The sequence below is a fragment of the Tamandua tetradactyla genome, chromosome 5 (assembly GCF_023851605.1).
Source record: "Tamandua tetradactyla isolate mTamTet1 chromosome 5, mTamTet1.pri, whole genome shotgun sequence".
Taxonomy (NCBI): Eukaryota; Metazoa; Chordata; class Mammalia; order Pilosa; family Myrmecophagidae; genus Tamandua; species Tamandua tetradactyla.
This window is the reverse complement of record NC_135331.1, coordinates 53,435,659-53,577,082: the sequence shown is the minus strand read 5'-3', so window position 1 is coordinate 53,577,082 and position 141,424 is coordinate 53,435,659. Positions and strand designations below refer to the sequence as shown.

At 38.4% G+C, this 141,424-nt stretch overlaps 1 long non-coding RNA gene, 1 other non-coding gene and 1 pseudogene across 2 annotated transcripts; all 3 read left to right on the top strand.

Moving 5' to 3' along the window:
* Positions 1–48,151: 48,151 nt before the first annotated feature.
* Positions 48,152–140,708, top strand: LOC143682435 (uncharacterized). Its single transcript, XR_013175130.1, has 3 exons — positions 48,152–48,210; positions 139,474–139,528; positions 140,488–140,708. It is a non-coding gene; the product is annotated as an uncharacterized LOC143682435 (long non-coding RNA).
* On the top strand, positions 121,142–122,755 carry LOC143682167 (dynein light chain 1, cytoplasmic pseudogene; annotated as a pseudogene).
* LOC143685431 (small nucleolar RNA SNORA70) lies at positions 121,674–121,809 on the top strand. The gene has a single exon (XR_013176657.1). It is a non-coding gene; the product is annotated as a small nucleolar RNA SNORA70 (small nucleolar RNA).
* Positions 140,709–141,424: the final 716 nt, after the last annotated feature.

Below are 141,424 nucleotides of genomic sequence, written 5' to 3'. Positions count from 1 at the left end.
AATGATTGACTTTAGTTGGTTTTCCACTTTAGAGTCCGGGTTTGGATTAAAAATTAAATATACTTGAATTCTTCTCATTACACCATTTTGCATACATCCAATTAAATTTTACTAATTAGCTTTCTACCATCATTAATGTTTAAATGCTGTGTTCTCAGGGAAAGTCATTGTTAACTTCCAACTATTCATATTGCCAATTATTTTATTTTACAATCAAGTTCGGTTTGACTATGGAGTTCTTTCAAATAGTGGGTGTGTGTGTGTATAAAATCTTTTTTTAGGTGATGGCTTGTCTCCAGTGTTAATGGAGTGTAGCTCGAGGTTGAAGATATGCTTATAAGATTTATCATTCGATTAGAAATGTTAAAGGGAGAAGGAAAATCTGTTTGCCTTTAACTCTTAAGTGATGAAAATAAATGTTTGTATTCACCATTCAAAAAACTCAGAAATTTTGTCTCAATGATACCTTATGACCTCAAGAGAAATTTTATTTCACTTGCACTAGACTTTTACAAGATCCAGGTAGAATTTCTCTCATTCTAGTATGAAAACCTAACATGCCAAATTTTCTCCCCATCATGGGCTACTTCTCCATGGGATGTTTTTTTTGTTTGTTTGTTTTTTTTGTCTTTTTTTTTTTTAACTTGCTTTCTAATTAAACATTTCACTGAAGCAACAAAGTTTAATCATGATGGGAACTCTTCAAAAATAATTGAAATTCCAGAAATCAAAATAGCTTATATTTTTTGCTGAAAAAAAAACAAAACGAGGGAATGTAAGAAAGTGCTTAGTTGGTATTGGCATGCCTTGTTTTACTAAGACAAAGAAAAGCTGCATAAGTTTTAGTTTTAGTCTTAATAAGCACGTGGGTGATACATCTTTTTTTTGTATGCTGTATGGTGGGGTCACATTTCATTGTTTTTCCATGTGAGTATTCTGTTCTTGCATCACCATTTGCTGATATATTTTTGGAGGGGTGACTGGGAAGTGCATGGGCCAGGAATTGAACCTGGGTCTCCTTATGACAGGTGAAAATTCTACTACTGAGCTACCCTTGCACCCCACACCCTGTTTCTTTGAATAATTGTTATGCAGTGAATACTCATAATGTTGGGACCTTTGAAGTTGCAATGAAATAATAAGCCTTTTGATGGTTCAGACAAAGGGTTCTAGTTTTGCATTTCTTCATCTATAAATAGGTGAGTAGCGCAAATGGTGGCTAACATCTTGCCCATGCCCACTCTTTGGATTCTTAGCCTTGCCCTTCAAAGCCTAATACAAGCTGACTGTCACTAATACATACAGATTTACCGATGAGAATGGTGGTGGTGTATTTCGCTGATTCTAAGTTGGGACATTTTGTTTCACATTTATTTTTTCTTAAATCAGGACGTATTTTACAATCGATGATGTATTAAAGTTCAGTTGGGTTCCTGGTTGTTTTGTTTTTGTTCCTAAGTGGTATATAAAATAATGGTGCATCTTATTATGAAAGGTGAGTTAGAGTCTATGAAAAATGGCATTTATTCCCACTTCTGTCTAAAAAGAATTGGAAGCACTTTACCAAATATAGAAAATAAGGTCAAATAAATAGATATGATTAGGAAAACAAAATGAAACCAAGATAAGGTAAATTTTACAAATTGTATCACAAGGTTTTTTCACTTGGCAGCCGTGTGCTCCAAACTTGTGTCTGGTTTTCTTGGTACCCGAGACAGAATGAAAAATAGGAACAATGCCCTTTTCCTAACAAGTTTGGCGAGGAGGTCTGTGTAAAATATTATTTAGTGTGCAACAGACATGCTCCTCATACATCCAGTTTCCTGTCTCAAGATTTTCTAGGATCTTAGGAACTTCCCTTTCTCATACTTTGACAACTTTATTCTTTCTTCATAAATTTCTTACCCTAAGTACACTATGTTTCATTTTTCACTTCCTATTAATTTTTGCTTATCAAAAAAACCGATATTCAGTGCTTTGCAGTAATGAACTAGTAATTGGAACTGCATGCGATATGAGAGCAAACGTGTCCTTGTCTGTTTTTTTTTCTCAACCTCAAATTGATAAGATTAGGATGATGCTATTTTAGACCTAGAACTCAAACAAATGGTTACTGTTTAGAAATACCTTGAGGTGTTGCATTTGCTGTAGAGATTATCACGGCAGTAAGTCTATTTAGAATTTGTGGTTATTTCATTTTTTTTCCCTTCCATCACAGACTGTATTGATGTATGTGCCTAGATTCCTGTGTTTATCATCACCTTGACACTGCCTATTAGCAGGCTGTGGAGAAAAATATCCATCTGGGTAAAAGTGACAGTATCTGGGCTTGAAGTGTATGACTCAATTTTATGACAGAGCTACTGGGTTGTCCCACTGTTGACACAGTGAAGCGATTACTTTCTTAGTTAAAAATAAATTAGCAATTTTCTGTGCCAAGTCTGATAGAATTATGGACTAATTTCACTCTTCTGCTCATAGTATATATTTATTTGCCTTGAAACGTATCTTTACAATAATAGTAAATGATTTGAAATACTTCTACACAAATTTATCACCATCTTTATTCAGCTTGTTGATCATTTTGTTCTTGGATGTAATGATATCAGATTAAACACTTGACATTTGGAAATGCATTCAACCTTTTTTTGGTAATTATGCTAGCTATATATCATATATATATATCATATATGTAGCTATATATATCATATATATATATATATATATAAAAGTTTTGGGGAAGTTTTATGGGAATGTATGGGAAAATGGTGGTGCTGAGTGGTATTTAATAAAATCTAATACCAAATTGTTAAAACATTTGAAGAGCATTTGTTCCTTTTTCCATATGGCTTGATGTGCAGTCGGAATACAATCCAAATGTAGAAAACTGTTTAACTCATCTCGGTAATAAAAAAACTGAAGATGTGTTCATATAGAACAATTAGTTCTTGGAACAGAAGCATGTGTCAGTTGAAGTGCATGTGGGATGCAACCTCTGCTTCTGCTGAACATAAGGTTATCTCTGTGTTGTTTTAGTTGAACATGAAATGGGACGTCCATGACAATTCAAGGCCAATGGTCCATGTGATTCTATAATTACTTTTGCCACTTGGCTTTTGTGGAGTCATGCATTATGAGACTGGCCTTATCTTGTCATACCTCCGTGCCATTAGCAATGTTTAAATGCATTAGTGACCATATGCAGGTTTAACGTTTGGTGATTAGAGTGAGCCAGCTGCCAGTTAAGTGACTGGGGTTTGAAACCCTGTAATCGTTCAGTGAATTTCTGTCACACTAGAGCAGTAATATCGGAAGCATGAGAAACTGACTTTTCTCCGAAGCATAAGATAGATGAAAATGAAGGTGTCCAAACACAAAAACAAAGCCAGTAGGGTGGCTGGGAAATTTTCCATCATTGTTGCTTTCCAAGTTAAAATAAATTGACAATTCAACTGATTTTTTTTTTCCAATTTTTTTTTATTAATTAAAAAAAGAATTAACAAAACAATTAGAAATCATTCCAATCTACATGTACAATCAGTAATTCTTAATAACATCACATAGTTGCATATTCATCATTTCTTAGTACATTTGCATCGATTTAGAAAAAGAAATAAAAAGACAACAGAATAAGAATTAAAACAATAATAGAAAGAAAAAAAAAACAAAAAAAAACAAAAAACCTATACCTCACATGCAGCTTCATTCAGTGTTTTAACATAATTGCATTACAATTGGGTAGTATTGTGCTGTCCATTTCTGAGTTTTTATATCCAGTCCCGTTGTACAGTCTGTATCCCTTCAGCTCCAATTATCCCTTCTCTTTTTTTTTTTTTTAATTAACGGAAAAAAAGAAATTAACCCAACATTTAGAGATCATACAATTCTACATATGCAATCATTAATTCTTAACATCATCACATAGATGCATGATCATCATTTCTTAGTACATATGCATTGGTTTAGAAGAACTAGCAACATAACCGAAAAAGATATAGAATGTTAATATAGAGAAAAAAATAAAAGTAATAATAGTAAAATCAAAACAAAACAAAAGAAAACCAAACAAAAACCTATAGCTCAGATGCAGCTTCATTCAGTGTTTTAACATGATTACTTTACAATTAGGTATTATTGTGCTGTCCATTTTTGAGTTTTTGTATCTAGTCCTGTTACACCGTCTGTATCCCTTCAACTCCAATTGGCCATTATCTTACCCTGTTTCTACCTCCTGCTGGATTCTGTTATCAAGGACATATTCCAAATTTATTCTCGAATGTCTGTTCACATCAGTGGGACCATACAGTATTTGTCCTTTAGTTTTTGGCTAGACTCACTCAGCATAATGTTCTCTAGATCCATCCATGTTATTACATGCTTCATAAGTTTATCCTGTCTTAAAGCTGCATAGTATTCCATCGTATGTATATACCACAGTTTGTTTAGCCACTCTTCTGTTGATGGAGATTTCGGCTGTTTCCATCTCTTTGCAATTGTAAATAACGCTGCTATAAACATTGGTGTGCAAATGTCCGTTTGTGTCTTTGCCCTTAAGTCCTTTGAGTATATTCCCAGCAATGGTATTGCTGGGTCGTATGGCAATTCTATATTCAGCTTTTTGAGGAACCACCAAACTGCCTTCCACAGTGGTTGCACCATTTGACATTCCCACCAACAGTGGATAAGTGTGCCTCTTTCTCCGCATCCTCTCCAGCACTTGTCATTTTCTGTTTTGTTGATAATGGCCATTCTGGTGGGTGTGAGATGATATCTCATTGTGGTTTTGATTTGCATTTCTCTAATGGCCAGGGACATTGAGCATCTCTTCATGTGCCTTTTGGCCATTTGTATTTCCTCTTCTGATAGGTGTCTGTTTAAGTCTTTTTCCCATTTTGTAATTGGGTTGGCTGTCTTTTTGTTGTTGAGATGAACAATCTCTTTATAAATTCTGGATACTAGACCTTTATCTGATATGTCATTTCCAAATATTGTCTCCCATTGTGTAGGCTGTCTTTCTACTTTCTTGATGAAGTTCTTTGATGCACAAAAGTGTTTAATTTTGAGGAGTTCCCATTTATTTATTTCCTTCTTCAGTGCTCTTGCTTTAGGTTTAAGGTCCATAAAACCGCCTCCAGTTGTAAGATCCATAAGATATCTCCCAACATTTTCCTCTATCTGTTTTATGGTCTTAGACCTAATGTTTAGATCTTTGATCCATTTTGAGTTAACTTTTGTGTAGGGTGTGAGAGATAGGTCTTCTTTCATTCTTTTGCATATGGATATCCAGTTCTCTAGGCACCATTTATTGAAGAGACTGCTCTGTCCCAGGTGAGTTGGCTTGACTGCCTTATCAAAGATCAAATGTCCATAGATGAGAGGGTCTATATCTGAGCACTCTATTCGATTCCATTGGTCGATATATCTATCTTTATGCCAATACCATGCTGTTTTGACTACTGTGGCTTCATAATATGCCTTAAAGTCAGGCAGCGTGAGACCTCCAGCTTTGTTTTTTTCCCTCAAGATGTTTTTAGCAATTCGGGGCACCCTGCCCTTCCAGATAAATTTGCTTATTGGTTTTTCTAATTCTGAAAAATAAGTTGTTGGGATTTTGATTGGTATTGCATTGAATCTGTAAATCGATTTAGGTAGGATTGACATCTTAACTATATTTAGTCTTCCAATCCATGAACACGGTATGCCCTTCCATCTATTTAGGTCTTCTGTGATTTCTTTTAGCAGTTTTTTGTAGTTTTCTTTATATAGGTTTTTTGTCTCTTTAGTTAAATTTATTCCTAGGTATTTTATTCTTTTAGTTGCAATTGTAAATGGGATTCGTTTCTTGATTTCCCCCTCAGCTTGTTCATTACTAGTGTATAGAAATGCTACAGATTTTTGAATGTTGATCTTGTAACCTGCTACTTTGCTGTACTCATTTATTAGCTCTAGTAGTTTTGTTGTGGATTTTTCCGGGTTTTCGACGTATAGTATCATATCGTCTGCAAACAGTGATAGTTTTACTTCTTCCTTTCCAATTTTGATGCCTTGTATTTCTTTTTCTTGTCTAATTGCTCTGGCTAGAACCTCCAACACAATGTTGAATAATAGTGGTGATAGTGGACATCCTTGTCTTGTTCCTGATCTTAGGGGGAAAGTTTTCAATTTTTCCCCATTGAGGATGATATTAGCTGTGGGTTTTTCATATATTCCCTCTATCATTTTAAGGAAGTTCCCTTGTATTCCTATCTTTTGAAGTGTTTTCAGCAGGAAAGGATGTTGAATCTTGTCGAATGCCTTCTCTGCATCAATTGAGATGATCATGTGATTTTTCTGCTTTGATTTGTTGATATGGTGTATTACATTAATCGATTTTCTTATGTTGAACCATCCTTGCATACCTGGGATGAATCCTACTTGGTCATGATGTATAATTCTTTTAATGTGTTGTTGGATACGATTTGCTAGAATTTTATTGAGGATTTTTGCATCTGTATTCATTAGAGAGATTGGTCTGTAGTTTTCTTTTTTTGTAATATCTTTGCCTGGTTTTTGTATGAGGGTGATGTTGGCTTCATAGAATGAATTAGGCAGTTTTCCCTCCACTTCGATTTTTTTGAAGAGTTTGAGGAGAATTGGTACTAATTCTTTCTGGAACGTTTGGTAGAATTCACATGTGAAGCCATCTGGTCCTGGACTTTTCTTTTTAGGAAGCTTTTGAATGACTAATTCAATTTCTTTACTTGTGATTGGTTTGTTGAGGTCATCTATGTCTTCTTGAGTCAAAGTTGGTTGTTCATGTCTTTCCAGGAACCCATCCATTTCATCTAAATTGTTGTATTTATTAGCGTAAAGTTGTTCATAGTATCCTGAACAATTACCTCCTTTATTTCTGTGAGGTCAGTAGTTATGTCTCCTCTTCCATTTCTGATCTTATTTATTTGCATCCTCTCTCTTCTTCTTTTTGTCAATCTTGATAAGGGCCCATCAATCTTATTGATTTTCTCATAGAACCAACTTCTGGTCTTATTGATTTTCTCTACTGTTTTCATATTTTCAATTTCATTTATTTCTGCTCTGATCTTTGTTATTTCTTTCCTTTTGCTTGCTTTGGGATTAGTTTGCTGTTCTTTCTCCAGTTCTTCCAATTGAACAGTTAATTCCTGCATTTTTGCCTTTTCTTCTTTTCTGATATAGGCATTTAGGGCAATAAATTTCCCTCTTAGCACTGCCTTTGCTGCATCCCATAAGTTTTGATATGTTGTGTTTTCATTTTCATTTGCCTCGAGGTATTTACTAATTTCTCTTGCAATTTCTTCTTTGACCCACTTGTTGTTTAAGAGTGTGTTGTTGAGCCTCCAGGTATTTGTGAATTTTCTGGCATTCCGCCTATTATTGATTTCCAACTTCATTCCTTTATGATCTGAGAAAGTGTTGTGTATGATTTCAATCTTTTTAAATTTGTTAAGACTTGCTTTGTGACCCAGCATATGGTCTATCTTTGAGAATGATCCATGAGCACTTGAGAAAAAGGTGTATCCTACTGTTGTGGGATGTAATGTCCTATAAATGTCTGTTAAGTCTAGCTCCTTTATAGTAATATTCAGATTCTCTATTTCTTTATTGATCCTCTGTCTAGATGTTCTGTCCATTGATGAGAGTGGGGAATTGAAGTCTCCAACTATTATGGTATTTGTGTCTATTTCCCTTTTCAGTGTTTGCAGTGTATTCCTCACGTATTTTGGGGCATTCTGGTTCGGTGCATAAATATTTATGATTGTTATGTCTTCTTGTTTAATTGTTCCTTTTATTAGTATATAGTGTCCTTCTTTGTCTCTTTTAACTGTTTTACATTTGAAGTCTAACTTGTTGGATATTAGTATAGCCACTCCTGCTATTTTCTGGTTGTTATTTGCATGAAATATCTTTTCCCAACCTTTCACTTTCAACCTATATTTATCTTTGGGTCTAAGATGTGTTTCCTGTAGACAGCATATAGAAGGATCCTGTTTTTTAATCCATTCTGCCAATCTATGTCTTTTGATTGGGGAATTCATTCCATTAACATTTAGTGTTATTACTGTTTGGATAATATTTTCCTCTGCCGTTTTGCCTTTTGTATTATATATATCATATCTGACTTTCTTTCTTTCTACACTCTTCTCCATACCTCTCTCTTCTGTCTTTTCGGTTCTGACTCTAGTGCTCCCTTTAGTATTTCTTGCAGAGCTGGTCTCTTGGTCACAAATTCTCTCAGTGAATTTTTGTCTGAGAATGTTTTAATTTCTCCCTCATTTTTGAAGGACAATTTTGCTGGATATAGGAGTCTTGGTTAGCAGTTTTTCTCTTTTAGTAATTTAAATATATCATCCCACTGTCTTCTAGCCTCCATGGTTTCTGCTGAGAAATCTACACATAGTCTTATTGTGTTTCCCTTGTATGTGATGGATTGTTTTTCTCTTGCTGCTTTCAAGATCCTCTCTTTCTCTTTGACCTCTGACATTCTAACTAGTAAGTGTCTTGGAGAATGCCTATTTGGGTCTAATCTCTTTGGGGTGCGCTGCACTTCTTGGATCTGTAATTTTAGGTCTTTCATAAGAGTTGGGAAATTTTCAGTGAAAATTTCTTCCATTAGTTTTTCTCCTCCTTTTCCCTTCTCTTCTCCTTCTGGGACACCCACAACACGTATATTTGTGCGGTTCATATTGTCCTTGAGTTCCCTGATACCCTGTTCAAATTTTTCCATTATTTTCCCGATAGTTTCTGTTTGTTTTTGGAATTCAGATGTTCCATCCTCCAAATCACTAATTCTATCTTCTGTCTCTTTGAATCTATCATTGTAGGTATCCATTGTTTTTTCTATCTTTTCTACTTTGTCCTTCACTTCCATAAGTTCTGTGATTTGCTTTTTCAGTTTTTCTATTTCTTCTTTATGTTCAGCCCATGTCTTCTTCATGTCCTCCCTCAATTTATCGATTTCGTTTTTGAAGAGGTTTTCCATTTCTGTTCGTATATTTAGCATTAGTTGTCTCAGCTCCTGTATCTCATTTGAACTATTGGTTTGTTCCTTTGACTGGGCCATATTTTCAATTATTTGAGCGTGATCCGTTATCTTCTGTTGGCGTCTGCGCATTTAGACAGATTTCCCTGGGTATTGGATCCAGAAGTTTGGAAGAATTTTCTGTGAAATCTCTGGGTTCTGTTTTTCTTATCCTGCCCAGTAGGTGGCGCTCGTGGCACACGTTTGTCTGCGGGTCCCACCAGTGAAAGGTGCTGTGGGACCTTGATCTTTGGAAAACTCTCGCCGTCCGGGAGGTTCGCTAGCCGAAGCGGCTTGAACCGGCCCGGGGTCCGAACGCAGGGAGGGTTGCTGGTCGCCGCAGCCCGGGAAAGAGCCCGTCCGAATTTCCTAGTCGGCCCTGGGCAACAAGCGTGGCAGGAGGGCACCAGCGGCAGCGGCCCGCCCGAGAGAGTGCACGTTCCCCGGGAGTCACGGGTTTGGAAGGGGCCTCCCCCACCCGTCACCGTTCTCCGCGGCCTGGGGATTTCCGATCCAATTCTCTCAGTTGGTCCGGGGGGCTGCGCGTGGTGTGGGCGCCAGCCACCTTGGTTTCAGGGGACCGCCTCTCCAATTCTCCCAGCCGGCCCAGGAAGGGGGAAGGGAGTAACTCCGGCCGCTTCCCGCCCCGCCCGGTGAGACCCGCGCGCCTCAGTGATCTCACCCGAGCTGCTTCTCTCAGCCAACCAGCCATTCCAGGATGGGGTACGCTGTCTTTTTTATCTCTGTTGTGGCTTTGGGCGCTTTCTGTATCGTTTCTACTCCCCTAGTAGCTGTCCTGGAGAAGAAACTAAGATCCGTGCATCTTACTAAGCCGCCATCTTCCTCAACTGATTTTTTTAAGTGACAAATCTGAATATAGTGTCATCTTTTGAAGGGAAAAGAAAAGAAAAAGAACCGTGGAACTCAACTCTAAGATGACAATGTAATATGCAATAACCTTCATTCTGGGCACAATCGTTTGGATCTGTGGTTCATTTGTATGCGGTTAGTGTTTTATGCAGGGAACAGTCCTTCGCACTCACCTCTCCCCACTGCCACTGTCCACTGAGCACTTAATTTCTCAGTTGATCTAATGTTTCCTCGTAAAGTGGAGGTGATGGACTGGTCATTGGGTTGAATTTGACTGATGTTGTTATCTGTTACAAAAAAGTGGGGGAGATTCATTTCCGTTTTAAAATACAATTTGCCTTTTTCTGGACAATAATTATATTTACAATCAAATGCAAAATACATAATTTATTTCGTAATGGCTGCAAAATTTTTTAATTAGGGGGCCTCCACAAATGATACTCTTTTTCTTTCATATTCATTTGTTTTTAAAGCTATGGATTGTTTTTGCTTTGTGGTTTGGACTGGAAAATACATAATTAGGTAATTTCATGGTGGCACATATCCAAACTCTTAAAAAATTTATGACAATGTGAGGCTTTTTCGTTTCAAAACAAACTATAAAAGAAATAACCAAAATTGTAGTCGATTAATATGTCAAGAAAAACAAACTTAAATATCCCATGGCAACTTAACAAGATGCTTAAATTGCATGAGTGTAAAATTTGGAGTGTTAGACATGGAAATGTGAACTTTGCCAATCAGCTTAAACAAGATCAACAAGTTACCATTGCAATGAAAACCTTCTCTTTTTTTTTTTTTTTTTTTTTTCTGTGTTGGCATCTATGAAATCAAATGTATTCAGGTCACTGGTAAAAAATGGAAGCATTAAATTGGGGGAAAAGAATTGAGTAGTTCAAATTGAGTCTTGATTAACTTGAAAAGATATGTTAACCCTTTAACCCAGCCCCAGCTGAAGATTACAGCATGACTGGAGATTTGAAAAGCATTTTAAATTGATGAAGGCATTCCATTCCATCTAATAGCAACTATTTTGAAAAAGAGAGAGAGAGAGTTGGTTTAGAATTAAATTTATAATTTTTTTTGGAGGAGAAAATAAAAAACTTAAATCTTACATGAAAGAGGCATAATCAAACAAAAAAACAGTATCTAAACCTTTTAACTAGAAATAAATGAGTGTTTAGATTTTGTCTTTCTTTGTCATGTCCCACAAATAACTATGAGGTTCACATGGGAATTCTGGCCTTAATATAATCTAGAAGGGAAAAGAATTGATTCAAACTAGTCTCCTGCTGAAAGTTAGTTACCCTCCACAAAGGCCATGAGTAAATATATCTTGGGGATTTTTACATGTGCAAAATCTCTTAAAGTAAAATCATGTGTTGCATTAAATTAAATGCATGCTATTTTGATCATTTTTTTACATTGCTGAATTTATGGAAAGGTTTATCATTAAGTGTAATAAATGCAATAAATGTTACATCATTTTTTATAGGAGACATTTCAGAGAAAATTGAGTCCAAATAGTATAATAATAAATCAAAATTGAACAAGAAACACCAAGTTAATCTTATGTGTATAATCAAGATCCAAAAACATGTGTAAGAAGAAAATTGTAAAGACAGTGCAATTGGACCATGTAAATCATTTTTAAAGAATGAAGGTCACAGCTGGCTGTCTGGATTTGAGCCATACTTTATTATTTGAGAATGTACTTTTCTTCTTTCATCAAATTTTGCAAATGTATTATAACATTTCATCTGTCAGTCCTAATGCTGAAAGACCATCTAAGCCTTAAAATTACCCACATTCTGCCTCATAAATAATACGATGTGAGTGGGCAAAAGCCTCTGCCAGCAGGTCCCAAACCATGTGTCAATAAGAGACCAGCCCATTAATAAACTGTAGTTGGTCCACAGGAAGGGTCACATGTATTAAGGAAAATACTTCATGTAGGAAACCCAGCTCTATGTGTCTTTGACTTTTGATGATACATGCTAATGTGCTTGCTTCCATTTAAACAGTAAATAGAACACTATCTAGAATTACATAGCTAGATATGTATTTCTGTTACTGAAAAATGCAAAGGTCTTCTTTTCCAAATTAGGGGATAATGCAATTTTGTTGACTTTCACTGTTCTTTCAAGAGGTTTGCTTAAGATCAGGTATGAATTTGTCTTTAAAGAGCTGTAGATATCTTTAGAGATTGGACAGAAAGTGAAAAGAAATAAAAGGTAAACAAAACTGCTATTTGGACTAACTAGATTAAACAAGTTAAACAAACAGTGACATACAGTGAGTTAAAATGATTGAGAGAAGGTAAAAAAATAACAAGGATGAATTTTTTAAATTAACAGCATCAAAGGCAATATTGAGAAAATTAAATAAAGAAAATTTTTCTTTTCTCATTCAAAAAACATTTACAAGACAATCACGCCTGTATTACAGTACTAAGAAAGTGAACCAGCAACCAAATAGAGATTGAACCTCGTGAATTAATTAATCAATTAATTAATCATTTCATTCGTTAATTCACTGCCTTACTTTTATTAAAACCAAATTGCACTGGAAATAAAAACCTCTGGATGCGATTTTGTTTAAAAATGTCTCAGGGCAGTGCAATGGTGGGTCAGTGGCAGAATTCTCGCCTTCCATGCCAGAGACCCAGTTTCAATTCCCAGAGCCTGCCCATGCCAAAAAAAAAAAAAAAACAAGACTAAAAAATGTTTCATTCAAAAAATAGACTAAAAATATTTCACACACATGCCAAAAAAAAGAAATAAAAAGAGAAAAAATTATAAAATAAAAAAACTGTTTCATGTACAGCAACAATCTTGCATTTATAACATTCCTGAATTGGAGCCAAGTAATTGTATTCAACTTTGAGCAGTTTTCTCCCAAATCAGAGTGAATATGGTGAGCCTTATCAATGTTCTAACATTGTAATGTCCACTGGCGAGGAAAGCTGGCTTCCATATAGAGAAGTTAATGCGCCTATTAATTAAGATTCTAAATCAAACACTTATCTCTGTTTTAGAAGACAAGTGCAAGCTACACTAGCAGTGCTGAAATTTTAGCATGTATACAACTCACCTGTAAGGTTTGTTAAAACACAGGGTCCCATGTCTTTAGTTTTTGATTCAGTAGGTGTAGGGCAGGCCTGAGAACATGCATTTTTAAGAAGTTTTTAGTGCTGCTTGTTTGGGGACTATGGTCAAACCTAATAAAAAGGTGTGTTTTTATCACTGAATTATGTATTTGAAGGTAGTTAAAATGGAAAATTTTAGGTTGCATATATGTTCCTAGAATAACAATTAAAAAATCATAGAACTGTATGTATAACATGGTGAACCCTAATGTAAACTATGGACTGCAGTTAAGAGTATAATTATAATATTTTTCATCAATTATAACAAGGACCACACTAACGTAAGCAGTTAATAATAGGAAAAGCTTTGCATGTGTGTGTGCATATGTGTGTGCGGGTATATAGGAACTCTTTACTTTCTGCATGATTTTTCTATAAACCTACGACTTCTCTAGTAAGCAAAATGTGTGTTTTTGTTTCTTTGCTTATTTTTAAAGCAAAGCCATTATTATTTGAATTGGTCTCTTACGAACCCAGGTAAATGATTGGGACTCAGATTTAGAATTATTGGTGTAATAATCTATTGATATAATCAGGCTTTGCCCGTGGAAAGAGTTCTTTAGAATAGGAAAATTACATGGTAATAATATGTTTTTCATAATGAGTGAGAAGATAATTTCCTCTGGGCGATTAGACATTAAAATATTTTTGTTATTAAGTATTTTATAGTACCTCAGCTAATATTTATCATGCTCGCTTTATGCCACCTGAGCTAAATATTCTGTAAACGTTACTCAACTAATGTTCACAATCCTTCATGAAGTAAGTGCTGAGACTCAGAGGAAGTAAATTAGGGTTAGTAAATGACTGGGAGCTTTCAACCACGGTCTAATATTGTCTCTGTCCCATTATTCTGTCTTGTGAATTCAGGCAAGCATATCTTGGGAAGTTAGTTAAAATGCATCAAGGAAATCTTGTATTGGAGGCAGTGTTTACACATCTAAACTGACTTCCAACTCTTTGCAGCTGTATCCAGAGTAGGACAGGCACTGCTGGGGATGAGCCAGATGAGGCAGTGAGGTATAGGAAGGAAATATTAAGTTATATTCATTTATCAAAAGAAAAAATCAAGATCCATGAATTATCTAAGATACCAATAGCACTGCTAGCAGAAAATCACATGATGCCCCCGGAGGGCTGGGAAGGGGTCACTGGGCTGAGGAAATGGGTGGATGGACTCAAAATCCAACATAGGCCTTTAGATTTTTTGTTTATATGCATCAAGTGTGCTTAGGGATAATGCTGTCTCGTTTAAAATAAAATAAAATTTAAGAAAAAACTTATAAAATAGACAAGTAATTTTAAAAGATTCCTATAAAGAAACAGGGTTGAAAGTAGGAATAACAGTGCAGAGCAACTTGCAAGCAAAGGAAGCAAAGGAAGAACTGATTGTCCACTGCCGAATGGGCTCTTCTTCAGCCACTTCACACAGTCAAATTGATGTTGAGCTAATCATGCTCTGACAAGAAGCACAGCCCAAAATATGAAAAATCGTCAGGAAGGCTATTTGTCGTGTGACCTTACATTCATTATTTTAAAACCACGAACTTTGCCTTAAGCTGATATCTTATCTTGAGATATTAGCTATTGACAGCAATATATATTATACATGATATAATTTATAATAAATTAAGTTTTTTTTTTCTGTTCAACTGATAGCAGTGTGCAATCACAAAAAATATCGGAGAGTGCTAATTTCAAAACTGGATTTTTGCTGCTGATCAGGCAAGATTGTCAAAGGTCTGCTGTTTCTGGGTATCTATTGATCTTGTCATGTGATAGACAAGTCTGTAGTTTATAGTGAAGTCATCCTAAGGTTTGGTCTCTTGTGCGGAAGTCTCCTCTCTTGAGTAAAATGGAGAAATGCATCAGGCTGTTGTGAGGATTAAACACATGAATGCCACATGGTAAAGGTGTAATAATTTTAGCTTCCCTACATCCCCAGGTATATTACTAGCACAAAAACAATATCACTAGAAGAACAAGTTATATTATCAAAACAAGAACCTCTGGTAGACAGGTTAGAGGTTTCGCCACTCAGATATCCTTGGGACGTCCAATTGGATTTTGAGAATGAATGAGCCCTTTAATGACTGAGAAAGCTTTGATATTTTGATGATAGAATTTGTTTCCACTCTCTAATTCTCTTGTTTTTACTTAGAAAAGAAACTCCTGGTATGCTCAGCTTACCCTAACATAAGTTTGTTAGAGAATAATAGAATATGGAGAACTCATTTAAAGTTATAAAATACTTTTAAAAGAAATTGTTGCTAGGAACTTAGAAATATCTGAGGGTTATGATTAAATTTCAAAATGAGTAGTACATTTCTTTTATGGAAGGCATTTGGCACAAGTCTGATTGCTGTCCTTCTTTTAATCAATTTTAGACTCACCTAATCTGAAAAAAGAATCAAGTTCTTGCAAAGTAGGGGAGTTTAACACATTGCTGTCACATTGAAACAAAACCTGTTGGCAAGCCAACTTTGCAAGTATCAGGGAGAGCCAGCTCCACTTGCTGACTTACGTGAGTGGTTTTTACACCTCCGCCAAATAGGTGCCGTGTTTCGCCAATAGCCTTTTGGAATTTTTATGTTTCAAAGCTTGCCTTTCTTTACCAGAGAAATTGTACTTTATTTCCTGTTTCATTCCTTGTCTTTCATACTTGCATCTCTGCCTCCAAACAATGCTGACTATTTGCAAACATAAGAGACATTGAAAAAAAAATAACTTTGGCACATGTCAATATTTGCTTTAAGGGGGGCTGTTTTAGTTTGTTAAAGCTGCTGGAATGTAATATGTCAGAAATGCAATGGCTTTTAAAAATGAAATTTATTAAGTTGTAAGGTTACAATTTTAAGGCCATGAAAATGTCCAAATTAAGGCACCAACAAGAGGTTACCTTCACTTAAGAAAGGCTGACCATCTGGAACCCCTCTGACAGCTGAGAAGTCACATGGCTGGCATCTGCTGGGGTCTTTGGCTTGGACACCTCTCTCAGCTGGGAAGGCACACAGCAATGTCTGCTAGCTTTCTCTCCTCATTTCATAAGGCTTCCCTGGGGGCATTTTCCTTCTTTGTTTCCAAAGATCTCTGGCTGTGTAGGCTCTGTCGGACAAAGGCTTTTTCCAAAATGGTTCCCTCTTAAAGGGCTCCAGTAAGCAACCCCACCTTGAATGGGTGGAGACACATCTCCATGGAAACAATCAAAAAGATCCCACCCATCAGTACTGAATAAGGATTAAAGAACTTGGCTTTTCTGGGGTGCAGGAAAGTTTCAAACTGGCACAGAGACCTTCCTTTCTGAAACAGCTCAAATGCAGGTGAGAGTTGACATTTAACCTTGGATAGCACTTCAGTGTGTTTATGTCTGAGCAGCATAAACTACCTTGTGTTCAATTCAATAGTGTAGTGCTGCTTTCTAGCAATTTCTCTAATAGCCATATTTCCTTCCATAGCCACGCATAAAGCTTCTATGCTGAGATTGATTTTTTTGTGTGTTCATTGTAAGTAGTAAGATAAACAACCTGTGGATTAAATTCAGTATAAGTGTGCATACTTCAAATAGGATTAAAGAACTCCTTAATGTTGATATTTCTTTAGCTTGGCAGTAAAACAAAATCAATGCTAATTTAGTAGGAGCTCACAAACCAACTTTTGCTTAGCTGCCCTTTTAAAAGAATAAAGAGGAGGATTGTAGGGATATGAATAGGAAGCCCCATGAATCAATCACTCTACTAGAACAACTATTGAATAGGCAAAAACTGTCTGAATCAACTATTTCAAAACTCCAGAGTCCAGTAGAAGATTGTACAGCATCCAGGGAGGATAGGAGAAAAAGACTGATATATTATGTTAAATATCATCAAATTGCTCTCTCAGCATGGTAGTTACTGTCACCCAGTCCCCTCTCCTCCCAGCAGGCAGCAGTGTGGTCAGCCCCTGGCATGTCTTATTGGTGCCAGAAAGTGACTTGAAAATCTGCTTCCCCAAGATCCTAGGGGTTGGGGTGGGGTGGGGTGTGTGCACACCGATTGCTGATGATTGCTTTTAATTGGTTGAGCTATTCTGTATCGCTGGGGGGTCTCAGCTCTGAGGGCAGCCATTGTTCAAACCTTCCACTTGGTGGTAGAGGAGACTTAAAGACAGTACTCTCCATCACAGCTGCAGGGGATAGTGAAGAGCTGCATTTGCTCCCCAGAGGCTGAGTCAAGAAAGCATAGATAAGAAGCTCCTGGTGCCTAACTGGCCCCTCCATCATCCTCTCTCCAGGGCAGTTTGGAGCCAGTTAGTGTTTCCATTGTGGACCCCTGGCTTCATTCTGGCTGGGAAAGAGTACTTGGAAAACTCTTCTCCAGTGTGCCCCTCTCCCAGAATTTGCCCTCGAGGTAAAAGCAGCTTGAGACAGCAAAGATAATATAAGAAACAACTGAGCAGAACAACCTGGGGCAAAGGCTGACCTGTTTTAAGCCCTGCAGTGGGACATCCAGAAGAAGGAGAGGGTCTGTTTTGTAGGAAGTAGAGGGGGCATTCAGACTCCTGTAAACAAGGGACTTCCTGAGGCCACCAACAAGCGTAAGCCCAGCAAGCTACAGGCCCAGAAAAGACATCAAGGACCCTGCACTTTGCATTCACCTTGGGCTGACTTCCTGATACATGGGCTGAATTCTGATAGAGAGCACCAGCCAATGCAAAGCCAATTTGCAAAGATGGTAAAAGGTGTTTTTTGCTTTGGTTTACTTAGTTTTGTTGGCTCCTGATGCTAAGAAAATATCTCTTTTCTATTACCAGCTATTTTGAGTTTTGGTTACAAACTCAAAAATCAGACCTCTCAGGAAATAAATCCCAGACTTAATTTTTTTAAATATTAAAATGTACATTGTATAACCAAAGATTATAAGAAAAACAAACAAGCAAAAACATGAAATGATGGCCCATTCAAAGGAAGAGGGAAAAAAATCCAGAAAATATCAAAAAAGATTGTGGACATACCTGACTAAGACTTTTACAAAATGATTTTTAATATACTTAAGACTTCAATATAGTCAATAAACACAGGGAAAAAACTAAAAGATATCAGGAAAATGATGAATGAACAAAATAAAAATGTCAATTAAAAAAACAGAAAGTTTTAAAAGTAGCCAAACAGAACCAGTGAAATTGAAGACCATAATAACTGGAAATGAAAAATTCCCAGGAGGGTATTAGCAGCAGAGTGGAGCAGGCAGAAGAAAAAATCAGTGAACTCGAAGACAAGATTATTGAAATGAGTCTGGCAGGGGAGCAGAAAGAAAAAGAAGTATAAAAATAAAAAATAGTTTTAAGAGACCAATACTTCCCGAACTCAGCAAAAGACTTGAATATGTAAATATAAGAAGCCCAGAGAACACAAAACAAGATAAATTTAAAGAAAAATATATCCTGTAACATACTGATCAAACTGTTGAATGCAAAGAATGAGGAGAGAGTCTGCAAGCTGCAAGAGAGAAGCAATGTGTTATGTACATGGGAGTCCAAATTAGGTTAAGTATCAATTTCTTCTAAGAAAACCATGGAGGTAAGAAGGCAGTGGGTTGACATACTTAAAATGCTGGAAGAAAACAATTGCCAGCTAAATATTTTATATCTGGCAAGTCTTCTTTTCAAAAGTGAAGGAGACATTAAGACATTCACAGATAAGTAAAAGCTGTGTGAGTTCATCACTAGGCCTGCCCTACAAACAATGCCAAAGAGTGTTCTTCAAACTGAAAGGAAAGGACACTAAACAGTCGTTCAGAGTGGCATAAAAAAAGATCTCAAGTAAAAGTATCAGTAAATACAAATGCCAGTACTATCGTATTGTATTTTTTGGTATGTAATTCCACTTCTCACTTCCTACAGATGCTAAAATGAAAATGCATAAAAGTAATGATAAATCTATGATTTTTGACATGCAGACATAATTGGTAACGAGGACAAATAAAGGTGGGGGCATAAGGGGTAAAGGAACAGACTATGTGTCTGCTATTTGTGGTGGTTTGAAACTATGTACCAAGAAAGTCATGTTCTTAAAGCTAATCCTTTCCTGTAGTGTAAACCTAGTGTAAGTAGGGCCTTTTGAATAGGTTACTTCAATTAAGGTGTGGCCCAGGGTTGGTCTTAATCTTCTTACTGGAGTCCTTTTTAAATAAATAAGAGAAAGAAGGCCGTGGAACAAGAAGCTGAAAGCAACTAAACACAAAAGAGAAGGGAGAGGCCGGAAGATGCTGCCATCTTCCTTGCCAGAGGAATCCAGGATCACTGGCAACTGATCTTTGGGAAGTAAACATTGTCTGATGATGCCTTAATTTGGACATTTCTCTCAGCTTCCAAACCATAACTTTATAAGCTAATAAATTCCTATTTTTAAAACCAACACATTTCATGGTATCTGTTTTGGGCAGCTAAGCAAACGAAATCACTACTGTAGTCAAGTTGGTATCAAATCAAATATATTTAGGATTTTAAATTTAAAACCATGGTGACCACAAGAAAAATCTATGAAGAATATATCCAGATAGAAATGAAAAGAGATTGATTATGCTACAATACAAAAATTCAAATAAATATGAAAGTTTGTATTATCAGAAGAGTTGAGGACAAAAAAGGAATGACTTACAAAGACTACAATGGCAAAATGGCAGAAGAAAGTCCTGCATTGTCAGTAGTGACTTTAAATACAAATGGATTAAACTCTCCAGTGCAAAGGCAGACATTAACAGAATGGATAAAAAAGCATAACCTAACTATATACTATCTACAAGAGACTCACCTTAAATTCAAAGTCATAAGTAGGTGGAAAGTGAAAGGATAAAAAATGTTTACCATGCAAGAAGTAACCAAGAGAAAGCAGGGATAGCTATACTAATATCAGATAAAATAGACTTGAACTTAAAACTACAATGAGGGACAAAGATAGTCATTATATACTGATAAAGGGGCCAATTCAACACAAAGTAACAAATATAAATATATATACACCTAACAGCAGAGCCCCAAAATATAGGAACAAATACTGACAGATTTGAAGGGAGACAAAATGACTCTACAACAATAGTAAGGGCCTTCAATAATGTTCAGAACATCTAGACAGAAAATCGATAAGGAAATAGTTAGATCTAGCAAATCTATATTGGGCACTTCACCCAACAACAACAAAATACACTTTCTTTTTGGGTACACATGGATCATTCTCCAGAATAGACCATATCTTAAATCACATAAAAGTTCTCAATACATTTTAAAACATTGAAGTCATACAATGTACCTTCTCTGACCAAGTGGAAATTTAGAAGTCAATAATGGAGAAAAAAATGGGAAATTGACAAACATGAAAATTAAACAGCATAATCTTAAACAACCAATGGGTTAAAGAAGAAATTGGGAAATATCTTGAGGCAAATGAAAATGAAAAGACAAGAAGCTAAAACTTATGGGATGTACAAAACGCAGTGCTGAGAGGGAAATTTATAGCTCTAAATGCTTACATTAAAAATCTTTTTTTAAAAAGGATTTCAAATCAGAGACCCACCCAAGAACTAGAGAACCAGAAAAAGAAGAGCAAATTAAACCCAAAGTGAGCAGAAGGAAGGAAATTACGAAGATTAGAGTGGATATAAGAAAAACATTAGAGAGAATCAACAACAAAAAAAATGGTTCTTTGAAAATATCAATAAAATTGACAAACTATTAGCTAGACTGACAAAGAAAAAAAGAGATGACACAAATAACTAAAATCAGAAATGAGAAAAGGAATATATCTGTTATAGGTTTAATATCTGAAATACATAAAGACATCTTTGATCTCAACAAACTACTTAAAAATGGGAAAAAGACTGGAATAGTCATTTTCCCAAAGAGGATTTATGAATGGCTGATAAGCACATGAAAAGATGCTCAATATCATTAGACATTAGGGAAATGCAAGTAAAAACCACAATGATGCCATATCATACATGCAAAGTATAGCTGCTAAAATAAAAGGAAAATTACAAGCATTGAAGAGGATGAGAAACACTCATTCATTGATGGTGGGAATGTTAAATGGTATAGCTACTGTGGAAGACAGTTTGGAAGTTCCGCAGACAGCTAAGTATAAAATTACCGTATGAAGGCAAGAAACAGTGGCTCAGTGGCAGAGTTTTCCCCTGCCATGCCGGAGACCCAGGTTTGATTCCTGGTGCCTGCCCACACACACAAAAAATTACCATATGATCCTGCAATTCGCTACTAGGTATATACTTGGAGGAACTGAAGGCAGAGACATGAACAGACATTTGCACACCAATGTTCATAGTGACATTATTCACAATTGCCAAAAGATGGAAACAAACCAAGTGTCTAACAACTGAGGAATGAATGAACAAAATATGGTATATACACACAATGGATATTATTCAGCTTTTAAAAGGAATTAAGTCCTGGTACATGTGACAACATGGATGAACCTTGAGAACATTATGTTGCATGTAATAAGTCAGATACAAAAGGACAAATATTGTATGAACTCACTAATATGAACTATTTATAATAAGCCAACTCATAGAGTTAGAATTTAGAATAGAGGTTCCAAGGTGTTAATAAAAAGGTGGGCTGCACAGGTTGTGCAGCAGTAGAATGCTCACCTTCCATATGGAAGACCTGGATTCGATTCCCAGACCATGAATTTAAAAACATAATAATAATAATAATAATAATAAAAAGGTGGTAAATGGAAAAAATGCAATAATGCAAACTATGAACAATAGTTAACAGAATATTTTAATGTTCTTTTATCAATTGTAACAAAGGCGCCATACCAATGCTAAATGTCAAGAATATGGGGGTAGAAAAGGGTATGGGATTTTTCTTTTTGGAGTATGTAAATGTTCTAAAATTGATTGTGATGATGAACACACTACTCTGTGATTATGCTGAGAGCCATTGATTGTGTACTTTGGCTGGATTGTATGGAGTGTGAATATGTCTCAACAAAACTGCTTTAAAAAAACAAACAAAAAAATTAATCCATTCTTGTTGGTGTAAACCCATTATAAGTAGGACCTTTTGATGAGGCTCGTTCACTTAAAGTATGACCCAACTCAATCAGGATGGATCTTAACCCTATTACTAGAGTCCTTTATAAGATATGAGAGGCAGAAGTTAGAAGCTGAAATCTTTGAAATCCCAGAAGGAAAGGGAGAGACCAGGAGATGCCACCATGTGCCTTATCGTGTAACAGAGGAACCAAGGATAGCTGGCAGCCAGCCCCAGAATGCAGTCTTTGGGGGGAAAAGCATCACCTTGATGCCTTGATTTGGACTTTCTTTTTAGCTTCAAAACCCTAAGCTAATAAATTCCTAATGTTTAAACCAAGAAAAAAAGGAAGTTGCATTTATTTTGTCTGGTTCTATGCACCTCTCCCCCAGCCTTCTCTTTCCAGAATACCACCAAAAATCCCTTTCCCTGGTTTCATCACTGGTTCCTCAGTGATCCCAGGCTCTGAAATCTCAACTTCCACTCCCCTCACCTCTGACTCTCGTCCAGATCACTTGTTGTCACCGGCTGAGGCATGAAAAGAGGCCACAGTACATTTATAAGAATATCTGAGATAAGTCCTCTCTGCTTCCTACTAACTGATATGCACCTCCTATTCTTTCCTCAGAAGTTTCTGAAGCAGATTTTCTAAGCGCATAATTTAGGCAGACTTCATGACCACAGCCAGAGCTTCCCTGGGCTAATAATTATCTCCCAAAGATAATTTTTTAGGCTACTGATCACTTGTCTTACTAATCTCTCTATTTGTTTCTACAGCTAATATGAGATCCCCAAATACCCTCTGCAATTTTCTAACAAGCAGAATTCCAATTCCCCATGAAGAAATTCTGCCTTAAAGTGTAATTAAAGATCATCTAAGAAAAACAGGGCCAATTTTGTTCAACCCACGAGCATTTTTTTTTTCCTGCTGGCAGAAGGAAGGCTGTTTAAGGGGAATTAAAAATCATTTTGCAAAATTATAAACAAGTTTAATGCAGTCATTTTGATCAACGGTGCCTGTTGTCAAGTAATATATCTAATATAAAGATAATGGATTTAAAACAAAATAGATTGAATAAAAATCATCTGTTATTCAACAGGCGTATCAAACAAGCGATTACTCATTCTGTTTATAACTACAGCCCTTTACTTTTTTTTTTTTTTAAGAGAAGTTGTAGGTTTACAGAAAAATCATACATAAAATACAGGGTACCTATATGCCACCCTATTATTACCGCCTTGCACGGTGTTGTACATTTGTTACTTGATGAAAGCACATTTTTATAATTGTTCTGTTAACTATAGTCTGTGGTGTAATGTAGGATTCACTGTTTGTGTTGGGCAGCTCCTTGAATTTTTTTTTTTTTAATTCTAGAAACATATATACAACCTAACATTTCCCCTTTTAACCACATACAAATACATGATTACATTCATGATGTTGTGCCACCATCATCAGCATCCATTATCAAACCTCTTCCATTGTCCCACATATAAACTTTATACATTTTAAGCCCTAACTCCTTATTCCATATCTTCTCCCCATCCTCTGGTAACCTATATTCTAGATTCTGACTCTAGAAGGACAATATTTGTCCTTTTCTACCTAGCTGATTTTGCTCAACATGATGTCTTCCATATTCAGTCATGTTGTCACATGTCAGAACTTCATTTCTTTTTATGGCTAATAATATTCCATCGTGGGTATATTCGTTTACCCATTCATTTGTTGATGGACACTTGGATTGCTTCCATCTTTTGATAAATGCTGCTCTCAGTTCTTTTGGGTATATACTTAGAAGTGGGATTTCTGGGCCATATGGTAATTCTATACTTAACTTTTTGTAGTTCTCTGTTTTGTTTTTTTTTTAATGGAGCCATTCTAGTAGGTTTGAAATGATATCTCATTGTGGTTTTCTATTACATTTCCCTAATAGCTAGTGATATTGAAAATCTTTTCATATACCCTTTAGCCATTTGTATTTCCTCTTTGAGAAAACGTCTATTCAAGTTTTTTTGCTCATTTTTAAAATTGGGTTGTTTGTCTATTGTTGGGTTGTAGGATTGCTTTTTATTTTTTGATTATTAGACCTTTATTGGATATGTGGTTTCCAAATATTTTCTCCCATTGAGTGTGCTACCGTTTCCTTTCCTTGACAAAATATTCTGAAGCACAAAAGTTTTCCATTTTGAGGACGTCCCATTTATCTATATATTTTTTCTTTTGTTGCTTGTGCTTTGGGTTTTATGTCTAAGAAACCATTGCATAGCAAAAGATCTTGAAGATGCTTCCCTACATGTTCTTCTACGAGTTTTATGGTCCTGGCTCCTATATGTAGGCCTTTAATCCATTTTGAGTTCATTTTTTGTTTAAGATGTGAGATAGGGGTCCTCTTTCATTCTTTTGCATATGGACATCCAGTTCTCCCAGCATCATTTGCTGAAAAGACAATTCTATCCCAGTTGAGTGGACTTGGCAGCCTTTTCAACAATCAGTTGGCCATAGATGTAATGTCTATTTCTGAATTCTTAGTTCAATTCCATTGGTCAGTATATCTATCTTTAGGCCAGTACCATGCCTTTGTACCATGTTTTTGTAATATGCTTTAAAGTCAGGAAGTCTGAACCCTCCAACTTCATTCTTATTCAAGATGTTTTTAGCTATTTGGGGTACCATTCCAAATAAATTTGATAATTGGCTTTTTCATTGCTTCAATAAAGCTATTGGAATTTTAATTGGGATTGTGTTGAATCTGTAAATCAATTTGGGTAAAATTGACATCTTTATGGCATTAAACCTTCCAATCCATAAACGCAGAATGTCCTTCCATAATTTAAGTCTTTAATTTCTTTTAGCAATGCTTTGCACTTTTCTATGTATAGTCCTTTACAACCTTGGTTAAATTTATTCCTAGGTATTTGATTCTTTTAATTACTATTGTAAACAGACTTTTTCTTGTTTTCCTCTTTCTATTGTTCATTACTAGTGTAATAGAAACACTACTGATTTTTGCATATTGATTTTGTACCTGTCACTTTGCTGAATATGTTTATTAACTCTAGTAGCTTTTCTGTATTTTTTCTCAGGACTTTCTATATATAGGATCATGTCATCTGCAAACAGGGAAAGTTTTACTTCTTTCTTTCCAATTTGAATCCCTTAATTTCTTTTACTTGCTTAACTGTTCTGGCTAGAACCCCAGTATAATGTTAAATGACCGTGGTGACAATGGGCATCATGTCTTGTTCCAGGACTTAGAAGGAAAGCTTTTGGTCTTTCACCATAGAGTGTGATGTTAGCTATGGGTGTTTCATATATGCCATTTATCATGTTGAGGAAGTTTCCTTCTATATCTGTCTTTCAAAGTGTTTTTATCAAGGAAGGATGCTGAATTTTGTCAAATGCTTTTTCTGCATCAATCAGGATTTCTATTTGTTAATGTGGTATATTATATTAATTGATTTTTCTATTTTGAATTACTTTTGCTTGCTTGTGTAAATCCCACTTGGTCAGAGTGGGATTTTGTATAATTGTCGTACAGTGCTGTTGGGTTTTAATTGCAAATATTTTGTTGAGGATTTTTGCATCTCTATTCATTAGAGAAATTGGTCTGTAATTTTCTTTTCTTGTAATATATTTATCTGGCTTTGTTATGAGGGTAGTGTTGACTTCATAGAATGAGTTAGGCAGTGTTCTCTCCTCAATATTTTGGAAGAGTTTAAACAAGATTGGAATGAATTATTCTTGGAATGCTTCGTGTACAATTAATCTGTGAAGCTACTCTGTACTTCACTCTGATTCTGGGTTTTTCTTTTTGGGGAGGTTTTGTTTGTAATTGGTCTGTTGAGGTCTTTTATTTCTTCTAAATTCAGTGTAGTTGGTTTGTTTGTTTCTAGGAATTTGTTTATTTCATTTAAGTTGTCTGATTTGTTGACGTAGTTGTTCATAGTATCCTCTGATGATCCTTTTTTACATCTGTAGGGTCAGTGGTAATGTCCCACCTCTCATTTCTGATTTTATTTGTATCTTCTCTTTTTTATTTTGCCAGTTTAGCTAAGGGTATGCCAATTTTATTGATCTTTTCAAAGAACCAACTTATGACTTTATTAATTCCTTCAATTTCATGTATTTCTGCTGTAATAATTTTATTTCTTTACTTATGTTGCTTTGGGGTTAGTTTGGGTTCTTTCCTATTTCCTTCAGATGTGCAGTTAGGTCTTTGAATTTACCCCTTACATGTAGGTGCTAAGGGTATAAATTTACCTTTCAGTACTGCTCTCACTACATCCCATACATTTTGTTTTGTTTTGTGTTTATTTAATTATTTTTATCACTCTCTCTCTCTCTTTTTTTTTTGCATGGGCAGGCACCAGCATGGCAGATGAGAATTCTGCCACTGAACCACCATCACACCATTCTGTCATTTATTTTTGCACCCATTAAGTCTTGATATTTTGTGTCCCCATTTTCATTTATCTTGATATATTTACTGATTCCTCTTGCAATTTCTTCTGTGACCCACTGATTGCTAAAGAGTGTGTTTAACCTCCATATAGTTGTGAATTTCCAGTTCCCTGCCTGTTATTGATTTCCAGATTCATCCCATTCTGGTCAGAGAAAAAACTTTGTATAATTCCAATCTTTTAAAATTTATTGAGACTTCTTTTGTGACCTACAGTTCTATCCTGGAGAATGATCCATGTGCATCTGAGAAGAATGTATATTCTGCTATTTTGTGGTATAATGTTATGTATATGTCTGTTAGGTTTAGTTCATTTATTATATTATTTAAGTTCTCTGTTTCCTTATTGATCCTCTGTCTACATGTTCTGCCAGTGACAGTGGTGTATCAGTCTCCAACTATTATTGTATTGAGGTCTATTTCTCCATCTGCTTTTGGCTGTGTTTGTCTTGTGTATTTTGGGGCACCCTAGTTATGTGTATAAATATTTGTGATTGTCATTTATTCCTGGTAGATTGCCCCTTTTAGTAATATATGAAATACTTCTTTGTCTCTTAAGTAATTTTGCATTTAAAGTCTATTTGTCCAAAATCGGTATAGCTACCCCATTTTTTTTGGTTACCGTGTTTGCATGGAATATCTTTTTCCAGCCTTTCACTTTCAACCTGTTTGTTTCCTTGGGTCTAAGTTGAGTCTCTTTTAGATAGCATATAGATTGCTTATACTTTTTTTTTTATCCATTCTGCCAATCTATGCCTTTTGACTGAGGACTTTAATCCGTTAGCAGTCAATGTTATCACTGTAAAGACAGTACTTACTTCAACCATTGTTTTCTTTGGTTTTTATATGTCATGTCTTATTTTTGTGTCTCTTTACCCTTTTGGTTACCTTACTGATACTCTTCATTTCCACACTCTCCTCTAAGCCTTTCCTCTTGTGTTTTCCTTTCAACCTGTATAACTCTCTTTAATATTTCTAGTAGAACAGTTCTTTGTTGACAAACTCTCAGTTTCTGTTTATCTGTTAATATTGTAAGCTCTCACTCATTTTTTGAAGGACAATTTTGCCAGATATAGAATTCCTGGCAGCAACTTTTCTCTTTCAGTACCTTAAATATTTCATACCAATGCCTTGTTACCTTCATGGTTTCTGCTAAGAAATTGGCACTTAATCTTGTTGCTGTTCCCTTGCATGTGACAAATCACTTTTCTCCTGCTGCTATCAGGATTTTGTCTTTATCTTTGGTTTTGACATTCTGATTAGGGTGTGTCTTAGAGTAGGTCTATTTGGATGTATTCTGTTTGGTGTACATTGTACAACAAGATTAAGTGCCAATTTCTTAGCAGAAACCATGAAGGTATCAAGGCATTGGTATGAAATATTTAAGGTGCTGAAAGAGAAAAGTTGCTGCTAGGAATTCTATATCTGGCAAAATTGTCCTTCAAAAAATGAGTGAGAGCTTACAATATTAACAGATAAGACATGCTTATTTATTGTCTTTCATAAGACTTGGGAAACTTTGAGTTGCTATTTCCTCAAATATTCTTTCTGCCCCTTTTCCCTCACATCTCCTTCTGGCACTCCCATGCCACATATGTTTGTATGCTTCATGCTGTCATTCAAATCCTTGAAATCCTGATCAATTTTATCCATTCTTTTCTCTATCTATTCTTCTGCCAGTAGGATTTTGAATGTCCTATCTTCTAGTTCACTTATTCTTTATTTTGCCTGTTCAAATCTGCTGTTGTATGCCTCTAGAGAATTTTTAATCCCTTCTATTATTAGAAGTTCTATTATGCTTCTTTTTCACACTTTCAAATTTTTCTTTATGTTCACCTGGTTTCTTCTTCTTCTTTTTTTTTTTTTTTAACATGGGCAGGCACTCGGAATTGAACCCGGGTCCTCTGACATGGCAGGTGAGCATTCTTGCCTGCTGAGCCACCGTGGCCCGCCCTTCACCTGGTTTCTTCTTAATATCCTTTATCTCTTTAGCCACATCTTCCTTCATCTCATTTTATGGATTTAGGATATTTGTTTGAATATCTTTGATTAGTGGTTAGATTCTGTATCTTCTCCAACTTTTTAATTTGTTCTTTTGACTGGTCTGTACCTTCCTATTTCTTAGTATGGTTTGTAATTTTTTTGCTGATGTCTATCATCTAATTATCCTGCTGAGTTTACTCTGATGGCCAGTTTCTCTCTCTTGTCTAGGGTTTTGATGTTGATTGACTTTGTGTTAAGGCTCTTATTTGACACTTGGTTCATCAGTGTTTCCCAGACACAACAGGCCAAAGACCCATGAAGAGGGTACAGACTAGTTCCACAGTGTCCTGGGGAGTATGTCAGGAAAGACACCAAAATGCCTTTTTCTTTTTTACACCTCCCTGAGGTTGCAATTTCCTGGTCTGCCCTGGGAATGGTACTCTTCGGCAAGCTGTTTCCCACAGTCCTAAGAGGGCAGTATATTTTAAATTGTTTTTTGGTTCTGTCCATGTCAGAGGCAGGGTCAAAATAATGGAATGGCAGCCCTCTCTGGTGTGGGCTAAAGCAATGAGGTCCAGTGTTACATATATGCAGACCAAAATCTGTGATGTGTACTCAGCCATGTCCCCACTCCCAGTTCTTGGGCAGGAGTATTTGCATATCCCTGTCCTTCTATAGCAGCCAGCCAACTAGGGACTAGACCTGAGGCTACTTGCCTCTAGTATGGGGAATAGGTGCCAGCAGCCACAGCAGAGTGAATTACTCAGTTTTTCACCGCAGTTTCTCAGTCTCTCTGTCCCATTCTTCCCTGGATGCTGCACAGTGCTCCCCTGGCCTCTGGCTCCTAAAGGAGTTGTTTCAGACAGTTTCTGCCTGTCTTCTAGCTGTCCCTGGAGGAGAAATGAACCCTGAAGTTTCCTATTCTACCATCTTCCTTGGAATTTCCTGTAACTTCCTTTTGAGGAGTCCACATGTGATCAGAATTTAAGGTAACCATCATGTTGTTAGTAATCTTTCTGAGAATCTCCCATGCCATACTTGCCTAAGACCTAGAAGATGAGGGAAATCAGAGGTGATATGCCAAACATGAGGGTTAGCAACTTTATTTGAACAAGGTGAACATTTCATAAACTGATTATTTAGCTTTCTTTGTAAGTAGACATTTTTTCCAACATGAAATGCAATTATAGCATGTGGGCATTTATCTAGAGCTAGAGAAAAATAAAAACAACTAAATGTGGTAAGGAAAATGATGAAGCCAGTAGGAATGAACTCTAGAGAGCTTAAGAACACAGTCCTGTCTTAAGCCTGACATTCAACCTTCTATAAGGTTCGCTCTTGTGCAGAAAGCACAAAGATCTTCCAGAAACAGGTTTTATGTCAGACAACCTTTTCATCCCTTTGGTGATCATATTTGAAAGCTGGGCACCTTAGGAAAAGATCAAGTCCATAGTAGGTGCTCACTAAAAGAGGGGTGATTCAAAGAATGAGTAACTGATTTGAAATTAAGTTTGTCAGACAAGGGTAAGTTTTATTTATTTTAGTTATTTTGAGAAGTTATTATTTTTTATTCTGATTTTTTAAAAATAGGAGAGGGTAGGTATCTTTTTACACCAGACATTTTTCCTAAGCATTACAATGTGTTTTTGTCATTTTATAAATATTTTAGAAAGCTCTGAGTTGATCCAAGTCAATTCAAGTCAGTTTAACTCCTTGTTAAATGCCTACTCTGAGTAAGGCACCATATTAGGCACAGGGAGGACACTGAGAAAATGAAACTTGTTGTATATCCTTGAAGAACTTTTAAAATATTCACCAGTATTTGAATTCCAGTTTTAAATTGTATCATGGGAAATGATGATCCAAAATAAGAGTGTGGGGAGTATGGTGGGACAATAGATTTTGTTACAGCTGTAATCAGGTTAAATCAATAGGCTTCGCCAAAATAATGGCCAGTGATGCTGTGATGCTGTTTATAGCTCTGACTGAGTTAATCACCATTTTTCTGGATGTTGTGTAGGTAGTATTGACTCTCATTTGAAGTCATAGCCACTGAGGTCATGGAAGGCTTGTTTTCTGAATAGCATCAAGTTCTCTGTTGAAAGTTTACTAGAAATAAGCAATAGTATTAACAATGTGGAGCAGACAACTCACTGCGCTTGTTATTTACTGCTATCTGCTATGTGAACTGACACCATGTTTTATACATCTTTGTTTTCATCCTAAATTTAGAACATGTAGTAACAGGAAATTAGTATTTGTTGAATAAACTAATGAAAGGCTGTAGACACCTATTCTTGTCATTCATGGGTTTGCAATGAGAACACTTGCAAGAGCAAGAAAGCTTTTTGAGGATGGTCCCTTTCTCTGCCCTGAAAATGAAAATGCTGCAGAGACAATAGGGGGCATCCAGGAGGTGGCTCAGGGTAGAAGTCAGAAATGCTTTCAGTCAGTCATCCAGCACCAAGGCAACACTGGGAACACTTCTGAATGGTCCCTACCCAGTGTTCACATTCACCAGATCCAGGGCAAAGAATGCCCATTTGCTTCACAGGTGAAATGATTCTGTCTTTACGAACTTTTAATAGAACATGGGTCCTGAATGAGGATCTGTGGCTTCCTGGTTAAGCCACAGTATCTGATGTGGATTGGATTGTACACACGTTTGGACAGGTTCTTGGTCTTGGCCCACGTTCTGCTGAGTGTGGGCACATTGAAAAATAAGATCTCTTCAAAACATTACTTCAGTTCAGGTTTCACCTGCGTTACTGGAGTCCTTTATAAGCACAGTAAAAATTCAGATGGAGAGAGAAACCACAGTGAACAACTAGAAGTCAAATGGAACTGAGAGAGAAAAGAGAAGATGCCACCATATGCATTCCTATGTGACAAAAAAGTCAAGGAACCCCAAAGATTACTGACCAGCTGGAAGGACTGACCCTGGGAGGAAGCAAGCTTTCTAGCGTTTGAGACTGTCAGCCAGCAATTTTTGTTGTTAGGTCGACCCATGGTGTGGTATTTGTTTTAGCAACCAGGGAACTAAAACAGTATCTGTAATTGTTCACATTTTTTAAAACAAAGAACTGGCCCTATTGGGTTCACAATATCTGAGTTCTCTTCATTCTCCTGACTGGAAGACCTTAGATCACAGGCATACACACTGAACACGCACACACATGCACACACGCACACCAATACAAGAAGAGACAAAACAAGTAATTTGCAATTACAGTGAGAAATGGTAAATGTTAAAGTTGTTTGACTGTCTTCATGTGCTGAAAAACTGTAGTGCCCATATCTGACTCAGGCTAGAGTTTTCCTCCTAGTCCTTAAGCATGACTTCATCATTTCATTTCTAAATTACTTTACTTCCAATATATGCACGAATTGGAGAGCCAATTCCCAAAAGGGAAAAATTTTAGACTTATCACTGGCAACTTGAGCATAAGGAATTTGCTATAGGATATATTTTTTCATGTTTTTGTGCTGGGAAACAACAAAATTTTGGTTTAAGGTATAGCTGGAATATCCTTTAAAAATGTGACAGATGGGGTGGGCCATGGTGCCTCAGCAGGTAAGAGTTCTCGCTTGCCATGCTGGAGACCCGGGTTTGATTCCCGGTGCCTGCCCATGCAAAAAAATTTTAAAAAGTGACAGATGTGTACCTACAAATATGTTAAACAACCTTGGATTCAGTTCTTTTATTGCTCACTTATTCCGCTATAAAAAATTTGACAAAATTTCTCATGGTAGCAAAACGTTGATCTGACTGTGAGCCTGAGACATGAAATTTCTGGTACAATGTGGTATTTTAAGAGACCCCATAAACTTTTGTTAAAAATTCGCTGTTGCACATCATTCTATTCAAAGTTATCCAGAAATACTTTGTTTTTTAACTTGGCAACTCTCCAATATAGCACCTTCAGTTTGACCACTAGTATTTCCAAAGTTTGGTGGAGGTTAGAATTTTGATAAGGCATCCAAGTATATTGAGTTTTTCTCCCTTTGACACCACTATGCATTTTCTGTTTCCCTTTTTTTTTCAACCTCCCAATAGAAATGCACCAGCACTAAGAACCTATGAGAGTTCATCTTAACATAAATGGTAGTGGCAGAAAGAAAAACAAGATACCATGTTTACTATTGGTGATTTCCAAATTTTTGCATCTCGCAGATGGTTTAGAGGGGTTAAATTACTACAAGGCATACCATTTTGAAAATGTGTCTTTTGGTAACCATAGGCATCAAATTAAAATCTAAGTTTGTGGAATTTTTAACATAACCCACATTTGGGGGCAGGGGGTTTCACAAAGACTTTTCACTTATTGTTATCTCAAAATCCTGCAATTTTAACTGACCACCAGTGTTGTTTTCTCAGGGAAGATAATGTTTTCCAGCTTTCCCTTTTCTATCTCTCCCTTGGTTCTCTTATTTGAGACACCACTTGCTTTTCAGTGTAACCAAATAGTCAAATCAGTATCAATTATATCTTTGGATAAGAAAGAATAGGTTGAATTTATGTTATGGAGCCTGTCTATCAACTAGAAATCAGGTCTCAGCTTCCAGATAATTGTTACTTAGGCCCAAGGAAGGATACCAGTGAGGAAGGAAACTGCAGAGAGGTAAAAATCCTTCCTTGAAGTGTAGAAGTTTTCATGGCTTTATCTTTTAACCTGGCTAGGTTCATTATTTATTATTAATTTTAGAAATGGAATTATAGCTGATACAAATGGGTATTCCAATACTGGCCTGCTTTACTCAATGTAGTCATGAAAGGTTAAAATTGCCCATCAAGTTCTCATACTAAAATGGAGCTTTCAGTACTTGCCCATAAACACAGTTTCCTCAGTATTCCATATTGCCTTCTTAAAAATGTCTTCTTAGGGTTTTCACAGATTTAATAAAACCTCCATCAAACTTGGGTGTTGCTGCAGCCCCAAACAATCAAATTTTAAGGACTTGTGAGGCCTCCCCTGGATTTACATGCCCCAAAGCCAGACAAAGGTTTTATTGAATCTGATCTTACACTGTTGGAGATGTCTATGGAGTCAAATGAATAAGCAACAGGAGTGATTCCTTGGTGAGACAGATCCAATTGGCAACCCTCCTTGCAGACATCCCCTCAGCATTGCTTTCCTGTTGTATGTGGCACTGCTTTCATGGAGTTTTCACAGAAGGATTCATTTAGGATTAACTTAATTGAATAAACACAAAGCTGTATAATTCATGTATCAAAATAGTTTTTCCTGGTTGGGTTGCTGACTAGCATTTCCTTTCTACCTAAATGAAATATTGCAAAACCCCCATACTTTTATAATCAGAATTTGATCTCTGAGTTGATCCAGTTCATTTGCATGATATGATTTTATTGTAAGCCAGATGTATAAATAATTGCTCATGAAGAGACTTTTCTTCAAGCAAAGTAAATGGAAACATATATGTATACATTTTTTTTTTTACTAATGGAAGTGGCTAAGTACAGTAGCAGAATCTTTTTATCATGAAATTATACTGAATTGTTGTTAATGTTTCCAAAAACAGATAACTTAGGAAAATAATGAATATAGTGATTTAGATTTTGCTAATGAGATAGGGTAAATAAAAGAGCATGTGCTGGGAAGATGTAGCAATTTGTTTAGGATCCTAGAAAATTAGTCATCATGTAACTTTTCCATTTGAGAATGCTTAATGAATCCTTGTTGTCTGTTACCTCGATTTTGGGCTTCTTTCAAGAGTTTGCATAATCTGGCTCAATCCTCACTGCCCAATGTGATTAACCCCGCTCATTAATACATGCCCTCCATCAGGGATTGATGAACAGTGATAATCACTCCCCATGGGTCCCACGTATGACCTTATGCCTCATTTGCTAAAGACATAAAATGGCCTTTGCACCTGCTGTTCCCTCCGCATTGAATGCCCAACTTCTTTGGCCTGTCAATTTAAATCTTAGCCACCTTTATAGATACTGCAACACAAGACCCATCATCTCTGAGATGAGAAGCAAACTTTGACTATTCCAGTCAACAGTGAACTTTCCCTTTGGTGATAGGTTGAAAATGGCCCCAAAAGGTAGGTCCATTCCAATTTCCCCTTATGAATATAGATGCAAAAGTTCTTAATAAAATACTGGCAAACCAAATCCCATAGCACATTAAAAGGATTATACACCATGATCAAGTGTGACTTATCCCAGGTACACAAGGGTGGCACAACATAAGAAAATCAATTAATGTAATTCTCCACATTAACAGAACAAAGGGAAAAACCGAATGATCTTTTCACTTGATACAGAAAAGGCATTTAACAAAATGTAACACCACTTCTTTTTTTATACAGTGTTACTGAGATATATCCACATACCAAATAATCATCCAAAGTGTGCAATCAGTGGTTCACAGTATCATCATATACTTGTGCATTCATCACCACAATCAATTTTTGAACATTTTTATTACTCCAAAAAATAAAAATGAAAGTAAGAATAAAAATTAAAAAGAACACTCAAAATATCCCATGCCCCTTACCTTTCCCCTTTTATTAATTTTTGTCTTTAATTTCTTACTCATTTGTCCATACACTGGAAAAGGGAGTGTCAATCACAAGCTTTTCACCATCACACAGTCACACTATGAAAGCTCTATAGTTATACAATCATCTTCAAGAATCAATACAATTGGTTCTTGTATTGGAATACAATTCAACAGTTTCAGGTATTTTTTTCTAGCTATTCTAATACACTACAAAATTAAAAGGGATATCTATATAATACATAAGAATAATCTCCAGAATGATCTCTTGACTCTATTTGGAATCTCTCAGCCACTGAAACTTAATTTTGTTTTATTTCTCTGCCCCCTTTTGGTTAAAAAGGCTTTCTCAAACCATAATACCATGTACAGGCTCATTCCCAGGAGTCATGTCCCATGTTACCAGGAATATTTACATCCCTGAGAGTCATGTCCCACTTGAGGGGTGGGGGTGGGGGGGAGAAAAATGAGTTTAACTGCAGATTTGGCTTAGAGAGAGAGGCCACATCTGAACAACAAAGGAGGTTCTCTGTCAGCACAACTTGATAAAACGCTTAGAAAACCAGGAATATAAAGAAACTTCCTCAGCATATTTGAGAAACCTACAGTCAACATCATCCTCAATGGTGAAATACTGAAAACTTTCCCTCTAAGATCAGGAACAAGACAAGGATGCCCACTATCAGCACATTATCAGCTTTGTGCTGGGAATTCTAGCCAGAGCAATTAGGTAAGGAAAAGAAATAAAGTCATCCAAATTGGAAAGAAAGACATAAAATTTTCCCTGATTGAAGGTGACATGGACCTATATACAGAAAATTCTGAAATATCCACAACAAAGATCTTAGAGCTAATTTTAAAGTTCGGTAAAGTGATGGGGTACAAGATCAACCTGCAAAAAACAGCTGTGTTTCTATACCCTAGTAGTGAACAATCTGAGGACGGAATAAAAAAATTCCATTTCCAGTAGCAACTAAAGAATCAAATACCTAGGAATAAGGCTAACCAAGGATGTAAAGGATCTGTACACAGAAAACTACAAAGCATTACTAAAAGACATCAAAGAAGACCTAAATAATGGGCGACATTCTGTGTTTATGGATTGGAAGACTAAATGTTGGTAAGATATTAATTCTATGAAAAGTTATTCACAGATCTGACATAACCCCAATAGGAATTCCAACAGCTTTATTTGCATAAATGGGAAGGTCAGTTATCAGATGTATATGGAAAGGCAAGAGGCCCTGAATAGTCAAAGCTATCTTGAAAAAAGAATAATGATGTTGGAGGATTCACGTGTCCTGATTTTTAAAAACTTACTACAAAGCCACAGGAATCAAATCGGCATGATACTCCTCTTGCTTACCTTACCTCTGTGAGAGTGCCTGCATTTCCTCTTCACACATCTAAGCATCTTTTCTGCCTGCTTGCTTATGCTGTGCTATGCCCCTGAGTTCCTTCTCATGGCATAGCCAAGACCTTGGAAAGTCAAAATCTGGAAACATATTTTGGCAAGCCAGCCTGAAAACACTTCTAACTGTCTGGGGTGGTGAGTACTGGGAGGCGTGACCATGTGCTTTCAGTTTTTCTTCTCACTTCGCTCATTGTTATCCTTTCCTATGTCCTCATGCAATTCTGTGTCTGTAGAAATCTAAGGGCTCTGATGCAGCTCCCTTAGGACATAAACTCGGTTCATTCTAAGCCACTAGCTCCCTCCTTGGAGGTGGCAGGAGGCCCAAACCGTGTAGATCCAAGGAAGCTGAAGGTGGCAGGTGATTACCGCTCTTTGGAATCTGACTTGGGGCTTCTCCCATATTGAACAGGAGTCCAATAGGAGCTAAATCGAGTCCCTGTTTCTCTCTCTCTTTCTCTTTCTCCCTCCCATTCTATTTCCCTCCCTCCCTGCCTCAGCTCTCTGAGACTTGCCCACACTCTCTTTTCCTCCACTCTGAGGACCCAGACCCTTCCTTCCTCTTGCTGAGTATGTTCCTCTTTCCAGCTCCTCAGAGAGCACCTCTTCCCTACCTCTATGAGACTCTCCTTTCTCCTCTGTCTGGCTTTCTATGCCCCCTGAGACATTCTGTCTTTTGTAACACAGGATGCTGGGCTAAGGATTCTTGTACCAAACAAGGTATTTAATATTCTAGGGAATCACCTCTGGTTTATACCCATAGGATGAGTACTTTCTAATAGGAGTGTCTCCCTCTGAAAGCCAGAAGTGAGGTTTGCAGGATAAACAAAAGCCCCAGCTATCCTTCTCTCCAGGCCTTTCCATCGCTTCATCTGCTACTATGTCTTGAATCCCAGCATGTGCTGCTATTATCTCTCTTGAAGGTGTCGACCCGCGCAAGAAGAAACCATTGGCTGGGGAGAATAGCTGTTGGGTGTGCATTCACTTTCACCTTCTAAGATCTGTGCTGGAAAAGATGGAGGGAGCCTCACTCCTGGGCCTGTCATACAATGTCCATACCTAGACCCCCTAATTGCCTGCAAAGCCTACTGAGCCATGCTCTTAGAAGGAACCTGATTTACTTGCCACATGTTCTTTCTCTCTAGCTCGATCACGGCATCACCAGGGGTTGGCACCTGAGAAATTCCCTCCCTAAAGTTTCTTTGTGGAAGATCCTTTCTATTCTTTTAAGCAATATTCTAGGCAGTAAGTTAAGAGCACAGACACCCAGGAAGGCGAGTGGGTTGGCTCGGCAGCTTCAGGATGGTAACGAACCCTCTGTCTCCTGAGTCTTTGAGGACCTTAGCAATGCCCAGGGATAGGGAACCTAATTCCATGGGCTCAAGGGATCAGTGCTCAGAATGGCAGGCTGGTGACCTGGGACGCTGGGTGCCGGTATAGAAATCTGCCCTTTTGTCTCTCTTCCTTAAAAATGGATGGGCCTTCGGTGTTTTCTGTTGCCTGGCCACAGTATTGCCTGGAGGAAGGCCAATGTTGGTCCACAAATAGAACAGTCAGCCATAACCTTATCTTACAGTTAAACTTATTTTATAAGTAGGAATAAAGTGGCAAGAAATTCCTTATGCACAGCTTTTAAAAAACCTTATATCAGGACAGACCTACAAAGAAATCTTGCAAATTATGTTATGCCCAGGAAGACTGTCAAAGACTTCTTCTTCATGACTCTTCTTCGAGAAAGGAGGCACATATTTTAAATAATCCTCTTTTAAATAGCCTCCCACCCCAATCCTCATTTAGTCTCTACTGAAACCCACTGCCACCTAATATATACTGCCACCTAATATAAAGTTTTTCTTCTGTTATACTCTCTTTTTAGGGCTCAGGAAACAGAAAACTTAGGAGACAAAAGGTCTCCTCATTTTCCTTTTCTAGAGAAAATGGGAAATGCCAGGAATCAAAATAAACTAAAAAATACATGAAAGCATAGCCCTCCAATGGGGCTTTCACTTACAGTACAATCCTCCAGTCTATAATGATAGGGAAAGTAGTCAGAAATTCCCTATGCCCAGATATTTATAGCCCTCTCTCTATCAAGACAAGGACCTGAAAAAGACTTGTCACTTGTCTTATGCCCATGTCTCAATTTCCATTTGAGGAGAAAATGCTTGTTTGCTAGAAAGCATGAGAAAATGTACTACCAAGCTGGTTAATTATAATAAGCTAAGGGAAAACACTCAGGAGAAAGCAAAAAATCTGTCCCTGTTCCATAGGAGTTTAGTAGAAGCTCTAAAAAAGTATACTAATGTAAGCCCAGATTCCTGGAAAGTCAGATTTTGCTGGGCACTCATTTCATCAGCTAGTCTGCCCCTGACATTCACAGTTAGCTGCAAAAGCTCTCCATGGGCCTAACCTATTAGAAACTGCCTTTTCTTTCTTTAACAATTGAGACAAGGCTGAGGTGGAGGAGAAGGCAAAGAGAGATAAGCAAAAGCTCAGCTTATTGTGGTCAGTGTTAACAGCACTCTGTCCTCCCGAGGTCACCTAAATTGTGGCTCCAAGTCTCAAGAGGCTTTCTTCAACTCTAAGTTGGAGGGCCAGTGGTAAAGAGGGTGCCAGAAACTTCAAGAAAACCCTCAATCTTGGAACCCACCGCGAACTTGCCCAAGTGTCACCAACATGGCTTCGGGCTGAGGGAATGCACTGTCTCCCTAAGAGGGGCCAGAACAGCCCCTCGAGCCTTGCTCACAGCAGGTGAAGAAGACTGAGGGTGCCAAAGCCACAGGTAGCTCTGCTGACTTCATATCTGACCAACTTAAAGGTGCCCCCAGGTGACACTCGACTGGGCAGTTAAGATTATTAATTTCTTAATTAACTCTGGAGCCACTCTGTCCTACACTGCCTCTCTGGACCTAACTCTGCTTGCACTTGCTTAGTTAAGGGAGTTGATGGTAAAACACATATTCATTCACAGTGGCATTATTCACAATAGCCAAAAGATAGAAGCAACCTGCGTCCATCAACTGATGAATGGCTAAACAAAATGTGGTATTAACATAGATACAATGGAATATTATTCAGCTATAGAAGAGAATGAAGTTCTTATACATGCAACAATATGGATGAACCTTGAAGATATCATGTGGAGTGAAATAAGCTAGAAAAAAAGGACAAATATTGTATGATCCCACCAATATAATTAGAATAAGGAAATTCATAGTTTCAGAAACTAGGATACAGGTTACCAGGGAAGAATGTCGGTAGGGAGGGGGAATTAATGCTAAAATTGTTCAGTTTCTATTTAGGGTAATGTAAAACTTTGGTAATGGATGGTGTTGATGGTAACCCAACATTTTGAACATAATTAAAAGCAAGGATTTAAATATTTGAAGCTGGTTAAAAGAGGAAATTTTAGGCTATACATGTTTACTAGAAGAAGTGTTTTAATAAAAAACACGACTATACCACAGAAACAGTGAACCCTAATGAAACCCTAGACTGTAATTAATAGTTCAATTATAATAATATTCTTTCATCAATTGCAACAAATATATCACATAAAAATGCAAGGCATTAATAATAGGGGGTTATATTTTCTGCATGATTTTTTTTTGTAAATCTACAACTTCTCTTAAAAAAGAATGAGATAAGTCTATGTCCTGATCCCCAGAACCTGGGACTGTTACCATCTTTAGAAAAAGGGTCTTTGCAGATTTAATTAAGTTAAGGATCTTGAGATGAGTAGATTTCCTTTGAAATCTATCTATCCATCTGGATGGGCTCTAAGTGTCATCACATGTATCCATATGAGACAAAAAGAAGAGGGATATTTGACAAACACAGAAGAGAAGACAGAGAATATGAGGAGGCAGTGATTAGAGTGATACAGCCACAAGCCAAGGAATACAGGCATCCACCAGAAGCTAGAAAAGGCAAAGGATAGATTCCCTCTCAGAGTCTTCACAGGAAATGTGGTCCCAAGGACACCTTTATTTTGAACTTCTGACCTCCAGAACTGTGAGAGAATTAATTTCTAATGTTTGAAGTTACCAAGCTTGTGGTAATTTAATAAATTAATTAACCACAGCAGCCTTAGGAAACAATATACCTTCCTTGGCAATTATTGCACAGTAATTCTCTTTACACAGGCCAGCACTTAATGGTTCCAGAATACTGTAGCTGTTCTCTTCCCAAACAGATTAAAATCTCCTGGTGACTGTCAGAGATGACTGGTGCAGATATGACCATAGAATGTCACTGAATTTTTTTAAAGACTTTATTGGTTATTTTTAATATACTGGAAAAGACAAGAGGTTAATTGATTCTCAGTGATCTGTTCGCTGTTCTTGCTGCAAGTAAATAGTTTACCTCTAGAATGTGGTTTTAGATCTAATAAACTTTTCTTCCAAGCTAGATGGTGCAATAGTGCAATAAATTTAGGTCTTTGATATGCTTTTGCTATCCAGTTTAGTCTGCTCCTCATCTATAAATCCCCTCAATGATGATTTCCTGGTTCCCATAGTTGCTGAGTCACCTTTCAGATCCATTATTGTTACTGAAAGTCAGCATTGTTTTCTCTCTTCCCAGAGCAAAGGAAGTAAAAGGCTTATGAGCATGGAAGTGTTGTATCTCAGCCTAGCATGCTGGGCTCATGCAACCCCAGTAGAGCTAGCAAAATTAGCAGTAAGAGGCAGCATGATAGGTAAGCCTCCTGAGGCCAACAGCTGCCTATATCCTGTTTCCTGGGGGCCTCTGGAGGATAGCCCACAGTGAGTCAACATTGTCTCATAGAACAGACCTGGATGGGGAATGAAGCTCAACATTATAAGCTGTTAGTCTTCTGACCTACTCTTAAAATGATTAAATTATAAGACAGTGGGATTTTCAAGAATTAATTCACTGAAGTTCAAGGTTTTGGACCCCATCTTTATTTAGTCACTTACTGTAGATTTTATTTGGTCACAAATGCAACTCCGATGGTAGAACACTAAGGCTATTTTTACATGTTTCCATCCTTTAGAGGTTTATGTAGTAAATATTTCCCCTGCAGTCCATAAATTTTAGAAATCTGAATTGCAAGAGGGAAAGTTTTTCTAAAGATTTGTCCACAGAAGAACTGAACTAGGAAAGTGGCTTCACCACCAGACTAGTCTCTCAAGACAGAGTGTTTACTTTGATCAACTTAATCTATATCTGCAATTTAAGGCTGTTAAATCACCTGTTGGATAGGTCTAAGAGGAATTTCTATAATGTTTCTAATCAGGGCTCTATTGGAATCAAACTATCTAATAGTTCTGTATCTCCACAAAAGAACAGTTTAGATGTAGCAAAAAAAAAATTGCTTCTGCTTAGTCTGCTCTTTAATAACACGGTCTCCAAGTGTGTGCTCTTGGGAAGCCTGAGTGCAGGTCTCAGAGTGGTCCTAGCATTGCTTCAATAGAGGGATTATGTAAGCAAAATCCCCTAGACACCAGACCAGAGACCTGGGTTCGATTCCCAGAGCCCGCCCATGCCAAAAATTAAAAAATTAAAAAAAAAATCCCCTAGATAATCAGATAATTTTTCTTGATTTACCTATGCCAGAAATGTACATATTTAGAACTAGGTAACCCTACTCAGTTGTAGCACATTCTGTTAATTTTCCTTAGGTTGAAGAAAGCCCCTGGGAAAAGGGGAGTTTTTTTAGCTGCAAAACTGTTTCAATCTCTTTCTGAGTGATGGTCCAACGATTTTAACTCTTCAGATATAGTTATACAGAATGGAGACAGAGAAGAGCCGATTTAATTTACAAAAAGCATAATTTATGACAATCAAGTTCATTCAATTGGCAGCTGAGTTTCTCCTCAAAGGTCTAATTAACCCTCCTTTCAACAAACTACAGGTCTGAGTTTCTCCATCTGTTATTCTGTAGAAGGAGCAGTTAGGCAATGGGCTTAATTATTTTAACCATTAACCTGGAACATATTTAGTATGACTAAATTGAAAAAAAAGTTCAAGAGCAATTTTAAACATTTTGTAGCACTTATTGGTTTATCAGTGTCCTTTGATTCATATACAGGAACTGCCTGTCCACTCAGCAAGCTGTCTGGCATGTTAGGGGTCAAAGTGTACTCCAGGCAGAAGAAACAGCATTTTAATATGGGGGCTGGAAGGAACCTGACACTCTGGTGCCTTATAATAAGAGCCCATTGTAGTCCAAAGCTATAAATTATCTCAGCCTTGGGATATCTCAACCTGTGTGTGGCTTTATGTCCCCAAATAAAAGTATGGCGGTCACTTGCTCCTAATTCAGAGAATTGCTTTGGACTCTACTGCTCGTTTTCTGCCATAAACCTGCTTTCTGTGTCATTTCCCTGAATTTGGTTTTTTCACCTTCAGAACAATTCCCTCCTCCTAGTATGGAGATCTACCGGAATTTGAATCCAGCTCGTCCCCAACACAGGCTCTGCTTTCATTGTGTTCCCTTCTGTGAGGCAGCCTGTAGGCAAGTACCACCAGACTCTGACTATCCAAACTCTCTGCTCAGACCTCATTTCTCTTGCAAGATGGAATGGGGAATCTGATAGAAGCAAAACTGGATTGGTTGGAAGGGAACAGAATGCTGAGAACCTCGCTTGTTTGGTTAAGGTATTTGGAATCTATCCATAGCGATAGGAGCAACTGGATGAGTCTAAGCAGTAGAGTAAGAAGATCAATATCCATTTTAGAAAGATGACCCTGGTGGTCTTGTGGGAGGTGGAAGAGGGAGGGGAGAATGGTTAGAAAGCTGAGCCAATATTCAAATGGGACCTGAGGACAAAAGTAATACAAAGGGCATGGAAAGAAGAAAGGAATTTAAGAGCTTTCAAAAGGTAAAGTTGATGAGCTTTGTTGACTTTGATGTGAGAAGTGAGGGAATGGAGTTTAGAGTTTCAGAGAACTTGGAGGGTGGTGGTACCATATTCCCTGTAATCAGGAGCTTTGAATGATGATCAGTCTTCAGAAGGGAAAATAATGGGTTTAGTTTTATACATCGGTAGTCTGAGAGAAAGGAAAATGGAAAAACCTGGCAGATTTTTTTTCATTCTCTATTATTTTCATTCTTTATTTTAAATTACCAAATTATCCGCGTGCATAAAATAATTTATATTGTTGTGACAAGAAGCAACGTCCTGTGTCTAGTCCTTTCTCCCCCATTATCAGTCTTTCTGCTTCTCCAGAAATATCCAGTTTCAACTTCATTGGCTGGTTCCTTTGGGTTCCTATCTCTAAATAATATGCATGCCTAGCAGATTTTTTGAGGTGGTGTTTTTTTTTGTACTTTAATTTTTCATATCATGCCTCTTTCTAAAAAGAACTAGAAATGTCATAGGATTTTATTATTTTTTAAAATTACATCTGTGATATTACTGGTGTAATATATGAAAAACTAGTATGAGATAGCATAAAAGGGCTTTGTAAACTGCCATGTGAGTGATTATTATAATGTGAGCATCTTTCCTTTTGGCCTATCTTTAAAAGAGTGGCATTTCCATAATTAGCATCTAGTCTTTTCTTCTAAATATTTGCATTATAAATGGGTTCTCTATATCATTTTGAAGGTCATGATAAACCAGGGCATTTCTTGAAAACTCGGCATATGAAACAAAACACACACACAAAATTCCTGGATGAAATTTCCTTGGATTTTCAGACCTGTTATTGAACAAAATTTATGTGCTGATGATTAAAAAAAAACTAAAAATATACTCTTTATTTCCAGGGAGCTTAAAGTTTGGAGTAGGAGACAGAAGAGTAAACAGGCAATTATTTTACAGTCATGAAATCATGGGGCCTTACCACGAATTCTATAGGAGCCTATCATAGGGACACTTGAGGACTTCCTAGAGGAGATGGTGTCCTTGTTAAATCCTGAAGGACATAGAGAAGTTGAGTTAACGCTGGGCAGGGAATTACATTCCAGGAAGGGGAAAGCAGCATGTGCAAAAGAAGTAAGAAAATTCAGCAAGTTTGGGGGGAACTCATGGCAGCTCAGCCTGCCTTTTTAAAGAGCTAGTGGGAAGGAGAAGTGAGGCTGAAGGTAGAGTCCTAAATGGTCTCATTTGTTATGTTTGAAATTTGTTATGCTTGAAATTGTTATGAGCCATAGTAAGACTTTAGCAAAGAGAGTAACATGACTGGAAAGAGTATCTGATTTGGTGTGGTGAATGGACTGGAAACAAGGGGATGGAGAGGCGAGGTAGATTTTCATGAAGAGGAATCAGCAATACTTGGTGACTGGGTGTTGGAGATGAGGGAAATGGAGAAGTCTGAGATGCTGAAAACAGGAGGAAGAGCAGGTTTGGGTAGGAAGATAGTTAAGTTCAGTTTTGGTCCATTGAGTTTGAGGTGTCTGTGGGACAACTACATGATTGAAGTATCTGGTGGGCAGTGATATATACAGATCTGGGACTTGGATGAGAGGTATGGGTTAAGACTTCTCAGACAAGGGTGGTTAAACTTGTATTGGCCCTTGAAGGCCAAGTCTGTGCTGGCCTGTGTCTGGGCACAAATAAGATGTGGATGGAAGTTTGTATATATCAGTGAGTATGGAGTTGTTTTTGTAAAAATTGTCTCATGTAACTGTGGAGATGTATAAGTTCAAATTCCATAGGACAGGCTGCAAGCTGGGAACTCCAATGACGATTTTTTGATAAATTCCCCAGGAGGAACTGGTTGGCTGTTGAAATCCTCTCTTTGGACTGCTGAAATCATCACTTATCCTTTTAAAGTCTTCAGCTGGATGAGACATCTCTCACTGTTGAAGGCAGTCACTGTTGAAGGCAGTCTCTCAGTTGATTGTGGATATAATCAGCCATAGATGTAATCAACTTACTGATGATTTAATTCTATGAAATATTTTCACAGTAACAACCAGGCCAGTGCTTGCTTAACTGAATAATTAGACACCATCACCTGGGCCAAGTTGACACATGAAACTAACCCTCACAGGGACATAGGCCAAAAGATTACAGGTCAAAGGGTGAAAAAGAGAGACTTACCCAATGACAGAAGTTGGAGGTAGAAACATAAGACTTCCTGACTTTTTGTCCAGCTCTCTTTCTGCTCTACATTTTTTCTGGGGTGGAGGCAGAAAAGGGAAGCGAATGAGGAAAAATGTGGAGAGGAAACTGGCTTATCTGGAGTGAGAAGCCTGAGGTTGACACAAAGTAGCGGTAAACGAGGCCCCATCTCCAAACCCTACTTCCTGCCAACACACCACACTGACCTCTGAGGTCTTATGACTGTGACCAGGGAAGAAACTTCTTGAATGATATCCCTAAAAGGCGGTCAGTCAAGTTATCATGGTTTCCCCACCATGTTGAAACCCATATTCCTCCCCCCCCACTCCTTTCCTTAGTTTAGAACACATTTTCCTCTAGGTAAGAATTATGAAGGGCTGCTGTGTTCTGGAAGAAATTTTCTCACCTGTACAAGTCAAAACCCGGGACTCCCATAGCTCTGTTTGACCCAGGTAAAGCCACAGATTTTCAAAAAAGAAAGATGCATTTGTGTAATAGCTTTCTCAACTGCCATGATGTTTGGGGCGACCTAACTGTAATGTCATTTCCATGCTTCCGAATTGTTTTTATCGTAGATGAAATGAAATGAAGCTGTTAATGACAAGACAAATGGGAAATGCGTTTGGCAGCTCTGCGAGGGCTGAACCCGGCTCCCCTCTACGCCGTGTGCGCGACACCTTGCTTTTATTTTGCCCGGCTCTTCAAAGTGAACCTGTAAATAGCATTAGCAGATCAGGTCAGCAGGACTTAAGGCAGCTTTGTATTAAAACTTGATGTTCTTTGCTGTTGAATGCATTTGTGCTAAGTTCCCGGATCTGTTCAGATATCAGTGGAGGAGTTTTGGGATTCAGATAACACTGATTCTCCCGGATTGGTGGGCGGTTTTGGGGGGTAAGTTTTGTGTTCAAGAAGATCAGCCATTTCTTACTGGTTGACCTCGAGGGTGGGTAAAAAGTTGGAAAGACAGATCTCATTAGGCTGAAAGGTGTTTTATATTATCAAAGCAGGAGTTTCCCAAGGCAGTTTATCCTTTTGCCCAAGGGAAGATGAGTTTTCTAAATGACTTAACTTCTCTTTTGGCATACTTTTGCAATTGGTTCATTTCCAGGTACCAGAAAGAATGTAAATATGGAATGAATCAACTTTTTCCACATTTTTCTCTAGCAGTTCTTTTATGAAGAACAGATTTTCCATAGAGGAAATTAAAAAATACATAAAACTGAGAAACCGTGGTGTTGTTGAGAATGGCCTCATTTTCCATGTCACTTTGTAACTGGCAGTGCACACTGTATTCAAATGGCATTAATATAAAGTACGGAGTTTGTTTCAATTAGCTTCATTTTTCCCCAGGATGAGGAATTATCATAAATCCCTGAAATAACAGTTGACTCACAGAGATGCTTGTGTCATTGCTTTGGGAATTTTTTACGGCTCTTATTTTTTTTTTTTTTTGTAACTACACCTAGTTATGAAATGATTAAACTCTGATTTAATGCATTCGATATGGGACTCGTGCCTAAATTAGGAGCGGGGTGAGAAAGGCAATGGTATAACTCATTTCTCAAAGACAGACAAATTATTCTTTTGCTGTAAATTTGGGTAGAACGCTTTTCTCCATTTTAGAGCACTTTTCGACATGAAACCCAAGCATTTTCGTCAGCATTTGGTTCAGATTTTTTTCTCGAATACCATTCTTCGGAATGATTTGAAAATATTCTTTTTGTGCATCTATAAACATCTGAAAACTAGATATTTGGTAAAAGACAATTGATATGGACAGCTCAAAAAGCCAGGACTTTATGCAAAGAGGTATCTGGATTGCCGTCTAAATGAAAACCTCATGTCAAACAGATGCGGTAAATATGAATTCAGACAAATGCCCATTGATGGTTTTTCTGGGGGCGCATCTTAGATGGTGCTGCGTGTTACAGATCTTGTGAAGTGCGGCCTGTTTGGTATGCTGAAGTTCGTTTGTGACACTACACGTATAACCTTTATTGTTAGGGTCTTGGCTGAATTTTCTAACAGCAGATGAGGGGGAATTCATGGAAATAGCATGTGTTGCACCAGTTTCCTTTATTTTTCCCTCAGGACCGGCAGCTGTCAGGTCAGCCCCCCATTGCAGAGTTTGAAGTCATCAAGAGCATATATTTGCCTTGTTCTAAGGGCAGGCTTTCTGCCGACTTGGGAGATCACATAAATAGCTTCAGGCCGGTGTCATCTCAGAGTCATCAGTAAATGACCTCACTGATGGACTGAAACCACAAAATGCAACATATGGAGCCAGCTAAACTGGCTGCCCAGCCTTGGGGTCAGCTGAAGCTATAAACAGGAAGGGATGAATTCATTCACGTTCACACTTCCATTTCTTTTACATGGGATGAAACTAATTGCAGAGATTAATAGTTGCATAAAAATGCATCCATGTATCTTTTATAACCCCTTTACCTGAAGAGCTTTACAGTGAAATCCAGAGTCTTAGAGCGTGTTCCTTAAGTTCTTAATAATTACAGCTAGGCATCATTTTAGAGCAGAAACTTGGCTTTTTAAAACATGAACTGAACGTCCTTTCATTAGCAGAACTCAAATGGGTGAGATGAGAGGAAACAATTTTGATATCAACCTAACTTTCTTCTCTAGGTCATGGAACATGAACTTGCTGGGACCTGAAGGGAGGAAAATTGTAATTCTTCTTTTCAGGTAAATATCATCTACTTGTGGGGACTTAGAACATATTTATTTTGTGTCTTTTAATAACATTGCTCTCTCCTGTGTTTCTTCTCAATAATAATATCTAGCATTTTTGAGTACTTACATTTTAGATCATTCATCTAGATCATTGCATTTACTCCTCACACCAACCCTTTGAAATTATAACTGCTGACCTCATGGTGAGACCAAAGCTGAGTTAAATAATTGCTGGAAGTCCTGCAAATTAGGGGTAAATGACTGATGTGAATCCTGGCCATCTGACATTAGGCCTATGTTATTTACAACACTGAGGCATGAAATTGTGCAAGCCAGCAGATGTTACTATTTTTGCCTTCATACTATGAGTTCTGAGGGGGCTGTTAAACACCTTTATTCATTAAGCACATTTATTTACAAATATTTAATTACGAACATTGATTATAAACCTCCTATGTGTCAAATATTCTACTAGGTGCTGGGGATATAGCTGTGAACCATACAGGTTTAGTCTCTTTCTTTAAGGAACTTAAAACCAAGCAGGGACAGAGGGGCCATCTACTTTACAGGACAAGGTGTTCTGAGGATGGGTCCTCTAACCTGCCTGAGGAGTCAGGGCTAGTGCCACAGAAGAGGCAATTGAGTTGGACCTTCCAGGATGTTCAAAGTCTGACAAGAGTTCAGATTAGGGAAGATCATTGTAAATGAGAGATGGCTCATTTGGAAACTTTAAGAAGTTGGGTAGTGATGAAATGCAAGGATTCCAGAATCTATGTACATCTTTTCCCTAGTCTGGAATCTCCCTGTTCCATTTTCCCAACAACACACCTTACCTCTCACTGCCCACTTAATCAGTGGATTCTTTCAAAGCCTTTGTGTCTTCTCAGTTTAGTTGTTACTTCATCTGAGAAAACGTCCTTAAATTTCCCAATGCTAGTCAGATGTGCCTCCATTGCATTCAGTGCTCCCCATATAATGCTTCCATTATATTTTAGTTGCCTCTTTACCTTCTGTCTGTCTTTTAGACTATAGGCCTTTTGAGGCCAAGGACTGTGTTTTAAAAACTAGCACCTAGAATGTATTAAATATTGGCTGAATGAGCGTGTGAATATGGCAGAAAGATGAGAATGAGAGGTAAACAGAAACAGACCATGAAGGGAAGAATATGGTAAATAGGTGGCCTTACTGTGCACACCCAACCCAAAAGACATCCCCAACCCCCTCGCTTTTGCAACATCCACTTGAGAGTCTACAACAGCCAATATTCACTTTCCTAGCCTTCCTTGCAGCCAGGGGTAGCCATATGACACAGTTTTGGGCTACTGAGTCTTAAGCAAAGATCTGCTGGAGAGTTCTGGGAAAGTGTTTGCTTTCCTGAGAGAAGGGGATATTGCATTTAGTGTGGTCCTTTCCTCTTTTGAGTGGAGAAGTGATGGCTGAGGGAGCTACAACAGCTACTTTATAACCATGAAGAAAAGGCCAAGAGAATTACAGAAGCTAATGCTCTGAAGTCACTGAGGTTCAGGACCAGTGCCAGAAGCCACCCACCTCTGGACTTCTTGTGTGGGAAAAATAATCTTTTCGTTCATTTGTCTGTTACTTGCAGCCAAATGCATTCCTAATTGCAGTGTTATGTAATAATAATAACAGCTTTAATTATAGAATACTTACTTGGTGTAACTACAGTTCTAAATGCTTTACCTGTACTTATCTGTTAGTCCTTGAACGATTTTTGGCTACCCCATTTTACAGATAAGAAATAGATATATTAATTTGTTCAAAGTTCACATGGGTAACTAGAGGCAGAATCAAGATCCAAACCCAGATAATTCCATTTTAGGCTTGTGCCCTTGACCTCTACACATAATGTCAAGTCAAGGAGTTCAGACATCATTCTGAGGATAGGAGATGGTGTAGTACACAGAATATTGGGCCCTCAAAAATGTCCATGTCCTAATCCTGAAGAACATGTGAATCTAAGGAATATGGCAAAGGGAAATTAATGTTGTAGCTGGAAGTAAGTTTGATAGTCAGCAGACCTTAACATAGGGACATTATTCTGGATTATCCACATGGGCCAAATATAATCATAAGTGTTCTTAAAAGTGGAAGAGAAAGACAGAAGAGATTAGAGTGACGCAATGTGTGAAAGACTTAGAAGGACTTGATCTGCTGTGCTGGGTTTAAAGATCTAAAATCTGGAAAAGCAAAAAAAAAAAAAAAAAGAAAGAAAGAAAAGGATTTTCTCGTATTAGCTAGGATTCTCTAGAGAAACAGAATCAGCAAGAGATATCTGTAGATATAAAATTTATAAAAGTATCTCATGTAATTGCGGGAATGTAGAGTCCAAGGTCAATACGGCAGGTTGCAAGCTGGTAACTCTGATGAAGTCCGCAACGAACTCTCAGGAGATGCTGGCTGGACAGCCATGGGGATGGAACTGCCCAAATCTGTGAAGCTGGTGACTCCAATGAAGGGTCTGGACAAACTCCACAGGAGAGGCTTACTGGCTGAAGCAGGAAGAGCGACTGTCTCTTCTGAATCCTCCTTAAACACCTTCCTCTGATTAGATTAAGCATCACTCATTGCAGGAGACACTCCCCTTAGTTGATTACAAGGACAATCAGCTGTGCATACAGCTGTTGTAATCATGATTTAAGTTCACAAAATGTCCTCATAGCAACAGACAGGCCAGTGCTTGGCCAACCAGATGACCAGGCACCACCACATGGCCAAGTTGACACATGAACCTGACCATGACAAACCTCTGTAAAGGAACACAGTCCTGCTCACACCTTAATTTTAGCCCAGACTTCTAGCCAACAGAACTATAAGAAAATAACTTCATATTGTTTTATGCCACTAAGTTTGTGATAATTTGTAACAGCAGCAATAGAAAACTAATATAGGTGGTTTTGAAGGATTTTCCTCAGAGTATGGGCATGGTCAGATTTGTCATCTTAGTGAGATTCCTGTGTTGGCAGTGTTCAAGTGAGATTGTGGAGGGGTAAGCCCAAAGTCAGAAAACAATGCAAAGGGAAAAACAACAGAGGGTCAGGGCCCACAGCAAGGTGGTAGATGTGAATCAGTTTGTTAATCAAAACATTTGTTGACTAAATGTGGCAAAGCTGAAGAGAAAGAGCCACAGATGAGCCCACTTTAAAAAATTGGGTTAAAGAGAAGGTCCTTCTTTGAGCCAGGTCTCTGAGGAAGCAGGAGAGGAAGGGATGGGTGTTGGCCTATGGGATGGAAGGGATGTGTTGGTAGAGAGAGTATTACAGAGCTTCTGGTGGCAGAGGTGGTGATGGTAACAGGAAGGTGATGGTGGGAAGAGGACTCTGAGGTGCAGGAAGGAAATGCAGGCATCCTGGCTAGATGGCTTCTCTTTTTCTCTGTAGAAAAGGAGGGCAGTTCACAAAGAGAAAGTGAGTGAGCTGGTAGTTCAAAACAGCCCCTGTACAAAACAGAAGGAGGCTAGCCTACGTGACGATGACACTTACCCTGCTGTGGCACCACTTTCTGAGGTTGTGTTGCATACGTTTCCCCCACCAAATGCTCAGCAACCAAGAAATAGGAGTGGAGATGGACAGATTAAGGACTGGGGATTTGGACAGAGGGAGTGAGATGCTTTACTCTTTATTACAGTGGGGCAATAATTTTTATATGAAAAATAAGGAAATTTTTTTTATCATCTCATCTCATCTTGTCTGAGACTGATTTCATAAATTACCAAGATGCACATCCATCCTACAATCCTCTGCAATAGACTCCTAAGAAGTTCAATAATATTTCCTCCCATTTTCACAACTAGATATTTTTCCTTCAAATCAGGGTCACTGTCTTCTGTGAAAGGCAGGTATCTCAAGGGTCACAGGACAAGTCTTGTCCATTTTGATGGAGCGAATGTGCTCCTTTCCTGGGGAAAAATGTAACGGGGAAGGAATGGGGGGCAAGACCACTATGAGTGAAGTGGAGGAGGGGGAGGGCCTATTCTGGCCTTAGAAGAGAGAATTGCTGGAGGTCTGAGGTAAATGACTTCTCAGCCGCATCTGTCCATCTTCCAGGTTCCTAAAGGGTGTCGGGGTTGGGGGGGAGCATTGAGGCTGGGTCAGATCTTATTTCCCATGAGGCACCTGGACATTCTATGTTCTGTAAAGGTTTGTTTGTACTTTGAATTGAATCTGCCTGTAGTCTGAGAAAACACAGGAGAGAGAGAGCAGGCACGCATTCCCTCTGGGCTTGGAAGATGATGTTCCTGTTTCCTTCTGGCAACAGAGAGAAGGGATGGACAGACCAAGTGTCATCTATGTAAGATAAAGGAAGGGAGATGGGAAAGCTTACCATCCTATCCAAAAAAGTTTCTTGAGGGCTGGAAAACCTCTTTGGGAGGGATACCCTACAAAGAATGCACAGCTTGCTGGGTTTAGAGTTCTGTTTAATATCAAAGGAAACCTTTCTCATCTTTTAAAAAAATTTATAAAGAGAGTCTGTAGTCCCCAGTGTCTCAGATTTATGCTTTCCAAATGTGGACATCTATTTCTCCATGTGCTCAATATCTTTCTAATGGACTACAAATATTTGAAATGTGTAAACACCATGGGAGGTTGAGTGTTTTAAGTGTATAGGGATGGAGCTGGATAGGGAGAACTAGGCATTCATTCTGGAAAGGAGAAGGTGAGAAGAGATACCCCAGAAGTCAATGTCACTGCACCAAAGCACACTCTTAGAGCAGGCAGAATGGAAGCATTCTTGCATTTAACTCTGAAAGTCACCCAGACAAAAGCATATAGCATCTTTCTTTCTTGGAAGTGTACTACCTGCAGACTTTATCCTTTATCTGGGGGGAAAGGAGACTGTGCTGTCCTTCCTCCTGTACTGATGTACCTTTCAGGGGATGTGGGGTTGATCCTGTTTTGGATGTTCTCCCCAACGGATTCTGATGTTCTCTTCCCTGATGCCACTCTGATTCTCCTCCCATTGGCAGGGTTGAAGCCAAATCTGACATGATTAGAAAGAATTGCTCATTCTAGATAGAGCGATGTGTTTCCAGTCAAAATAATCTCTGGAGTCTGCTCTGTGGTTTTCCTTAATGGACTCTGTTGACCAGACACACATCCACGAGAGATTTTCTGCTTACCCAGGTATGGAATGGACATGGTGATATATTGCAGAATGTTTTATGAAAATTAAATGAGATACTAACATAGGTGAATCACTTGCATATGGAGAGCTCTCAATAAATGCCACTCCCCTCCTCCTCAGAGCATCATTTAATGATCAATCATTTCTTACTTTCCTTAAACATGTATTTATGTTTTCATGCATTAGTGCACATATTGGAGAATTTCAAAATTAATGCAGGCCCATGGGTTTCAGCTGTGGGTGTTTTGTTTATGTGTTTGTGGTCACCAATCCCTTTGGGTAAGTAGCAGGATGGCATAGTGGTAAGAATATAGTCCATTGGCAAGAGTGACTGGGTTTGAATCCAGTACTCACCTTTTCCTAAGTGTCATCTTGGGCAAGTCTTTTTCTGCTTCATTTTCCTTATCAAAAAATACAGAAGATGATAAGGCTGTTGTGAGGAGTCAATGAGTTCATATATATCAGGCATGTGATTCAGTGCTTGGCATTGAGAAAGGGCTAAAAAAGTGATTGCTTTTACTGTTTTTGGTCAAGACATGTAAGGCTTTTAGAAAGTGCTCAATGACTGTTAGCTATTTCTTTTTATTATTATATGTTCTATAAAATGTGATCAATGATCTCTGATCCATGAATATAAATTCCATTTTCTTGAGAATAATTTCAGGCTCCGAATGATTTCTAGGTCCATTATTAGAATTACTAGCAGCAGTGAAGGTAGCAACAAAAGTCAGTCTGAAGAAGGCAAAGTGATGGCCTGGCTGGGATTTTAAAGTCTTGTCCAAAGCGCCAGTAAACAATAGAGGATTGTCTGTTTCTTAAATACCAGAGACCACACTGGCAAGCTCTTGGTCAATAGACCCAACTGTGTGTCCCCATACATGTTCTGTTTGGCAATCCCAACCAATTCTTTTTTCAATTTTCAAAAAGAATTGATTGGCAATATTCAAAATTTAGGCTATGTTGCATACATCTCCAGATTTCCTGCCTCTCTTTAATTAAAGGATCTGCAGTCCTGGTCTTGGTCTTCTGTGTGGCAACCATCTGCTTCAATTGTGTAATACTTCTCCCTCTAATCATTCACTTTTCATTTTGCCACAGTCCCCCCCATTCCATATTACTTACTTGTTGCTCATTTCACTCATAAATTATTTACTTGACCCCTGTAGGCCTCTGAATTTACAACTCCTACTGTAAACTGGTATAAGATGAACGTTGCTAAGAGTCAGGGCAATTAGTAGCATAGTGTAAGAAGAGATACTCTTCATTTGGCATTGATCCATGGACTTGGTCTACAAATGGGCCATTTCACAAAAACTACAATTAGTGTCTCTGACTAGAGTCAATTTTCTGCATCCCAGTTGTGACACTGTGATGTCAGTCACTTTGATGTTACTCCTAGAAAATGTGGATGAAATATTGGAAACCCTCAAGAAGTGGAACCGAACAGAACGACCTAGATTAGCATGGCATCTCCAGAGTCGCAAAATATATCTTTAAACACAAAATAATCTCAGTAATTATGGGTTTGTAATATGATTGGGGAATCATTGCTCATTTAGCTTCTGGAAACAATAGTATTCTTGAGAAAAAAAAATCAAAGACATTTGGAATCCAACCTTAGGAATATCTTTAGAAGTTGGACATTTGAGAACTTGGATGACAAGTTAGAAGCAGAAGGCCGAATGAGTAATATGGCTGATTTTGGATGCATCCAAGAGGATATTAAATATAATATATTTTAAATCTGAAGGGTAATTGTTTGTACTTATACCAAACCATCACAGGTCCTGGCACCTCCTTTTGAGACAAGTCATGGAATAAAACAGTATTTCTGTTCTTCTAACTATGGTTGTTCTATAGTAGATGTGCTATAATTTAAATGAATCAGAGGCCCAGAGGCATAGAGCTAGCATGTCTCAAGTGTGCCTAGATAAGAGATGAGTTGTTCAGAAGTAGGCGATGTTCAATCAGTGTCTGAATGAAAATGCTTCTTCACTTGCCAACAAGGCGGAGGTTTCAGGAACTCCATGTTTCCTCAAGGCTTTGTGGACCAGTAAAAGAACATCATTGTCAAGGCATACAGCTCACAGTTGCATTATGCAATGCAAATTGCAAGACATGCATCTTTATCAGCAGAGCTGTATGTTAATGTAACTGTCACATTAAATATTTGCTGCTGTGGCTCAGTTAATGACTGTCATAAAAGTGTGGTAGTAGCTGGCATTTTAAGTGTTTGTGGTGCTTAGTGTAGAGCTTGTTATTGTAAATAGGCCACACATTTAGAACTAATTATATGCAAGCTATGATAGCAGGTTTATTTTTTACAACTATCTGAGCTATAATCAGCACTTGTAATCACAAAGCAAGGAAAAAATAGGCAGTGACAGCAACACCTTCATGTTGAAAGCAAATTCTTGTTCTGAAATGTTATGTGGTGTGTTTTTCAATAGAAAGTGAATATGATTAATCAAAAGCAAATATAATTATGAAATAGCCTGATCTGGCTTATATAATGTGCTTATACCACACACTTTTTTTTTGGTCTTGTTTTAATTTTAAACTAATGCCTTATCTAGGCCAGTAAATACCCAAGTGGTATCATTTTGAAGTAATGTCCTCTTTACTTCTTCTGTAATTCAAGGAAAGGAAAGTTACTTTTTGAGCCTTTTTTCCTTTTGGTGGAAGCAGAGTCACAAACTGGTTATAACATAAAGAAATCTGACAATCTTTAGTCCTTCCTAGCTCAGCAATGCCTCTTGTGCTGCAGTCTTGGGGATTTTTCAAAGCTATCTTCCATTTCTGAAATAAGAGTTGGAGATTTCTAGAAAGTGGTTATAGACCAGGAAGTTTTAATCTGGACTGAGTGGACTCCCTAAGATCCATAGATGGGGCTGGGCACAAGAGGAAAACATAAACTTCCACATTGCATGCAAAATTTTCTAAACAGAGGATCCATATCCTTCATGAGAATTTAAGGAGGATTCTTAAGTATCGTAAGTTTAGAACTTGGTTAGTCCAGAGGAAGGTATGAAGGAGTGGTCCTCCAGAAACCACCTGGATATCTGCAGTCTTGAAGGTGTCAAGACAAAAGGGCTTGGGAGAGTTGAGCAGAAATCTCTGAAGTAATTGATGCTATTTTTTAGAAAGTTCCAGAAATACCTGACTGCTGAGGTCCTTTTGACAACATTGGAATGAACTCCCTTTGCCTTCTGCTCTAGCACAGTGCTTGGGTCCAGCCAAGTGTGAGTAGGAGACAGTGATGATGGAAGCAGCAGTGAGAGCTGTAGCAGCATGCCACCATCTTCCTTTCTATCCAGTGATGATACCTGGGAAAGCACAGTTTTCCTAGCTCTGTAGAAAATCTCTTTCCAATCCAGTAGAGGTTGTACAGATGACTGTGCTTGGCCCCTCTGTGGCTCAGGAAGTGCTTGGGTCCAGCCAAGTGTGAGTAGGAGGAGACAGTGATGATGGAAGCAGCAGTGAGAACTGTAGCAGCATGCCACCATCTTTCTTTCTATCCAGTGAGGATGCCTGGGAAAGCACAGTTTTCATAGCTCTGTAGAAAATCTCTTTCCGATCCAGTAGAAGTTGTACAGATGACTGTGCTTGGCCCTTCTGTGGCTCAGGAAGGTAGGGACTGAGTCTGAATGTTGGAGCTTGGGACAAAGGGAAAAGAAGTTGGTACTGGAGTTAGGCGGGGGCTCTGAGACAAGGCTGCTGCCTGGGCCAACCAAGGGTGGTGGGACAGTCCAGGTAACCTGCAAAGGATTGAGCAGATGCTTCATATCTCTTATGCAACTTGAAATTTATGTACCTTTTCTTTCATATTTCATCTCTCTTTTCTCCTTACTGCTTCCTGTGGAAATGACAGAGCTAAATACATGCTCAGTACCTGTTAATTCCCTAATCCCTCTTCTCTGCTCTCCTTTTCCTTTTATTTCCTATAATTCTTTTCTCTTTCCTTCTTCCTTTCCCCTCCACTTCCTGCCTTTGCTCTTTCTTATTAGGACAGCCTTAATAAGAGGTTGTTATTAAGCCTCTCTCTTTTGGGTCTCCTTATCTTTTTTCACCAAATGCAATTCTTTCTTCTGATGCATTCTACACTCGCCCCCTGCCTCTCTCTCTTTGGCTTTTCATTCAGGAAAGAGAGCAGGTGGATTGAGTGACCTTGGGGGGTCTTTGCTCTTTTAAAATGACCTTAGAATTCTGAGCACAAAGAACCCTTATTTAGTTTAGCATAATTTCTAAAGTATCCCAGGGGTGATGAGAACAGAATGGTTTTACAAAATACCACTTGGAATCAACAAAACCCCACCTCCCCCTCCTCTCCTCTTGCAAAACAGACTCTAGTCACTCTCTGCACCCAGCCCAATCTTCAGCCAAAGCTCTGGCTCAGGGTGAGTCTGGGTAGCACATGGGTGCCCTGGAATGAGCACAAGGAACCCAGTGATGGACTTTATCACTTGGCTGCCTTTGTATGAGTCAAACAGTACATTTCTTTAGCATTCTTTATGAGTCTATGCTTTTTTACTTCCATTTCTCCAAGTTGTATCTTGGAGAGATTATGGGTAGCTATAGTTCTCCAGCTCAATCCAGTTTCCACTAGAATTTTAGCAAAATTTTAAGCCCATCTCCCCCACCTCTATTTCAGGCGTTGCTCCCGATTCTCTTCTGTCTTATACTTCTAGTCTGTTGAAACCCCTCTTACCCTACGAGGCCACCACCTCCTCCATGAAGATTTTTTAAATCCTCAAGTAAGAGGAATGCTTACCTGTGTTTATAGACCCTTACCTGTGTTTCAGATAAGTATTTATCACAACCTGCCTTGAATTATAGCCATCTGTGTACCCCAGGAGACAGAGAAACATGAGGGCAGAGACTAGGTCTTATTTATCTTGGCTGTGCCTAGGACCACACCTTAATAAATGGTCATTGAATTACCTTGCAGATGATCAGTGAGGACAACTATCAGTCATTTTCTGATTACTTTTTATGACTAATAAAGGTTCCCTTTGATAAGTTTAATCATGACCGCAACCATTTATTTATCAGTTTTACAAAGGCCATTATTGTTTTGTTTTGTTTTTCCATTAACTCTGAAAGGCGGTGGGTTATCTGCCTCTAACACATGAGGCTGAGTTGTTGTGATGGAACTGGCATTCTAATACCACCTTATTCTGAGATTTCTCACGGGAAGGGAAAGTCCAGGAAGCCTGTTCTGATGCTGTCCATTTTCCTGCAGCCATGTACACCCTCCTTCATTCCTCACTATCCTGCCTGTCATTAGGAGGAGACCGTAGATGGGCCGGCCGTGCATGTTGCTTGACCCTTTTCAGGGGTAGCAGCACCCAGCAGTACCTTTGTGGAAGGCTCCAGAGCAGGGCAATGCTGTCTCTAGCTGGGATAACATCGTGACCATTTACTTGGAAAAACCACAGCCCTTATTTGGGTACAGCTCCCACTCTCGGACTGCTTTGGACACAGAAGTCTGCTTTGATCTGTGTGCAGGCCTGGGAGGTGACAGCTCTCATTAATTCATGCATAACAATCGGAATTTCTTTTTCATTGGGAGTGAGGCATAATCATTTCAAAGCATTCATAATGCTGGAATTCTTAAAAATCCAATTTCATTTCATTTTCAAAAGTTCCGGTTAGGGTGATCTATGGATAGCACTGAGACAAAAATTAATGAAACAATGTTTTAAAATACCAAAAACTATTCCTTTTAGATGAGGGATTCTTGCCTCAGGAAAGACTTTAGAAATAAAAAGAAAAAATACTTATAATAGGCAGAGGGGTGTCAACAAATCCTTCATCAGTATCCAGTTTTTGTTAAATGAATGCACCAACCTACATATCCAGCCCATTCTTTGGAAGTGTTACATAAATTGAAGAAAAATACAGAGAATGAAGGAGACCATGGATATAAAATCGCTTTATAACTAATAACGTCCTTTATAAGTGTGCCATATTATTTTAGCTTGACTTCTGCAGTTCCCTTCCTCATGGTTAGAAACTACAGAGGCTCCCTGACTCCTGTCAGACTGTTCTAATGATCTTTAAGCCTGAGTCCTCAAGGCAGGGTGGTGATACTGACAGGGAAGTGCTTAATAATTTGTTTATGGTAAAATGCTATCCTAATTAGTAGATCTCATTAATTTTGGTAAGGCATTGCTCTATCTTCTTTCTCTCACCCCCTGCAATCAATTGCTCGGCAAATCCTACTGCCTTTGCCTCTGAGATTTCTCTCTAAACCTATTGGCTTTATCCCCACTGCCGGCACCTGAGTTTGTGACCTCTCACGCCACACCAAGGCCGTGGCAACTCCTGCTTCCCGTGATCCTTCTTCCACAGTAGCCAAAGGGATCTTTTAGAAACAGATCCTATTATGCCACCCTCTAGCCTCAAGCTCCTCAGTGGGCTCCTTGTCATGGTCTGTAAGACCCTACAAGGGCCAGCCATGCTTGTTCTCCACCTCTTCTCGTACCATCTCTATCTCCTACCCTGACCTTATTTTCCTGTCCCTCAAATGTTCAATGCTTCTTCCTGCCTCAGGTTGGCTGTGCTAGTCTTCCAGCCAGGAATGCCTTTTTCCCCAGACCTTTGCGTGGGCTGACCTTCTCACCTGTCAAGTTTCAGCTTCAGGGTTCCTTCCTCGCCATCTAATCTACAGTAGCCTGCTCGCTGCTGCCCGCCTACGTCCCTGTCCTTATTTTTTTCTGCACTTTCTTTCTGATATTATCTTATTTATGTAATTGTTTATTTGCTGTTCATCTCTTCCCATTAAAATATAAGTTCCATGATGGCAGGGACTGTGTCTATTATGATGTCTGCTCTCTTTCCAGGACCTAAAATAGGGCATGATACGTAAGAGAATCTCAATAAATATTTGCTGAATAAATAAGAGCTAAGTAAAGGCAGAACCTATTGGCTAAGAAAAAAGGAGAAAAAAAAAAGAAAGAAAAAATGTTCCAATAAGATGTTTTAATATATGTTGACAGTATGTTAAAACAACTAGTAAATTCAATTCAGTAGAGAGAAGGGATCAAAATGGCTATATTTTCACTACTCGGACTGGTTAATTCAATGACGACAGTAACTCATCATTGATAAAATAACACCAGGTACTATAGAATTCTATAGCTATCGATATCTTTTGGTTAAATTAGCCAGAACTGCTTATGATACTTGGAGTCCTCTATTCTCACTCAAATTTTACTAAAGGGAAAAACTGCAGAACATAGATCATCTATTTTCCAGAAAACAGTTGTTTCTGGGGAAATTCTTTATGCCCAACCTGAGAGGTTTGTGTATAATATTTTTTCATACCTCTTCTTCTTCCCAGTGTCACATCACCTCATGGTAGAGTGTACTCCCTCTGCAAATCTGCGTTGTGCTTCTCTTGCATGCCAGGCCAACATCTTGGCTCTGGAGAAACAGAGGGAACAAAATTGATAATATCTCTGCTCCAGGAAAATTTGACTAACAGTTTCTCATCATTAGGAATTTAGGGATTTAGGATGAACACATCTGCCATGTGCTGCCAATAGTGCCATTTCCTTTAGTTTTCAAATTTCCTTTAGTTTTCGAGGAAGCCTGGAAATTATGATAGGTTGGCGTGGAGGAGTTACAAAAAGAGCTCCTTGTCCTGAAGAAGACCTAGTAAGAGAGCACAGAGAGAAAGGGCAAACTAGGTCAAATATTCTTAGAATGAGCTTCACAGGTCATGAGAACAGTCATGCTCCCAATAAAAGTCAGCCAGGTAGTTTGATTTAAGAGAGGAAAATTTGGGCAAGTTCGGAGCTTTTTTGAACCCCATGTTCCCCATGACTAAACCAGATTTGGGCCTGTTCGGTTTTGGTTTCCAATCACTGCTGAAGGAGTACCTTTACATAGATAAATGAATTTATAAAGTTTGGGGTTAGACAGCAAATAACTGGAACAGAATTGCATTTTGTTGAGTTTCAAAATGGTTCAGAAACAATCCAACCAAATTTTCCTCAAAATTAAGATCAGTGAAAATATTACACAAAATAGAATGTTTCTGTGCAAAAAAAAAAAATTGTAACCTGGGATTTTCGTAAAACCCAACTTCTTCCAGTTGTTCCATCCTTGGTTGAAAAGATTTAAATTTGAGAGTGTTGGCAGGACTTTAAGCCTTTAAGATGATTACAAAATCAGAGTTCCACAATTTAAAAATGTTTAAAGAAGAGGCTTTTTTCCTTGACATTTCTAATTACTACTAAGTCTAGAAATATGCCACCCATATAAAAATTATAGGTCATAGAATTTCAGAGCTGAAAGGAACCCTGGAGACAATTTAGTCTAGTCCATGCATTTCCACAAAGGTGAAAACTGAGACTCAGGGAGGCAAATTGACTTGCTCGTGGTTATGTACAAGCCTGTGGCAGAGCTGGGACTTGGGCTCATTTCATCTCATGGAAATGCCCAGTGTTGGACAGACCCAGCCTCACTTTTTTATGTATGAGGCTATGAAAAGTCCTTGGAATTTTGGTGTGCTAAATGGATGAGGTTTTGAGGATCAGACAGCTTTAGAATTCATCATTATGATCATAATCTTGCTTTAACCTTCTGAGACTTTCAGTGATGTGGCAGTTCAGAGGTAGCAGTCACTGAAGATGCTCATTAAAAATGGAGTGTCAGTGAGATTTAAGGAGCTTGAACTGGACAAATACAGTGTGTGGTGTAAACACATTATGGTTGAAACCTATTCCTTTACTCTGACATTCTTTGCTTGCTTGCCAACTCTTTTAATTTTTTAGCTTTGAAACCCCCCACTATTCTGTTGCCTTATAAGAGACACTCCACATCCTAGAAGAAGCTGTGGCCAAATGAGTACAAATATCATAATTTCTGTGAGTCTCTCCATAAGTGAGAAGGGTGTGTCCTTTCAGGATCCCTTAGTTTCCCATTTCATTGCCTGCTTCTGACAGCTCTGTGACACTGAAACAATGAAAGTAGGAAATAAGAACGATTTATGTTGCAGTAGGTTGCTGTCCAAAGCCTCTGTAATGGGGTGGCGTGTGAGTCATCAGCTTTCTTTGAACATTCAAGCCATGCCACACAAATAGAAAGAATGGCCAGGCATGCTTTTAATACAAAATGACACTTGTTCTTTCTTTCTTTCTTCTTTTTCCTAAATATGGGAAGGTGCAGCTGCAGACACCTGAGACCTGTTGTCCTTTCCCTGCCTTATATAGCAACTATTTCCAGATAGAGAAGGGATATGGATATAAACAAGAATTTAAAAGGTACCAAATGAGGAAGAATTTTGGCAGGGAAGAATTGGGAAGTGTTGTCTGAGTGGTAAGAGGGTCTGACTTGGCCATTTGAACATGCTCTGGAGTTACCTAGTCACAACCTAAATTTTTTTTCTTTTTAAACTGTTTGGTGGAAAAGGTCATCTTTGCTTTCTCTGTCCCCCAACATATATACAACCTGCAGTGATATCTCCTCAGGTTATGAACTCCTTAATTTTTATAGGCCAAGAAGAAATTTAGGTAGTTAGAGGTTGGAAGATAGAGCTGCAGGGAATAGTATTAGTGATCAGTGTGCCACATCCCCTGCAAGCTGCATTCAGCTGCTTTTTGAGCATAGGCCTGGACAAAAAATATATATATTATTTGAATTCCCCTTGGAGACTCTGCTTAAATTGTCTTTTATTAATTAGTGTCACTTTGAGTCAAGACTCGGTCTTACTCTTAAATCATACCAATAATGATCATAATAAAACAGTACTTTTATATATATGGTTCTTTACTATCAAAAAGTGTTTGCGTCATTTGCCTTATATATGTTTCCAGAAGCCTTAAGGTAGATGTCATTAGCAAATTTTTTTATGAGAACACAGAGATTCGCCATGATTTTTCGTAATATTCTGATGCTGATGAAACCATTTATATTCAAATACTTATTGAGTACTCCTTATTGACAGTATCAACAATACTGAGTTCATTTGGCTTAAGTGAAGAACCACAAAACAAGTTTCTATTTTGGAAGTAGATCATCTGTCTGGTATTTTTCATTTTGCTTTCAAAACTGAGCAGGCAAAGCCATTCAGACGTCAGAGTTTCACTGGATGATGCATGTTCCACTTGTGGAATTGGTCAAGATCAGAGAACCTCTTCCTTTCCTGTGGCTTAGAAACTAAGTTGTTAATGTAGTTATTCTCTCTGGCATTTAGATCATGAATTTCGCACAGACCCACATCAAGGAGAAAGGAGACCCTTTATGTGTCAGATTTGCAGAATGACTTCAGATGTTTTGACTGGCTAGCTGTGGAACAGAAGAGAAATAGTACAAGCCATGATTTCCTTTTCTGCCTTCCAGAATTCACTGGACTCTGTTATTGCCAGTTATCTATTGAATATCATGCTGTGGTCTTTATCCAGGATGGTTTGGCTTTATTATTCTTCTTAAAAGCTTGTTAATGTTTAGTTAACTTGTTTTGTATTTCAGGAAACCCGATAATGTTTCCTAGTATCTTTTACCTAAAGTAGAAAGAGTTAGTGGGAATGCTTATTTTAAAAACAGAAATTGTTTCACATAAATGTTCTATGCAGAAATACATGCAAATTTAAAGAGTTTTGAGTTGGTTTCTTGCAAGCCTGTCCTCACTGCGTGGGAGTGACTCAGAAGTCTTAGGATACTTGCTCTACAGGGGTTGTCAGGGCATCTACACATCTGTTTGATGAGGAATGCTATGACCTTGGAAAATCTGGGAAGTTGAGCTGGTGTCCATTCTCTCCACTGAGGTACTTTGGACAGAGCATCTGCATGATTGTTGGGAGAAGGAGATGGGGCTGGGTAGAGGATGACCTTCCTTAGCTCTCCCCATCAATTTCCCTCATCTCTTCTTGACTACATGGAAGTCATGTCCCTGAGAAAGTCAGCGTTGTGTGCCTTAATGTTTCTGAGGAGTCACTTAGCTCCAACTTTTCCAGACAGCCTGTCCTCTGGGGCAAATTTTATCTGCATCCAGAGATATATCTGAAAGTCAATATTACCCAAAGTTTTCAGATGAGGTGATGATGATGATGCCTGGGGAAGTGACAAGCAAGGTAGTTATGTCTAGATCAGCCAACATTACTAGGTGGTAGAACCCTTCTCCAGACTTTCTATTTTTACTGGAAACTTTGTTTGATTGCTTGGACTGTGCAATGGTGGGGCTGCCAGAGAGTTCATTTCCCCTAAATCAACCCACCTTAAGAGTAGCAACAGCAAATAATTGGTTACTGATAGTTCAGGGCATTCCCTAAAATCTAGCCATGCTCTTTTGAGCCCACTCTGAAAATGGGCAGTGCTTAACAGTGTGTGTGTGTGTGTGTAATGACCTTCCTGCTATTCTTGGCTAGTAACATTTGTATGAACATTATCTGGGTATATTCACATATGATTGTCCCCTTTAGGTCTTAGGGTAAAACATCCCTCTGTGTGTAGGGTCAGTGTGTTCCGTGAAGAAGGTGGCGATCACAGGTTTCAATTTCCAGGGAAAAAGGCCAAACCTAATATGCTGGTTTGAAACTGTTCTGTATCCCAGAAAAGCCATGCTCTTTTAATTCAGTCTTGTGGGTGCAGACCCGTTGTTGGGTAGGACCTTTTGATTAGGTTGTTTCCATGGAGATGTGACCCTGCCCATTCAAGGTGGTACCAATCCTTTTACTGGAGTCCTCTATGAAGAGAATAAAAGACAGAAAACAGAGAGAGAGCTCAGAGCTGATATAGAGAGCAGAGAGATGAAACCAAGTAAGGGACACACAGGGAGAGTGACACCCCGGAAACACTGAGAGGAGAGCTACAGGACACAAAGAGCTCAGACAGGTGTCCCCGGAGAAGCAAACAAGTACCCACAGATGCTCAAAGAGAATGCCACTGGAAACAGAGGCTGAGAACAATGGAGCCCAGAGCAAGGGACCAGCAAACATTGCCATGGACCTTCCCATGTGACAGAGGGGAGGCCCGGAGGCCAGCGGCCTTTCTTAAGAATCAGGGTATCCTCTTGATGCCTTAATTTGGACATTTTCATGGCTGAAGAACTGTAAATTTTTACTTACTAAATGCTCTTTGTAAAAGCCAATCCATTTCTGGTATATTGCATTCCAGCAGCTTTAGCAAACCAAAACACCAAAGAAAAGACACTGAAATGCTGGGCACAGGCTGAAAGGAGCAGACACTATTTCTTCTGTAGTTCTCTCTTTGATTTTTTTATTTTTACAAGCACTCTCTCCACCTTCCTTTATCCTACCCTAGAGTTCTTTTGAATTTCTTCTCTTAGGAGCTGAGATGTTTTGAAATGTGCTCTGGGATGGTGAATTTAAAGATTGCATCCATTACAAAGAGGAAGATCTAGGAATGGGATGGGAGGGATCCTGAACCCAAAAGAACAAACCATATTTTACAAGCTCAGTAGCTCATCTGATTAAATGTTTCTTCCTCAACCTCTTTCCCTAACACAGGTATTCACATTTTACTAGTGTCTTTCTCTTTTTAAGTTATTTTTGCCTATAGTTTATATAATTCATTTCCTATAGCTTCAGTGAGACATTATTTTAAACGTTTTCAGTAGACTAGGTGATAGGGTCACTTCAGATTTATCCAGTGATGTAGCATTTGCACCCAGCAGAGTGTTTTGCATCCTTAGCAAATATTTGTTGAATGAATGAGTGCATATGGTGTCTCTTAATCTGCACCTTTTGGGGGGACTATGTCCATAATGATTTCAATTTAAATATCCCTTCTTTGTAGAGGCTTCCCTGACCCCCTTATGCAGAATAAACAAAGGCTGATTTATTTTTCTTTTATTCACTAAATTACTTATGATATCGATTTATTTGTGGTTTATATGTTTAATGTGTCCCATCCATTCTATGGAAAGCTCTGTTGAGGACAAGTACCATGTCTATTTTGTTCCTCAGTCCAGCACAGTGGCTGGGACAGAGTGGTGTTTAATAAATAGCAGATGATTGAATGGATGAGTGGATGAGTGTTACATTTCCATGTGTACATATGGAGTGTTAATGTGTCCACCCTCCTTTATCTTTAAGTAATAAAGAGCAATTAAGACTATCATGGGGTAGGGGGTGGCCATGAATATACCTGATCTCAGAAAATTGCTAGAAATTGGGCAGCTAAAAGAGTAGGTTTCGTCATGCAGAAGGTTATGCTCCAGGATTCTCGGGTTAGGGACAAAGAACTTCTTTTTTTTAAATTTCAGTATATCATAATATGTCCTTAGATAGACCTTAAATGCAATTGTGGCTCTAATAGTAAACTGGGAGCTAATAGTAAACTCTTTGCTCTGTGTATCGGCTCTGATCTTGGGAAAGTCACATAACCTTTCTGAACCTCTTTTCCTAGTATGCAAACTTGGGACAAAAATAATACTTACTTCACATGGTTATTTAGAAAAATTAAGTAAGATAATGTATGTATGGCACGGAATAAGAACTCAATAAAAGTTTTTATTAAATTAATAATAACATTTGAAGTCCATCAATGGGCTACCAGTGTCCCAAGACTCAATTAGGTTGTAATTAAATGTATTAAACAATGTCGTATACTCACTTCAGTGAAAGGAATAACTGCTTTGCTTTTAATGGCTATAAAATTCTACTTAGCTAAATAATGGAATCAGATGAACTCCCTACAGGCAAAGCTAGATTCAGTAAGATGTGGAAGGTTATGGTACAAGGCAAATTGTCATTACAAATTAAGACATCTTTGAACCCCCAAATATTACAGTTATTTAATGGTCTGGTGGATAGTCTTTAAAAGTTCTTCAAGAAGAAGAAAATTCAAGGGTAGAAGAAAAGCATCTAAAGGAAATCTATATCTGTAACCACACCAAAGAGTAATAATAAACAACATCCTATGATAAAAATAAGCATGTAAATATACTTACTTTGATCTAGAGTATGTTATAAATATATTCGACTTCTTTTTTTATTAGAAAATAAATATGAACTTGAATATAAATGTCTTTTAAATGTTTTTAGTTTTATGGACATGATGCAATTATGTGTGTGTGGGTATAACAATTTAGATAATTTAGAGTGATAGGTAAGACCTAAATCCTAAATTACAGGAACCAGAAACCTAATTATTTCAAGTTGAATAATCTTACTAACCACAATCACTCATTTCAAGGAAAAAAAGGCAACGGCTTTTAAAAATTTCTTGTTTATATTAATGGTTCTGTTATAATTTCCCATAAAATATATCAAAGTACTTCTACATTACAAAGGTTGCAAGAGCTGGACATTTACTTCTTTATCAATTGCAAGAAAACGAAATGCATACACACTGCCTAACTCCTGCCTATTCGTTTATTGGGGATCAGTGGAGACAGTCCACCATAGCTAGCCTGCAATTTTCCCGTCACTCTTCAATTTGGGCGAAATATATACATATTTCAGAAAAATTATCACATTTCTGACCTTGTGGTAGATGTGGGTGGTATATTGTAGAATTAGATTTTCTCCATGTTACTCGTCAAGTTTTTGACAGGATAAAGACCATAATAAGCCACCAATTTGTATTTTTCATCTCGTTCTTGGTTAAGGGGTTGGCAGGGTGTGTGTTTAAGAAGGGGAGCGTTTAGACACTGGAATTCTAGCTCGCAGCTCCTGAGACATGTTGGAGAAACCACCTCATGCTTTTCCTTTCTGCTATCCCCGAAACATAGAATAAGAAGGCAGTGTCCAGGGATTGCCTGGCATAGTGATACCAGCAGATGCATTTATTGGTACCGAACTTCTTGCTACCTACACCTTACATTTTTAAAAAGCACTATGAACTCAAGATGTGAATTGTTATGTTTCTAGATTGGGAAGACCTCCTTGATTTTCCGTATAGTATTCAGTTCATTTGAGAAACTGCCAAGCAAATACGACTTTTAAGAATTACATATTTTTGTGCTTTCTGAAACATTTCAATATTGGATACATTTATGTTTGCACATATCTCTTGCATCATCAACCTCTCTCTCTCTCTCTCTCCCTCCACCCCCCCCCCCCGCCTCTTTCTTTCTTTCCAGAATCATTCTTCTTTGGCACACCCATCTAAGACAAAGCAACAAAAGGGAATAACATAATGCTGTTTAGATATTTCATTTCTCCTCTTTTCATGCCAGCAAAACTCATGGAAAGACTGGTCAACATTTGCATCCCCACCCACTCATCGCTCTTCCCCACCCAACCTGCTTCATCCTGCCTTTCATCCCAGCACTCCACTGAATCAGCTGTCATCAGGGTCACCATTAACCTGTATCTGGCCACAGCTGAGGGTTAACTTCCCATTCTCATCTTAGTCCATCTCTCTGCAGCAGCTGATATTATTGAACACATGCTTTTTTTCAAACATACTTTCCATGGAAACACTGTCCTCTGTGCTTCTATGACACCATTCTCCTAGTTTCCTCTGTCTCAGAACCACTTTATCTCACCTCCATTTCTGGTTTCTCTTTCTCTACCAGACATCTACATGTGGGAGTACCTATGGTTCTGACCACAGCAAGCTCCTCTATTTGCACTCTCTCTCCCTTCCATGGCTTTAATAACTCCACGCACCAGTGGATCTCAAATGTGTATCTCTAGTTCAGCACTAGACTCTTTTATCTAAGCACATTCTCAACACCACCACCTATATGTCTAAGAAGTATAAAGAGGTGGGAGATATAAGGACCAAGTGACATTCTCCTTTCTTTGGATAAAAGAGAGGTTAGTTAACTTCTTTCTTGCAGCCAAGGAAAGAGTAAAATCAATTGAATCCTTGAGATGCTACCATTATTCTCAAATTTGGATATATTCTCAAATTTGGGACAAATATTAGGGCTAAGCACACTGTAAATAGTTGCAAATATATTCTTTTACTGAAGCTCCACTCAGCAACTAGATAATCTCACATGCCCCTGACACTTTTGAAAGCTTTGTCCTAAAACTGACAACTTAACTAATGCAACTCACAGTCCTCCAAACTCTCACACAATCTCACCTCATCCCCTTCTTCATGTACTGACTGATGGTTCAGCTCTTCAAACTGTATGTGCCTAAAGCAATCATAGCCCCACTTTTCCAATTATCCAAGTTTCAAATCACTCAATATAATTTCTCCTCCCTCTTATTCATGAGACAAAAGTAGTGAATATTGATATCATCCTAAAGGATTCCCCTCAAGTGATCCATTTTTATATCAGTCAGGAATTTTAAACACATGTGAGAATCAAACACAAGACTTATGGAGAAAGATCTAATTCTCTATTCCTTTTCTTATATCCAGTGATTGTTTCTGTCATCACAATTATTTTAAAAGCATCTGGGATTTTGTGCTTTAAAGAAACTCACTGTGCCAGATTCAAAAATAGAACCCCATGGTACTTACTCCCAGTTTTCCACATTCTTTTCCCTATCTTATGACCACCCAGAGAGAATAATCATTCTGTAAAATGGTAGGGAGAGCCCTTCTACCTTCCCTCATATTGCAGCCTTGCTCACAGAAGGAATTTCCATCCCTCTTCCCAGCCAGAGAGTGTAGCAGGCACACTCCATATTCCATAACTCAGTAGAACAGGAGTGCTTAACCCTGTTAATAAAATACAAAATTCACCAGGCTACCTTTTTATAATATATATTTCAATAATTTATTTTAATTGTAGTAAAATATTCCTAGCATAAAAATCATTTTAATAATTTTAAGTGGATAATTCTTTGACCTAAAACAGTTGACAATATGTGTAACTTTCACCACTATCTATTTCCAGACTATGTCCCCAAATCATCCCAAACCCAAACTCATACTTATTTAGCAACAGTGTCTCCTTACCCCCCAAAACACCTATTACCCACTACTCCACTTTCTGTCTCTATGCATTTGTTATTCTAAGTATTTCATACCAAAGAAAGCATACAATATATGTGCTTCTGAGTCTGGCTTATTTCACTCAACATGTCTTCGAGATTCATCCGTGTTGTACCACGTATCAGCACTTCACTTCTTTTTATGGCTGAACAATATTCCATTGTATGGATATGCCACACGTTGTTTATCCATTCATCTGTGATGGACACTAGTGTTGCTACCATCTTTTGACTATTGTGGATAAAGCTGGGTGAATATTGGTGTATAAATAGCTGTTCAAATCCCTGCTTTCAATTCTTTTGGGTATATACCTAGAAGTGGATTTACCAGGTCATGTGGCAATTGTATCTTTAATTTTCTGAGGAAGTGCCAAACTGTTTTCCACAGTGGCTGCACAATTTTACATTCCCGCCAACAATGTATCAAGATTCCTATTTCTCCTCATCCTCACCAACACTTGTTATTTTCAGTTTTTTAAATAACCTAGTGGTTGTGAGGCAGTTTCTCATTGTAATTTTAATTTGCATTTCTTTAATGGTTAATCATGTTCAGCATCTTTTCATGTACTTATAGGCCATTTGATACCTTCTTTGCAGAAGTGTCTATTCAAACCCTTGACCCATTTTTAAATTGGGTTGTTTGTCTTTTTTGTTGTTGAGGTTTTTTTTTTTTTTTTTTTTTTTTACATATTCTGTATATTAAACCTTTATCCAGTATATGGTTTCCAAATATGTTCTCCCATTCTGTAGGTTGTACTTTCATTTTCTTGATAATATTCTTTGATGTAAAAAAGTTTTGATTTTGATTACATCCATTTTGTCTACTTTTTCTTTTTTTTTTTTTACATGGGCAGGCACCAGGAATTGAACCTGGGTCCTCTGGCATGTCAGGCAAGCATTCTTGCCTGCTGAGCCACCATGGCCCACCCTACTTTTTATTTTTGTTGTTCATGCTTTTGTTGTAAAATCTAAAAATCCACTGTGTACTACAAGGCCCTGAAAATATTTCCCTATGCTTTATTTATTTATTTATTTTTCACCTGCAGCTTTAGTATTTATTAGCTTTTTTTATTAATTAAAGAAAAAAAGAAATTAACACAACATTTAGAAATCATTCCATTCTACGCATGCAATCAGTAATTCTTAACACCATCACATAGATGCATGATCATCATTTCTTAGTATATTTGCATCGATTTAGGAAAAGAACTAGCAAAACAACAGAAAAAGATATAGAATGTTAATATAGAGAAAAAATAAAAATAATAATAATAATAAAAAAAAGAAAAGGAAAAAGAAATAAAACAAACAAAAGACACAAACAGACAAACAAACAAACAAACAAAAAAAAACTATAGCTCAGATGCAGCTTCATTCAGTGTTTTAACATAATTACATTGCAATTAGGTAGTATTGTGCTGTCCATTTTTGAGTTTTTGTATCTAGTCCTGTTGCGCAGTCTGTATCCCTTCAGATCCAATTACCCATTATCTTACCCTGTTTCTAACTCCTGCTGGTCTCTGTTATCAATGACATATTCCAAGTTTATTCTCGAATGTCGGTTCACATCAGTGGGACCATACAGTATTTGTCCTTTAGTTTTTGGCTAGACTCACTCAGCATAATGTTCTCTAGGTCCATCCATGTTATTACATGCTTCATAAGTTTATCCTGTCTCAAAGCTGCATAATATTCCATCGTATGCATATACCACAGTTTGTTTAGCCGCTCGTCTGTTGATGGACATTTTGGCTGTTTCCATCTCTTTGCAATTGTAAATAATGCTGCTATAAACATTGGTGTGCAAATGTCCATTTGTGTCTTTGCCCTTAAGTCCTTTGAGTAGATTCCCAGCAATGGTATTGCTGGGTCGTATGGCAAATCTATATTCAGGTTTTTGAGGAACCGCCAAACTGCCTTCCACAGTGGTTGCACCATTTGACATTCCCACCAACAGTGGATAAGTGTGCCTCTTTCTCCGCATCCTCTCCAGCACTTGTCATTTTCTGTTTTGTTGATAATGGCCATTCTGGTGGGTGTGAGATGATATCTCATTGTGGTTTTGATTTGCATTTCTCTAATGGCCAGGGACGTTGAGCATCTCTTCATGTGCCTTTTGGCCATTTGTATTTCCTCTTCTGAGAGGTGTCTGTTTAAGTCTTTTTCCCATTTTGTAATTGGGTTGGCTGTCTTTTTGTTGTTGAGTTGAACAGTCTCTTTATAAATTCTGGATACTAGACCTTTATCTGATATGTCATTTCCAAATATTGTCTCCCATTGTGTAGGCTGTCTTTCTACTTTCTTGATGAAGTTCTTTGATGCACAAAAGTATTTAATTTTGAGGAGCTCCCATTTATTTCTTTCTTTCTTCAGTGCTCTTGCTTTAGGTTTAAGGTCCATAAAACCGCCTCCAATTGTAAGATTCATAAGATATCTCCCTATATTTTCCTCTAACTGTTTTATGGTCTTAGACCTAATGTTTAGATCTTTGACCCATTTTGAGTTAACTTTTGTACAGGGTGTGAGATACGGGTCCTATGCTTTATTTTAAGATTTTTATAGTATTGGCTTTTATATTTAGGTCATTGATTCATTTTGAATTAAATTTTGTATATGATCAGAGGTAGGGGTCCACATTCATTCTTTTGCATGGAGATTTCCAGTTGTCTCCGCACCATTTGTTGAAGAGACAATTATTTTGCCATTGAATGGAATTGGCCTTCATGTTGTCTGCGAATAGCAAGACAATTTTACTTCATCCTGTCCAAGTTGAATGCCTTTTATTTCTTTCTCTTGCCTGATAGCTCTGGCTAGAACTTCCAGACAATGTTGATTAATAGTGATGAGAGTGAGCATCCTTGTCTTGTTCTTGGTTTTAGGGGGAAAGATTTTAGTTTTTCATTATTAAGTATGATATTTGCTTTTGGTTTTTCATAAATGCCCTTTATCATATGGAGAAATATCCCCTTTATTGCTAGCTTTCTGAGTGTTTTTATGATAAAAGGATATTAGATTCTGTTATTAATTTTGTGCATCAATTGAGATGATCATGTAGTTTATTTTCTTTTATTCTATTAATGTATATTATATTGATTGGTTTTCTTATGTTGAGCCATCCTTGCTTTCCTGGAATAAATCTACTTGATTGTGGTGTATAAACTTTTTAATATACTGTTGGATTCAGTTTGCCAGTATTTTGTTGAAGATTTTTGCATCTATATTCATAAGAGATATTGGTTGGCAGTTTTCTTTTTTTTTGTGCTATCTTTATCTGGCTTTACTATCAGGATAATACTGACCTCATAGAAGGAGTTAGAAAGTCATCCCCCTTCTTCTATTTATTGGAAGAGTTTGAGAATAATTGTTAAATCTTTAAATGTTTGGTAAAATTCAGCAGTGAAACCATCTGATCCTGAACTTCTTTATTGGGAGGTTTATAATTACTTATTCAATCTCTTTACTTGTTATAGATTAATATTCATTGTATCTTAACTTGTTATGGTTGATTATATATAAAATATAACATTATATATGTTATGATTTTTTATTTCTCCTTGCTTCAGACTAGGTAATTTGCATGTTTTCATCCAGGTTTTCTAACTTATTAGCAAATATTATTCATAGAACACTTTTATAATCCTTTCTGGAAGCTTGTAGTAGTGTATCCATTTTAATTCCTGATTTTAATTATTTGTGTTTCCTTTCTCTTTCTTTGTCAGTCTGGCTAAAAGATTGTTGATTTTATTGATCTTTTCAAAAAATAACTTTTGGTAGTGTTGGTTCTCTCTATTGCTTTTTTTTTTTCATTAATTAAAAAAAATTAACTAACAACATTTAGAAATCATTCCATTCTACATATGCAATCAGTAATTCTTAATATCATCACATAGATGTATGATCATCATTTCTTAGTACATATGCATCGATTTAGAAAAAGAAATAGCAAGACAACAGAAGAAGAAATAAAATGATAATATAGAGAAAAAATAAAAATAAAAATAAAAAATACAAAAATATATAAGAAAAAAAACTATAGCTCAGATGCAGCTTCATTCAGTGTTTTAACATAATTACATTACAATTAGGTAGTATTGTGCTGTCCATTTTTTTTTTTTTTTTTTAGAAATCATACCATTCTACATATGCAATCAGTAATTCTTAACATCATCACATAGATGCATGATCATCGTTTCTTAGTACATTTGCATCGGTTTAGAAGAACTAGCAATATAACCGAAAAAGATATAGAATGTTAATATAGAGAAAAAAAATAAAAGTAATAATAGTAAGAACAAAACAAAACAAAACAAAAACCTATAGCTCAGATGCAGCTTCATTCAGTGTTTTAACATGATTACTTTACAACTAGGTATTATTGTGCTGTCCATTTTTGAGTTTTTGTATCTAGTCCTATTGCACAGTCTGTATCCCATCAGCTCCAATTACCCATTATCTTACCCTGTTTCTAACTCCTGCTGAACTCTGTTACCAATGACATATTCCAAGTTTATTCTCGAGTGTCGATTCACATCATTGGGACCATACAGTATTTGTCTTTTAGTTTTTGGCTAGACTCACTCAGCATAATGTTCTCTAGGTCCATCCATGTTATTACATGCTTCATAAGTTTATCCTACCTTAAAGCTGCGTAATATTCCATTGTATGTATATACCACAGTTTGTTTAGCCACTCTTCTGTTGATGGACATTTTGGCTGTTTCCATCTCTTTGCAATTGTAAATAACGCTGCTATAAACATTGGTGTGCAAATGTCCGTTTGAGTTTTTGCCCATAATTCCTTTGAGTAGATTCCAGCAATGGTATTGCTGGGTCGTATGGCAATTCTATATTCAGCTTTTTGAGGAACCGCCAAACTGCCTTCCACAGTGGTTGCACCATTTGACATTCCCACCAACAGTGGAAAAGTGTGCCTCTTTCACCGCATCCTCTCCAGCACTTGTCATTTTCTGTTTTGTTGATAATGGTCATTCTGGTGGGTGTGAGATGATATCTCATTGTGGTTTTGATTTGCATTTCTCTAATGGCCAGGGACATTGAGCATCTCTTCATGTGCCTTTTGGCCATTTGTATTTCCTCCTCTGAGAGGTGTCTATTCAAGTCGTTTTCCCATTTTGTAATTGGGTTGGCTGTCTTTTTGTTGTTGAGTTGAACAATCTCATTATAAATTCTGGATACTAGACCTTTATCTGATATGTCGTTTCCAAATATTGATTCCCATTGTGTAGGTTGTCTTTCTACTTTCTTGATGAAGTTCTTTGATGCACAAAAGTGTTTAATTTTGAGGAGTTCCCATTTATTTATTTCCTTCTTCAGTGCTCTTGCTTTAGGTTTAAGGTCCATAAAACCGCCTCCAATTGTAAGATTCATAAGGTATCTCCCTACATTTTCCTCTAACTGTTTTATGGTCTTAGACCTAATGTTTAGATCTTTGATCCATTTTGAGTTAACTTTTGTGTAGGGTGTGAGATATGGGTTCTTTCATTCTTTTGCATATGGATATCCAGTTCTCTAGGCACCATTTATTGAAGAGACTGTTCTATCCCAGGTGAGTTGGCTTGACTGCCTTATCAAAGATCAAATGTCCATAGATGAGAGAGTCTATATCTGAGCACTCTATTCGATTCCATTGGTCGATATATCTATCTTTATGCCAATACCATGCTGTTTTGACCACTGTGGCTTCATAATATGCCTTAAAGTCAGGCAGTGCAAGACCTCCAGCTTCGTTTTTTTTCCTCAAGATGTTTTTAGCAATTCGGGGCACCCTGCCCTTCCAGATAAATTTGCTTATTGGTTTTTCTATTTCTGAGAAATAAGTTGTTGGGATTTTGATTGGTATTGCATTGAATCTGTAAATCAATTTAGGTAGGATTGACATCTTAAATATATTAGTCTTCCAATCCATGAACACGGTATGCCCTTCCATCTATTTAGGTCTTCTGTGATTTCTTTTAGCAGTTTTTTGTAGTTTTCTTTATATAGTTTTTTTGTCTCTTTAGTTAAATTGATTCCTAGGTATTTTATTCTTTTAGTTGCAATTGTAAATGGGATTCGTTTCTTGATTTCCCCCTCCGCTTGTTCATTGCTAGTGTATAGAAATGCTACAGATTTTTGAATGTTGATCTTGTAACCTGCTACTTTGCTGTACTCATTTATTAGCTCTAGTAGTTTTGTTGTGGATTTTTCTGGGTTTTTGACGTATAGTATCATATCGTCTGCAAACAGTGATAGTTTTACTTCTTCCTTTGCTATTTTGATGCCTTGTATTTCTTTTTCTTGTCTAATTGCTCTGGCTAGAATCTCCAACACAATGTTGAATAATAGTGGTGATAGTGGAGATCCTTGTCTTGTTCCTGATCTTAGGGGGAAAGTTTTCAATTTTTCCCCATTGAGGATGATATTAGCTGTGGGTTTTTCATATATTCCCTCTATCATTTTAAGGAAGTTCCCTTGTATTCCTATCCTTGAAGTGTTTTCAACAGGAAAGGATGTTGAATCTTGTCAAATGCCTTCTCTGCATCAATTGAGATGATCATGTGATTTTTCTGCTTTGATTTGTTGATATGGTGTATTACATTAATTGATTTTCTTATGTTGAACCATTCTTGCATACCTGGGATGAATCCTACTTGGTCATGATGTATAATTCTTTTAATGTGTTGTTGGATACGATTTGCTAGAATTTTATTGAGGATTTTTGCATCTATATTCATTAGAGAGATTGGCCTGTAGTTTTCTTTTTTGTAATATCTTTGCCTGGTTTTGGTATGAGGGTGATGTTGGTTTCATAGAATGAATTAGGTAGTTTTCCCTCCGCTTTGATTTTTTTGAAGAGTTTGAGGAGAATTGGTACTAAGTCTTTCTGGAATGTTTGATAGAATTCAGATGTGAAGCCGTCTGATCCTGGACTTTTCTTTTTGGGAAGCTTTTGAATGACTGATTCAATTTCTTTACTTGTGATTGGTTTGTTGAGGTCATCTATGTCTTCTTGAGTCAAAGTTGGTTGTTCATGTCTTTCCAGGAACCCGTCCATTTCCTCTAAATTGTTGTATTTATTAGCATAAAGTTGTTCATAGTATCCTGTTATTACCTCCTTTATTTCTGTGAGGTCAGTAGTTATGTCTCCTCTTCCATTTAGGATCTTATTTATTTGCATCCTCTCTCTTCTTCTTTTTGTCAATCTTGCTAAGGGCCCATCAATCTTATTGATTTTCTCATAGAACCAACTTCTGGCCTTATTGATTTTCTCTATTGTTTTCATGTTTTCAATTTCATTTATTTCTGCTCTAATCTTTGTTATTTCTTTCCTTTTGCTTGCTTTGGGATTAGTTTGCTGTTCTTTCTCCAGTTCTTCCAAATGGATAGTTAATTCCTGCATTTTTGCCTTTTCTTCTTTTCTGATAAAGGCATTTAGGGCAATAAATTTCCCTCTTAGCACTGCCTTTGCTGCGTCCCATAAGTTTTGATATGTTGTGTTTTCATTTTCATTCGCCTCCAGGTATTTGCTAATTTCTCTAGCAATTTCTTCTTTGACCCACTCGTTGTTTAGGTGTGTGTTGTTGAACCTCCACGTATTTGTGAATTTTCTGGCACTCCGCCTATTATTGATTTCCAACTTCATTCCTTTATGATCCGAGAAAGTGTTGTGTATGATTTCAATCTTTTTAAATTTGTTAAGACTTGCTTTGTGACCCAGCATATGGTCTATCTTTGAGAATGATCCATGAGCACTTGAGAAAAAGGTGTATCCTGCTGTTGTGGGATGTAATGTCCTATAAATGTCTGTTAGGTCTAGCTCCTTTATAGTAATATTCAGATTCTCTATTTCTTTATTGATCCTCTGTCTAGTTGTTCTGTCCATTGATGAGAGTGGTGAATTGAAGTCTCCAACTATTATGGTATATGAGTCTATTTCCCCTTTCAGTGTTTGCAGTGTATTCCTCACGTATTTTGGGGCATTCTGGTTCGGTGCGTAAATATTTATGATTGTTATGTCTTCTTGTTTAATTGTTCCTTTTATTAGTAGATAGTATCCTTCTTTTTCTCTTTTAACTGTTTTACATTTGAAGTCTAATTTGTTGGATATTAGTGTAGCCACTCCTGCTCTTTTCTGGTTGTTATTTGCATGAAATATCTTTTCCCAACCTTTCACTTTCAACCTATGTTTATCTTTGGGTCTAAGATGTGTTTCCTGTAGACAGCATATAGAAGGATCCTGTTTTTTAATCCATTCTGCCAATCTATGCCTTTTGATTGGGGAATTCAGTCCATTGACATTTAATGTTATTACTGTGTGGATAATATTTTCCTCTACCATTTTGCCTTTTGTATTATATATATAATATCTGATTTTCCTTCTTTCTACACTCTTCTCCATACCTCTCTCTTCTGTCGTTTTGGTTCTGACTCTAGTGCTCCCTTTAGTATTTCTTGCAGAGCTGGTCTCTTGGTCACAAATTCTCTCAGTGACTTTTTGTCTGAGAATGTTTTAATTTTCCCTCATTTTTGAAGGATAATTTTGCTGGATATAGGAGTCTTGGTTGGCAGTTTTTCTCTTTTAGTAATTTAAATATATCATCCCACTGTCTTCTAGCTTCCATGGTTTCTGCTGAGAAATCTACCCATAGTCTTATTGGGTGTCCCTTGTATGTGATGGATTGTTTTTCTCTTGCTGCTTTCAAGATCCTCTCTTTCTCTTTGACCTCTGACATTCTAACTAGTAAGTGTCTTGGAGAACGCCTATTTGGGTCTAATCTCTTTGGGGTGCGCTGCACTTCTTGGATCTGTAATTTTAGGTCTTTCATAAGAGTTGGGAAATTTTCAGTGAAAATTTCTTCCATTAGTTTTTCTCCTCCTTTCCCTTCTCTTCTCCTTCTGGGACACCCACACCACGTATATTTGTGCGCTTCATATTGTCCTTGAGTTCCCTGATACCCTGTTCAAATTTTTCCATTCTTTTCCCGATAGTTTCTGTTTGTTTTTGGAATTCAGATGTTCCATCCTCCAAAGCACTAATTCTATCTTCTGTCTCTTTAAATCTATCATTGTAGGTATCCATTGTTTTTTCTATCTTTTCTACTTTGTCCTTCACTTCCATAAGTTCTGTGATTTGTTTTTTCAGTTTTTCTATTTCTTCTTTATGTTCAGCCCATGTCTTCTTCATGTCCTCCCTCAATTTATCGTTTTCGTTTTTGAAGAGGTTTTCCATTTCTGTTCGTATATTCAGCATTAGTTGTCTCAGCTCCTGTATCTCATTTGAACTATTGGTTTGTTCCTTTGACTGGGCCATATTTTCAATTATTTGAGCGTGATCCGTTATCTTCTGTTGGCGTCTGCGCATTTAGACAGATTTCCCTGGGTATTGGATCCAGAAGTTTGGAAGATTTTTCTGTGAAATCTCTGGGTTCTGTTTTTCTTATCCTGCCCAGTAGGTGGTGCTCGTGGCACACGTTTGTCTGCGGGTCCCACCAGTAAAAGGTGCTGTGGGACTTTTAACTTTGGAAAACTCTCGCTGTCCGGGAGGTTCGCTTGCCGAAGCAGCTTGAGCCGGCCCGGGGTCCAAAAGCGGGGAGGGTTGCTGGCCGCCGCAGCCCGGGAAAGCGCCTGTCCGAATTTCCTAGTCGGCCCGGGGCGCCAAGTGTGGCGGGAGGGCGCCAGCCACAGCGGCCCGCCCGGGAGAGTGCACGTTCCCGGGGAGTCACGGGTTTGGAAGGGCCCCCCCCGTCACCGTTCTCCGCTGCCTGGGGATTTCCAATCCAATTCTCTCAGTTGGTCTGGGGGGCCGCGCGTGGTGTGGGCACCAGCCGCCGCGGTTTGAGGTTACCGCCTGTCCAATTCTCCCAGCCGACCTGGGAAGGGGGAAGGGAGTGACTCCGGCCGCTTGCCGCCCCGCCCGGTGAAGCCCGCGCCCCTCGGCGATCTCACCAGAGCGGGTTCTCTCAGCCAGCCAGCCATTCCAGGATGGGGTACGCTGTCTTTTTTATCTCTGTCGTGGCTTTGGGAGCTGTTCTGTATCGTTTCTACTCCCCTAGTAGCTGTCCTGGAGGAGAAACTAAGATCCGCGCGTCTTACTAAGCCACCATCTTCTCCGGAAGTCTCTATTGCTTTTTTAATTCTCTATTTCCTTTATCTCTTCTTTAATCTTTACTATTTCCTTCCATTTACTCACTTTAGGTTTAGTTTGTTCTTCTTATTCTTGTTTCTTTACATGTGAGGTCAGATTATTGATTTATGATTTTTCTTCTTCTTTAATATAGGCACTTAAAGCTATAAATTTCCCTCTGAGCACTGCCTTCATTGCATCCAATAAGTTTTTGTGTGTTATATTTTAATTTTCATTCATTTCATTATATTTCCTAATTTTCCTTGTGCTTTCTTCTTTGACTCATTGGTTGTTTAATAGTGTTACTTACCACAAATTTGTAAATTTTCTAGTTTTCCTTCTGTTATTAATTTCTAGCCTTATTCCATTGTGGTCTGAGAGGATACTTTCTATGATTTCAGCAATTTTAAATTTATTGAGTTTTGATATGTGACCTAATATATGGTCCAGAATACTGGGAAAGATCCCATGTGCACTTGAGAATATTGGATATTCTGCTGATCTTGTATGGGGTGTTCTTTATGTCTATTTTAGTTTCACAGCTACTAAAACAAATAACATAAAATGGGTTGATTTAATAACAGGAATTTATTGGCTCAGAGTTTCAGAAGCTAGAATGCTTGCTTCTTCCTGGGGTCAATATCTTCTGACTAGTCAGAAATCTTTGGAATTCCTTGAATTTTCCATCACAGTGCAGTATACACAGCAGCATCTTTTCCTTTTTCTTCCTGGTTCTGTTAACTTTCATGTCTGGCTTTTCCACATGGCTTCTCTTTCTCTGCCAGATTTCCTTTGCTTATAAGGACTTCATTCACATTGGATTAAGGCCTGCTTTCATTCAGTTTGGACACACCTTAACTAATAACATCCCTGGTAGAGCTGCTTCTCATCTTAGTCTCAGAACACAGTCTCTGTATAGGCTGAGAATTTTCCAAATTATTAATTGCAGCTTTCTTTGTGTTTAACAGTTCAATTCTCAGTTTATCTCTTTCTACTCTCATTTCACTATAAGCTGTAAGGAGAAACTAGGCTGTATCTTCTACTTCTAGTTTGGAAATAGTCTCAGCTAAATATCCAGGTTCTTTGCTTTCAAGTTTTGCCTTCCATACAACATCAGAACAAAATTTTGACAACTTCTCTGCCACTTTATAACAAGGATCATCTATTTTCCAATTTCTAGTAACACATTCATCTAAGGCTTCATCAGAAGTATGTTTAATGTTCATATTTCTTTGAAAAGTCTCTTCAAAGAAATCTAGTTTCTCTATCAAGAACTTCACAATCCTTCCAATATCTATCCATTATCGAACATCAAAGCTGTTCATACTTTTAGTTATTTGTAATAGCAGCACCCCACTTTCCAGCATCAAAAGCCATATTAGATTCTTGGTTATTAAACAAATATCATACAAGGGTTAGATTAACAAGAATTTATTGGCTCATGGGTTTCAAAGACTAGAAGACTTACTTTCTCCTAGGGTCAGTATCTTCTGGCTGAGCAGCAGTCTTTGGGGTTCCTTGACTTTTCTGTCACATGGTAATACATATGATGACATTTCTTTTCTTTTCCTGGTTCCATTAACTTCCAGCTCTTGCTGTTCCCTATAAATTCTCTTTGTGTGCCTAATTTCTTTGCTTATAAGGACTTCAGCCATATAGGATTAAGGCCTTCTTTCATTGAGTTTGGGCACATCTTAGCTACTAACATCTTCACAGGTCCTCTTTATAAGTGGGTTCATATCCATTGGCCCAGGGGTGAGACCTGAACAGCTTTTTGTGGGGTCTGTGTTGTAAGATAGCATATATCTCCATTATATCTTCTTGCTGGGTTGAACCATTTATTAATATATAATATCCTTCTTTGTCTCTTGTAATCTTTTTTGACTTAAAATCTGTTTTGTTTGACACTAATATAGCCACTCTGGTTCTCATTTGATTATTATTTCTATGAAATATCTTTTTCTACCTTTTTTATGCTCAACCTCTTTGTGTCTTTGTATCTATAATGAATTTCTTGTAGATAGCATATTGATGGATTATGCTTTTGCATTCAACCTACCAATCTTTGCCTTTGAATAGAGAAGTTTAATCCATTGATATTTAAGGAAATAGCTGAGAAAGAAAGATGTACTTCTGCCATTTAGCTATGTTTTTCTGTATGTTTTGTATGTTTTTAGTTCTTCAATTAATCCATTACTGCTTTTTTTTTGTATTTAGTTGCTTTTTGTAGTATACCATTTTGATTCCCTTTACTTTTTTTTATAGTTTGAATTATGTTCTTAGTGGTTAGCTTTGTAATTATAGTGAACATCTTAAAGTAACAACCTAATTCAACTAGTCACAACCTAGTTTAAGTAGTATACAAACTCTCTGCTCCTATAAATCTCTGACCTTCCCGTTTTATATTGTTATTGTCTTAGATTACATCTTTACATATTGTATGCCCATTAGCATAGATTTAGACTGTTATTGTACACATTCTCTTGTTGAGTCAAATGTGGGAGACCAGGAAGAAGCTATAAACCAAAAGTACAACAATACAGGGTTTTAGGTTTACTGATGTTCTTAAATTCTGATTATGGTATCAAGTTACTGTCTAGTGTCCTTTTATTTCAGCCTAAAGGACTCCCTTTAGCAGTTTTCATAGGGTGGGTATTCTGGTAATGAACTCTTTCAGCTTTTGTTTAACCGTAAATGCACCATAAATGCACTGGGCCACCTTTTACTAGGGAGTGAGATTGTTATGTTTTAAATGCCTCTTGGCCTTCTCGCCTTTGGGGTTAGTGACTCATTTGTTGGTAGCATTCTCAGGCAGGGCCATAACCATCCAGTCCTCTGTCCTTAGCTTCTGAAGCACTGCAAGCTCAGTCATCTTTTTTCATTTTTAACTTTTTTTTACTGTGTAGTATAACATATATACAAAGCAAACAAATTAAAAAGCAATAGTTTTCAAAGCATTCTTCAACAAGTGGTTACAGAACAGATTGCAGAGTTTGTCATGGGCTACCATACGATCCGCTCATATTTTTCCTTCTAACTGCTCTAGAATATAGGAGGCTAGAGGGCTTAAATAATTTTCTATCATCACAATCGATTTCTTTTCCTTCTTTTTTTGTGAACAGTAACATATATATTAAAAAGATATAAATTTCACAGCACAGCAGCAAAATTAGTTGTAGAACATATTTCAGAGTTTGACATGGGTTACAATTCCACAATTTTAGGTTTTTACTTCTAGCTGCTCTAAAATACTAGAGACTAAAAGAAATATCAATTTAATGATTCAGCATTCATATTCATTTGTTAAATCTTATCTTCTCTATATAACTCCACCATCACCTTTGATCTTTCCATTCCTCTCTTTAGGGGTGTTTGGGCTATGGCCATTCTAAATTTTTCATACTGAAAGGGTCTGTTATTAATACGGGGTAGGAAGATGGAACTATCTGATGTTCTGGAGAGGCTGGGCTAGGTGTCAGGACTTATCTGGACCAGGGACCCATCTGGAGGTTGTAGGTTTCTGGAAAGTTACTCTAGTGCCTGGAACCCTTGTAGAATCTTAAATGTTGCCCTAGGTGTTCTTTAGGATTGACTGGAATGGTCCTGATTGGGGGTTGGCAGGTTATGGTAAGTAGCAATGTCTAATGGAAGCTTGCATAAGAGCAACCTTCAGAGTAGCCTCTCGACTCTATTTGAACTCTCTCTGCCACTGATACTTTATTAATTGCACTTCTTTCCCTCCTCTAAGTCAGGATGGAATTGTAACATTACAATTCTATATGGCCAATTTCTTTAAATATCAATGGATTAAACTTCTCTATTCAAAGGCAAAGATTGGTAGATTGAATGCAAAAGCATAATCCATCAATATGCTATCTACAAGAAATTCATTATAGATACAAAGACACAAAGAGGTTGAGCATAAAAAGGTAGAAAAAGATATTTCATAAAAATAATAATCAAAAGAGAACCAGAGTGGCTATATTAGTGTCAGACAAAACAGATTTTAAGTCAAAAAAGATTACAAGAGACAAAGGATATTATATATTGACCTCATATGTAATGACCTCAGGCCTGAGCAAAATACCTGGATACAAGCTTAACAGGGACCCTGTTTCCAGGGTGTTATTGTTATTTGCTAAGATTAATAAGGCGTTACTTTTTATTTCATGTGGCTATTCCCCCTTGCATATGCACTACTAGTAAGACCCCCTGAGAGGAAAAGGGTGAAGGGCTCCAAATATATGGAACAATCTAGAAATCAAAGGCAGCGTTTCAGTTGTATTAATTTTCTATTTCTACTAAAACGATTTACTGTAAATGTGGCAGCTTCAAATAACTCCTTATTCTCTCGCAGTTTCATAGGTAAGAAGTCTGGGCTGGCTCTTACCAGCTAGGGCGGTGAGCTGGCTTTCTGTAGGTTTTGCCAGGCTGAAATCAAGCTGCTGGACAGAGCTGCATTCCTTTTTGGAGGCTCTGGGGATGAATCCACTTCCATGTTCATTCAGGTTTTGGCAGAATTCAGCTAGATGAGATTGTAGGACTGAGGTCCCTGTCTCTTTCTGGCTGTTGGCTGGGTTTCATTCTCAGCTTCTGGAGGCTGCTTCTGCTCCTTACCTCACAGTCTCTTCCTCCAACTTCAAAGCCAATAACTGGGTAATCTCTCTGCCCTCCCCCTCTGAATGATGTCTCATCGGCTGCATCTCTCTGCCTTCCTCTTTAAGGTCTCCTGTGACCACTTTGGGCCCACCCAGACAAAGCAGAATAATATTCTTATTTTAAGGTCAACTGATTAGTGACCTCAATTCCATCTGCAAAGTTTCCTCACAACGGTCCATGTGTCTGGACTGTGTTTGGTTAAATAGCCAGGGCACAGGAAGCTTGGGTTGACATCTTCAGAATTATAGCCTACCATAGAGTCCAACCATTTTTCAATTACTACTTTTAGCACCTCTTACACCCACAGTCCTGGGTAAATTTTCACTTCTGCAGCTAATGTCCAGGCATCAAGTTTACTTACTAAAATTCCTCTGCCTAAGAGTCAACCAGGGACTAGCACTCTCTAGCTTTGAATCTTTGGACAAGTGCCTAAACCTTTCTGAGCCTTGCTTCCTTCCTATATATTAGAGATACCCTACTCTACAGCAGCATTCTGAACATTAAATGAAAATATATTGAGACAAACTTTGACAATTGTGAAATGCAATGCAATTGCTCATTATGTTACCTTATGAATTAGATATTATACTATGTTTAAATAATAAATATTCTTTAAAAATTATAATGGGGTGTGTTATTAAAAGTGGCAAAAGAAAGATCAGAAAAAGAACTGAGTTTTAATCCTCAACTAATATTTATGTTGTTTTGATATGGTGATTTCTAAATCTAGGTGGAACTGAAGATGGCAAACCTGGATTACAGTCAATCATTAGCTGATGACCACGGACACATCATTTAGTTTCTTTAGGCCTCTTTTGCTATGTGTGGAATTAACCTCCAATGTCCTATTCGGCTCTGAAATTCTTTCTTCAAGATGCACTAAGAATCAGAGTTGCAAGAAGCAATCTACTTATAACTGAGTAATTCACAAGATAACTGTAAAATGCCCAAGACAAGCTCGTAACACTATGACTAGAATCTCTTCTAGGATAACCTAAAATATCTTTGTAAATCCCAGCAGTTTTTCAGTCTTTTATCACTATAGTCAAGCATTTCTTTACCATCTAATTCTAAAATATTTGGCTATTGAACTGTTTCAGTTTAAAAATTAGTATCAATTAATTGACTAGAGGTTAATATGTTTTAGAAAAATCTAGATATATTGCCCCAATAAAAAGTCCTTCAAATTCTATTTCTAAATGAATAATCAAGCATGAACAGAAAATCGAATTCAATACTTGTGAACTTCCAGATTTCTACAATTTTTCCAAATTTCTACAATTTTTCCAAATTTGTACATGTTTAGTAATAACTTAAGTTGTAAAACTTGCCTGTTCTCTCCCTAGGAATTTTGTTTTCATTTCACACAAACCACAAGGGTTCTATTATGTGTCTTCAGTTATTGTCTCAAGAGTCACTAACGAATTCATTTAGTTTACTGTGTGTCAGCCTGTTCTGCATCCTGGATCTGGAATGAAGACTACTCTTATAAATTTTAATTTTGAACTTTTCAAAGAAAACGCTTGCCTCATCCTCCCTTTTGGTGCATTTTCCAGCAACAGGATGCTCATTTTTCTTTATGGAGCTGGTATAGATATTTAGGGAAGAAAGGGTTTGTGAAGTTTCAAGTGTATATTCAAGTCCCTTCTCAATTTGATAAGCACCTTGGGGAGCCCTGCTCCCGCAGGGGCCATGCTAGAAGCAGGAAAATGACAGGTTCGGCTGAGTGTGAGCACAAGTCCCTGTCACGTTTGAGTTAGTGCTTCTTAAGGGGAAAATAATGAGTCAAAAGACCACACGGTGGTGGTCAACCAGCCTTCACTTAAAGAAAATAATTTTCCTTGCCGTGGTAATCTCCTAGGTTGTTGTAGCTGGCCAGAATTGAAGTCTCGCAAGATGAATGTGGCATGAGGTGTGTTTAGCTCTGATCAGTTGCATGTGTGTGATGTAAGCGTGGCTCTGGAGCCAGGCTTGAGGGAAAAATGTCAGCCAGGCTGAGGCCCCAAGCAAGGCAGGGGTGTGGGTCAGACTGTGCTTACCGCTGGTTCTTTCTGACCTTGACGTTGGCAGTTTTAACTTGGGGGATTAGACACAGAGGAGTGTCTAAAAGAATACATGAAAGGAGTTGGGCCTAAAAGGAAGGAGAAAGAGAAGTATGCAAAAGCAGCAAAAATACGAGCAGAGGAATTTGTTTTTAGAGTTGAAAAAAAAAAAAGGAGGATGAGAGCAAAGCAGGACAAAATGGCAAAGTAAGATTTCGTGACTTTCTTTCTGTTCTCCTCCAGCGTCCTCCAAATACCACCCAGATGTTGCCTTCCTGGATCATGTCCCAGCCCTTCTCTCTGCAGAGAGTTCCCACAATTCCAGCTTTGTTTTTCCCATCTTGCCAGTGACAGGAAGCAGTCTGATGCAATGATGATCCAATCTGAACTTTCACTGGCAGCTACCCTGCTAGTGATAATGGTTCTCCTTTGAACAGCAGACTGTCAATGCCTCTGTAGCCTAAATGAGTTAGTGATGGGGAGTTCCAGGCACCCAGCTGGAGCTAGTGTAGAGGAATGGGTCCTTGGGTTCTGCTTAGTTTTGTTTGCTTGTTTGTTTATTCTGAAAAAAAAAAAGCATAAATCTTCCTAGGAAAGGTTGTGATGCATCTGGGACTGCTGGGAGAGAAGGTGGAGGCATCTGGGACAGTTCTGACAAAGCGTCTCTTCCTTCTCCACACACAAAAAGCACTACTTCCATCTTTCAAGTGGAATACTAACAGCCTGGTACTAAAGTCTTGCTTTTCTTAAGATGGGTTTTTCATTCTAAAACTGGGCAAGTGCCCCTTACATGTTATCATTTTTTTGTCAGTTCTTCCCTTGTCAAAAGTTGTGGCTTTTTAAACCAATCATCGGAAGGAAAGTGCTTCTGAGCCTGCCATCCTCTTCTCCCTCCCCTTTGCTTTGACTCTTTTACCTTTATTTTCCCCAACCCTTGAACCCTTCAAAATATCTGCTCTGGTCACCAGGCTCGCAGAGATGGGCTTAAAGTAGGGTGGCTAAAAGAATGAGGCTATTCTTCTGATCACTCATTGTTCAGAAAATAAAGTTCCACTTCTTATTCATTGTGTTGCATCTCTCTAGTCTATTTTTGAATGAAAAGGTAGGAAATTAATATTTGTAATAAGATTAAGCATATGTTATAAGTATAGTTATCTGCATATATACATTGGATTTAATGTGTTTACTTTTTTGTATGTTGTATGGCGGGGTCACATTTCGTTCTTTTTCCATGTGAGTAGCCCGTTATTGCAGCACCATTTGTTGAATCTTGTTTATTTGTTTTTATTGTTTTCTTCATTTTGTTTGTTTGGGAAGTGCACGGGCTGGCAATCAAACCCGGGTCTCCTGCATGGCAGGTAAGAATTCTACACTGAACTACCATTGCACCCCCTTGAACTTAATGTATTTAAAGAGTACTATTTATAGGGTACTTCATCATCCCCAAGGTCCTTCATATGTGCTTTTTTTTGTTTATTCCTCATAATGGTTTTATGGGGCCTATCATCATCCCTCTCCCACCCCAGGAGGAAGGAAGAAAATGTGCATATATTTGCCCCCTAGATTGTGCTCATCACTTTCCTATATATTGTCTCATATAAGTCATACATCTGTGCAGTGGGTATTATTTGTAGGGTATTATTATTGTAAGCATATTGTATACATTTTGACAAGTGAGGGTCTGCCAGCTTCTAAATTGAGAAACCACGATGGAAAAGCAGGGTCATGGAACCCCAGAGCCCAGTGTTCTTGGTCCTACCCGACCCTGCCGCCTCCGGAGCATTGTTTGTCATGGGGAATGGTGATGCTTCTTCTTTAAGCGCTGCTAACCTCCGTCTGCATAAAAACCCAGCTTAGTTCCCATTCGTCTCCCCATAGGCCTCGTCCTACTCAGGAGGCAGGCACGTTTGCTACAGATGGCCCACCCTCCCTCCTTAGAGGAGCTCCCTGCAGTGCCCTAGCCCCTGAAATGCTGTGACCCGGATGTGGTTGGTGTCCCTCTCACCTAAGGTGAAACTTGTGCTGCTTTTACCCATATGCAACTAATTTTGCCTACTGCCCACCTTATTCACATTTCACTCGTGGCAGCACCTGTGAACTGCAGGCCTAGGAACTGCAGATTTCTGCATCATTCCTTTATGTCATTCTGCCTGCTTTGTTCTATTTTGTACAATGTAGATTTTACCACCCCCTCCACACGCGTACTTCCTCTACCCTTTGTTTTAACAAAGAAACTGTGGCTTCTCTCAGGGTGAAATGCAGGAGATAGGAGGGGGAAAAATCAATGCCAGTCTCTGGCTATCATTTTAAGCAAATAGAATTAACTCCTTCGAACGTCTGCTGTTCTCATCCTAAATTATGATGTTAGAAGACTTCAAGGTGGCGAAAGTACATTGCAAAATATGTTTTCTAAGTTACACCTTTGTGATTTCCATATTTTAAAAGCATAGTTCAATCCTTCTTATTTCTGGTCTCTTCCTGTAAATGCAGGATTAGCCTCGATTTAGTTAGATTAAAAAAAGAAAAAAGTCATTTAGATTAAAATGGAGCAACCCATTTTAAAGCCTGCCTGAGAAAAGTCATTTTGCAATAATCATGACCATCTTTGAGCAAACTCGCAAATGTCGTCAACACTACTTCACCGAACATTTCAACGTGATGCCTGGACAGAGCCTTCAAACGTGACAGCGATTTCCTGTTTGTCAAGAAGAAGGAGAGGTTCTAAAGAAAATGAGGTCTCCCCCTTTCAAATGTAGAAATAATCATAAAACAACTCAAGGTCCAAAGGGCAGGCTGGGAGACACATTGGAGAGTAGGCAGTGTGAGGAACTAATGGGTCCTGGCAGCTCAGATGGAGAAGTTATCTCCTCGCAGTAGGGGTGGCCTCATTACCCGCTTGTGGTTTGGTTTTGCTACAGCAGCTATGAGCGATGAGGCCACCCTTATCTTCAGAGATGAAGACCACATTCTTTAACATCGTGGTGTGTTCTTTTTGCATAATCACTTATAGCACAGATTTCATTTCACAGCTACACCCGTGCATTGCGTGCACGCATCCACGCACACGTTCACGAAGCAGAAAGACCTGTCTGTCTGTAAGGGACAGTCAAAGGTGACCGTGCCACTGCTGACCTGCTGGAAGAGAACGCCTTCCCCCACACCGACACTGTAGGCATTTGAATGACTTTCAAGAAAATTGGCTGCCCCCTTCTCCATAAATATGATTTTCATACTGACTTAGCCCCCTATGCTAAAACATTTTAGAAAACGGCAACAACCCATCTCCAAAACCAAAAAGTGACACCCTTGTCTGTGATGTGAAGAGGAAATGGAATCCTGGTCTGTAAAATTTTGGTCTACTGACAATCGCAGACCTGACAGAATGCACATTCTCAGGCTGGTTCTTTTCTTAAAGCAGGGCTCCTGGTAGAAAGTCCCAGGGGCATGGGGAGTGTGTAAGTCCTGGCCCTGCTTAAATAAACCAGCTGTTTTATATTGTGCTTTCTCTTTTTTGGGTCTAAATTATTTATTAAAAGACGATGCCTCATTGGGGCCATCTCATTAGGATGGAAAACATGGATTCGACGACTTGTGCATAAAATCTACAACTCAAGTACAAATGGCAGGGCAACTTCAAACAGTGACAAAAGAGAAACAATGGAAAAATGAGGTCTCCCCCTTTCTGATTCCAGTTCAGAAGATGGCTTGTAAATATTTTGGTTTTTATTCCCGAAAGGTTTATTATTATTTTTTCTCTTTTAAAAGTAAATACTTTTAAGAAGTCCCCAACTTTGTGTTCCTTGTTAAGACAGTGGGAACCCTGCTTAGGGTTTTGTCTCCCCTTTAGGAGGTACGTGTGGGGTGGCTGGGAGGTGAAGTAGGCCTAGCCGCGCTCTCTTTTTCTTTTCTTTGATGGATTGATTCCTCCCCTCAAAAACCGGTGCCCAGCTCATAATTATAATGCAAAACAGCATCCCCACAGCCTGCTTAGTGCATTTCAAATCTGAAGTTCCTTGAAGTTCTAAGGATTTTTAAATATTGGTATTCATTAATTGCATGGCTTTTTGTGACATAAATTCACATTACATACTTTTATGTGTAAGAAACAGCTAAAAATGCCATGTCACAAATGTTTACATGGCTGTTATGGAAAACGGTACCATGCTAATGTATGTCTGCTTCTTAAATTCTGTTAGCAGTTGTAAGACAGTCAGATACCACCCGTGGGATCTTGTGCCCTCATGAAACACAATTACAATGAGAATATCTCATTATCTCATTGGCTTTAGCTTACTGCTCTGTTACCATGGTTTCAAATACACAGAGGAGTCTGAAACTAAGAACGCTGCTAACAAAGAACATATCCTTGTACAATGACATCAGATCATGTTAGACAGAATAGACTTAATTAAATACCCCCTGATGGAGGCCAAAATATAGAAGTTGGGTATACTTTTTTACAGAGGCAACCAGCCATTTAAAAACACTCTTCTTAATTTATTTGGGAATTTCTTTATTCTTTTCTAATAGCGACTACAATAATAGAAGCAAACTCTGAACCCAGATCCCATTTAATATTCACTGGTAGTGATGAGAAGTTAAGGAGATATTTTACTGGGGATGAAAAAGATAACTGTCATAAAAAGAATGTGCTTTTCTTCCAAGTGTTTGTATACAGAGCCAGCCGATCCTCGGAATAAGCAATCGGAATAGTTCAGAGGGTGCAAGCGTCTGGGCCCTCTGCTCATGACGTGTCCGAGGAATTTGGAGCATGAATTCCAGCCTTCCCAAAGGAAATCTGGTTCTGCCAGACACATTCATTGCATCTCACCCTCCTATCTGACATATCAAGTGTCTAATTTTACAAAAGTGGAATTATGTTATTTCTCATGATGGGAAACTAGTTGGATTTATTACAGGAGTTGGACCGTTGGACTCCCAACTGCTATGTAGCTTGCCATGGTTTGATTGATTTGCAGCCTCTGGCCTACTCTGGCCTGATGAAAGTGCCTAATGAGTCCAGCAAATGTGGCTTTTATTTAAACAAACCTTTAAAATACGTTTCAGTTATGAAAACTCATTAAGGCTTCAGAGTTATCCTATTTCATAACCATTTTTTCTCCCAAAGACCTATAACGGTTGCTTGCATTTTTCTATGTTGTAAAATTAATTTACCTATATTAGAAATCTGTCTTGTCAATGTGAAGAGTATCCTTCTACTCTTGAACACTCCCCCATACACATACCACACACACACACACACACACACTAGAATCATAGCAGTAAAAAAAAGAAAATTTAAATCACTTATAGGCCCTGGAGACTATTGGGTGACATAATGTGACAATAATGACATCCCTAGTGGTGTTAATTGATTTTGTCCTGGTAGAGAGGGTAATTTGGCTTCCACAGTGGCTGCCAGATCATGGACTTACTGATCAGTCTGCCTAGGTAGTATTCCCATTAATGAACAGAAAATATACATTCCTCTTTTAAAAAAAAAAGATACTGGTAATTATGGGAAACAGAGGATGGAAAGCCATAAGTTTTTAATCATTTAAGGAGATTTAATTCTGAGCTGTTTGCACTAAAAGAGAATATATGTTGAAAGACTGTAATTTAGCAACTCAGAACCTTACTCCATAAAATCCTATTGCTTTATTCCACCTTAGGACGATCAGTGAAAAAGTCACATGATTTGTAAAGTGTGCTTTAACAGAAAAAAAAACAATTGGCAGTCTCATGTGCTGTGTGATTAAAAGTGATACATCATCTGTCAAGCCGGCTTACTTTATTGGTCCACATTCCTTTCTTTATGGCTTCTAATTGGTGTGATTATGAAAATATTTTTAAAATGAAAAACACATCTCACTATATATTGTGTGTGTAAAATAAGATATCCAAATAATTCTATTCTATTTAGAAGATTTGGGTAGATTTGGGAATCATTTAAGCTAAAACCAAATAATTGAGGTTATGCAAATAGAAATGCCATTATCAGTCCAAGACACCATCATTCTACTTGTCATCATAGCTTGAAAACTTTGGAGACAGTCTCAATTTGTTTCTCATCCATTGATTTCAGCCAGTCATCAAGTCTAATGTATCCTACCAGGCCCGATGACAGTCTGTCTCTATGCTCTGGTCCTGTCCTACCAATTGTTTATGACTGATATCCATTTTGATTGGTCAATATTTGGTGCAGTGCTGGTTGTTCAATATTTTGCATATCATCCCTGCATTCTACGGTCAAATATATTTTCAGTCTTCTCCTCTGTCTCTCCTTACATCGTATTGCTTTAGGATGGGTTCTCTACAAACAGAGCCTGAGATGGGGATTTTTATGCAAGTGATTTATTGAGGGAGTGTGCTCAGTTGAAATCTGTTAGAGAAGTCACTTGAAGCAGAATAGGTGGGGAAGAAGTTGTGAAGATTTGTGAAAGGTTTGAGACTATTCCTATTTGCAGGCTAACAAAATAGCCAGTTTCATGGGTCCTGACAGAATTCTAGGTCAGAAACAAAGGGCTGTATTGGTCACAGAAATAACAGTAGCCAGAGTATCAGCATTTGCGCTGGTTCTCTGAGCCTCAGTTCTCATAAGGCAATGCATAGGGGACCAGGCAAAGCTCTGCACAAGGAGAGGGTTATGTTAAAGGGCATGATCCCCGATCTTAGGTAAACTAAATCTTTTATAATGGGCAGTAATCTGTCTGCATTTTGCCCTGGAAGGAGATATTATCTTTATTACACTGGACAGAAAACTTATCAGCCCTTCCTAGGCTGTTCACTATATGAACAAAGAAAGTCAGTGTCTCTGGCTCACTCACAAGACATGAAGATGTGAAAGACCTATGGAGAATTGTCTTCCAACAAAAGGAAATGGGTTCAGCCAAAGTCTAGCCTCATCCTAATCCTGTGGAGGGCTTTGGAAGTATTAATGGTACCAAAGGCAAGGGGGGCTGGTCTTTTGTGCATCCATTTCAGTCTTTCATCAGCTGAGGACCACCATGAAGTCCTCCCTCTCAATGGATATTAACAGAATAATGGATAAATAAAAAGAAAAGCTACTACCTTTGGCCTAGGGTAATTCCCAGAAGAAGGTTGCAGCTGTGAACTGTTGGTAGCCACCCCTCATAGCATCTGGAGAATGGGGATATTGGCTGAGTAAAGGGATGATCTAAGTGGGGAAGCATTAGCGTCTACTACATTGATGAATTCTCGCAAAAGGAATACACTCAGGTAACCGCAACTCAGAACAAGAAATTGAACATAATCAATCCCATAAAGCCCCCTTTTGTGCCTCCTCCCTGTTACTATCCATCCACACCTACCTAAAGATAACCACTCTCCCAACTTTGATCACCATAGATTGGAGCCCGTTTCTGAATTTTATACAGATGGAATCACACAATATGTATTCCTTTATGTCTGGCATTTTTCTTTCAACATTATTTTTATGAAATTCATCAATACTGATGTGCATAGCAATAGTTCACTCATTTTCATTGTTGTATAGTATCCCATTTTGTGGATATATGCAGTTTTTTTAGCCATTATTCTGTTAATAGGCATTTAGTTCATTATAGTTTTTGGCTATTATGACTAATTCATTACAACATTCTTGTACATGATTTTTGTGTTTACATTTCTGTGGATTATAGACTTTGGAGTGGACTTGTTGATTCATAAGATAAGCCTGTATTCAGCTGAGTACTTAAGTGCCAGCTACTTTTCAAAAGTAGTTGGCCCAAATTTTAACGCCTGCCAGCAATACATGAGAAGTTCCATTTTTTCCCATAGCTTTACCAACCCTTGAACTTCCTCAATCTTTTATATTTTAATCTTTTTTGGTGGGTATATAGCTGTATCTCATGGTGGTTAAAATTTGTATTTCCCTGATGACTTATGAGGCTGAGCACTTTTTCATATAGTTGTTGGCTATTCATATCTCTATTTTTGAAGTGTTTAGCTTGTTTATCTTGATGACTTATAGGAGTTTATTATATATTCTGGGTTTAAGTCTTATGTCAAATATAGGTACTATAAATACCTTCTCCTACTGTAGGTTGTCTTTTAACACTTTCAGTGTTGTCATTTGTTGAACAAAAGTTCTTCATTTTAGTGCTAACCAATTTATCAATCTTTTATAATGGTTAGTGCTTTTTGTGTTTCATTTAAAAAGTCTTGCCTATCACAAATCATAAAGATATTTTTGTATGATCTCATCTCTAAAAGTTTTATGTTTTACATTTCACATTTGATCTCCAGTTTGCTTGGAATTGATCTTGTCCATACGGTGTGATGTAGAAGTCAAGATTCTTTTTTTTTTCCTGTATGTATATCAGTTGACCCAGTGCTGTTGATTGAAAAGGTCATCCTTTCCCCACTGTTCTTAGGGTCACACTCATTGTAAGTCAAATGACTATGTGTGGTCAGTTTGTGGACCCTGTATTCTGCTCTCAATCTATTTGTCTTGCTTTCAGCCAGTTCATACTGTTTTAATTATTGTAGCTTTATAATGTCTTGATATCTAGTAAAGTAAAGCCACCAACATTTTTCTTCTTCTTCAAGGTTGTTTTGACTGCTTTAAATCTTTTCCATTGTCAAATAAATTACAAAATTAGCTTGCCAATTTCTCACAGTAGCAACAAAAACCTTGAGAATTTTGATTGGGATTGCATTGACTCTACAGATCAACTGGAGATTTCACTTCTTAAAAAGTTGAAATTTCCAATACATGAACATTTTAATATGCTGAATGCTCTAGTTTGCTAGCTGCCAGAATGCAATATACCAGAAATAGAATGGCTTTTAAGAAGGGGAATTTAATAAGTTGCTAGCTTATGGTTCTAAGGCTGAGAAAATGTCCAATTAAAACAAGTCTATAGAAATGTCCAATCAAAGGCATCCAGGAAAAGATACCTTGGTTCCAGAAGGCCGATGATATTCAGGGTTTCTCTCTCATCTGGAAAGGCACTTGGCCAACACACTCACAGTTTCTCTCTCAGCTGGAAGGGCATATGGCAAACACGGTGTCATCTGTTAGCTTCTTCTCCTGGCTTCCTATTTCATGAAGCTCCCTGGGAGGCATTTTCCTTCTTCATCTCCAAAGGTCACTGGCTGGTGGACTCTAGACCTTCTTGTGGCTATGCCGTTCTGCTCTGCTGTCTCTGAATCTCTCATTCTCCAAAATATTTCCTCTTTTATAGGACTCCAATAAACCAATCAAGACCCACCCAAATGGGTGGAGACATGTCGTCCCTTAATCCAGTTTAACAACCACTCTTGACTAAATCACATCATCCAGGGAGATGATCTGATTACAGTTTCAAACATACAGTATTGAATAGAGATTATTCTACCTTTATGAAATGATATTTTGATTAAAACATGGCTTTTCTAGGGGGCATACTTCCTTTCAAACCAGCACACTGAATTTCATTATAATTCAGTTTCGAAAATTTTTCAGGTCCTCTTTAATTTTTCTCAATAGAGTTTGTAGTTCTTGGTATAGATGTTATGTACATATAATTGTATTTATTGTTAGGTATTTGATGTTTTGTTACTATGTTTTTTATTTTAATTTTGTTTATTGCTAGAATATAGAAAAAACAATTTATTTTTATCTTTCCTTTATATATAATGATCTTATAGAATTTGCTTAATTTTAACAGTGTTTATAGATTCTTTTGAATTTTCTAATGACACAATTATGTTGTCTGCAAATAATGACAATGTATCTTCCTTTCTCATCCTAATGCAATTTAGGTCTTTTTCTTGCCTTGTTGCAATGGCCAAAATATTTTAAGTAGATTATGTCACTTAAGTTACAGCAAATGCTTAGTTAAGCAATATAATTATTTTCTCTTTATTTTAAGTGAAAAGAATATCCAATCTTTAATGTCAATTGATGTCGCCAATTCCAAGGTTGAGAAACATCTTTTATCTGATCACTCAAATGATTGGTTAATGCCAAATAGCTGTTTTGACGTTTGTACCTTTCTTCCCTCATTGGATTGACTCATTTTGAGTTGGGGGTTGGGGTTGGATGGGGAGAGAAAAATGAAAAGTATTCGATATCTGAACTTTATCATAAGTTTATTTTGCATGGCAGCTGGAATAAAATCTTGGACATATTATATCAAATGCATGGTAGTTTTCTGTGCTGATTTTTAAATTTCTTTTGTGCTATTTGCTACATGTATATATATCCCTGGAATGATATATTCCTGGGAGGTAAGGTTTATAGCTATGAAAGGTCATTTCTTCTAATAAGAATTCCATAAATATTAAATTTAAAGCTCCTAAATTTTACGTTGTGATATTTCCAATCTTACTTAATAATTCTCACATTATTTTATTTGCACTGACCCAAAAACTTTAAAATGATCATTGTTTCAGATCTGCATTTAGCACAATTGTAACACATGAAGCAAAATAAAGCTCTGGAAATGTATATTTTGGCTACATACATTATATGTTGTCCATTCTTCAATTCCCATTAGTTATTAAAAGATGTACTTGAGGCTTAACACACTGCTTAAGGAAATAATTGAGACCTTTTAAAAATGTATAAGTCGGCATACAACAATTAGAAGAACACAAGGACATCTTTTAACAGGTTAAGGAAAAAAAATTTGACACTAGAGTTTGTGACTTCTTTTTTGTATTAAGACATTAAAGTTCTGACTATACGAGAAATAGGAAATCAGATAAAAATATTTAAGGGACAGTAAATAGTGATTATTGGAGAAAGGAAACAATTCTTGAAGGAATGGATAAGCTGTCTCTAAAATGCACACACTTTTTACCTTTCTTCAGATTTTGTATTAATCACCTTGGGCAAGTTAACATTTTGACAGAGAGAATTTCCCCATGGTAACTCGGAAAGGAGGGACAAAGAATGGGGCCAGGATGTACCATAGTAGGAGATGGACTCAGGTTAAGAGCTTATGTGTTGGGTGTGCAGACATGTAAGATTATGAGATAGGAGTGCACAGAGTACAGCTTATGGAGAACTCTTTGCTCCTTAGCTGTAAGTCAGCTGCAAACCCTCATTTGGCCATGGGGATACTCAGTGCCAAAGAGCACATGTAGACCAGGGAAATTAAGTGGCACACATTGTTCAGATGCTGCAAAAAAAAAAAAAAGATAATAGAATGGGATATTTAAAGTTCACCTGGGGCTTTTTTTAAAGGATAAGCTTTCTTCATCTTGGACCTGGTAAGGGATCTGAAGAAAACACAAACAATTCAGTGGGATATTAGTTGGGAAGTTTTATTCTCTCTAGTGGAGGGAAAACAAACTAAGGATCAGTTTTATGGGAGGTAATCGGTATATGGAAAAGCTCTGAAGTAGGGACAAGATACTTTGCTGGGATAAAATTCTATGTTCTTATTAACTTTCCTCCAAAATTCAAAGTCACAGTGTTCCTGGGAGATGAGGATCTGTGTCTCATACTCATACCATCTATTCCCAGGGTTCTCTGTCCTAGGAGTCCTGGACCATCTCCTGATGGCCTTGCCCCCTGAGCCAAACACCCTCTGCTCCCACCTCCAGGATGCCCTTGCTATTCCTCAAGCACACTATGGTAGATTGAGTTATGTTTCCCAACAAAAGATAAATTCCTAATCTTAATCTGCATTCCGATGGGTTTCACATGAACTCATTTGTAAATCAGACCCTTAGAAGATGCATTATCAGTTAAGATGGATCCTATTCACAAATGGACTCATTTGTGAATAGGATCTTCTAAAACCTATTAAGACGTGGCCTGTCTGAATCAGGTTGGGCCATAATCCATGTTACCGGAGGCCATATAAAGAGAAAGCCACAGGAAGTCAGCAGAAACCAGGAGAGCATACACAAGGAGAGAAAGATGGGCATATGATGGGAGACAAGATGTTAACCACGGAGTTGCAAGGATTGTGGCAAGCCAGCACAAAAGCATGGCCTTTCCAGAACCTTCAGTTTGGACTTCTAGCTTCCCAAACCATGAGCTAATAAACCCTTATTTTTAATCAACTAGCGTGTGGTATTTGTCATAGCAGGCTGGCAAACTCTAGGCATCTCTCTTCAGGTTGCTCCCTCTGCTGATGTGCTCTCCTCCCCAGCCCTCTGGAATGCTGCCCAGTATTCAAGAAGAACCTCAGTACCCATGAACTTCCTACTTCCTCTACTCTCTGAGTCCGTTGGGCTCCCACAGCAGTGATCATATTCTGCCATATTTCATAGTCAGCTGGATACCCCTCAGATGCTCCTCCTAGGCTGTAAGTTCCTTGGGGATCTGGGCCATAAGTTGTAAACATTTGTATCCCTGAGAGCATCTAGCAATAGTAATAATAATATTTTCATAGCACTCTATACTTTGTAAAGTGTGCTCCACTACATTTGCTTCATTTGGGCTCCACAACGACCTTGTAAGGGCAGTAAAATCATTACCTCACACACAATTTTGTGAGGTAGTGATTTCTTTAATTTACAGAAGCAGAACTTCGAAAACGATTAAGCAATTTACCTTAGGTCACCCAGCCATGAACTCAAAGTTTCTGGGCTTGAGTTTAGGCCTTCTGACCCCGTATTCTAAGTTTTTCTTACCCTGTTCTACTTCAAGAAATGACTGTGAAATTGAGTTAAAGGAACCACTGTCCTACATCCCAACAAAAAAGAAAATAAACTTTAAATAACTACTTATATTTAGGTTCAAACTGACGAATGAGCTCATGGAAAAGGGCTTTGGTTCATGGTTTGGGATTTGCAGCTGCCCAAAACCTGTAAGCGAATTTGACTTTGAATCAGTCAAAGGGGGGTATTTTCAGCTTCATTTTGCTCGGGGTTTGTGTGAGCCCTGATTAAATGCAACCAATCTCTGCTCTTTCCTATTCATCTTGTCAAGTAAGAGGCTTTCCTTTCCTGCCTGAGAGGGACACTCGAATCTCATCAAAGTGAATGGCAGGGGTTTTACTTAACACATGTGGCAAACCAAAAAGAGAGGGCAGGAGATCTCCAGGAGTGAAGCCAGAGGAGCTTCTAACAAAAAGGAAAGTCAATTTGTAAGTATAGAACTAAAGGAAAAATCATCAGCAACACTGGCAATATCAACTGAAAAACTACTTTAAAGGACATAAGCTGAAACAGATTGGTGCCTGGTAGCGGAATAACGTGGAGCTTTTGAAAAACTGTGTTTCACGCATGCAGAACCCAAGAAGAGATGACGACAGTGCTCTTACCTGGTAGAAGTGGGATGAGATACCTTACCTGTGTGGGCTCTTTTGTAGAGATTGTAAAGGCAGAGGACACCTTGTGTGTATTCTTTTCAGCGACATGTTTTAACCCCTGTTATTGGAAACTGCTCTCTGACAAAAAAAAACCCATCCTCCCTTGATGTGCAACATCTGACTTCTCCAGAATGTAGATTCTAAGTCAAAACGTTATGTCTGTTATTTGCCTATATGAGTTTCTGTTGAATGGATACCACATCAGTGAAAGTACAGTCGATGAGAAATGCTCTGTTAACAGTTTGGTAACAAAGCAGTTTAGAGTATTTGCCTCACAGCTCTCTTTGCCTAGGACTTAAATCTGGTTTAGATCCCACATGGAAATCTTTTAGAAGTCCCAGAATGCAAGATTCCCAGGAAAGTTTTGTCCCAACCCAATGTCAATGAATTCTCCCTTTCCTTTAGTGCTATCATTTGTACAGTAGCATACCTTTATGCCTGAGGGTATCTTGGCCCAGGGTTACAGGAAGGTCACATGAGGAAGGACAGCCCTGCCCTACCTGTCCATGCGGGACCCTCAGCCACCCACAAATTTCTGCTTGATGAGTCTCAAAGAGGTCCAAATAGGTAATCATGACCAACTACCGCAGGGCATCTGTCCCCACTTCAGTACCCCATTTCACTCTGTGTTGGTGTCCATTTCAAGGACTCCAGCTTTCTCTACTCCTTCTGCCAGACTCAGCCACTTACTCCCCCACAAGCACTGGGCCCCGTGGCCAGGCTGCTGCCAGATAGGCACTTCAGCATCGTTTCTAGTCACCACAGCCCTTGGCAGCTCGCTCCATGCCTGGAGCACCAAGGAGAGCATGTCTCTCTGCCCTTATGTCTTACAGCCTGTTAGCAACTCCAAAGTACTTTGTGCCTGCTCCTTTATGGTGGTTTTATTGAAAACAGTGGCTTCAGTTATTACTCTGTAGCCCCCAAGAGCTCCTCCTGAGGGTGCTAGGCTGGGAACAGAAGTGAGTGACAAACACCCTGTGCACTCCTCCTTGCCTACTCCAGGCTGAGGCTTTGTCGTTGGACCTGACTCGCCGGCATCTTCCCCAATAGCAAAAGTTCTGTACATATTTAAGGATAGTTAGGGTAAGTTCCTTCAGGTACTTAGCTTCCTATTGCTGCTATGACAAAATACCACAGATCAGGAGGCTTAAAATGACACAAATGTATTAACTTTCAGTTCCAGAGGTCAGACGTCCCAAAGTGGGTCTCACTGGGTGTTTCGATTTGCTAAAGATGCAGGAATGCAATATACCATAAATGGGTTGGCATTTACAATGGGGATTTATGAGCTCACAAATTTACAGTTCTAAGGTCATGAAAATGTCCCAAGTAAAGCATCAACAGGATGATACCTTCTCTGAAGACAAGTTGCTGGCATCCAGGGTTCCTCTGTCAGATAGCAGTGCATATGCTCAGCATCTTCTGGCTCCTCACTCCTGGGTTTCATTGCTTTCAGCTTCTGTTTCCAGTGGCCTCCTCTCTGAGCTTCCATGGGTCTTCTCTTAGCGTCTCTGGAGGGGGGTGGGGTGGCACTTTTTCTCTCTGTATGCTCTTTGGGATTTCTTCTATTTTTTTTGTCTTCTTTATAAAGAACTCTGGTAAAAGGATTATGACCCACTTTGAATTGGGTGGGTCACATCTTAGTTGAAATAACCTAACCCAAAAATCCCACCCACAGGAATGAACACGGCCTTTTCTGGGGTACATAACAGCTTCAAACCAACACAGTTGGCTAAAAGCAAGGTGCTAGCAGGCTGAGCTCCTTTCTAAGGCTTCTAGGACAGAACTTGGGCTCTCCTGCCTTTTCCAACTTCTGAAGGTTGCCCTCGTTCCCTGGTTCATGGCCCCCTTCCATCTTCAAAGCCGGCAATGGCTTGCTCATGATGCTGTATCTCTGTTTGTTTTTGCCTTTGCCTCCCTTTTTCACTGAAAAGGACCCTTTGTGATTACATTGGACCCACCTGGATATTCCATTTCCCCATCTGAAGGTCAGCAGATTAGCAACCGTAACTCCCCCTTTCCATGTAACATAACATATTCACAGGTCCCAGGGATTAAGGTGTGGATATCTTTGGGAGGACATTATTCTGTGTATCATGGATCCTTTTTGAAAGCATAGCTCAGTAACTATTACTCCTGAGGTGTAAAGGGCAGGATGGGCCAGAGGTTGACCACAAGTCAATGTGACTTGGAGTTTCTTGACAGGTCTCTCTTTCCCCTGGAGCATTTGCCACCCACAGTCTGACTACCCTAACTAAGGCAGCCACATTTCCATCCTTGCAAGGGTTCTCTGCTGCCCCACACATGACCAGCTCTTTCCTCCTTGGAATCTACTGCCTCCCATCTCTCTGACCCCATAATCTAATGAGCTTCAGGTGCTGTCCTGATTTTGGCACATCCTTCTCAAAGCATCCAGATCAAAACTGACACTCTCATCCACATATTGGCTGCTAATAGGTGGGCAAAGAGCTACTTTGTTTATGCCTAAACAATATCTCCTCAGCTATTCAGCATGTTCTGGAAACCATTCCTGTGACCTGGAAAACTCACATTGGCTACATCAGTTGGTTCTTACTTTGATCCAGCACAAGGCTTTCTCCCAAAGTAGGCATAGTACATCTGGTACTTCCACAACCTCTCTCCATTGAGTTAAAGATCCATAGACTTCAGGCCACCTAAACTGACCTCCAACCACTCTCACCTGAACATAAGAAACCTTCATAGCCTAGGAGAGCCAGGATGGTACTTATGGAAACCAGGACAGGTAGATTGGGTCAGAGCCACAGGTTAGTGGAAACTTGCCCTTCTCTCTCCCCATGCCACTGGAGATCTGTGGGCAGATTATCAGCTCGTCTGAACCACAAGGACCAATCTTGGATCAGTGACATTTAGATATAAATTTATGGTGCCTACCTGTGCAGATTAACCAACCTTGGTCCCTCAGAAATACATCCTCAGGTGTGGTTGATGAGGTAATGCTAACTGGCTTTCCTTTGCACCTTCTCTGAGACCTTTCATCTCGTTTCCTTTCTGTAGCAATTCGGGTTTTGGTGTGCACACATGCACTCAACAACTAACACTAATACTAATGCGGGTTCTTGGTAGTATATACTAACCACCAGAACAAGCTCCAACCAAACAAATCACCAGCACGTATCCCCGGATTCAGAAACAGGCAGCTTGTTTTAGCATGATATTCAAAGCAAGAATCTCCTGAGAATATCAGAAATCTTGCAAAAGTTCCCATCTTGGCATAATTTTGATCTAATTTAGATGGAAACTATGAGAACTTTAACTTAATTTAAGATGGAAATGTAATCCATTTACAATATCTGTACCTTCTATATGAATAATAAGTTGTCATTCTCATGTGGTGCAAATGTATCTCTCAAGTTTGAATTTTGAGAATTTCTCATTTGCAGATCCCTTGAGAGGGGAAGTCTCAAGAGGAAAGTAAGAAACAGCAAGAGGCAGGAAGTGGTTCCTGCATCCCACAGCTAATTTGAGCATCAGTGATGCCCTAAGCAGGATCCTGCTGCCACCTGTAATGAGTAACATGCTTATTTCTAATTTGTAGCATTCCTCCTCTTTCTGATTATACAAGCTGGGTTCATTCATTATTAATCCAGTTTGTCAGACAGCCTGGCCTTCCAAGTGTCAGGCTTTCTTGTTTTCAGGCAGTGAGTTTGTGAAGGAGCAATGAAATTCCAGAATGCAGAGATCAGCAAGCTCTCGTCTGTACCCGATTAAAGTAAGAAAGACCAGCTTAACAGCCTTAAAATAATTCTATATGAAGAAGCCAGATTCCTTTCTATATTTGTCCTTATTATTGAAACAGAAATGGACTTTGAAAATCTTTACTTTTCTTCCAAACTGCACCTGATTTGAAAACAATTCCTCTTTGTTGATACCAAATAACTTAGAAATCAAAAGGAGCAAAGAAGACAAACTCCAAGTTCACTTTAAGTAAAGTCAATGTTTAAACACAAGCATACACACACACACACACACACACACACACACACACACACACAATGACTGCTGAAGTCCAAAGTATGAGATAAAATATGAAGAGATCACTTTAAGTGCTAATAATAAATTAAAATGTCTATTGCTGGACTAAATATGTTTTAGAGAATCAAGAGGCTCTTGAGTAGCTAGGGGTAATTGTCAGTGGCCCCAGGGTGTGAAGAGACAAATGCTAGGAATAAGCAAATTTGTGCTGGTTTTCCAAAGTCAGCAGTATATGCAGTGTTGGCACATACCCGATGTGCTCCTTTGCGAAAATCAAGCTCTGGGTCCTAGGTTTCTCATCTCTAGATCTGGAGGTTGAGTTACATGAATGCCAAGGTCTCTTTTCTGTTCTTATAGCCTAAGAATCTATAAGATTTTGCAAAGACTGCATTTGACCCTCCAAGAAGGGAAGAAGCAAGCGGTCAGTAGGATCTAGCATTAGTTTATGAAAAACAAGTAATACCAGCCTTACCTCATTTCCTTCCCTGAGCAGGTCTCCACTCTTGCATAACAGGGAAATGCTAGAGTCACAGCACAAGTGGATTTCAGGAAGGAGGTAGAAACTGATATTTATTTAGCACTGGCTATTCATTTAACATGAATTCAGTGATGTATATTGAGCATCTGTTATGTTTTAGACATTGAGGATACAACCATAGAAAATCCGTGTGGTCCTGCAAGAAGCTAATTATAAAGTAGTTGATGCAAATTTGAATGAGAGGGAGGCACGGTAGAATTCTCACCTGTCATGTGGGAGACCCGATTCCCAGCCCATACACTGTTCCCCCTACTCCCGTAGCACCCCTCCCCCACAAAAAGCAACAGTCAACAAATGGTGCCGCCATAGCAGGATATTCCCATAGAAAAAAATCAAATGTGACCCTGACTGCACAGCATACAAAAAAACAATTTGAATGAGAGGCACAAGGAAGATAAACACGTGGGTCATTAACTCAGCCATGAGAATTTAGAGAAGGCTTTCTGGAGAAAATGGCAACTTGTGGATTCCTGACCATGTTAGCCAGAAAACACATTGGTTGAGGGATTAGGAAGACTCTCTCAGGAAGAAGAAATGGTGGGTCTGAAGGCTCAAAAGTTAAAGAGAACAGGGATAACATGTAAAGGAGCAATGCTTCTCACACTTAATGTACACACAAATCTCCTTTGGAGTGAGGGATGAGACTTTGATATAATATGACAAGACAATGGGAGAGGGTTAATGTACTGATGAGGGAAAACAGAAGGAAGAGGCTTGAGGGGAGCTAGGATAAGCACACTTTTGGTCATGCTGAAATGGAAGTATCCACAGGGCATTGATGTGGAGAGGTCCAGTAGACAGATGAATATACAAGCCTGATAGAAAAGAAGATGAGCTAAAAATGTCAGTTCAGGAGTTAGCAGCATAAAATGAGTAATGGAAGAGTTGAGAGTGGATGTGATCCACCAGTAGAAGAGAGAACTTGGTAGGATATGGGAGCTGTATTTTAGAGTTATTTTGTGTATTTCCAGCTGAAAACAATCTGAATGAATGAGAGGATATGACAAGGAGATAGACTTTGATTCTTATAAAGGGGAAAAACATCTCTCAAAGTAAAAGGTTACTTTCCACTCCAGCCTCCTAATGTGTAAATTCATGCAGAGACAGAAGCACCCCCAGCATCTCAAGCAGACATTTCCTGGTTTGCCAGCTTCCAATTTCTGGGGCAGGGATTCCTTCTGCAGATGTCATCCAGTAGGTAGCCAGCTCTCACATGCATCCTATGCTTATGAAATGGTGTGGTAGATTTTACCAGAATGACTTGTTAAATAGGAAAGCCATGCCATTAACAAACATAAGCCTCAGTGGCACAAAGGTCAACCAGTTTTTACTTAATTGAAGAAAAAGCAAACATGCATGTTCCCTATATAAACACTGCTCTTTAACATTTAACTCAACCCTCATGATTCGTTAAGAAAAGGAAATTCAATAAAGTCAGACAGATGTGACTACAGGAAAAAACTGCCTCCAATGAATTTGGCTGTTTCCAAGACTTAGAGTAAATAAGTCAAGTTTTAAAATAAAAATGCTAAATATAGAATGTAAGCACCATTATCAGTATTGTTTGTTTTTGTTTTTATTACTATAGTCATTATTTTTTTATATCTTATACAACTATGTTTCTTTAGTTCCCTTAGAATACTTAGTAAAGAATCTCATTGTGCTTGAGCTTTAAACCCCTGGGTTAGAAAGTGATTTGAGATGGCTAAAATCCTAGCTTTTTCTGATTTTTTTAAAAAAATGAGTTTTAGGAGATATATTCTGTGAGTCAGAATTTTTGGAAAATGAAGTAGGCAAAATGAATTGATAGTGAAACACAAAATATTAGAACTCAGACATTAGAACGCAAAAAGCATAGTCATCTGGACCATTTCGGGAAAGGGCAGACAATTCTACACACCTCAGCCATCCCTGGGGCATCACTGGGCCCAAAGGCCTAATCCGTTTATAAAACTTTCCATCCAGAGAAGTTTTAAAAGATGCCACAAAAGCAGTGTTTGTGCTTAAAAGGCACAAGAAGAGGCTCACAGGGAGTGAACGGTGGTGTTGGGAGGAAAGGAACATTTAGGGGTTAAAAAATCCCAGAGGTTTAGAGAGGGAAAAGGAAATAAGACGCGGTTGACTTAATAGTTATTTGCCTTCTTCAGTTATAGAGCTCTAGGCAAATGGTTTAAACCATCGGCTCTGGGCAAATCATAAAGAAAATGGAAAGAAGTATAATTGTGCACCAAAAAATGGCAAAGCTGTAATTTAACCACCCTAGCCCTTTGGAGCTAAGAAAGGAGAAGGGTGCAGATAGCATGCCCTCCTTTTCCAAGGCTTTCCTTGGAATTCTGGGCAGGGTGCCACCACTTCTTCTTCCAACCAAGCCTCCATCCTACTGAGCCAAATAAACACCCCTGAGGTCATTTTCCTTCTCCCTTGCTGTAATGCATTAGGGACAAGAGGGTGTGAGCTTGGGAGAGGAAGGCCGACAGCTGAAGTCTGAAGGACTCTGTCAAGCCAGTGACAATGATGCTGGCCTACCAACAAAGCAGGTCAGGGACTTAATACAGAAATAGAAGCGGACCCCGAGCTGACAGTTCATGAAGTGACAGTTAGTGAAGGGGACCATGCCAATAGTCTCATCTACTTCGTGAACTCAAGTGCCATTTTAAATGATGCCTCCCAGTTTTCCATTATATGGATGGTATTGTGCATGTCGTGTATTCCCAGGTAACCCTGAAAATATTCTAAGGCCCTGATTAGAATCATTACAAATTCATCGCTGTTAACGATTCTATTATTTTTACCAGCAGAAGGACATCAGACTTAGCAGAGTCCTTGGTCATCCTGAAAGTATGCATGGTACTTTTGGTTTAATTCTGGTTCAGGACTCAAAAACTGTGGAGGCAAAATTGAAAGGGATTTTATGGCCATGTGCACAGGACGTGAAAAAGACAGCAAAGAGGATAAGGTTTATGGTCAAATGGTCAATGTCCTATCCTCCTGATAGTCTTAATTTCTTTCTGTTTAATTTGCAGTGAGAACTTTGTGTTATGAACAAAGTATGTCAGGACACTTTGTGACTCAGTTATGCTAGAATTAGAACATTTTAGTGAATTTGGGGATTCATTATTAGAGTGAAGATAAGAACTTTCCTCTCTCTTCTTTTCTTCCTTCCTTCTATCCTCTCCCCTTACCTTCTTCTCCTTTGAAGAAAGTTCTTCCTTCAAAATTTTTTGTTTTGTGCCTTTGCTAAGCAGTGTGCTCAGTCCAGAAGCCAAACTCTAGGTCCCTGATATGACACTGTCAGATTTAAATTTCATGGGTGGCGACTGTTTAGAGGATTAAGCTGAAAGTTAGGTTGGACTAAAACTGTCAGGCCTTAATGTTATGTCAATGAGTGTGAACACTCATCTAATCAACCACAGGGAGTCACTCAAAGTTTTATATGCAACACAAATTATCATACTAGACTTGCATGCTATGACTTTTGTTGTTGAGATAAATTTAAGATCAGGCAATTGATGTTTCAATTCATGCTTTGTTATTTTTTCTAACAAGAAGTGTTATATATAATGCAATGATGCATTCTTTTCTGTTTCCATGTTTCCATGGCATTCCCACATAGCCAAAGTTCTGAACCTTTCCATGGAATTGTTTGCCATGTTAAAGTTAGAAAGTCTGAATGAAGCAAGTGGACTTTCATGTCAATGATTTACTCATACATTGTTTTACTTTGTTTTGACATTGCGCAGCATTAGTTCATTACCGAGTCATTGGTTACATGTAAGCGTCAGAGCTTAGTGGGAAGGGCATGAGCTTTGGAGTCAGCTGAGCCAGGTTCTGAACTTTCTGTGTGACCTTGAGTGATTTGCTTACATTATTTGAGTCTTAGTTGTGTTTAGCCTTAAAAGAGGGACAACCTGGGTTCTTTTGAGGATTAACTGAGGTTATTTAAATCAGGCACATAGCGCAACACTTAGAAATAATAATCATGATGACGGTGGCAGTGGTGGTGGTGTTTGAGATAAGTATGATGGTGAGGGTGAGGGTGAGGGTGAAGAACAGAGGATGATGGTAATGATGGTGATGAGGATGATAATGAGGATTATGGTGTACCTTTTGGGAGATGGTATGATATCAGTGGGTAAGAGCAAAGATTCGGGAGCCTGGCTCTACCACTTATTAACTGTGTGGTCTCGGACAAGTGGGTACCAGTTATCTTTTACTGCATAACAAATCACCCCAAAATTAAGCAGCTCACAATGGCACATATTTATTATCTCACAGTTTCTGGGGGTCAGGAATCTGGGCACAATTTACCTGAGTTTCTCAAAGACTGTAATCGGCACTTGCACAGGATCTGTGGCCTCATTTGAAGGCTTGACACGGGAAGGACCTGCTTCCAAGCCCACTCATGATTATTGGCAGGATTCCATTCCTTGAAGACTGTTGGCGTGTGAGCATGGATTCCTTGCTGGCTGATGGCTAGAGGCTGCTCTCGGTTCCTTGACACATGGATGTTTCTGACATAGCAGCTTGCTTCATCAAAGACAGGAGAGAGTGAATCTTGCTGGAAAGGCAGAAGTCATAGTCCACAGTCTTTTGCAACCTAATCATGGAAGTGATAACCCTGCACTTTTTCCATATTATATTCATTAGAAGCAAGTCACTAGGTCCAGCCCACAGTCAAGAGGAGAGAGTTACACAAGAGTGTGAATTCCGTGAAAGAATTGGGGGCCATCTTAGAATCTGTAAAATGGAATTAATAATAGTAGCTACTTCATATTAAATGAGTTAATATTTGTAAAGTATCTGTGTATGTCACATGGTGAGCATTCAATAGATGTTTGCCATTCTTTAAAATTTTTGAATTCGCAGCTCCTTTCCTTATTACTATAGTATGGGCCCAATCAGCATAACTGCCCTTACCACTCTACTTCAAAAAGCAGTCATTGCATCTTCAGTTTTAGAGAAATGGCAGCAGAGTTCAGGGCGAGAGTGTGGTATGGGGCCACCAAACAAGAACTTTAGAATAAAACTTGAGTCTAAGTTCTGTTTTTTTTTTCCTCTTAACAAGATATGTAGTATGGGAAAGTCATTTTCTCTCTCTGGAATGCTGTATCTTTACTTGTAAAATGAATTTTCCAGACTTTATTTTAGTTTGCTGAAGCTGCCAGAACACAACACACCAGAGATGGATCAGCTTATAATGAGCGGATTTATTTGGTTAAAAATGTATAGTTCTTCATGGGACAGGCAGCTAGCTTTCATCTGAGTTTCTGTCACATGGGAAGCCACATAGTGATATCTGCTTGCCTTCTCTCCTGGCTACTGGGTTCCAACAGCTTTCCCTGTGCAATTCTGTTCTTCATCTCCAAACATCTGGGCTGAGTTGCAAGGGCTGAGATGAGGTAAGCTGAGCTGCTTGAGCTGTGCTGCCTTGAGCTCCCTTCTGACCTCTCTCTTTTAAACCTCCAGCTAATCAAATTAAACCTCACTCATAGTAGAAGGCACTCCCCTTAGCCAACCACAAATGTAATCAGCCATAGATGAATTTCACACACTGATGATTTAAGTCCACAGCAATAGAACAACGGGGCATCATCACTTGGCCAAGTAGCTATCTGAACCGAACTCCCACAGACTTTATCAAGGGTGATATGCATTATATTTAGCATCTACTTGGGGCCAGGCACTAGCCAACCAGAACAGAGACTGCCTGAAGCAATGGGGAGGCCATGCTGGTGTGGGCTGGCTAAAGGTCAGCCTCAGGAAGTTATCTTTACAGTTCCTTCTAGCCCCAAGCATCTATGGATCCCATGTTCTATTCCCATATCACTTAATGATTCCAGGGTCCACACAGTCCTTTAATTTGGTTCCTCTTACTTTAAAAACATTTTCCCAAGATGGTTTACAAACTAGCAGAATAAAACAATCCAGCCAAAGGGCCATTTCATATGCTAGAAGTACCCTGTTCTGTGGTTTAAAATGGTGTGAGCAAATGTATCTAAATATAATCACAGTATCTGGTTCAGGAGCTAATCCCATTAAGAGTGTTTTGAAACCCTGTAAATGTTATTTCAGAGACTCATTGCCAGAGTGAAATTTATAGTCTGTGTTTGTTTCTTGTGGATCTTCTGGATCCTCTTCAAGGAGTTCACATATGTCTTCAAACAAAAATGTCACCAGCGAGCTAACCGTGTCCCTGCTCTCATCTATTGTGTTCAGGATTCCCTGTGTGCCTTGTCTTGTTCCTAACACTTGTTAAGGACCTGATACTTTCCTTTACAGGAAGCTCATATGAACTAATTAAGATTTAATGAGAGGAAACCAACTGATTAGAATGCTTTTCGTGGTACTTGAGCTAATAAATGTTGTATATCCTTTTGACTGCGTCTAGTCGGCGTGTGGCTTTGCCCTCCCTACCACCCCTTTTTTACTCACAGCTCTGCAATGCGCTAAGGCTTTCTGCAATAACCTGGCTGAGCAGTTTGCCTTAGTTAATTTGAGGAAAGTTTTGGACCAAATTATCGGAGTAAATATTTTGATTAAACTTTGCTTAGAGCAGTAAATGAATGAAGCTTCTGAATCCAAATCAAGGCCAAATCGTTCCAACCATGCTTGATGGAGAACAGCAAGAGTTTGATGAAAAGCAAAATCTGCCAGGCAGAGTCCCAGGCAGCTGAAAATGATTTTGCCTGTGTTTATGAAGGCAATTAGGGTAATGCTAGTGCAGCTCTGGAAGCCCAGACAGAAGGGCTGGGAGGTGTAACTTCAGAGGCCCAAGCATTTCTCATGGAATATCAGAATTGAACCATTCAAAATCTACCAGTGCTTTCTGAATTATGGAAAGTGCTCCAGGATGGGCAGGATCAAGTTTGGAGCTACATCAGTGGTTTCCAAGCGTTTTTGATCAGGTATTATCAGAATACCCCCAATTCATTTGTAAACTAGCTATATATACTTCATTCATTAGCTAATATCTCAAAATGCAACGTGCACATGAGTTTAGGTTTAGCGTGGTTGACAATTTAGATGTCCACATTTCAAGAGTCTTGATGATTTCTGTTATATTTGAGAGAATCCTCATTGCTGTAGCTTCATAATGTGGCTGGGGTAAAATATATATATATTTATAAAGGGTACCATAAATAGGACAAATGTCAGCTCTGTCATTTGCTTATTATTCTTCTGTGCTTTCCTAACTATTTGTACCACCTTCAACGTTCACATACTTTGCAGGGGTATTTTAAAACAACATGATGATCTTTTTGTTGAAGATTGGTCTTGCCCAAACCAGATAACTTGTAAATCCACTTAAATAGGGCCATGTGAAATGGATTGCAAAACACATGAAATGAAATAAGGAGTAAGGGCTCTGCTTGCAACCCCTCTCTGAAATGGAACTCCCACCTTCCCTGAAAGCATGCCATGTATGCTCTTTGCCATGTGTGACATAAAGAAGGAACAAGAACACCAGTTAGCCTATTTATTAAATATAGAAAAGCTTGTCTTGTTTTTAGTTACCTTACTATGTTGTGTATTTCTAATATTTTCTTCCTACTCCCCAGTGGATTGTCTTGACTATCCCCCATTGGTCTAGATTTTATTTCTGAAGGTACTATCTGGCCAGATCTGTTTATAGTTGGAAATAGCCTCTAATGGCCTCATTTATTCTGGTCAGTTCCCAGTCCTTTGACCAAACCTCAGAGAACTCTGCTGGACACTTGGTTGGAAGCTTGCAGTACTCTTGCCAGCATGCTGTAGCCACTATTGAACTTTTCAGTTTACTTTCTGATCTCTCTGGTCCCCATAAAACACCAGTGAATTAAAAGGTCAGCAGGACTTTGTGCACAGTGAAAGCAGGTACCCCTTTCTGTAGGGCGATCTCAGGGCTTCCAAGAAGCCTCTTCAGTTTTTAAAAATGTACAATTCTCATGATTAAACATTTATTCTTTATGTCTTCTTGATGTTAAAAGAAAGAAGCGTGATATTTTAGAAAGAGTATAGGTTTGGTCCTCAGACAGATATGAGTTCAAATCCTGACTCTGGCAATTTGTAGCTATGTGATGTGAAGCAAATCCCTGACTTCTCAGAGCTTCAATCTCTCCATCTGTTAAATGGGTGTAATAAACCTACTTAACTGTGTTATTGGGACAGTTGTGGATAATGTATATAAAGTGGCTAGCCCAATGTGTAATGATAGGCATCAGTTCACACTAGCTATTGTTACTTATTATTCTTGTCACTCAAATACTCTTGTTGGAAAGATAATGTCCTCACATGCCTTAGAGTTTTTATCATAAATTAATTTATTAGAAACTAGTAGCTTCCTAAGATTGTAGTTGATCACAGATAATTACCAAGATCTGTAGAGAAGGATTGGCTGTGAGGTAGGTCTCAAGGGCTAGGTGAGACTCGGAATTACTAAAATACATTGAGCCAAGAGCTTGAACATAACAGGGTAGAAATCCAAAGTCCACCTGGGAGATCAAGTCATAATTAAGATGTAGAAGTACAGCGAGGCTGTGAGGAAGCCAAGCCTCATAAATGCTCTGTGTAAGTGGAGCAAAGCGATTGTTGGGTGCTATTTTTAAAGGAGCTGTGATAGGACCAGAGGCAAGAGAGCAGGGTACCTAACTTTGGAATCCACTTACGTATTAGTTAGGGTGAGTGAAACTAGGTGCTATAACAAACTTCCAAATCTAAGTGGCTTAATATGAAGATTTGTGTCCACCCCCCACCACTGTTCAGTGTGGGTGAATGGGCAGCTTTCCACACGCGCATTCAGGGACCCATTTCTCCCGCGTCATTGTTCCACCTCCTCTGGGTCCTTGGAGTTCTCACAACTCAATTGCAAATGGGAAAAGAAAAAAGATCACATCTAGGAAGTTTTTGTGGGAAAAGTTTAGAAGACTGCATAGTGCTCTTCTCACATTCCATTGGCCAAAACTCAGACATATGGGTACACTTAGGTACAGGAGAAGTTTGAAATGTTCCGGAAAGAAGTGGGAAACACAGATATTGGTAAATGCCTGCAATTAGCCTTAAATGGCTTTGGAACTTTTTATACTACAACCTACAGTTAGTAATCAATTTCATATTGATACCCAGTATGCATGTGCACACACACACACCTGAAAAAACAAAATTTATCCTTACTACATATATGCCCCCTGATATTTTCTATTATATTCCATTTTACTTAAAAATACTGGTTGTGCCACATTAAATTAATTTCACAATCAGGCAGAGTGGAAAATGCTATTCTACGTAGTGAGCCTGAGTATAATAACTGACTAGTCATTACTATACAGATAGAGAATGAGGCCCCACCTGCAACATTCAGAGTCTGGAATACCTGAGAGTGCTTAATGGGGGGGGGCTCTGTGATTAAAAAAAGATATCTCATGGATGCATCCAGAGACAGCAGAACTCAGTGACATCACCTACGTAGCGATGGGATGAGACACAGTGCTCAAACATTTCTCTTTCAGCCTACCAGCTCTGAAATGGAGTTAAAAATAAATGCAGGACAAAACTAAACATAGAGTCCTGATGATGCTCAGTGAATATTTCTCCTTATCTCCTCAGCCATTTACTAGTCGTGAAACAGAATGCCTTTTTCATTAGATGTACTTCATACCCATGAATTCCTGCCCCCACCTAAGTAAGGAAATGGTATCTCATACTTCAGATATCACTATTTTAAGAAAGTGGCTCCTGAGCCAATGTAACTGGAAAATTGCTCCTGTAGGCTGAACTATGGCTATACATTATTCATACTCACATATTTACATTGCAATGTAAATATGCAGTCCTCCATAGTTCACTGCACAGGACTAGCTTGGTATTGTAGTGGGACTGAATTTCCATCTGGGAATTGAGGTAGAAAGCCTTATTGATACGGCAAGACCAAATCAAGCCTAATGAAAGTCTTCATATATGCATTTTTGCTCTATGCAAAGAAGGTTCTAGGAGGTACCAAGTCACGCTCATGTCTCCAAATCATATAGTGCATGTAAAATGAATTGAACAGTATTTAACTAGAAATACCCTCTCCAAACCTTCCCTGCTCTCCCTTGACCCCCAAAACTAGTCTTCAAATGAAGTTTATTTTTCAAAGTTTGGCTGTAGCTTACTGTTTTGAATATTAAAGTAATCTGGGTTTATATACCAATGGTTGCTAGTTTTCTAATCTTTAAAAGACTAATTTCAAATCGAATTAACAGATGAGGAACACCACAAAACAAAAAACAAAATATATTAATGGCAGCAGTGTGTGTAATGAGTATAAATTAGTGTTTATTTAACAAAGGTTCACTTTTAGAGGTGCGCTTGAGTAAATGACATGTGACTACAAAGAGTATAAGGTAAACTGTCAGGTGACAAAGATGATTGGATCCCCTGATCTGAGAATGGTATGACTTGCATAATTGCAGGCTCTGGATAGTTATAAGATGCCACTGGAAAAATTAGATCATTCTGATCTCTTTTTATATTAGTTTTAATAGCAATGATGCAAATCAGTACTAAAATCCTAAAATCTTTCTCTCTTTATACAGACCTCACTTGGACCAGGTTAAGCCGCAAAGCCTGGAAATTGACTTTTATGATGAACAGCGTTATTTTCATGGTTATGCTGGCCCAGTCCCCTACCCTACTGTAAAAAACAACATAGTACACTGCTGTCTTTATTGATGACAACAAAATTGTAATGAAAACTGTGGACTCCTCAAGTTAAACTGAGAACCACACAGACTTACCTTCCCTTGCCTTTCAGAGCCTTTAAGGAAAAATATCAACTTGAAGTTGATAATTGATAGTTACAACCATGAAACTTTGATAACTTAATGGTGTTCTTTCACAAATGAGAAAAAGATGTTAACTCATGCCATTATCAATGAGCCTTTCAGGTACCTGAAAATATAAGTATCTTGGTAAAGCTCTATGTTATTTTCTTAATAATCCAAACATCTCAAATATCCATTCATTCATTTCCCAACAAATATTTACTAAAAGACTGTGATGCATCAGATACTGTTCTTGGTTCAAAGGATACATCAGTAAACAAATCAGACAAAAATCTTTGTCATCTAGGAGCTTATATTCCAACAGGCAATAAACAAACAAGTAAAATGTGAAACATGCTAGTGCTGAAATCTAAAGAGAATAATAAAGAAGGAGAGAGGGAGTAGCAGGGTGGTGCTGCAATTTTAGATCATGTGTCCAGGGAAGGGCTTACTGATAACATGACTTTTAAGTAAAGCCCTTAAGGAGGTAAGAGAGGAAGCCATGCCACACCCAGGAGAAGAGTCTTCCTGGCAGAGGGAATGGCATGGCATGTGCAAAGTCCCTGAGGTGGCAGCATGCCTGACGTTGTTTGAGAAGCATCAATGAGGGCAGAGCAACTAGAGTATACTCAGCAGGGAGAGTATGATGGGTGAGTGCAGTAGGAGAGGTGAATAGGGGCCAGATCACCTGGGCACTTAGAAGCCATTTTAAGTAGCTTGACTTTTACTTTTAGGGCAATCAGGAGCCACTGGAAGGTTTTGAGCAGAGGAGTGACTGGGATAATTTAGTTTTGACAAGATCACTCTGGCTGCTCATTGAGAATAGACAACTTGGGAAGTCAGTGCAACCATTTAGGAGAAAAGTAATGGTGGCTTGGACTAGTAGCAGTGTGGATGGTGAGGAGTGGTTGCATTTGGGAGAATTTGAAGGTCAAGATGCCCAGATTTGCTGATGGACCAGATATGTGTTATGTGAGAATGAAAGGAGTCAAGCATGAATGTTTCTGGGTTGAAAAGATTGTGGGAGGAGTAGGATTCTGAGAAGAATGAAGGTCAGTTTTCTTAAATTTTCTGTTGAAAGTGAGTGGGTGGTGGGCAACCATGGCTCAGTGGCAGAGTTCTCGCCTGCCATGCTGGAGACCCGGGTTTGATTCCCAGTCCATGCATTTCCCAAAAAAACAAACAAGCAAAAACAAACAAACAAAGAAAACTTTTAACAAAATCGTGCTGCAATAATGGGATACTCACATGGAACAATAATGAAATGTGACCCCGCCATACAGCATACAAAAAAAAAGAAAGTGAGTGGGGATGTCAAATAGGAGTTGGGCATATGAATCTAGAATTCAGGGGACACTACAGTTTACTTTCAGACTCTTTCAATCTTCTTAAGTATTGGTCAGTAGAACCATAGTGAATTAATAGCGGAGCGATGCATCCTCAAAGAAAGAGAATCTAATCCCTGATTAATGGGAAGATTGTTTCCTTTTGTATGCAAGGTGTCTTACTTAAGAGTCATCTTCATAGCAGACACCCCCTCCCACGTTGTATATTCTGCAGAATCATGAGTATCCCTTTTCCTATTGTCTCTCCCATGATTATGGAGTTTTACTCCTGACCACAAGCTAAATTAGCACCTACTACTTCAGTTATTGATCTAAAGATCTATCTATGACATCAATTGAGCTTAGGGAGTAAACTTTTCATCCCATGATGGGATACCATTACATTACTTTATATGACTTCTTATCAGAACTCGTAAAGGACTGTGTTCTTTAGGGTCCTGCAAATTTTGGGCTGTACAGGTAATTGAAATATACTTAGCACCCGTCAGCTTGTCAGGAAAAGTGTTTCATTCTAAACTGAGCCAGGCAGGGCACCAAATGTGAGCAACTGAGATGGCTGAGAATTCACACTTAGAAACATGAGAGAACCTGGGCTCAGCCCTTATGATAACACAAAGCACCAAATAGCTGCCTGCTATCTTGAAGAGTGGATTTTTTTTTCTTTTGTGTATGATAGGAGGTTGATGGATTGTGTCTGTTGCAGAGACACAAGGAGAGAAAGGTGACTTAAGTCCCAAAATAGCCCTTTAGAGTGCATTAAGAGAAAGCATCTCTGACACAGACAGGAAGAAAGGAAAGAGGGGGCAGGAATCAGTGACAAAATGTTCATAGTGTGTTGGTCACCAGCATTGATTCATATTAAGTTATTGTCATTTACTAAAAATGACACCATCTTTTGCTTTTACTTTAAATTATAAAAGCCCTCTGCAACTGTACAATAAATGAAGATTAAACAGATTTTCCATTATCTGTATTTTAACAGTCCATTGGTGTTTCCATCATTTCTTTATCACTTCACACCTGTTTAGAGTTTTGAGTGGTTCTTATGCACAGCTCTATTTGAAAATGTGTGTGTGAATTCTCTATAAAAATAAGAAAATCAGAACTGAAGTGAGACAGGGAGAAAATCTCATTTGAGTTTGTTTTATATAGACAAATAATATCTGAAAGAAAATTTAATGAAAGAAATTATCCCATTCAGAGCAGCAATGAAAACCATTATATGTCTCAAATTAAACTCAGTAAGAAACATACAGGAAATTCTAAAACTGGTAAGAGATAGCAAAAGAGACTTAGATAAATGAGCAGGAAGACTTAATTATGTAAAGATTCAAGTTATTCCTAAATTAATGTATAAATTTGATACAATTGCAATAAATGTCTCACTAGGGTGCATTTTGTTTTCTTTGTTTATTGTGCACTTATTGTGGAAGTTGCCAAAATATTCTAAAGATAGTGAGGAAAAGCAGGAAAAGAAGGACACTTATCCTACTAGGTATTAAATGTATTATAAAGCTACATTAGTTAAAATTATGTAGCATCAGAACACACTAGAAAGACTAGAATTGAGAGTCTAGAAATGGACTCAACTTTATATGGAAATTTCATAAATTAAAATTTCATAAAACTATCATCTAAAATCAGTGTGAAATGGACTTTTTAATAAACAGTTTTAAGAAAACTAGCTAGACCTCTGGGAAAATAATATAACTAAAAGTATTCAACTTTTCTCCTAATAGCAAGATCAATTTCAGATGAATCGAAGAGCTAAACACGTGAAACCATAGGAGTACTAGAAAGTAAACATAATATTTGTTCATAATTTTAAAATTTCTAAACAACAAATATACCCATTAGCCATAAAGTAAAAGATTAATAAATTTCACTACTTAAAAAATAAATTTTCTGCAGAGCAAAAATATTATAAACACAGTCAAAGACGAATGACCAACTAGGAAACATAAAACATCTATTACTGACAAATGATTAATTTTCTCAAACTATAAAGAATTTTTTCAACGTGGTAAAGACTAGGAAGAAGAATATGAAATTAATGCTAAAAAAAGAAAAGAAGTGGTTCATAAGTACACTAAAAGATTCTCAGTCTCATCAATAGAAGAAAGTCATTGAATCAACTAGATAACATTCTGCAATTTTTAAGATTGAGGAAATTAACAAAGAATACATGAGCTTGCTTCTTCATTATAGATGGAAGTATAAATTAGTTAACCTTCATTGTAAGACAATTTGGCAACATTTGCTAAATATAAAGTGCATAAGCCCAGCAGCTGAAACTTTGGAGAATTCGTTTGACATTAAATTCGTACATGTGCCAAGAAGTATGAAGCAAGATATACTTTACAGCATTGTTGGTCACAGCAGAGGAGAAAGATTAGTCTACAGATTATCTATTTAAAAACATTATGATACACACAAACAATGAAGTTCTATGCAATTGTAAAACAAGAATGAAGTAGCTGTATCTGTGTTAATCTTTGAAAGAGTTCCAAGATTAAAAAAAAAAAAAAAGCTAAGTGCCAAGTATGTGTGTAGAATGCTTTAAGTAATGTAAAACATAAACGCAGGCATGTCTTATGTGTGTGTGTAACTCCTCCTCCTCACAACACATGCACTCACTCACACACACAAACAGACATACTCATGCTTGAATGTGCCTACAGAACTTTTAGAAAATGGCTTTCCCCAGGGAGGGGAACTAAGGAAATGACTGGGGTTGGTGATGTAAGGGAGACTACCTTTCCATTTTTTCCAGTCACTAATGTATATATGTGGGTACACATTTCTATACTTTATTCTAAAAATGGGATAATGCCGTACATATTAGGTTTTTTTAACCTTTATTTTCTGTACATTTTCGTGTTAGTGATAATATCTGAGTAGTAAGAGTTGGGTGACATTTTAGAAAAATTCTATATTTTCTTTAGTGAAGTTATATCAGTTTTCTAGTGAAAATTATTCCAGCGATTTCTTTAAAAATCACTTTAAGATAAAATATCAAAAATCTAGACAGTGTCAAAATGAAAAAAATTCTCTCTTAAATTATTTCGTCACCCACTATGTAACGCAAGGGTACAGAAAGGCTAGGGAGGGATTGGATTACAGATGGTGAAATCCATGAACAGAAAGGCTCTTGATGAGTCACAGGCCCTCTATCAGAGGTTTATCCAAAATGAAAGTACACCCTTTCCATGGTGTAAATAAAAACGGCCTTCTGTGGGGTACAGATAAAATTATCACTTGGATGGTCTTCTCACCTTCACCGATATTGACAGTCACACATGCAGACAAAGTCCCATGTAGGACTGACGAACAATAAGACAGCTCACAAAACCACAGCCACATGAACCCTTTACAACTTCGTGAGCCAAGGAGAAGAAGGGGTTAAATTGGGCATCACAACTGCAAGAAGGCCTGGAGTTTGTTTCCATGCACAGTCCCTAGTCTTGCTTCATTGCAAACTGGCATATGAACAGCAGAAGCGCTCTCTCTCTCTCTCTCTCTTTTTTTTTTTTTTGTATTTTTATAAAGAACCATGGGCTTTAAAGTGCTGATTTTATTTCTGATTTGTTTTTCATTATTTCCTGAAGCTATTGATGTTTTAGAGGCAGTGGGGGAAGTGAGAGAGCCCTGGGAGAGTTTCAGGCTTTGAATTTCAGAACTCAACCATTCAGAAGTTCATACTCATGTTCACAAAAACAATGTCACAGGGTCATTTTGGCCAATGGGGCATTCTGCGAGAGGGCTGGAGCTTGGGTTCTGTGTGTTTGCTGCAGTAACCTTTCACCCTTTCCACACTTCCTTTTTTTTCTCTTTCTTTTTCCCTTTATATCAACATGTTGTAGCCTGTGACACCAGCTAAATTAATCACTCACTGCACTCAGGGAAGTCACCACAGGATACAGAATAACAAAGACAACAAAATTATTGCAAGGCTGGAGAGAAGGGACTGGCTGGTGAATAGAGGTGGCACACCCTCACCAGCTGGGTCCTCACAGGGGCTGGAGCAACAGATTCAATTGGGGACTGTTTTATAGTCCAGGTATGTGAATTTGAGAATGGCCACAAAATAGTACCCAGGATCCCTAGAGAAGGGAAATTCCTTTGGAATGCTTGGTGTCTTGGCAGAATGAAGGTTTACCTGAGCTTCAGGAATATCCAGGGTGGTGCGGGGCGGGGGATCCTCTCAGGGTTCTCCTCAGGCAAGCTCTGCTTGGGCAGATCCACTGAGTATAATTGCTGAGCCATCGTGACCCAGAAATATACAGTGTACATAAAACAGAGAAATTGAACCTCCAGCAACCAAGAAGACATGGCTTATCCATCTGCATGTTGGCCCAAGAGAAAGGAAGAAAGGATGGGGCCATCAGTTTCTTTGACCCAAGGGAGAAAGGACCCCCTGAAGGGTAATGTTGGCTGGACCCTGGGCAGTGTCATAGGTTCACCACAGTCCTAAAAACACAACTAAGCTCTTGGATAGATGTCAACTCAGGGGGCTGTCCAAGGGTGACCTAAAGCTCTGTTTTTGTTTTTTCCTATTATACAGATCACCCAATGATGTATAAAATTAGCAATGGACATGTAGCATAAAGGACTAACAAGTGTATGAGATACAGCATTAACATACAAAAGCTCTTTAAAGTTGACAAACAGAGAATCAAAAATAACAACATAAAATATAATGAGATCTTCTCCACATCAGGGCCTAGTGTACCGTGGTAGCAGACAGCAACCTCCTTGTTAGTGGATGCAGCCTGTTGTTTATATGAGTTGCCTTAAGGGACCTTGGAGACAGCCCTTTCCTGTCTGACCCCTGCCCATCCCCTATCTAGGCTCCAGGAAGTTATGAGAGGTGCCTTTGGAAAGCCCCAAGATATAGTAGCCAGGGTCCACATAAGTCAGGTCATCATGTCCAACATACCAGGCTTCAAAACGAAGAGCATGTAACTGAGGCTCTACTGCAGAGCCAAGTTCAAGTTCCTTGGCTCCCAGAAGATCTGTATCTTTAAAACATGGGGCTTTACCAAGTTTAATACTGATGAATTAGAAGACACAGTGGTAGAGAAGTGCCTCATTCCAGATGGTTGTGGGGTGAAATATATCAACAATTGTGGCCCTCTGGACAAGTGACAGGCCCTGCACTTATGAAAGGTTTTCCAGCACTGCTCTCATCCAGTTTGTACCCACCAATAAGCTACTTTATGGCAAAAAAAAAAGAAAGAAAAGAAATGTAATGAGGATGATAGTGAACACGTATTTTACAATCATAAAAAAATAAATGTAGGTCTCAGATGTACCATGTCTTTGGTGGCAATGGCCATTCCTGCCAAGCCTAAACCACGCTAGCCCTGCCCCCTGGAGACCATTGCAGTTGACCAACCCTGCTCCTTGGTAATCAAGTGGAACAGAAAGGCCATGATCAAAAATGTGGACATGTCATAGGGGATGAAACAGGATTTGGTGGAGTGGGCTGCTCAGATGTTGGAGATATATAACATAGAGAAGGGCATTACATCCCATATCAAGAGGAGTTTGATAAGAAATACAATCTTACTGGCACTGTGTCATGGGGAAAAACTTTGGTAGTTGTATAACATGTGAAACTAAGCACTTCATCTACTTTTACCTAGGCCAAATGGCTATTTTTCTGCTCAAATTTGGTTCAAGCATGGAGGGTGCCACACATCCAGTTGTCTATCCGAAAGCAAGGACAGCAACCCAAACTCCTAATCCCAGAGACTGATATCCTCAACCTTGCTAAAGGGACACCTTGATCTTTGAAACTTCATTGTGTTGTTTGTGTAGGGTGTTTAACAGTTTGCAAAACAAAAAGATATAAATGTAAACTAGTGAATTGGGTTAAAAAATCAATTGAACGAAGATAAAATGAGGGATATTTAACATGACAACAAAGCACCCAAAAGATATGAGTTCATAAAGAGCCAGCTGAGTGAGATGGCTATTTAAAAAGCTGACATCAATAGCAGAGTAGTCGTTTGGAACCTGGAAAGTCAGAGTTCTGTTGTATTTGGCACTGGTCAGACCACATCCAAAGAAGGCCCTATCTTTGGATAACTTTATGAGTTGGAAGACATTTGACATATTCTGGGTACTAGAGAGAGCAGAACTAGGAACACTGGGGGAAAATTGAAGAGAACCAGATTAGGGCTTAAAGAAAGAAATGTTTACTGACAGTGACATGGTGTGGTGCTAGGAGCAAGGCCTCCTTCTAATCCTGATCTTGGGCAACATAATCTCCCTGAATCACATATGTCTCATTTGTAACCTGGGTATCACAAAGTCTACTTTACAGGTTTGTTGTGAGATTAAATGAGGAAATTGATGCACCATACATAGTAGTACCCATTTTCCCCAAACTATAATGGAATGGATATCCTTGCATGAGAAACTCTGTGTCTGGCTTAATCATTCGCAAAGCACACAGTGTGCACCTATTATATGTCCAGCCCTGGGCTGGGATCAAGATGTTGAATGGAATCTTTCCTGTTGTCTTGAAATTACGAATACCAAGTATTCATATTGCAGAGAGCTGCTGATGCACTGACACAGTTTATAGCCAGCCATCACCCCCACATGGTTTACTATGAGGCAGCAGAATTACCCAGGAGAAGTGGAGGAAGAGAAGAAGGATGCTTTCCTTTCTCAAAAAATTGCAGTGAGGGTGGCATCCTAGAGACTTATTTGTAAAGAGTTGGGCACCTGAAAGAAGGGGAGAATGGCCTCCTTTTTATTAACTTGGTCATCTGCTAAAACATCAAACTTGCTGATCAGCTTTTGTGCCTACCTGAGTAGTGAAAAAAAGAATTGGAGAGAGAGTAGAGGGGCAGCAGCGGCATGATACAGCAAGGATACGTGAGTTTTCCATGGTGTGAATAGATATCATGGACTATATCTTGGCTTGTGCCACCTTCCCAGTAACCCCACTAAAGAGAACTGTTCCAGGGCAAGAGGGACCCTAGCCACAGGAACCCATAGGTGTGGCACTGGGGTGGTAGTTGAGGTCAGGTCCGAGCCAGATTATCCCCATTGATCTCTGAGAGGTGTGGAGTATCTACAGACCCCTCCAAAACAGCCTCATGTATTCCCATACAAAAGTCAGTCTTGGTAGCCTACCACAAGCCATCTTGGACCAGTCAGATTCATCCAGCAAGTTAGTTAATTAGGACAGCAATATTAGCCTTTTCCTGCCCCACCCCCTTCCTCCTTCACTACACAAGGCACTTCTAAAGAAGGATAAGGAAGAAATGTGTGAAAAGTAAGAACATCATCCACCGCACTCCATGTCCTTGGAGCTTCAAGTCTAGCCTTAGTTGAAGAAAGAGGAGATTTGAATCATATGTGAAATGAAGTTTTAATTTGCATTGAACTAAATATTAAAAACTGAAAGCAATCAAATAATTGTGAAATTGGGTCAAGATGGTACCCTTCAAAGAAGGGGATTGGAGAAACCAAAGTTAAAAGCATTGTCTGTCGGTCGGGATGATCTAGGTTACATTATGGCTAACAAACAACCCCCAAATCTCAGTGGCTTAACAACAGATGTCAGATACTCTTTCATGCAACATGTGCTGTGTGAGTCAGCAGTAGACTCTGTTCATTGTAGTTCCTGAGGGACCCAGCTGTTGCCATCATCTTGATATGAGTTTCCACAGTCCTCATGTCAGAAGCAGGACTATGGTGGAATAAGCCCTGGTTCTTAAAACCTTCCTGCAGCCCAGATGTAGCCTTTATTCCTGTTCCCATTTTATTGGCCAAAGGAAGTCACATGGCCACAGCTAGATTCATGGGGATGGGAAAGTTTCCTCCTTAGGGGCCTGGAAGGAGGAAAACTTAAAGTCTATAATTAATTTTTGGAAAAAAAATTAATCAATTCATATTTATAACCTAACAATTTGAGATTCCTCTAGAAAACTGGAAGACTAGTTTTCCTCCTCTAGTAGAGGAGAAAGATATGAACACCACTGGCTTTAAGTCATTATGGTCAGTGGTGCTTCACTATCAGCCCCATGACCTGGTGTCACCTGGAGATTCTGCCCTTTCCTACCCCTCAAACGGACTGCCTTTAGCTGCCTGTTGGACCTGGAGTAGATGCTTCATATGAGATGATTTAATTGAACCAAGTCAATTAGATTCTTATTCCTGGAAACTTGAACTGAAGGACAGACATTCTAGGCGCTTAGTTGTGGCCTGCTCCCTCCTTTCTGATACAGCCCTTTTTGGGCATCACAATCCCTGGAACTGGCCTCTGTGGCCTGGGTCCAGAGCTCCTTTCTTTATGTGGTTCCAACAATCTTGGCTTAGCCAGCAGGGACCTGATTCCATCCATTTGGCTTCAGAAAGATGATATTGAATGATGTGGGATAAAGCTATTATAGAAAGGGTCCTTTAGTTGGGGAGGCAGGTGGAGGAGACAACCCCAGAGTTCTATCAGGAAAAGGAACCAACCAATGGTATCTGGTGTAATCATTACTCAGATTCATTAATAAGGTTGAAAGTATGCTAGGATTAGATACCCATAGATGCATGATGGGGACATTCCTATAAACAAACAGCAAAAAAAACTTGACTTCTTACATTCCTATATCCTGGGTCTATATGTCTTTTCACTGAATTAAGGCACCTTCAGTGAAATGTAGACATTTAACCTCAGGCAAGAGGCATTTGAGGAAGGTACCAGGCTTTGATATTTTCTTAGAACTTTCAAGGAGTACTAGGAAATTAATGCTCACTTTTCTGGGATATAGGCCATTAATCAGTCTGGCATTTGTGTGTGAGTGTGTGTGTGTGTTTGGTTCAGTGACTGTTCCTGACATCAACAGTCTCTCCCTCTTTCCCACATGGCTTGTGGGAGCCCTTTTATGTTAACACCCACTGTAAGAAGCCTTCAGTTTGATGACACTGCTCACTCCTAACAAATGCATCAGAAAACATTGTACACCCCTGCTCCCTGGTAATTACTTAGCGAGCACATCTCTATTTCCTCCAGGGTGTGCTAATTAAAAGACTTCCATGCTGTTGTCAGGAATGGACAGAGTACACTTTTTGTACTACTTTTTGGAGAAGCTGAAAGCTAACATTGGTCTCTACATGGAAACATTTTTTAACATGCAAGTCTCTGCTAGAGTAATAGTTTATCCTGGATGGGCAGGGGTGAGAAGAACCAACCAATCCTATGAGTAATGACCTCAGCTACCACAGCTTCTCATAGCTAGGATCCTCCCTGCCCTGGAAAAGTCCTCTTTAATGGGCCTACTGGGACTTTGCAGGCAGGAACCTTTTATTTAGTAATCCAAAAAAAGAAAATAGAAAGCTTCAAGTTTATTTTCTTCCATGTAAATATGTTAAGATGTGGAGAAAAAAGTATTTTGATCCAGGTCTGCATTCTAAAGCTACATATGGAAAGTTTGAACACACTGGGCCAATTTATATACCAAATGACTAGAGTAAAAATATTTTGAATATCCCAGTCCAGTGACAGAATAAAGTGTATGGAGTTACCCAGTTCTCTAGGCTGGCATCCTCTGCCTTCCCAAATCCCACTTGGGATTATTAATCCTGCTTTTGGTGTTAGAATCACCCTAAAGAGAACATCTCTCATACCTACTTCCCACCAAGCTTAATCAGAATCCTGTACAGTTTTAGTTAGTTAAGACTTTGGGGTCTTTATCAAAAGCTATATTTGTTGAGCCCTTAGCATGTGCCAGATTTTGACTTGTACTTTGCATACAGTAATTCACATAACTCACAAAACAACCCAGTTAAGAGGGTAGTAACATTTCTTCAAGTTTACAGGTGAATAAACTGAAGTCTGAAGAAAGAAATGGATTTCTCAGTTCTTAAATAGAAGAGCAGGGCTTCAAACTCAGGTCTACCTGACTCTTTGAATATCTACAAGGCCTTTCTAACCTACTCATCTCTTTCCCTCTCCCATCTAAGGGGGCCAATGGCTGGAAGGATGGTTTTGTAAAAATCAAAACAAATTTGATCCAATTGTCAACTTTTCTCTTAACACAAGCAACTCAGTTTTTCAGGAGTATGCAAACCATGTCCCAAAGAAACCTGAGTATGCACAAAGGTTAGAACTGTGCTTGGGGTCTGAAAGAAAAAAAAGGTACAAAAACAATTTAGACCAGAGATATCCCTTTCACACTTAAATATCTTCCATTTCTGCCAGGCAAGTACCTAGCATTTTCCAAACAACTGAATGTACAGGACCCCTTCTGCTCTGTAACTTCCATTAGGGAACTCTAATCCTTTAAGGGTCAAGGTCTTGGAACCAAAGTGAAAATGAAGGTTAATATTTAGAGTCACTAAGTATTCAATCTCATAACTTCCTAATTACATACAAAAACTGCAATGCACTTTTGATTGATCTTATAATTGCAAAATTTGTTTAAAGTTGTTATATTATCTTCTTATTTGACACAATATGGCAGAATTTTGATATAAGATTGAAAAACCAAATAAGACAACTGTAGTTGGTAGCATTTCAAAGAAATATTCCCTTTAAGATGAAATCAATCCTGTTTCAAGTTTATTCCCATGCTTTATGATTGAGGCTCTAGAGGTATAGTTTGCTGAAAAATGTCTTTTTGATTTTTTAGAAATTCTTTAGATTAATATGCAGCTGTCATTGCAAGGCAAATCTAGATCCACTTTTATGTTTTCCTTTTTCCCCAGGCTGCAACTAGTATCTACCTCTACAGGAGAGACAGTCCAGTCACTTTTGATGGGGGGGCGTGATGTTCCAGCTCAGACAGCAAAGAATTCATCAACTCATCATCATTTAGAGCATGCCATATTTTGTCTGTTTACATTGACTGAGTATATTTCTTTGCTTAAAATGTCCAAAATCTTGGTCTTAACATTTTGTAGCTGCCTAATTTTAATTCCTGTTCTCTCTCTCTCTCACACACGCACACTCCCACTGTGCACCACACCATATTATCATAATTTTCACCATAGCAAGCAAGCAACTCACTGGTTTGATGTGTTTCTGTGTGTAGTTTCCTCCTGCTTTTAATTTTATTCAAGGCTTTACTTCATTCTGCTTTTTTATTTAAAGGGCAAAGGACTTTTCCATTGTATTCTAACTAAATTTTATCATTTCTCTCCTCTCTCTGAGTCTTCATTTATAGATGCAAGCTTGTTTATCTACACATTTCAAATATATTCCCTAAAGCTAGATGTGGTACATTTGACCCATCCTATGAAAACACAAAGGGGAAACAGAATAAAATGACATTTTCCAGAAACTTCTTTGTAATACATGTTAGAAGCCAAGTTTAAAACACCCAAACAATAAAACCTCACTGCCTATCAGTTCCATAGCATATTTCTGGTGAAGAAGCAGCAGCTTCATTTCACTTCTTTAAATTAAATGTGGACTGTAAGTCTTTGGATCGAACAGGATGTGCTGATGACAGAAAGATTAGAAGCTTTGTTTGTAAGAAGTGGGAGTGACTTTCAATGATATTAGTTATCATCTAAGACTTTTGCTCCTTTTAACATGTGAGAAGAAGTCTGGAGAATATGGATTCCATTTAGTCAGTTATCAAGAGAAAATATTAAAACACTCTATCAGTTCTGGCAAACTACAGCCTGCAGACTGAATCCAGCCCTTCTCCTCTTTTTTTAAAAATGGTTTGGTTGGAACACAGCCATTAGTTTACATTTTGTCTGTGGCTGTTTTCACACTATAGCAACAGAGTTGAGTTGTTGCAACCGAGAGGGTATAACCTGCAAAGACTGAAATATTTACTGTCTGGTCCTTTATGGAAAAAGTTTGCCAACCCTGATATTGATGCTCAGAGGTAGTGATATTTTAAAATCTTTCTTCCCTACAAAGAGTGTGGACTAGTCAGTCTGGCTCGTTTTGGGTCTCAAGAATATGTGGATTGTAAAGAGATGTTGTTTTAAAGACTCTACCATAGGACAAAAAAATAAGCCCTGCCTAGAATTGATAAAAACATTCCATTTTACTCAACTAGTACAGTAAAATGTCTCTAAAGTAGGATAAGTATATAATTTATCATGTAAACACAAGTGCTTTAGGGAGTAAAAGGGGCACTGTTAATAAATGAGACAATAGGCATAAGCTAGAACTTTCCTGGGAAGCCACAGTATATGGTCCTTCTACTCTAAAAGGGTACATCCGTGTATCAGGTTCAGCAAAACCATAACATGAAACATAAATACAATGGATTTTAAATTCATTTCTTCTGCAAAAGCATATTTATCTTCAGAGCTTTCTTTGTAACTGGAATTTTACCTTTCTGGTAGGAATCAAATGGGCAATGCCGGTTCATTTTGAGGAATTAACATAAAATCCTTTGAACACCAAGAAACATTACGTAGTAATCGAAATAGCTCTTGAGTAGAAAATTGAGCTTGAATAATTCTTGCTATAATTGCCATGTGGACAATGAGGAAATAAGAAATATAAATTATAACAATTTTCCCTGATACTTCCAGTTGTGTCCCAAATGACTGGCAAACTATGAAAGAATGGCTTTGACCTTTCTGTCATACTCTTCAAGGGCCATGTGCTCAGAGTCCACTGATCCACACCAGTATGGTATAGAGAGAAGGAAGATGAAGCGACCAAGAAGACAAAGAAACTCAGATTCATTGTTTAGAATCAAGATCTTAACTATTTATTCTTCCTGCTATGAAACAACTCATAAGGCAAAAAAATTATTCATAGTCTATAACTGAGTCATTATTCTGATTCATTGACATTTTACATAAGGTCTCTAATTGAAGATTTGCTCTACTCTCAAAAAAAAGGGATACAACATTTTGGAAACTGTCATATGTGGGAGTCATTAAATGGTATCATAATTCTTTTCTGTATCTGTGGATAAATGAGCTTAGAATTTGCCTCTTATATTTGTAGATTCTAAAATTATTCATGACAGCTAACATTTGTATGGCAGATTATCTTTTACAAAGAAAGTACTTTCTAACATATCCTTGCTTCTTTATCCTCACTACACGCCAGTGAGTCAGTGAAGCAGAATTGTTATTACCTCCAGACTCTAGATAAAATTGAGGCTCAAAGAGGTTAAGTGACTTGCTTAATATCATATAACTGGGATTGGTTTAGATCTTCAAGCTCCAAATCCTAGGCTATTCAGCATTACCACATCGTTTTCTAAATTGTTACAAATAAGTAATAATGTAAATAACTCTGAAAAAAATAAATTCAAATGTGAATGACCTTGACCTGTTGGAAAAGAGGTTGAAACAAGCATAAACATACAGGAGAGTTACAAATACTGAAGAAAAAATATAGGTATTGCAAGTTAAGTGCGGACCATTTTGATTTTACTGTAGTCAAGGTCTACGTGACAACAGGGATGAAGGGAAACATAATACACAAGTGGTTAAGGAAAATACACGAATTCTTTATTAATTAGAAGCTTAGTACATATTCATCAACGTGAGGTTACCTTCTGTGCCTGTCTGCATATAATAGAAAGCTCCGCAAATATCAATGGCTTAAACAAGATAGTTTCTTTCTCCAGCTAAAGAAGTCTGGATGTAGACATCGTGGCCTGCAAAGGACCTCAAAGAGTCATTCAAACTCCTCCTTCTAGTTCCCTATTCTGCCATCCCTATGGTGTGACCTGAAACCCTGTAGTTCAAGATGGCAGCCTAAGGTCCAGCTGCAATATTTATGTTCCAACCATCAGGAAGGAGGAAGAAGGACACCCATCTTCCTTTTTAGAAGACTTCTTGGAAGCTGACATCTTATCTTGGCTTATATTAATTGGCAAAACTTTTTCACATGGCTACATCTAGCTGTAAAGAAAGCTAGAAAATGTCATCATTAGCTAGAAAATAATCATCTTTAGCCAGTTTAAAATTAGGGTCCTGTATACTAGAAGGAAGAGAAGGGTGCAGACTGGGACAGAGAAGTAGCAATCTCTGCCACACTCTCCTGTAGAAAGAAAGAAGAAACTCAAGAAATTTGGGAGAAAAGGGACGAAGTTTTGTTGTTTTATTCAATTTTGCGAGACTCTTTAGGTATGTTATAAAACAATCCTTGAGGTAAATCTCAATAGTCCATATTATGAAGAAAGAAATGAAGACTCAGAGATGTTGAGCAAATTGCTCCCATTTCTATAATTAATAAGATGTAGTGTGGAAGCCCATTTTTTTCCTCTAGGCATCAAAAATAAGTAAGTGAAAAAAAAGGTGAGAGAAATTAAATTGTTTCACCTAGGGAATGGGGTTTGTTCATTCAACAAAAATGTGTTAGCTCCTTTGTGTGTCAGGACCGCTGCCTTCAAGTAGAGGGTTGTTTGCTTCTTAAGAGAACCAAAATATCTGAAGAAAATCAGTATCTTTTAGGCAGATGGGGGTCTGTAGATCTAGTCAGACCTCCTCATTTTACAGAAAGGAGAAAATGGGGTCTAGTAAGATGAAATAGTTCTCTTCTATTTCTCAGAGGAACGAGGGTAGGAAATGGATTCCTGTTTAGGCTAGAAAGGTCACATGGGGCTCTAGAATCACATAACAGAGAAATACATCATGAGAAGATTCTGGAACCTTAAACTCTGGAAATCTTCAGGAAAAGACGAGAAAAGTGTCTGTTTTGGCAGTTTCCCATTATCTTGAGCCAGATGACTTCTTCAGACTCCTGCCAGGTCTGTGGCCATGAGGGGGAGCTATTATTGGGGTCAGTGCTACTGTACTGCATCTGTGAATGGGACTGAACTCCACTCGACCAGGATCTGGCGTGTTTAAGCAGAGGTTTCAAAAGATATTTTCAAATACACCAAAGTAAGAATTACTTCCTTGTCATGTGGATAGCAAGTAGCTAGCTGGAATTAAGAAAACTACATTGTGTGATTAGTTTTTCATTCATTAAAGAGATTTCTTTTCTCCTCCCTTTCTCTACTTGGCTCTGGTTTTAGACATTTAATTATAAAGACTGTTTTACTAGAGTTATCACAGGTCTATTTAGACAGAAGTTGATGGTCCTGTGTGTAATTCCATGGCTCTAGGCATTGCATTACTGTAGAAATCGTCTCTGGAGTTGGCAATTTACCAAACAGACTTTCTACCAAGAAAGGCAGACTGGAGATGGCAGTAGCAAATTGTAGCTGTGGTAGGAGCAGCAGCTGCTGCTGAAAGCCGCTGACATGGTCTGCCAAAGGAGTAGAAATTCAATCTGTGTATTTGTACTAATGGGACATAAGCAGCCATGCCAAACAGAGTCACCCATTTCCCAACATTCAAAATAAGGCATGCATAATGCACAAGATGCTATGATTGGTATTTAATTAATATATTTTCAAGGAGTCCAATTCAGTCTCACTGTTTCTATTTATATAATTTGTTATTTTTTTATTGTTCTGCCATTGACCACTTTCTTGAATAAAAAAGGAAGGGAGGAAGAAGAGTGGGAGAAGGAGGAGGAGCAGAAGGAGAGAAAAGAAAGAAAGAAGAGAGAAAAGAGAAATAAAGAACAGAACTACCAAAATATATAACTTTTTGATTAGATGCATTTCTATTGAATTGCAAAGATCTGTATTTCTTCCTTAAAGCTGTTGTTAACCAAACAACCTTTCCCCATGATTAGAGACTCACAGGGAAGGAAAGTGAGTGTGCACATAAATAGAGCCTGTTATTTTGAATTTTATATAGAAATGTGGCTCCCTCAAATTCTTTTCTTTCCATCTATGTTCTCAGTTTGATTTTCCTGTTTCCTAGCTTCCTGCCTCAGGGCAAGTGCAGAAAGATCACTGGGGCTATGACAATGCCAAGTAGCAAGAGTCTGAGATTAACAAGGTTTGGAAATTTGAATTTTATGAAATTGGCATTATTTTCAAATCGTACTCATCAAGAAATATATTGGAGTCACAAGACATTGAAAACAAAGCATAGTTAATACATTTTACATAGGGAAAAATGCAATCCCAGGCATTTTTGCAAACACGCCTTCAAAAACTGGGAAAACCATGTGAACCCATGTTTTAAGAGAGGAAGAACTGGAAACAGCCACTTGCTTTTTCAAGTTGGATGAGTAATTTAAAAATATTTTAAAATAGCCTCAAAAGGACGCTTGTGCTGATTTTAATTCTGGTCTACTCTCATTGGGAAAGGGGCAAAGCCAGTAAAAACTGATGCAGAAAAATTACATATCATATGTCCTCACCCCCACTTATTTATCAGATCCCAAAGACCCTGTCCTCTTCCTCACTTCTGAAGAAAAAGTGAGTTTACTCTTGAGACATCACCATTTCCTGAAAACCCATGAAATCTCTGCTTAACATGCTTGTTTTTGTTTTTTTGAAGAAAGAACAACTATAGAAAATGAAACACTGGATCTCTGTCGAACTTTCTTCCTTTTCTGTTCCTTCTCCCATATTTTATTCCAGTTTGGATTAAGGAGGCAAAAAACATTAGGGAGATGGTGTTACCCAACTGAAAGCAAAGCTAATGGTGACTATGTTCTCATATTACCAGAGGTTAGCAGAGAGCTCCTTTAATATGACAGCTAATATAACTCATTGATGCGATTACTCAAAAGGAAGAATGCCACTGGTGTCCAGTTACATCCCAGCGGTGACAATTAGATAGGCCAGATGGATGGGGTCCAGGAAGACAGGCTGACAAACCTACAGTCGGGTCAGTAGGGACATGACTGGGACAAGGCGGACTTCATGAAATCCGGTGAAAGAAAAGGTGCCCTAATAATTATAAGCTTTTTAATCCCGAGGTTCTTAAATAAGACCTGGATGAAACGAATGTAGCTTTTTGGGTCTATTTGCAGCTCCAAGCGAAATATTTTGAATGAGCAGTTTCCTATCATGAATGATGACTACTAGCTATTAAAGTCATTTGATGTTGACTTTTGAAATAATAAAATTGAAAGTCAAGGCCTCCTTAGAAAAGCAGGTTACTGCTGTTTGAACATGTCTGTGGTTGCAAAATTACTCTCCTCCCATCAGCAGACATAATGTGGTCAGAGATGCAGACAATGCTAAGGCTTAAAAGGAACTTAAAGCTTAACTAGTCTGAACCCTTCATTTTACAGATTAGAAAACCCAATCAGACAGGGTCCCCACAGGAAATAGAAAGCATATCTGAAAGGTTTAATTAAAGGGAATTTTTAAAGGGACTATTTACAGAGCTCTGGATGGAGTTAAGAATATTGAAGCACTCTGAGACTGGCAATAGTGGGGAGTTTTTCCACCGCTGGGTGGATCGAGTAAAATAGGGAGCTGCTGCTAAAATCTGGCAAGGGCTGAAGCCCTGGGAGAGGGATCAGTTGATGGGAACTGAGGCCATAGAGGACACAGCCATTCCCAGACCACGACCTCAAAGGAAGGGAATGTGCATGTGTGAGGGGGGCAGATTTCTCTCCTCGCCCCCTCGGATCTCTTGCAGGTAACTGCCTTCTGCTAAACCCAGTGAGAAGTCACAGGTAAGGAAGCCACCACTGAGGTTGGCCTCCAAGGACCCAGAGCAGGGAAGGAAACAAAGCTGGAGGATAAATGGAGAATGAACAGCACAGAAACTTCCTCCTAGAAAGGAGAAATGATTTGCCAAAGACTAGTTGGTGTAGGGCTAAGACTGGAATCTAGTCTTCTGATTCTCACACATAGAGGCTCTTTGCACAGACCACCATACTCTCAGCCACAGGTGACCAGGCTCGTCAAGATTAAAATGAGTTGCAAAGAAAATCTGAAAATCTCTTTTGGATGTTCTTCTTGAATATAGCAGAATCTGGAAAGCCCATCTCTTCTTGCACAGCAGATGCTGTGGACCTCAGGAGTGAGGAGTTTGAGGGATAAGTGTTCCTCAGCCCCCAGTCCTTCTGGGCAGCCATCCCACAGAGGTATCATGGAGACCCAAGCACCTGGCAGCCATGAATTGTATAATGGGCGGTGTGCTGGTTGGAAATGATGTATGTCCCCTACAAAAGCCGTGTTTTAATCAAAATCCCATTTTGTAAAGGCAGAATAATCCCTATTCAATATTGTATGTTTGAATCTGTAATTAGATTATCTCCCTGGAGATGTAACCCAATCAAGAGTGGTTGTTAAATTGGATTAGGTGACGACATGTCTCCAACCATTTGGGTGAGTCTTGATTAGTTTCTGGAGTCCTATAAAAGAGGAAACATTTTGGAGAATGGACAGTCAGAGACAACAGAGATGAGTGACATAGCCACCAGAAGCAGAGAGCCCACAAGCCAGTGACCTTTGGAGATGAAAAAGGAAAATGCCTCCAGGGGAGCTTCATGAAATAGGAAGCCAGGAGAGAAAGCTAGCAGATGATGCCTTACGTGCTGTGTCCCCTTCCAGCTGAGAGAGAAATTGACTGTGTTCACCTTCTCATTTGAGAGAGAAACCCTGAACTTCATCAGCCTTCTTGAACCAAGGTATCTTTCTCTGGATGCCTTTGATTGGACATCTCTATAGACTTGTAATTGGGACATTTTTTTGACCTTAGAACTGTAAACTAGCAACTTATTAAATTCCCCTATTAAAAAGCCATTCCTTTTCTAGTATATTGCATTCCTGCAGCTAGCAAACTAGAACAGGTGGTAACGTTGAGCTATGAATTCATGAAACATGCTTTTACAAATCGCACACAAAGAATGAGATTTCTGAATGAACACTGGATCCTTTTGAGAGAACCTGTGGGAAATCAACATTATCACATTGATTTTGCCATTTCTCAACCAGCTTCTGAAGCCTTCTTTGGAAGTTAATTTTGGAGCCAATTTGAGTGTCATATAAGAAACTCCGTGTCTCGAGATGTTTCTCAACAGTGACATTGCTTTTTACTTTGGCTTGTTTTTTCTAACCAACATCAATACCATTTATCAGCCTTGACTTGATGTAAAACATGGTAGAGCCCCAAAATCAAACCTACCCTCAGAACACAAAAATTCATCATCCTTGACATGGGTCCAAAACATAAGAAGAAAGTGGAAGCCCAAAAGTTTGTGGAGCAATGACAACCTTTTGGGAATAAATAAATAATAGTCTATCAATATTAGCGCTGGAATGGGTAGGGTTAATTTGATAATGGATTGTCTGGTGTTATATGCAAAAATATGTCACTTAATGTTAAGTATCACATAAATCAACAAAATTTACCTTAGAGGAGAAGTACAGCTATGTAAAATATTGCATATACTCATAGAAAGGGATGGAAGAGAAAAGGAGAGATGTAAACAGATGTTTTGTTGAGAAGTGGAATCATTCTCATTAAAAAATGCCTGCTATTGTTCCAACATTACTGGTACAACAATTACAATTATAACCATCAAATAAAAGGGCACATTGCTTTATGAAGACTTTTCCTGAATGCTGTGACAAGAGAGAGAAGTTGAAAAGAAATATGATCACATGGATACACAGCATAAATGTGTGCACTAAACGCGTAATACTTGTACTTTGCTCAAATATAGACATGGCCCTAATCTCACTGATTTAAGTCAAAGAAATATTCCATATCTTTTTTGCCTAATATTTTTCTTTTCCCATTCAAACCTCATGAAACAAAGGTTGAAAAAAATGTTTGACATCTTGGGAAAGGGTTCTTGGACACCAGAGTGGATTATAGAAAAGCATGACTTGAAAGAGGAGATAAGTAGAAAAACTGGAATGGACATGAATCAGTTAAACTTAGGCACATTATGTAATCATAATTCCTGAAACCTCAATAAATCTGATAGGAGCTAGTATGTTTTCCTTGTTAGTGCGTGTCGACTTCATCAGCATCAGGGTTTTCTGCTTTCTAGAGTAATTACTACCATAATATGCCTAAAATGCTAGAAGTTTTGAAAATTAGTGAGGGTATGTCAAGAACACAAAAAGAAAAATGGAAAAGGATTTAAATGTCAGCTAAAAGGTACTTTTTTATTTCTTAAATGTGACTTGTTTGGGGACGGAATGATTGAAACATCCATACTGGAATTTCATCAACTGTCTCCAGCGAGTTTTGCAGTTCATTAAATTGCTTAGGATTGTTCTAGCAATCATTCCAACACATAATTCTGAGACATGAATATTGGTTTTACTGGCTTCTCATTTCTATAGCCAAAAAAAAAAAAAAGAATTTGGAGAGTTTTATTTATTTGCTTTTCTTCTATAAACAGATGTTTTTAGACACTCATTTTTTAAAAAACATATGTATCCTGACCTCCTAACTCAAAGATTTATACATCTACATAATTGAGTCACCCACTCTATTTTCCCATATTGGCCAGATTAAGGAGAATCAACTATTTCAATGCAAATTTAAAAATGTCAGTTAAAGGCAGAAATGCAACGTGACCCTTTGCAGAGACGTCCTGTGACCCTCCATGTGCCACTCTTTCAATTCTCCCCATACCTCTGGAGCTCCTTGAGCTTGAACCTTGGGACACATAAGTGGATGAGAAGACATTTGTTTATAATAAAGTTGTATTGCTTATGCCTGCATGAGGTCAAGTAGGAATAGATGAATGTGTTCAATACTTAATTTCCAAGTATTAATTATCTCTTGTTTTATATTGACATTGACTTCTTAAAAGTAAATGTAAATGCTCATTTCTTGTTGAGTACATGAAATGGACCATAGAGGTAGCTTATAATACGGGTGAAAATGTGCCTGGCTTTCAGTTATATGGTTTAAGTCCTGACATACTGCTCTCTAACTGGAGACTCTTAAGCCCAAAATCCTTCTGAGCCTGGTATTCTTTTTTTTTTTTTCTTTTTTACATGGGCAGGCACCAGGAATCGAACTCAGGTCTCTGGCATGGCAGGCGAGAACTCTACCTGCTGAGCCACCATGGCCCAAACTTGATATTCTTTATCCATAAGAATGGCCATGAGGCTTAATGAGATAGCTTATGTAAATTGCCTCAAAAATATAGGTGACTGTTATTTCACCTGTTAGCTTGACTGGGTTATATTACCCAGTTGTTTGGTCAAGAAAGCTCTGACCTAATTGTTACAGTGAAGGTATTTCATGGATTTAAATCATCGGCAAGTTGATTGCATCTATGACTGATTAGATCTACAATTAATAAAGGAGATTACCTTCAACAATGAGGGTATCTCCTCATTCAATTAGTCGGAGCCTTTGAAGGGAGAACTGAGGATTTCAGCATGTAGGAAGAATTTCTATCTCTATTTTAGCCAGCTTCTCCTGGGGATTCAATGTCTCCACCAAGTTCCCACCTTGCAGCCTGCCTTGTGGAATCTAGACTTGCCAATCCCTACACTCATGTGAAACAATTCCTAGAATAAATTTCTTCATATTTGTGTGTGTGTGTGTGTGTCTGTGCTCTGTTGTTTCTGTTTCTGTTTCTGTGGAGAACCCTGATACAATGCCTAATAATCATGTGTTCTAGTTTGCTAGCTGCCAGAATGCAACACACCGGAGACGGATTGGCTTTTAATAAAAGGGGATTTATTTTGTTAGTTCTTCAGAGGAAAGGCAGCTAACTTTCAACTGAGGTTCTTACGCAGGAAGGAATAGGATGGTTTCAGCTGGCCTCTCCAGGCCTCTGGGTTCTAACAACTTTCCCCAGGGTGATTTCTTTCTGCATCTCCAAAGGCCTGGGCTGGGCTGCAAGTGCTGAGATGAGGTATGCTGAGCTGCTTGGGCTGTGCTATGTTGAGCTCTCTCATTTAAGCATCAGCCAATGAAGTCAAACATCATTCATTGCAGCAGGCACACCTCCTAGCCGACTGCAGATGTAATCAGCCACAGATGAGATTCATGTACCATTGGCTCATGTCTACAGCAACAGAACTAGGTGCCTTCACCTGGCCAAGTTGACAACTGAATCTAACTACCACACCATGTTTGAATAAAGAATGAATAATTCTGCATTTTGTTTAAGATCTTAGGATTAGTGTATTGCACACTCAGAAAGTTATCACAAATAATTTTCCAAATGGGTTTCCTAGAGACTACCTGCAATTTCTCCCTACTATACTTGTTCAGAATCCACTTTGCTTTTCTCTGCATTTGGAGGTCAAGCTGGGTATAGGGAAACTTGGTTACATCTCAGAATAGTGATAAACAAAACATATTGACAGCTCCCAAAAAGTTGGATATAGGTGAAACCAGGACAAGTTCCCAAAGAGCATCTTGTAGGGGGGTGTCCAGAGTAAGAGCCAATTCTGGGTGAACCATCAAATGCTTTCTCCTTAGAGAAGGTTGTCCAAGGCACTAGCTAGAGAGACATCCATGTGAACATAGAAGCAGCAGTTGGAGGTATGGGCCATAGGTAAAATGGCCAGGAAAGGGCTAGAGATGGACATGTGGGAGTCAATCAGATTGGGGTGAAGCTCTGAGAGAGGGACCATCTGTTCAGAGGACGATCATTTCTGGGAAGAGAGTAGAGGACTAAAGCCACTCCTGGGGCTCTCATACTTAAATAGCTCATTTAATTATCTTTTATTTTGATTTTTCTAGCATATCACGTTTCCCAGTTATAAAATCTGAATATTCCAGAATGTGTTACAAACATGTAAGTGAATAAAAGCTCTCATTACTTTCACAATAACTGGTTGTTGGGGGTTGAATCAGGTCCCACACAGAAGATATGTTTGAGTCCTAACCCCTATTTGTAGATAGGAACTTTGAATATGTTACTTGTAAAGGTGAGTAGAGTATGTATGTACACGAGGGTAAATAGGACCTTTGAGGATCTATTGCTAGTTAAAGTAAGATCAAACTGAATGAGTGTGGGCCTAATCCAATATGACAGGAGTCCTTATAAGCAAAGAACACTGGACATGAAGACAGAAACCAGAAGAGGAGACAAAAAGAGACAGATCACCATGTGATGGAGGCAAAGATTGAGCCTCCACTAGAACACAACAGACTTTGGAGAAAATATGAGCTGCCAATACCTTGATATTGAACTTCTAGCCTTCAAAACTCGAGACAGTATATTTCTGTTGTTTAAGACAACCAATTTATGGGTTTGTCAGAGTACCTCTGGCAAATGAAGACACTTGTTTTCGTATTCAAACTATGATGAAACAGTTAACAAAGAATCAGGAATGGTTTAGGAAGACCTAGATTTGCACCCATCGCAGGGACCAGCTGTGTAGGCTTTCCAACAAAGGTCGACATCCCTGAGCCTCAGTTCCCTTATCTGTGAAGTAGGATAAAAATGAAACTTACCACATGAGGTTGTGAAGGTTAAAGAAGTTAACATTCTATAGTGCTTTTAAGCTTAATAGGTGCTCAATAAGTGTAGTGTAGCATTGACAAGACAGTTTGCAGGCCAGCTAGTAGGAGATGCTGATTATTGAAGCATTGTCCTGAATCTGAACTGTCTCTATCAGTTCTGAAGTTTTGTAGGGGAGAATAAAATAAAACAAACTAAACAAATACCAGCTAACTTACTTAATGTTTTTTACTTTACCATTTTACCTTATTATTACCTTACTAACTTACCTTATTTTTTGCTTTTCTCAGGAAGAAGGGAGAAAGAAAGTTCCTGTTGTTCCCCCTTTATCCCAGAACCCATCTACCTGTCACCCTCCCAGGTGGCTTCTTCTTCAGTATGATTCTAGATCCTTATCTCTTTCATGGGAGTGGGACATTCATTTCATTTTGTCCTTTCACCAAAAGTTCAGCTACAGTCTGAACATGTATCTGTTTTTTCTTCTGATGTATTGGTAAATAAATACATATTAAGGGTCAACTCGTCTGTAGGTAAAGAAAAAGAAGTAGTAGTGTCAGGGCCGCACTTTGGAAGCCTATGAATGATGGATAGCATGTAAGTAAATATGCGAAGTGAGTTAAGTGCTAAGAAAACAGTACAGATACAGAAGAGAGGAAGGGGCTCCCTGTGTGGTAGAGTGATTGGGGCTTCACCGGTCAGTGTTAGGAACAGTCTCTCCCCGCCAGATCAGCATTAAACCAAAGCAAAGTCTCTGTGGATGGCATTGCTTTAAAATAAACTTGGGGCGGTGGGGGGTGGGGGGTAAGGGGTAGGGGAGGGGGGTGCAGAGATAGTTCAGTGGTAGAATTCTCATCTGCCATGCGGGAGACCCGGGTTCGATTCCTAGCCCGTGTACTTCTCAAACAAACAAAGAAACCAACAAAAGCAATCAAATAAAAAATTCAACAAATGGTGCTGCAATAATGTATACCCACATGGAAGAATAATGAAATATGACCCCACCATGCAGCATACAAAAAAAAAACCCAGTTAAAACAAGCTCATACTGCATTCTGGGCCTCTAGCTTTTGGGGGGTCCAAAAGAGGTGGAGCTGAGCTTAGGCAACAGCCTTTCATGTTCCACAAATCAGAGACAGCAGCTTGGTTCCTTGTTTTCATTTCTTTCATGGAGAAATGTTTGTACCCTCACACATGTTTTGTATATAGCCTGATTCACGCAGTTACTTT